Source organism: Ailuropoda melanoleuca, chromosome 2 (assembly GCF_002007445.2).
Source record: "Ailuropoda melanoleuca isolate Jingjing chromosome 2, ASM200744v2, whole genome shotgun sequence".
Taxonomy (NCBI): Eukaryota; Metazoa; Chordata; class Mammalia; order Carnivora; family Ursidae; genus Ailuropoda; species Ailuropoda melanoleuca.
In genome coordinates, this window is record NC_048219.1 from 16990408 (window position 1) to 17134256 (window position 143849).

The window sequence follows — 143849 nt, forward strand, 5'->3', positions numbered from 1 at the left end:
GTTTAGAAAGACCATAGCATCTGCTTTGTGGAGAAAGGATTGAAGGAAGTGAAAGTGGAAACAAGGTGACTAATGTAGCAGATGCTCTTCTAATGTTCCCTCCCCTCCCTCTTCCTTCCTTCCTTCCTTCCTTCCTTCCTTCCTTCCTTCCTTCCTTCCTTCCTTCCTTTCTTGAGAGAGAGTACATGTGTGTGCATGTGTGCACACAGGGGAGGGATAGAGGAAGAGGGAGAAGGAGAGAAGCAGACTCCATGCTGAGCACGGAGCCTGATGCAGTGACCCTAAAATCATGACCTAAGCCGAAATCGAGAGTTGGACACTCAACTGGCAGAGCCACCCAGGAGCCCCTCTTCTAATGTTTCTAGACAATGAAAAGTACCAGATGGGTGCTGGCAATGGAAATGGAAAGAAGATAGATTTGGCAGCTGGTTGGCCTAGAAAATAGAAAGAGGGAAGGAAGGAGAAGGGGAGAGAAACGGAAGAGAGAGGAGAGGAAGAAGAAAATGAAAGTGATACCTTGATTTCTAACTTGGAAAACAGCAGCACATCAATTCAGTAGCACAGGGAGCACAGGAGGAGGAGCAAGCTAGGGGAACAGAATAATTAGTTTGTCACCTGTTGGTATCATTTATATATATATATAAGAAATTCCATTAGGTCAGGAACAAGAATACACACTTTCTCCAATAGTACTATATAACCTTTAATTGGAGGTACTAGCTGATGTAATTAGACAAGAAGAAGAAATAAAAATTAGGAAAAAGTAGGTAAAATTATCTTTATTTGTCAATAATATGTTTGTATTCCGAGAGAACCCAGTTGAATCAACTGAAAAACTGCCATAAACAACATTCAGTAACGAAATGGGGTATGAAATTAATATATAAAAATCAATATCCTTTATACATACAAATTGCAATCAGTTAAAACTGCATTGTTCAACATGATAACCACATGGCTATTTGAATTTAAATTTAAAATAGCTAAAATTAAGTAAAATTTAAAATTCAGTTTCTCAGTCATCCTAGTCACACTTTAAGTTCTCAATAGCCACATGTGATTAATGGCTACTGTATTAGTGTAGTTATAGAACAAGTCCATCATTACAGAAAGTTCTATTGTTCAGTGCTGAGTTAGAAGATATGGTGGAAGAGAAGACCACATTTATGAGAGCAACAAAATACTTACAAATGAATAGGAAAGAAATAGCCCTTTGTCCAAACCATATGACTTAGTTTGTGGTCACAGTCCACCTGTTTGGACCTCTCTGTATTACAGGAATAGCCAAAGTAGCATCTCTTTGCACGTCTTCTCTGACTCTTGCAGCTGAGTCAGAGATTCCTCCAGGCTTCCCCAGAACAACATATAGTTGATCCTCATTATTTGAAGATTCTGTATTTGCAAATTTGCCTACTTGCTGAAATTTATTTGTATCCCGAGGGAGGGAGGCAGGGCAGGGAGGGGGAGAAGAAAGCAGAAGCAATGCCAGAAGACATAGAGAGTGAGGGAAGGTTTAGGTCTGGGTATTTTCAATTAGATCCAGACTTTCCCCTTTTCGTCCAGGGCAGCTGGGCAGAGCTGGGTGGGCCTCACATCTCCAGGGCAGTCAAGGAAGTCCCTGATTGCTATGGCCTAAGGCCATTTCCGGGGTGAGGCCCAAGCCCTTAACAGGCCAAGCCCAGAGTGAGCTCTGATTGCTCATCATCTAGGAAATTGCCTTCTGTCTGGCAGAGTTCCTGCTGAAATTGGCCTAGGGTGGGTGGACTGGGTCCCCACCTTTAGGTGATCTAACATGGGCTGGCTAGCTTGTGGGAGAGTCTGGGATGTCCTGCAGGTGACCTAGGGCCAGAGAACCAGGGAGGGGGCAGGACTGCTTTAACAGTAGTTTAAGAGATGGGGAAGTAGGGGCGCCTGGGTGGCTCAGTCGTTGGGCGTCTGCCTTCAGCCTAGGGCGTGATCCCAAGGTCCTGGGATCGAGCCCCACATCAGGCTCTTCTGCTGGGAGCCTGCTTCTTCCTCTCCCACTCCCCCTGCCTGTGCTCCCTCTCTCACTGGCTGTCTCTCTCTCCGTCAAATAAATAAAATCTTAAAAAAAAAAAAAAAAGAGATGGGGAAGTAGGCCTGGAATCTCTCTTACTCTTGTTTCCCAATACGGTCACAGCAGTCACTCATCCCGGTACCTTCCACTTTAGAACTCCCATACAGCCTCAAACGATGTCTGTACAGAGGAAGGCAGGGGAACCACCCAGCCTGACCCCCAGGCTCAGAGATGGCAAAGGAGTTGCACAAGGTCACGCAGCCAGCTGGAAGCAGAAGCAAGATGGAATTTTTGGAGGGTGCAGGAATTTTACTCTACCCTTCAAGGTTCTTCTGGCTAGTCTAAGAATTAAATTGACATGAGCAAGATTAATAAGAGAAAAACAAATTTAATTCATACTTATGGGAGCTCATAGAAATATGAATCTCAGAGAAGTGACCAAAGCAGGCAGCTTTTATACCTTTTAGACAAAGAAACATAAATCTGTGAAGAGTTGGCAGGACAAAGAAAACTTACGTTGGGAGCTTCAGTTAGTAAGGAATTCTAAACAGAATTTGAGCTCTGTAGTGAATTAGTAAAAGTAACAAGGTGTATTTATATAGGCTTTGGCCCTGAATTCCCATCTTGATGATAAGGATGTCTCTTCACCTCCTGGCAATCTTTCACATAAGAGATTTATTTCCTGCTTTCACTGGTAAAAAGGAGGGTCAGAGTGTCCTTTCTGCACTGGCTGTTTCTTAAATAACTTTAATTCAAAATAATCAGTATGCCAAAGCAGCATATTTTAGGGCAAGCTTGCTCCAAACTCCAACAGAATCCAGGTTTCACTCCTGGCTCAGATTATTATTTGCTTTCCCCCCAAACTGTCAGTTTCTTAAGGATCAACACTCTTTTTTTTTTTTTTAAGATTTATTTATTTATTTTAGAGAGAGAGAGAGAGAAAGTGCACTCGCCAGTGGGGCAAGGGGCAAAGGGAGAGGGAAAGGAAAAGGATCTCAAGCAGACCCTGCAGAGCGAGGAGCTCTATGGGGGAGGGTGTTTGATCTCACAACCCTGAGACCATGACCTGAGCTGAAATCAAGTGTCTGGAGCTCAACTGACTGTGCTACCCAGGTGCCCCAAGGACCAACACTCTTGTCCTGTGTCCTTTCCTGCCCTTTCACTTCCACCAGGGCCCAGACTCCAGAGCTAGTTCCCCAGCAGTCTATGGCTACCAGCAGATGGGCTTGGTCATCTCTATTAACAGTAGGGGCAATGCAGTGTGTGGGAGGAGCTTTTCCACTCACTGCTATTTCTTAAAGGGAACCAGAAATGGAGGCCACAAGAAAAGAGACCTAGGTTGTCCAATGCAACCCCCACCTGATATTGAATCCCCTCTACGATATCCCTGCCTTGAGGCTGGCTGGCAGCCTTCTGTTCCCACACACTACCATTGGTCGACTGTTTCAAGTCTGCCTGTTTCATTTCTCGAGTAAGGTGTAAAAAAAGATCTTCATCTCGAATGGAAACTATGTCCTTGTGCCTTGCCCCCACAGATCCTGGATCTGCCCTTTGTCATCTACGCAAAACGCCCTCCCTCTCTTTCAACTCAGTCCTGCAGGGAGCTGAAGATAGACCCATGTCCCCAGAAATGGATTCAAGTCTTGGTTTCATTCTTCTAGTTATATTTGTTTTATTTATTTTATTTTATTTTTAAAAAGATTTTATTTATCTATTTGCGAGGGAGAGAGAGAACAAACGGGGGAGAGGCAGAGGGAGAGGGAGAAGCAGACTCCCTGCCAAGCAGGGAGCCTTATGTGGGACTCAATCTCTGGATCCTGGGATCATGACCTGAGCTGAAGGCAAACGCCCAACTGACTGAGCCACCCATGCATGGCTAGTTATGTTTTAATTTCCTGTAAAAAGTATGCATTTATTTTGCTTTTATAATTAAAAAAAGAAACTCCTTATATTAAAACTTTGTATTAAGGTATAATTTCATATAGGAAAATGGACAAATCCTAATTGTATTGCTCAATTTTCCCATATGTGTACACCCATATAACCTCAACCCAGTTGAAGATATAGAACATTTCCATCTCCTTGGAAGGTTCCCGGTGTGTTGTTCAATCGATACCCAATTCACCAGAGGTAAACACTATTCTGATTTCTATTACTATAGATTAGTTTTGCTTATTCTTGAACTTCTTATGAAGTGAATCATATAGTATGTATTCTTTTGTGTCTGGCTTCTGTGTCTTAGCACAATGTTTTTGAGATTCATCTAGGTTGTTCTGTATATTAGCATTTTTTTCATTTTGATTATTGGTGGTAAAATTCCATTTTACAAATATATCACAAATTGTTGTATTCTCCTTCTGTATATTTGGATTTTGTCCAATTTTGGGCTGTTGTGAATGAATAAAGTTGCTATGAACATTCTTGTACAAGTCTTCTGATGGCCATTTGAACTAATCTTTCTTGGGTACATGTCTGGATGTGGAATTGGTGGATCATGGTATAGGTTTATGTTTGGCCCATAAGAAACTTCCAAATAGCAACATGTGAGAGTTCCAATTACTCCACATCTTCAGCAATCCTTGATAATGATAGTTTTTTAAAAAGTCATTCTGCTGAATGTATTATTTCCTGGGTTTAGTTTGCATATTTTGGATGAGATATTATTGTATTTTTTTATGAGATAATATTTTAAGCACTCCTTCATTTGTTTATTGGTCATTTGAATGCATTCTTTTGTGAAGTGCTTGTTTATATCCTTTGTTCATTTTTTAATTGAATGGGGGTTTTTTTTGGTATTGATTTGTGGGAGTTCTTCGTATGTTCTGGATATGATTTGTCAATCTATACCTTTCCTAGTTGCATTCTTTTTTTTTTTTTTTTAAGATTTTATTTATTTGTTAGAGAGAGAGAGAGCACAAGCAGGCGGAGCAGCAGGCAGAGGGAGAGGGAGAAGCAGACTCCCCGCTGAGCAGGGAGCCCAACATGGGGCTCAATCCCAGGACCTGGGATCACGATCTGAACCAAAATCAAGAGTCGGACGCTTAACCGATTGAGCCACCCAGGAGCCCCAGTATTTTGATTATTTTTAAGCATTCCCTTCTTTGACCGTCACCACTTATCTTTGTGGCTCATTCTCTTTGGTATTCTGAATCCAGTAACTTCTCAACTTTTTCAGTACATCCAGCCCATTGACCCTAACACCTTTTTGTTACTCTTCACCTTATCTATTTACCTTAGGGTCCATGGTCTCATTATCATTACTTTCTTGCCCCCTTTCTCCTTTATAGATCTTGCCTGGATATACTCCTGTTCCAATCCAAATCTCTTCTCTTATCTTCATTTCCTGCCTTGGTTGATGCCCCCTATTAGACAAAATGTCCCTTTTTAATTTAATCTAATTTAGTTTCAAAATGGTTTTCCATAAAGAATGTCAAACATACAAGCAAATGTATAGAGAACAGTACAATGCATCCCCATATATCTATTACCTGGATTCAGCATTTAATAATATTGAATTTGCTTTATCTATCCCATTTCCCCCCAGGTGCTTTATCTATCCCTCTTTCTCTCTTTCTTTTTTCCTTGCAGAAGTATTTTAAAACAAATCCCAGACACCATGTCATTTCACTCCTACATATTTCAGTATGCATTTCTTAAAGACATGGGCTATTTTCTCACCTAACCATGATGCCATAACCATACTTAACAAAATTTAAAATCATTCTTTGGTATCATTTAAAATCCAGTCCATAATTACACTTTCCCTTGTGTCTCAGACATGCCTTATTACACTGGGTTTGTCCAAATTTGGATCCAAACAAGGTCTACACATTACATTTTGTTGTAGTGCCCTTTCAATCCTTTTAATCTCTAGCAATCCTCCCCCTCCCTTTATTTTTCATTCTGCTGACTTATTGCAGAAACCAGCTCAATTGTCCTCAAGAATGTTCCACATTCTGGATTTATTCCCTTTTATAACAAATCTTTTGTAATTTGCCCTTTACTGTCCTAAAATGAAATTCAGAAATAATGTAACTAGTGTATTAGTTAGGGCCTGGCAGGAAACAGATGGCACACTCAAGCTGAGTCCAATTGAAGCCAGTTTAATGAAGGGATTATTGAAAAAGATGTGGACAGAGTTAAGGGAACCAACAAGGAATGAGGAAGCACTGGAGGGATTTGTCTGCCATCCCTAGGTCTGAAGGGCCAAGATGAGGCAGTAGCATTTCCCTTTGGCTGAACTCAACAGGAAGCCACCGGGCAACGAAGCTGATTGATACCAGTCATTAAATTCTGCCTCCTGGGGCAGGAAGCAAGCCACAGAAAAGCAGAGAGTGGATCAGATCTGGAATGTCAAATGGAGAATACCCTTCACACCGATCTACACGTGTAGTTTCCAAATAATGAACTTAACTCCCTGTATTATAGGGAGAAATAAGAGGAAACTAGTGCACAAAAGTGTTATATATTTGAACATGTACAAATTATGCACAACTTCACCAGAAGCCCTCATGTAATCATCAGATGCTTGCAGCCATTCCTAGAATTGCTGTGCCTGCCAAAGCTGCACATGCAGACTGATCCAGGAGAACTGGACTGGCACCTCGAACACAGAGAGCAGTTGTGGGGTTGATTTTCTGAACAAGACAAAGCCCCCTCTTCCATCAATTAATTACACGGAAGTGGTGTTCCTGGGAAACTCGGTATATATTAAAACTATACATGTGGAAAATAGATTTAGCGTCTAGGTGGAGATAAATAATAAATATACTTTCCATCAAGTGAAATCAGACGATAGGACATTTGAAAATTATGTGGCGTGTGGAACAATTTCCGTTGTGCGGGATTATTCTGTGCATTGCAGGATGCCTAGGAGCCCTGATCCCACAACGCGAAAGCCTTGTAGTGGTCCCCACCCTAACTGTCTTCTTTACTGGGTGGATCATTCCAGTGCAAAATCATTGGCTTAGGTCATTTCCCCTGGTCCCTTGGATTTAGATATACTGATGCCTTCCAAACTATTCATTCAGCCTCATCCTCTCTCCTGAACACACATTTGTAAATTCAATTTCTACTTGATGTCTCTATTTACATCAGTAACTGATATCTCAAAATTTACATGTCAAAACCAAAACCTTGAATCTACTCCCCAATATAGTTACCCCCACCCTTTTCCTCTCCCAGGTTTATTTTAGCTTAGTAAGTGGCCATTACATCCCTAGTTGTTCAAGCCCAAAATATTCGAATCATCTCTGACACCTCTTTTTTTCTCATGTTCCACTTCTGATCCACCAGTCAATTCAGTTGGCTCTGCCTTCAATATGTATTCCAATCTGATCACTTTTAACCACCACTACCAGCACCATCAATACCACCTCGGTCCAAGCCATCATTACTTCTCTGAGCTGTTACAACGGCCTCCAAAATGATCTCCCTGCTTCTACCCTACTCCTTATTTTCTATCTGCAACATGGCAGCTGGTGTGATCATTTTAAAAATGTGAGTTAGATTGTCTCATGCCTCTACTCAAAACCCTGCAAGGTTGTCAGGGAAATCTGGACATATAGTGTCTCTGTGTGTTCAAATTTCCTCTTCTTATGACACCTGTCAGATTGGATGAAGGCCCACACTTACACCTCATTTTACCTTAATCATCTCTTTTAAAACTCTATCTCCAAATACACTCACATTCTGAGGTAATGGGAGTTGGGCTTCAACATATGAATTTGGGGGGAACACAATTCCGCCCATAACAACATCTTTATATAAGGGATAGTTGCATCGTATTACGGGGAACAGTAATGTTGTTTGAATTTTTTTTTTAAATATGGATAGAAGAATGTATATGAATTACAAAAAGGTGGACCCTACCATATTGTCAGCTCAGAACCATTTTCACTACCTTCTGTAATTTCCCCTATATTTGGGGGGCTGGAAGCCTCAAAACTACATTTCCCAGATTCCCTTGACAGCAGAGTTCTAGGTTGTGTCTTGAAAACAAGAGGTGATCATGCAAGTTTGGAAAACAGAAGGAAAAGAGAGGCCATTATTATTCTATCAGTGGTGAACAGGCCTTGGGCTTTGGCAGACAGCAAACAGAAGTTTGGGGTGCAGTTTTAGGCATCTTCCTGTGAATCATCCACTTTGGTATCTCTGGTAGCTGAGATCATTGATGTTGGTTCCTTGTGATTTCCTAAATATTAGCAGCCATTTTCGGCTGCAAGAGTCTTTGCAAAACACTTCTCAAGGTCTTACATTATCATTACTAAACTCTCCTCCTCTTCCTCAATCGTACAGGCATGGAGGTCCACCTGGGCAGTCCAAGTTGGAGTAGCTTTTTTCTCCAACCAGGAGCAGAGGCAGGGAGTTGCTTCCTAATCAGATCTCATAATACCCTCAGGGCCTGGGTTCTAACATTTTCTCCAAGGAAACTCTGTAACAGGTGGTTGGTTGAGGGGTATTTAGGGTGATGGATTGAACTTAGGATCAGAAGACTGTAGTTCTAGGCCCAGCCTTACTGTGTAATTGCATCATGACCTTGGCTAATACCCTTGGACTTTTGGGTCTTAATTTCCCCATGTATAAAATAGGAGAAAGGAGAAGAAGAAAACAACAATGAGTAATAGCTAACATTTACTTACCGTTTTCTATGTTCCAGTCATCATTTCTGAGAACTTTTCACATAACCACTCATTTAATCATCACAAAAATCATACGAGAAAAGTACTATTTCTATCTTACAATTGGGAAAACGGATATTGTGAAACTTGCCCCGGTCACCCAGGAGGTCTGTGTCCTTGTTGGGGTTTTGGCTGTTAAACTACTGGCCTCTTGTTACATGGAAATATGGGATAAATGACAATTGATTTATAGTTTCTGTAGTTTGGAACTGACTGGTTTGGGATGTGGTACCTTCTGTCTCAAGTTCTTTGGCCTCCTTAAACAAAGTAGGAATTTACTGGATCTAAAGACATCAGGAATCTCTTTCTATTTCTTTCTCACATACGTCATTCTTCCTCTTTCTCAACATCATTGCTCAGCTTTTTGTTCCATGTAGCTGGTAGAAGATGGCCAATACACAACTCAAGCATACTTCTCCTCTGTTCAAGAGACCTTCCCAGATTGAACAGGACGCCTCCTGATTCTAATTACAGATTTCTGAGAGAGAGAGAGATCCTATTAGCCCAGCTAGAACCAGGAAGTGATTGAAGCACAAACTAGGTACATAGGGCTGCCCACTTAGGGGTGAGGTGGCAGCACCTCAGGGGGTAGTACTTCAACTCTCTCGACCGTAGACACATTTACATCCTTTATCATATTTTTCACCGGCTGAGGGACAGTAATGTGTCTCTCTCCTTATGAGAAAACCTCTTCTACTCTAGGCTTAGCAGCCAGTCTCAACCTTCCAAGGACAGCGTGGCTGTGGTGGAAAGAGCCCTCTGTGCACTCTGAAGTCCTGGGACAGGATGAACTTCCAGGCCCCCATTTACTAGCTGCCTGACTCCAGGCAAGTTATATAACCTCCCTGAGCTTCTGTGTATTCGTTGCAGAAAAATCAGAAAATGCAAACAATTGTGACTAGAAAAAGAAAACCAAACTCTTTGTCCCTTCTTTTTTTCACCACGCTCCTTTTTATGTAACGCGCACAAGAACAGACTGGAGGAGTCTAAGGGTTTAGTTTCAAAGCTTTGGCAGGGCCTTTGTGTTTTTGTGTAGAAATGGGAGAAGCTATGAAGAGGTACCTGACTCTTCAATAGGCCTGCTCATTATTCCCAGCAGGCCCAAGAGAACAGAGTTTGGAAGGCCAAGGATCAAAGAAAGAAACAAAACTGTTCTGCATTGCAAATAGAAGTCCTCACTCCGTTGTGAGAGAGGCTTCCGGGGGTAGAGGGAGTGAGGTAGCCAAGGCAGAACAATTAGTGAAACCCAAGAGTGGAGAACTGTATAAGCGTCCAGGAGGAGGTAGGTGAGGAAACGTTATATAGGACAAGTACGGGAGGAGTCAGTTTCTCCTTCCTGTTCTGACACGGCCAGAGGCGGCAGCAGGGCCCTCTCTATCCCAGAGGGTCTCTTAGAGGAAGTTAGTAAATGGTGGCCCCTTTCTGAGTGGACGCAGCTCTGTGCCAGTGTGCAGGGTTTGGTGAGTGGAGTGTGGGCCGGGTCCCTCATGCCCTGAATGATCTCTAAGTCTATGCTCAGTGGCCCCGAGTGCCAGCCCTCATTGTAGACTAGTAGGCTGAGAGGGACATCTCCTGAGAGGAGCAGACCCAAACAGAGACAGAACAAAGGTGATGCCCAGGACTGTCCCCATCTCAAGACACACCTGGTGGGATGAGAAAAGGAAAGGCCAAGCACACAGGTTTTATATATAGCCCAGATCCCTACCCTCTGAAATTACTTAGAATTGCCTCTACCCTCCAATCCCAAACCCTCTGGAGGAAATCCACAGACTCCTTAAGAACCCTGTGAATTCCCAGGGATTACGTTCTCATGTTATCCCTCTGGGTTCCAAGCTTCACAAAAACTACTCACGTCAAGCATTTGTTTGAGTAGTAGTTGTTACAGAAGATTAAGGGTGCTGGGGAGCAGGGAGAAGATGAAGGAAGTATTTACACTGAAGTGATGTACACTTAAACTTTGCATAAGGGAAAATTCCAATGTTGAAATTCTTTTCAGTTATTTCTTTAGGTAGTTTTTAAAAGAAGTCAACTTAATGACTAGGGAGATAGAGTGATTGATTTGAGAGAGAGAGAAAGAGAGCAGGGGAGAGGGAGAGGGAGAGAGAGAATCTCAAGCAGACTCCTCCAAGTGCAGAGACAGATGTGGGCTCAATATCAGGACCCCGAGATCATGAGCTGAGCTGAAACCAAGAGACTGATGCACAACAGATAGAGCCCCAGGCATCCCAGGCTCCAAGTTTTTCGTTGTGTCTGCTTCGGATATTATCTCAGGCAAGGCTAGAATCTCTCAGTCCCAATCCAGATTCTTGGGGAAGGGACCATGTCCAAGCTCAGGTCAGCTCTCCATCACTGGCTAAGCCAGAAAAGTGAGACCACACGACACCAACTGTACCCACCCCTGTAACCAGAAGGTGGGCCTGGGAAGGGCACAGTTCCCAGACAAGGGAGAGTTGACTGAGTCACCCAGGTGCCCTGTGACTAGGGAGATCTGTTTGTTTTTTTGCTCTTAACCTTTGACCAAATTTATATGCTTGCAACTACATTAAGAAGTTAAAATATTAATTGGTTGATTAATTAATATGCTACTGGATAAATACAGAAATAAAGATTGCAAAATGAAAAAATAAAAATAAACTTATGAAGAAAATTCTCTTCAGTTATCCTGCCATTCTCAGTGACATTTAACCCCCTGTACACCCAATCCTTCAGAATTTTGCTGCATCCCATCTCCTTTTCCTATCTCCTCTTTCCTCTAGAATTGCCTTTACTCCAAATTTGTCCTCCTCTATTACGCAGAGCAATTTAGTTCTCAATTTTGAATATGCAACATGGATATCTAAACCCATCGAGTGGGGGTTTTATAGTTAACGGAATCCATCTTTCTTTCTTTTCTTTTCTTTTCTTTTCTTTTCTTTTCCTTTTCTTTCTTTCTTTCTTTCTTTCTTTTCTTTCTTTCTTTCTTTCTTTCTTTCTTTCTTTTTCTCTTTCTTTCTTTCTTTCTTTCTTTCTTTCTTTCTTTCTTTCTTTCTTTCTTTCTTTCTTTCTTTCATTTTATTTTATTTTTAAGTAATCTCTCCACCCAACATGGGGATCGAACTCACGACTCCAAGATCAAGAGTCACACACTCCACTGATTGAGCCAGCCAGGTGCCCTGGAATCCATCTTTCTTTATAATACTGTTATATATGATACAATTATAAGAACCTAAGGGGAAAAAAGTGTTAGCTTTATTTGACCATGAAGTTTCCTGGTAAACCTCCTGGATGATGTGATACTTAATAAATAGGAGGCATAGAATATTAAGTAAAATTAGAAGCAAAGTGATTTTTTAGCCAGGTTGAAAACCTGAGTTTTTACCTTGATCTTCACATCGCTGGGAAGTGTGTTAATTCTCATTAAGTATAGTCAGGAATATATTGATCTCAAAATAACTTGATCTTTAAATGAAAGTAATGAAGGGTGCCTGGATGGCTGAGTCGGTTAAGTGTCTGCCTTCAGTTCAGGTCATGATCCCAGGGCCCTGGGATCGAGCCCTGAGTCAGGTTCCCTGCTCAGTGGGAGTCTGCCCCTCCCTCTCCACTCATGCTCTTTCTCTCACACGCTCTTTCTCAAATAAATAAATAAAATCTTTAAAAATAAGTAAATAGAAAGTAATAACATTTTTGAATTGCCACTCACTGAAGTATGGAAGAGATACAGTTGGGTTTTGTGGGGTCTGAGGATTATATAGTTTTATGGGGTGCTTTTAAATGGTGGTTCTTAAACACTTAAAAATTATTATTAAAGATGTAACTCAGCAAGACTTCAATGTTCTACTCTGGAGATGATGAAGCAGCAGGGTGCAACACCTAGGAACTGCTAACACTTGTTCAGTTACTTTGTGCAATTTTGCCTCAAGATGTAGCTACCTAAGTCAATGCAAATCCAGAGTGTTTTGATCATCTATGACTTGGGGGCAGAGATCAAAGCAAAGGGTCTCACTTTTAGTTCAGTTTATTTAATAAGTCAGAGAGTCTACTGTGTTCCAAGAAGTTCAAATACATCCCGCCAGGACTTCGGTGGATCTCAGCTCTTATGTTAGACGGTACAGAGGCAGGCCAAGTGGAACTACCTACTGCAGACTGGTCTCTTGCTGCTCTGTGGAGAAGAGATGATTAAGCTGATGTATAGTTTCATAGTTGAGGTATTTGGGGTCGTTTTTTCAGCAGGATCGCATGGAGGTCCACACAGCTGGAAATTGCCAGGATTCTTCAGAAGGGCAAAAAGCAGTTAAGGTTGAGTCAAGGATGTGGATGTTGAGTGACTTGGAAAGAATAGATTTCAGAAGGTTTCTCAGGGGATCAGCAAAAGAGAAGGTCCCAGGGACACAGCATTTGCTGCTCTTTTCTCCCAGCTCCTCATGGTTATCAACATCCTCAATCTCCTTTCTCTGGTAGCTGCCACAAAACCTGGAAAGGGGGGTTGTAAACTTGATTGCAAACGGCGGGGTTCTTTTTAAGAAAAATAATATTAAGTATGAATACAAAATTAGACACTTCGAAGGGACTCATGCAAGGAAGGGGTCCCTAAATCTTAAGTTTTATCAGCTCCATGGTAAGTATGCCTCTCTACCTGAGATTTTGAAAACATTTTTTTGCCCACTGTATTTCTGGCAATTGGTCCTTCTGGAAGGCATCATGCAAAAGGATCAAAATCCACCATATTCATTCCCTCTGAGTGATGCCATAACGTCAGAGCAGCAACCCTGGGTCATCATAGGAACGAGCCTTTCACTAGCTCATCAAAGGTCAATTTTTGTAACAAGAGAAGCAAGTAGAACAGCAGGAATTTATCTGGAAAACAACAGGTTATTATGACAATTTTTCCAACATTCTCATGCTGATTGCTCAGAGGTTGTTTGCACTGGCTGCTCAATGAAATGTGGACAAGAGCCAAGATGATTAGGTCAAGCTTCGCTATTTATAACTTCCTATAGCAGCAACACCTCCCTCCTTTTTTTTCCCTTTAATTTCCTAGGAATGGAACATCACATCATTTTTATGAAATGGTCCATGGCTACCTACAGTGTGGCCAAGGATGACACAAGAGGCTAAGTTTTCCAGATGCCTTTTACATTAGCCCAGGACTACGCATATGTATCTAATGGGATCTGATTTATATTTTGGAAAAGTTCTCTCTGGCTGTTGAGTGGAGAACTGATAGTGGGGACAAGAGTGAAAACAGGCAGATGAGTTAGGGGGCTATCACAGTAGGCTAGGTAACAGATGATGGGACTTTAGACTTGGTAGGTAGGGCTTCAGAGAAAAGGTTGGATTCTCAAAAAAATTTTTTTTAAGTAGGCTCCACAGGCATGTAGTCCAATGTGGGGCTTGAACTCACAACCCTGAGATCAAGACCTGAGTGGAGATCAAGAGTTGGACACTTAACTGACAGACCCACCCAGGACCCCCTTGAAATCTTTTGAAAGGGGAGTCAACACGACTGCTAATGAATTGGAGTGTGAAAGCTGGGGAATGGGAAGAAAAAGAGGATTCGTCAGTTGTTTCTTAAGGTTTTGGCCTGAATACTAGATAAACTTTCAGGAAAGGGAAAGATGAGGGCAAGTGCAGGTTTGGAAAAAAAGAATCAAGAATTTCCTTTTGATCATGTAATTGACTAAGTCAAGCTCTACAGACCAGGGGACACCTATTCTAAACAATGCAAAAAAATTTTTTTTAAGATTTTATTTATTTATTTGACAGAGATAGAGAGATAGAGACAGCCAGCGAGAGAGGGAACACAAGCAGGAGGAGTAGGAAAGGAAGAAGCAGGCTTCCAGCGGAGGAGCCTAATGTGGGGCTTGATCCCAGAAAGCCAGGATCACGCCCTGGGCCAAAGGCAGACACTGAGCCAGCCAGGCGCCCCTAAACAATGCAAATTTTTAACCACTGAAATATCCATCCATTAAAGAACAAGTCTACAAATACCAATGCAAAATTTGTGTTTATATAAATAAATGATGTTTCCTTTAGCCTGACATAGAGAAGTCTATGTCTGTCCGTGTTATCAGTAGGTCAGCATAACCAAATTCCACTTCCTCCAGAGACTTTGAAGGTTTAACAAAAACAAATATAAGAAGAAGTAAAACTCAAATGACAACCATGTTTGCAGGCCAAACACTGGTAATCAAAAGGGAAGTCTCGAGGTCTAATTATCAGTAACAAACAGTTCTGAAAGAGAATCTTGTGAAAGGAGGAAAGTCTTCTATATGACTTCTCATTAATTAATTGATTAGTTAATGAATGTAATAATTTCACATGCAAACAAAAATGCACTCAACACCTTCCAAAAGGAGAAACCCATGTCCAGTTATGGCATTCATTCCTTCCCTGCTTGCATTCATGTGCTTAACATACATGTGGTAAATGTCTATTATAGACCAGGCACAGTGCTAGATTGTGGGAACATAATTATGAACCAAACATCCTCCCTGTCCTTATGGAGGTTGCAGTCTAGTGGAGGAGATGGAAAAGTAAACACACAGTGACTTCCAAGTTCAGCAATCTGAAACATTAGAAAAACTGAAAACATTCGTATAATAAACACTTAGAAACGCTGACTAAAATTTAAGGAAACTCATAACTGAATTGGTAAGACGAAAGAGAAATCTCAAGGGTCCAAAGTGGAAAGAGAGCTGAAAACCAGAGTAGTAAGCATAAGAGCAGATGATGCAGCTACCCTGGGGGTGGACTTAATCCCAATAATCAAAAATATTCTAGGATCTATCCAGTGTGGCAGGGGACCATACAAGGGCATGAACACCTGGAGTTGAGAATCACTGGGTGCTACCTTGAAGGCTGTCTACCACAACCCACCTGGCAAAGCACTAGACCAACAGGGTGCTGGCCAATGACAAGAGAATGTGGATGGGTAGGGGAGGAGAGAAATCATAAAAACGATAATCAGCTCCACAAGTGAGGACTGTTGCCTCTACTTGGATTTCCTCCCTTACTGTATCATGTATATATTTTTTCTCTTTTATTGAGGTATAACTTTGTGAGGTAATAGAATACACACACACACACACACACACACACACACACACATATCCTATATGTATATCTATAATAGAATATATATAAATACATATATTCCCTCTCTCTATATATATATATATCTGTCTCTGCCCCTGGTTCCTGGCACGGAGCTCCTAAAACCCTCCTAATTTCCTCAGTGATAAGAGCACTAGGAACATCTTTTGTTCTAGCATTTTGTCTTTAACTCAAGTCCTGATGCAAAGTCCCTAAATCCCTTGGAATTTCCTGGGTGATAGCAGCATCTTTGTTCTAATGAGGTGACTCTGGTGGACTCCTGGCTGGCAGCTGGTCATCAGAAAAACCAAGTCATGATTAGAAGCTTGGAGTTTGGGGTGCCTGGGTGGCTCAGTTGGTTAAGCATTTGCCTTCAGCTCAGGTCATGATCCCAGAGTCCTGTGATCAAGCCCCACATTGGGCTCGCTTCTCAGCAGGAGAACCTGCTTCTCCCTTTCCCTCTGCCCCTCTCTCCTGCTCCTGTGCTCACTTGCTCTCTCTCTCTCTTTCTCTCTGTCTCTCTCTCAAATAAATAAATACAATTAAAAAAAAAAAAAGCAGCAGCAGCAGCTTGGAAGTTTCACCAGTGAGGAGAGAGGGGCTAGGAATGGAGTTGATAATTGATCATGCCTATGTGAGGAAGCCTCTATAAAAATCCCAATAGTGTAGGGTTCAGAGAGCTTCCAGGTTGGTGACCATGTGGAGGTGTGGGGAGAGTGGCATGCCCAGAGAGGCATGGAAACTCCGTACTCCTTTCCATATACCTTATCCCACACATCTCTTCTATCTGGATATTCTCTGTGTCTTTACCACACCTTTTATAATAAACTATTACACAGTAAGTAGATGGTTTTCCTGAGTTCTGTGAGCCTCTCTAGCAAATTAATTGAACCTGAAGAGGGAATCATGGGAACCTTTGATTTACAGCCAGTAGGTCAGAAGCACAGGTGACAACCTGGGTTTGCCACTGGCATCTGAAGTAAGGATGGGAGGCAGTCTTGTGGACTGAGCACTTAACCTGTGGGATCTGACACTATTTTCAGGAAGAGAGCATCAGAATGGAGCTAAATTGGAGGAAGCTCAGCTAGTGTTGCAGAAACCCCCCCCCAATCTGGTGTCAGAAGTGCTGTGAGTGTGGTAGTCATGTGAGAGTAAAGGGGAAACGCAGGAGGAAGATGGGGTTTTTCCATCTTTAACTTACATCCAGTAATACACAGAAAGTCCGATATATTTAAAAGTAGTTATCCTTCTCCCCCTGTTCCCTTCCCCTAGAATTGTGTACGGTGTTTGTTGGCAATGTTTAAATTTGTCATTTTGTCTACAAGTTTCAAAGTATGGAGGGGGATCTTGATGGAACCAGGGAAGGAATGGATGCCATAACTGGACCTGGGTTGTATCCTTTTGGAAGGAGTTGAGTGTGGTTTTTTTTGCTTACATGTGAGATAATTATATTATGTTAGGCAGAGGCATTTAAAAAATCGTGTATGGTATGAAAAAAAGTGGGAAGACGTTGCTTGGCAACCCGTGGTTGGAATGCAAGGACATCTGTTGTTTTTCTCTATCAGCATTCTAGCTCCTTCTTTTGGAGAGTGTCTCCTCCCCCACTGCTTGCAGGCTTGGTGGACTGTCAGTCATGGTTCTCTACACTTCCCTAGTCAGAGGACAGCATCAAATCCCAAGTAGGCCATTGGGAAGTGTTTTCCCTGGAAGAATATTTTAGTGGGAGACAGGAGGACAGACAACTCTTAGAGCTGATTTATTCTGGGGCAGCATCCTCAGTAGGCTTTCTATTAACTACATATCCAGAACCTCCCTGGTTTCTGAGTATCTTGATACCTGGTTCCCCAGACTGTCTTTTGATTTTGTGAATTTTCACATTTTCTTTCAATAAGTTCCTCTATGTTCCTCCTTAAGTTAACCAGTTAGTGTTCATTACTTGTAGACAAAGGACTTTAGTTAGTAGTTAATCCCTTAGCATTAAGCTCAATTAGGAGGGACCCATAGCAAAAGGACTCTAAACTCTGAAAGAGTACCACAGATAGCAAAGAGAACCCCCCAAAAGATAGATTTAGTGATCTAGCTTTTTCAACACATGCATAGAACAATTTTCTCCCCAGACTACCTCCATAATATCTGGATGGGAATGGTTCCAGGAAGGGTATCAGTAATTACTGGCACATCATATTCAAAACCACTACCTAGGGAACAGCCTTAGAGGTTTTGCACTACAAAAAACTCCAGGGAGTGCCATTCACATAGATTATGAAATGAATGGTGCCCTTGGTGTAGCACAGTGCGGTGACCTGATACTCCCCTCTAGTGGTCCCTGTTGCTGGGTTTGGCTTTTTGTGCCAGCCTCATGCAGCCGCCTTCTCGAATTTTCCCTCAAGTGCACAACTGAGCTTCCCTGGTCAGTCAGGGCCATACCAATCCATCAAATGGCATTCAGATGTGTCTGAATCAAATAGTGGACAGAAATCAACACTCTGTTTCTTAGGAGGTTCTTAAGAAATCAATGAATATATTGAATATTTGTGTCCCCTGCCCCCCATTCATATGTTGAAGCCCTAACCCCCAGTGTGGCTATATTTGGAGATAGAACCTTTAAGAAAGTAATTAAGGTTAAATGAGGTCAGGAGGATGGGTTTCTGACCTGTTAGGATTAGTGTCCTTATAAGAAGAGACACCAGAGTACTCGCATTATCTCTCTCTCTCTCTCTCTCCCCCCTCTCCCTCCCAAAGAGCATACACTGAGGAAAGGCCATGTGAGGACGCAGCAAGAAGATGGCTGTCTGCAAGCCAAGAAGAGTCTCAACGGAAACCAAATCAGTTGGCACCTCCAACTTAGATGTTTCAGCCTCCAGAACTGTGAGAAAATTAATTTCTGTTTTTCAAGCCACCCATCTATGGTATTTTGTTAAAGCAGCCTGAGCTGACGAAGCTTTAAATAGATATGTGGAGGTGGAGAGAAGGGTATTAATGAATTTCACTCATGAGACGCACTGACTCCCAAACTGCGTCCCATCTAGCCACCTTGCTACGTAAAGAAGTTAAAATGAATTGTCTTTTTGTTTGTTGTGGTGGAAAACAGATGAATGAAAAACATGGGAGAGAATAGAACCAACTCTTCCTATGTTTTATGTTTTAACATATAATCCATAAATACCTTATCACTATAGGAAAGTAATTTCACATCACCACCATCACCCCCCCACACACACACATTAAAATAGAAAGAAATTAATTATTGGGGAAATGCAAATTGAAACCACAATGAAATACCACTTCATACCCACTAGGATTGCCATAATCAAAGACACATAAAAACAAGTGTTAGAGAGAATGTTGAGAAATTAGAACCCTGATATATCGTTGGTGGGAACACAAAATGATACAGCTACTGCTGAAAATAGTTTAGCAGTTGATCAAAAAGTTAAACATAGAGTTGCCATATGACCCAGAAATTTTACTCCCAGGTATATACCCCAGAAAATTGAAAACATGTTTACACAAAAACTCATACACAAATGTTCATAGCAGCACTATTCATAATAGAAAGTGGAAACAACGAAAATGTCCATCAACTGATGAATAAACAAAACGTGGTATATCCATAAATGAAATATGCATAAAATGAGTAAAGTAGTGATATATGATGCAACATGGATAAACCTTGAAAACACTGCGCTTAGTGAAAGAAGCCAGATACAAAAGGCCACCTATTGTAGACTCCATTTATATGAAATGCACAAAATGGGAAAATTCACAGAGACAGAAAGTAGATCAGTGGTTGTCAGATGCTGGGTGGGGGCCATGGGGAATGAGGACTGCTAAAGGGCATGGGGCTTCTTTTTGAGGTGATGTAAATGTTCCTGAATTAGTGGTGATGACTGCAAGGCCTGATAAATATATTAAAAACTACTGAATTTTGTATACTTAGAAGGGTGAATTTTATAGTGTGTGAGTTATATCTTAATAAAGAAAATGAAAAAGAGAGGCACCTTGGTGGCGCAGTCAGTTGACCATCTGACTATTGGTTTCAGCTCAGGCTGTGATCTCAGGGTCGTGGTAGCCAGCCCTGTGTCGGGCTCTGTGCTCACCACGGAATCCGCTTGGGATTCTCTCTCCCTCTCCTTCTGCTCCTCCCCCCATGTGTGTGCGCATGCTCTCTCTCTCTTAAATAAATAAATCTTTTTTTTTTTTTAAGATTTTATTTATTTATTTGACAGAGAGAGAGACAGCCAGCGAGAGAGGGAACACAAGCAGGGGGAGCGGGAGAGGAAGAAGCAGGCTCCCATCAGAGGAGCCTGATGAGGGGCTCATCCCATACCGCGGGGATCACGCCCTGAGCCCAAGGCAGATGCTTAACGACTGAGCCACCCAGGCGCCCCTCAAATAAATAAATCTTTAAAAAAGAAAAAGAAGAAGGAAAGAAAGAAAGAAAGAAAGAAAGAAAGAAAGAAAGAAAGAAAGAAAGAAAGAAAAAGAAAACCAAAAAGAATAGGGGCGCCTGGGTGGCTCGGGTGCCCCTCAAATAAATAAATCTTTTAAAAAGAAAGAAAGAAAACCAAAAAGAATAGCAAGCTGACTTCTATACTTCTACACCTTGGACAATCAGCCATCTGGTAACACCATTCAACTTTGCATTTACTACAAAAATGTTAAGGAATTACTCAGAGAACAAGGAAAAAGAGTAGATTATAAATTATGAAATGTTAATTTTAAAAATCTATATTGGATAGAAGGCTAATTATAAATGCAATATAAGAAGTTGCCTATGATTTTTTGCTGTAGCTTGCTTGTCCTAGATTTCAATTCTCTGCTATTCCCAAATAAACCCATTTTTGCTGGTTTAAAAAAAAATGAAAGAAAGAGAAAGAAAAGAAAAAAGACAGTTCTACAAAATGCGAACAATACCTAAATGTATAATACAGAAAGTTAAAGATTCCTAAATTCTGCTGTATGAGTTAACGTATACTAGTAGTTTAACAAACCCTGAGCTCTCAGATGCCTAATAAAATGAAAGTAATTTTTCCCTTCTGATCACTAAACTGCTCTCTTCTAAACAATGATTCAGGGGCCCAGGCTCCTTTCATTTTGTGTCTTCATATTGAACACAGACCTTCCAAAGTAGCCATAGAAAGAGAAAGAGCATGGAGAATTGTCAACTCTATTGGCTGGATCTCAGGTACATGGCCATTCCTACCTGCAAGGGTGGCTGAGAGATGTAAGCTAATGAGTGCCCACAAGGAAGAGGAAAGAGATTTGGTGAATTATTGACCAATCTCCGACACACCTACCCCATGGGAACCTCTGTCAACAATGTAGAGCAAAGCCTTCCAACTTCTTTTGTATGTATATATGTATTAATAAATAATGGTACATTTTTATGATTTAATTTTTTAAAATAATATCTACACCCAATGTGGGCCTTGACTTACAGCCCCAAGGTCAAGAGTTGCATGCTCTACAGACTGAGCCAACCAGGCACCCGTGTAATGGTATTTTTTTATGAAAATGGAGTCATACTATGCATATTGGCTACTATGCATGGGTAGGTGGATTCAGATATAACCTACACTTCTTCCACTGTCATCAATATACATTCAGAATTTGGAATACACAAATTCAAACCTTGGTAACCTCAAACAGACATTGCACGCTATTATCCAGATGTTTCTCATGCTGGCTCAGGTTACCCAGTACACTCTTACACATGCTAGGCTGTGTGTGGCTAATCCCAAGTAAAAAGAACTGAATGGGGGGTTCACAGCTCTTACTGAGGTTCATCTTCTTATGGAGTTGTCTTCTTTATTCCTTCAAAAGAAAAACTGAAACTCTGGATTTATATATTTTCTGTTATTTTTACTTTAACCTCAGATGCAGTTAATCATTTTCATCATTTGATGACACATTATCATCATTGGTGCGTGCAATGTTTCCTATAGATATAGATATATTCACTTTCGTTCCATAATCACTTCCTTTCCTACTCCATAGATAACCATTGTAATTTTTGTGTGCGTTTGATATATATCCTTGTGTTTGTGTTCTTGCAAAACAGATATTGTTTTGTGCCCATATATTTTACATTTGCATAAGTGGTTTGTGTTTATAACTTATTCTGACTTGTTAAAAACAGCACTGTATATCTAGTCCATTGCTCCCACCTTCTATATAGTACTCTTTGGTGTACATTCACTACATTTTATGTATTTACTCTTCAGATGACAGAAATTCAGATTGTCTCCATTTCTCTGCACCACAGATATGCTGCAATGAACATTGTGGTTCACGACCTTAAGGACTTGTGTGGGGATTTCACTGAGATACAGACTTGGGGGCAGGTGTGCTGGGTTATGAGGTATACACGTACACTATTAAACTATGTGCCACCATACTGCACTCTAGAATTGCACCTGTCTTTATTCCCATCATGAAGAGTCCCTATTTCCTTGACAAAGCTCACCATTATTTCCCTAATTTTTGCTGTCTGATTAGATGTAAAATAATATCTCATTGTTAATTTATATTTCTCTGATTATAATTTAGTTTAAATGTCTCTTCACATGCTTAATTACCCTTCTGGGTTTCCTCTTCTGTGTATTGCCTGCTTACATCCCTTTCTATTTTTAAAATTGCAGTTAATGTATTTTTCTTGTTGATACAAAGGAGTTCCTTGTCTTTTCTCGATTAGGGATCAGCAAACTACGGCTCACAGACCCAATCTGGCCCACTTTCAGTTTTGGTAAATAAAATTTTATTAGAACACAGTCACACCCATTCACTTTCTGCCTGTGGCTGCTTTTCAGCTACAACAGTAGAGTTGAATAGTGTCAGAGAACAAATGGATCACAAAACCAGCCTAAAATATTCACTGTTTGGTTGTTTATGGAAAGAGTTTGCTGAACTCTGCTCTAGATAAAAATCTCTTTTCGGCATTAGATACATTAAAAGTATCTTTTCTCATTTTGTCATCTGTCTTTCCGCTTTGCCCACACAGTCCTTCACTGAACCAAAGGTTTTGATTTTAATATAATCTAATCCACTCAAGTTACAATTTTTGGAGTTAAAACATTTTTCTTCCTGCTCTTATGGTACAAAAATTGATTTTGTAGGTAGTGTCCAGGCATGAACATGATTAATTCATTACCTCTCTGGCATTATCCCTTCCCTTGAACCTGGAATGGATTTAATGACTCACTTAATCAACAGAATGCTGACTTGCTTAATCAGTAGAACCAGAGGAAGTATTGTTCTGGGACTTCTTCCGATCATAAGAAACATTGTAGCTTTCATCTGTAATCTTAGAATGTTTTTTCTTAAGATAGGCCCTCTCAAAACCCAGGCAAAATAGTGAGAGAAACCCAAACCCTGTGTATGGGCTACCAGTAGGCACTTTGATAGACAGACCCAACTCAGCTCCCAGCAGAGAGCCAGCATCCACTTCCAGTTATGTGAATGAGTCAGCTTGGATATTCAGCCCAGTCAAGCCTTCAGATGGCTCTAGTCCCAGCTACCATCTGATGGTAATCACGAGACACCCCAAGTGAAGACTGCCCAAATGAGCCCAGTCAACCCACCAAAGCATAAAGGATAATAACTTATTGTTTTAATTAATAAGTTTTGGTGTGGTTTCTTATGAATTAATAGATAACTAGAACAGAAATTGATACCAGAAGTATTATGCTGCTGTGACAAAAACCTAAACCATGTGGCAATGGCTTGGGACCAGTAGTGGTTGGAAGCTGGAAGGGCCTCAAGGAGACTGTTAGTGATAATTTGAAGGAAAGAAGGGAAGTTGTCATTGGAGGCCAGAGAAAGGCAGCTTCTGTTATGCAGTAGTAGAACATTCAGAACAATGTCACCTGGGGGCTCCTGGGTGGCTCAGTAGGTTAAGCGTCTGACTCTTAGTTTTGGCTCAAATCATGATCTCAGGGTCGTGAGATGGAGCCCAGCATCAGGTTCTGTTGCTGAGTGTGGAGCCTGCCCGAGAGCTGAAATTCTCTCTCTCCCTCTTCCGCTCTGTCCCCCCACACACGTGCTCACTCACTCTCTCTCAAAATTAATAAGTAAGTAAGTAAATAAATAAATAAGAATGTCACACGTGGTAAAGCACAAAATAGAAAGTACACTTCATGTATGGGTGAATTTGGCTAAGGAGATCTCTAGGCAGAATGTTCTAAGTGCCAACTGGTTTCTTTTAGCTGTCTATGATAAGGTACAGGAAGAGAGAGATAAGCTAAAAAGAGAACTGTTTAGCTTCAAAGAATTAAGAGGGTATGTGAAGGGCTCAGGCCAACCTTTCTAGCCATCAAAATATTCTCAAAGGGAGAATACTCTTAAGATAAAGATGGAGTTGACAGTGCAGTTTTAAGACTTTTTGTTAAGATTTTAGAAAGTTCTAAGAGCATGTTTCATATATCCTCTCAAGTAAATGAAGTGGCCTCTAAGAAGGTTAAAATACCTCTTACTGAGGCGCCTGGCTGGCTCAGTCAGAGGAGCGCACAACTCTTGGTCTTGAAGTTGTGAGTCTGAGTCCCATGTTAGGTGTAGAGATTACTTAACTACACATTTTTTTAAAAAAATAAATAAAATAATTAAAATATTTTTAAAAATCCCCCCTTACTCTTTTTCTTACTAGACAAGAGAACTTTTAAGAATCTTAAGGGTGTTGGGGCACCTGGGTGACCCAGGTGATGGAAAATCCGACTCTTGATTTTGGCCCAGGTCATGATCTCCAGGTGGTGGGATCGAGCTCCATGACAGGTCTGGGCTCAGCAAGGAGTCGCTTGAGATTCTCACCCTCTGCCCTTCCCCCAGAGTGCATGTGTACTCTCTCTCTAAAATAAATAAAATAAACCTTAAAAAAAAAAAAAGAACACCTTTAAAGATATTTTTCCTTTAGTCTACTGAATCTCAGACCAAGGTAGAAAGGGGTCTTTCTTTAAGAAATCTTAAGTGTGGCTTTTAAGAACCCAAATAAAATTCAGAGAAAACATAAAAATGGAAGAGAACTACATTGTGGAAACACCACCAGCTTCAAGTGAAAAGGACAGTTCATAATGAAAAGAGCCTTGGAAACTCCCAACTTTCTATGGGCAAGAAACAGTCTGTGAAGTCTACACAGCAGCAAATATGAGCCACTTCCTTTTTAAAATTTTAATTCCAGTATAGTTAGCATACAATGTTGTATTAATTTCAGGTGTACAATACAGTGACTCAACAATTCCATACATCACCCAGCGGAATATAAGCCACTTCTTATGAGAAAGGAAGGATGAGGGGCGCCTAGGTGGCTCAGTGGGTTAAGCATCTGCCTTTGGTTCAGGTCATGATCTCAGGATCCTGGGATGAGCCCCTGTCAGGCTCCCTGCACAGCAGGGAGTCTGTTTCTCCCTCCCCCTCTGCCCCCCCCCATGCTCTCTCTTTCTCTCTCTCTCAAATGAATAAATAACGTCTTAAAAAAAAAAAGGAAGGAAGGATGACTCAAAGTGAAGAATCACAAATCCACAAAGCAGCTCAGAGCCACAAAGAATCATTTTCAGGAAGCAGGACTAGACAATCAAGGAAACAAACATATTCATGGGGTTTGGGGGTTTCAGAATTGCATGGGGTTTCAGAATTGCTATGAAACATGACTGTATCCGATCCACCCCCCCATCTTTCAATGTTTATTGCAATTATCCTAACTTCATAAAACCAATGTATACCGTGTTTGTGTTGCAGACAACTTGATTATTCATTTCACAGATCTCCCGATGAGAGGGACCACATCCAAGGGGCCACATCTGAAAAGTCTCATCTACAACTTGACCTCATTTAGAGGATGAGGTCCTGTACGTTGAGCTGACACCATAATGTGATGAGAATGTCCTGGCAGGAGGCTGAATGTACTTTGCATATTCAATAGATGTGAGTATGTTGGCTAGAGGGTGAGCCATGATAAATAGGGTTTTTGTTTTGTTATGTTTGTTTGGTTTTTTTGGTAAATAGTTTTAAATATGTTACTCCATCGGTCTCTGTTGTATCTGTAGTACGTTTTCTTTTTTACTTCAAACTTTTTGTGCCTTTTCATCATTTTACCAGAGTCTTGTCTATTTTATGGCTTTTCTCAAAGAATCAGCTTTTGCCTATGCCAATCTTTTTTTAATCACATGTATTTGTTTTCTACTTATTTAGTTTCTCCTCTTATTTTTATATGTCATTACTTCTATTTGTTTGGATCAGTTCTGTTGTTCTTTGTCTAACTTCTTGAATTTAACACTTAGCTTTTTATTTATTTTAAACAATTTTTTAAGATTTTAGTTTTAAGCAATTTCTTTTTTTTTTTTAAAAGATTTTATTTATTTATTCGACAGAGATAGAGACAGCCAGCGAGAGAGGGAACACAAGCAGGGGGAGTGGGAGAGGAAGAAGCAGGTTCACAGCGGAGGAGGCTGATGTGGGGCTCGATCCCAGAATGCCAGGATCACGCCCTGAGCCAAAGGCAGGTGCTTAACCGCTGTGCCACCCAGGCGCCCCAGTTTTAAGCAATTTCTACACCCAACGTGAGGCTTGAACTCACGACCCCAAGATCAAAAGTCAGTTGCATGTTCTATGGACTGAGCCAGCCAACACCCCAATGCTCAGCTTTTTAAGTAATTGGTTTATCTTCTAATATGATCACTCAAGGCTATGCATTAAGCACATCTCACAAGTTTTGATATATCAAATTTTTAAAAAATATTTTTTTTGTTTATGTGTGTGAGAGAGAGAGAGATCACAAGCAGGGGGGAGGGGCAGAGAGAAAAGCAGACTCCCCACTGAACAGGGAGCCCAATGAGGGACTCCATCCCAGGACCCTGGGATAATGACCTGAGCCGAAGGCAGACATTTAACCGACTGAGTCACCCAGGCACCCAATATATTGTATTTTTTAAGTCAGTTCTAAGTATTTTCTGATTTCCTATATGCTGTCTTATTTGATCAGTTTAGCAGTATGTTTTAATATTTCCAAACATATAGAATATTTTAAGATGTTGCTATTATTGTCCTCCAGTTATGAGGGAGACACACAATGTGGTAAGTAAAATACTAATTCTTTGGTATTTGAGACTTCTTTTCTTTTTTTAAGATTTTGTTTACTTATTTGACAGAGAGAGACAGCAAGAGAGGGGACACAAGCAGGGGGAGTGGGAAAGGGAGAAGCAGGCTTCCTGCTCAGCAGGGAGACCTTTGTGGGGCTCGATCCCAGGACCCTGGGCCCATGACCTGAGCTGAAGGCAGGCAGTTAACGACTGAGCCACCCAGATGCCCAGAGACTTGTTTTCAACAAAGGTAGAGCATGGTCTAGAGTATGGACAATACTTAAAAAAGCTCCATGGAAATGCTTAATGAAAATATATACTCTCCAATATTGGGTAAAGTTTTCTAAATAAAAATATATTAAATCAAACCTTAAAACAAAACAACTATTGTTTCTTAGTCTTGGATCCCTGTCATAATTGTATGCCATCTGTGACATTTTTTGCATGGGATGATCTAGTTTTTTCATTCTTTGTTAAAGGGATATGAAGTATTTGAAAATTTTACGGTATAGGCATTATGCCTGATTTTAACTATAAGTTTGTGGAATTTTACACCTACTAGTTTATCAGTATTTTAAGATACTGGTATTTGATATCCTCTTTATATGAAGAAATTGATTGCAATTTTTTAAGCTAGAACATTGCAAAGTTGTTTAGAAAATTATTACAGCCATAAAAAATTATTACAGTCTTGTAACTTTTAGAGATTTTCAATATTTAGAATTATGTATAAATCGTTCATAGTGTCTGTGTTCTGACCATCAAAAAAAATAATAAAAAACTGATTATGAAAAAGTAAATGTTAGCATAAAAATAGAGAGATTCAGACATGTGTACATGTGTACATGAAGATTTTAGGAATGACAAAATGGTATTTTAATTCAGTGAGGAAGGTGTGATTTGTTTAATAAATTTAATAAATGGCACTGGCACAATTAGCCATCGACCAGAAAGAAAATAAGATTGGACTCCCAAACTCACTACATTCAGAAATAAATTCTGGGTGCATTAAAGTTAAAAAAGATTTAAAAAATTAAAATTATAAGAAAATATTTTAGAGTCTAAACATATAATTTAAGATTTAGAAAGACCTTTTAAACAAGAAAAAAGCTCAGAAGATCAAGGAAAAGTTAGCTTTATTTGACCTCAAAAATCCATTTTTTTAATAAGGGAAAAGATAACAAAGTCGAAGGATGAATTGGAAAAATGTACGCAATGCATAGAATTGAAAAGGGATTAATACTTGTAATATATAATGAGTCTCTAAATTAATTAAAAAAAAAAGATAATTCAACCATCTGCACCAATGGGGGCTATAGTTCATCCCATTAACCACCCTCTTCTTTTTTTTTTTTTAACGATTTTTTATTATATTATGTTAGTCACCATATAGTACATCCCCGGATTCCGATGTAAAGTTCGATGCTTCATTAGTTGCGTATAACACCCAGTGTACCATGCAATATGTGGCCTCCTTACCACCCATCACCAGTCTATCCCATTCCCCCCCCCCGAAGTCCTCAGTTTGTTTCTCATAGTCCATAGTCTCTCATGTTTTCATTCCCCCTTCTGATTACCCCCCCTTTCTTTATCCCTTTCTTCCCCTACCGATCTTCCTAGTTTTTATGTTCCATAGATGAGAGAAATCATATGATAATTGTCTTTCTCTGCTTGACTTATTTCACTTAGCATTATCTGCTCCAGTGTCATCCATGTTGCAACAAATGTTGAGAATTTGTTCTTTCTTATAGCTGAGTAATATTCCATTGTATATATGGACCACAGCTTCTTAATCCAGTCATCTGTTGAAGAGCATCTTGGCTCCTTCCACGATTTAGCTATTGTGGACAATGCTGCTATGAACATTGGGGTGCATATGGCCCTTCTCTTCACTACGTCTGTATCTTTGGGGTAAACACCCAGTAGTGCAATGGCTGGGTCATAGGGTAGTTCAATTTTTAACTTTTTAAGGGACCTCCACACTGTTTTCCAGAGTGGCTGTACCAACTTGCATTCCCACCAACAATGTAGGAGGGATCCCCTTTCTCCACATCCTCTCCAACAATTATTGTTTCTTGCCTTGTCTATTTTTTGCCATTCTAACTGGCGTAAGGTGGTATCTCAGTGTAACCACCCTCTTCTAAGTTTTCCTTCAATAAGACAGGCCTGGAAGGAGGAGCTGCTTTCCAAAGATGTGTGGAAGACTGGATCCTGAGCAGTGCAAGGGATGGACCATGTGCCTGAGTTCTTAGATTTACCTTCAGAAAAGAATTGCTGTGAAGAGCATAGGTAGCTGACATCTGCCAGCTGCCATACTGTTGGGATTTGCCCCAGCATTCATGCCAAGGCACACTCTCCCTGGATTAGTTCCAGCTGATGATTAAGCCCAATGGGCATACTGAAGCTAGGCTCTTTCTCCCTCGTGTGGGGCTGTAATGGGAAATTAGCCTGGCCAAGGCCTCTTCAGAGCTTCCCTGCCCTGCTTCAGAAAATGCAACTCTGCAGCATTTTCTACCAATCTGTTACAGGTGTCAGTCCCATATCATGGTCTGAAAATTCTCCCTGTCTGCTCCTGCTTTCTCTCATCTTTATCTTTCACAGGCATTGCCTCCTTGGACTTCTGATTCCATCCTTGGCATCTGCTTCTGAGAGGACTCAAATTTGTAGAGCTTCTAAATTATGCGGTGATTCACTATGTAGCAATAATGAAACAGTTTGGTATGGGTGTTGCCATAACAAAAGCCTAAAACATGGGCATTGGCTTTGGAACTGCATGACAGAGGGCTGGAAGGGCCTTGAGGCTACCCAGTTGCTAACTGACTTTTCTTATGAGAAAGAAAGGATGATTCAGAGGGTGGAACCAAGAGCCCAGACACTGGAGCCAAAAACCACAGTGAAAAAGAATGAGTCTCAGGCAATTGGACTAAGCTCTAATCAACATATGCTTGTTGGATTTCATATTGGCTCTGTTGTGTACCTTCCATTCCCCCCACCTTTTTTTTTTTTTTTTTTTTGAGAGAGAGCACAAGTGTGAGCAGGGAGGGGCAGAAGGAGAAAGAGAGAGAGAATCTTAAGCAGGCTCCACTGTCAGTGTGGAGATGGACACAGGGTTCCATCTCACAAATCTCAGATTAAGTAACATTTCCTCAGGGCAGCCTACCCTAATCCGCCCCCCTCCACCCGCCCCCAAGATTAGGTCAGCTCATTGTGCTGTGTATTTCCTTAACCTTCTGAACTTCTCTGACACAGCACTTTGCTTCTAATTCTTATAATTACTTAGTGGACTGTTTCATGTCTGTCTTCCCTACTAGGCTCCATGATGAAAGACTGTACCAATTTTATTCACCATGTGTCCACAGTGCTCAGTAGTACCTGGCACGTAGTTAAATGCGTACCAAGTATTTCTGGATTGGCTGACCATCAGGGAAGGCCCAAGTAGCACTGGCCTTTGGGCACAGGCTAGAAGTGCCTAAGGCTACACCCCTCACCCCTTTCCTTCCTTAAGAGAAGTTGTAAGGTCCAGGAGAAATGGAAGTACTAGATGGCTTCATGCACTGTCTAGTACAATATGAAAAAATATGCATCACAATTTTACTTACTAGAGTGAAAAATTAGGAAAACCTCAACAACCCTAAATGTCCAATAATATGGGACATTACACCAGTAGTTTAAAAGTACTGTCTAATATATCTAATCTTTATTTCTCAAACAGAACCTGACATGGGGGCCCCAATATGTAAAATGCATTAAAAAATGGAACTATTCTAGTTGAATCCGGAATGGGGCAGAGTTTGATCTCTCAGGCCACCCCTGCTTTCCCTTTCTCTTCCCCTCCCCCACTTTTCTGTCCTTCCTCCCCTAAGTCTTGAAGGCTTTCCAATTCTGGTTCTATTCTCTCTTTTAAAGCCAGGACATCATTTCCTTTTAGGCTTCCACGAGGCATTCCCAAAAGCTTTATTGTGTTGTTAAGCTGGCTCAAGTTGGTTTTCAGTTACTTGTAATTAAAACAAAAACAAAAACAAAAACCCCTAAATAATACTGTTGCAGCTTGAGATTCACTTACGTAATGGAAAGAATTGGATTTGAAGTCAGAAAACTGGTTTCAAACCTAGGTCCTGACTTTGGGCAAGTTAACCATTTTCAACTCAGTTTTCTCATCTGCAAAGGGGATTATACTTAACTTTTGCAAATTTTTTTAAAACCCAATACTAATATATTAAAAGATCAGGTATTGAGCAGGCTTTCAACAAATGTTAAATAAATAAGATTAAAGTCTTTTTAGAAGCCCCTACTCCCTCCAAATTAGCAAGGCTGCCCAAATTAGCAAGGCTGCCATCTTGTGGCGATTTACTGACACACTGTCCAACGTCACTTAGCGCATTTGAAGCAAGATGTTCAAGAACCTAAAGCTAAATAAAAGGAGGGAGACACACCAGAGAGACACTGAAACAAAACTAAATAATGACTAAAGACATGAGACAAGGGTAATTTATCAGTGAAGAATAACGAATAAAGAACCTAAGAATGAACTTTTAGGAACTGTCACATGCAGCAGAGAAGTTTGGGAAAGGGACAGAAAGAAATGACTGATGAAGGAGAAGAAGTGAGTAAGTTCAGTTCAGTGCAACACTCAAGCCGGGTTTGAAATATATAGATATATAGCTATAGATATAGATATTTATGTCAGTAACTAACCTGTTAACTTTTTTCCCCAGACTTCAAAAGCCATTAACTAAAGCCAGCTGACACCATAATCCTTATAACACCATTGCCACAAGCCATTCAAATGTTACCTCTGTCTCTTAAGTCAATGCTTCACCTTTCTTATACACCTTATTATAGTATGCCACTGGTAAGAATTTTAGTAATTATGAGGCTACTGCATTGTCAAGGGTTATCACTACTGCATGAATCAGCAGGAATGGGGTACTCATTGAGGTCTAATTCAGTCTAGAATCCTATGCTGAGAATCTGCTTTCTAGGGTCATTTCTACTACCAGATCTTTTAGACTTAATTTTCCCCAAAAGCAGAGTCTGAGACAAGGGCTTGCAAACAGGTAGTTTATTTTCAGGAGTGATCCCAAGGAACAGGAGTCAGAGACTAGGAAGGGTAAAAGAGGGAAACCAGGAAAGCCAATCCAAGAATGAATGATCCAGAAGGTCACTGCTTGGGCGTGCGGGTCTCCATTCTGCTGGAGATACTCTGCAGCACTGCAGAGTGTGCCTCGTAATTGTCCAACCAGGGAAGGAAGAAGGAATACTTATTCACCGGCTCCTGTCCTTCATTGGTCAAGAGCTTCCAATTGCTGGTTAACTGCTTTGCACTCTCAAGTTGGCACTTTCAGGTTGACACGTGTGTCAAAATCATGGTGCAAGTTCCCACAGACAACCCATGAGATGAAGTCCATGAAAGTAGCCCTGGGGCAGAAAGCGAGATACTTGGAGAAAGCAGTGGAAGCTGTGGACTGTCAGGTCACACCTGCAAGCACCTGGTAGTCACAGCAATGGCTGGAGTAGAAAGGTGCACTAATGGGCACAAAGGTGCCCAATACATGGCCATAAGTAAGAGACAACACTTTGCGAGAGTGAAGTTCTATAGGAAGCGCTGTGAGTTGTGAACCGGTAAGCAAATGTGCAGCAGCTTTTCATGTAGAACCAAAATAGATGGAGCGCAGGAAGGAAGGGTAAATATGGAGTGGCAATTCTGTCCTAATTGACTCTTAAGTGTTGGTCTTCATGTGTCTATGATTCTGAGCATGGCTCTTCACAAGTTCTATTACCCAAGGAAGGCATGCTTCCACCAGAGGACATGAAAACAGTTGTACTGGATTGCATACTAAGGCTGCCATTTGCCAATTTGGGCTTGTCTTGTCACTAGGTAAGACATAAAAAAGAAAAAAAGTGAATTCAATGGTGTTCTAGAGGCAGCTCACCCAGGTTTGCAGGAGTTGTCTGGGTGCTCATGTCAGTTTCCTACTGTTGCTATAACAAATTACGCAAGTTTAGTGGCTGCACACAAATTCATTAGAGTTTGAAAGATCAGAACTCGGAAGTGGGTCTTCTAGGGCTAAAATCAAAGTGTTAGCACAGGTGCGTTCCTACTAGAAGCTCTGAAAAAAATTGGTTGCATACCTTTTCCAGATTCTGGAGGCTGCTTATATTCCTTGGTCATATCACTGAGACTTCTGCTTTCATTGTCACATCTCTTTTTCTAACACTGACTTCGTGCTTCCTTCTTTCCTGATAAGGTTCCACGTTGATTTTATTGGGTCTACCTGGATAATCTCCCCATCTCAATATCCTTAATTTCATCATGTCTGCAAAGTCCCTTTGCCATGTAAGATAGTATATTCACAGGTTCCAGAAATTAGAATGTGGTCATTTTTGGAGAGCCATGATTCCATATACTACAGTGCCCTTTTCTCAACTCTACACTTAGTGACACAGTTAGTTCAAAATTGGCCACAGTGGAATTATTTATACTACAGAAATTGGCAAATGCTACAAATCAGGACTGGAGAGCCTATTGTTAAACTTTACCTGCATGTTTTGGATTATGATGGTTGGCTGGGGTAAATGAACCTATTATCAAGGCAAAGGAGAACTGTCACTATGCTATAGGAGGGAGGAATATGGATATAATCCAGGGGATCCTTAGAGGTCCTCCTACTCCTGCCCTGTTCAGTGCAGAAAGTTATGAGAATATTTTATAGGCAGGAAGGCAAGATCTCCAATCCCTTAGGAGAGAAGGTCTGAGTCACCTATAGAAAACTCATAGGCATGGGATGCCTGGGTGGCTCAGTTGGTTAAGCACCTGACTCTTGATCTCAGCTCGGGTCTTGATCACAGGGTCCTGAGTTCAAGCCCCATCATGGGCTTAACTTAAAAAAAAAGAAAGAGAAAGAGAAAGAGAAGAAAAGAGAAAAGAAAAAAGGAAAGAGAAAAGAAAAAAGGAAAGGAAAGGAAAGGAAAGGAAAGGAAAGGAAAGGAAAGGAAAGGAAAGAAAGAAAGAAAGAAAGAAAGAAAGAAAGAAAGAAAGAAAGATGGGGCACCTGGGTGGCTCAGTCGTTAAGCGTCTGCCTTCGGCCCAGGGCGTGATCCCAGCATTCTGGGATCGAGCCCCACATCAGACTCCTCTGCTAGGAGCCTGCTTCTTCCTCTCCCACTCCCCCTGCTTGTGTTCCCTCTCTTGCTGGCTGTCTCTCTCTCTCTCTGTCAAATGAATAAATAAAATCTTTAAAAAAAAAAAAAGAAGAAGAAAGAAAAAAAAGAAAAAAAAAACCCTCATAGCCCCAACTATGTGATTATATTTTAGTTCATGCAACGTAGTGGAAGTGATATATGCCACTTCTTGATCATATCCTTGAAGACTGTAGCACGCTTCCTTCGTGCCCTCTTTCTTTTCCAATCGCTGTGACCCTGATGAACTGAGGTGCTGGTTGAAGATAGAGAATATGGAATGGGTAATGGATACGTAAATTCATGAAGTCAAAACTATCAACTAAGGGGTGCCTGGGCGGCTCAGTCGTTAAGCGTCTGCCTTCGGCTCAGGGCGTGATCCTGGCATTCTGGGATCGAGCCCCACATCAGGCTCCTCTGCTGGGAGCCTGCTTCTTCCTCTCCCACTCCCCCTGCTTGTGTTCCCTCTCTCGCTGGCTGTCTGTCTCTCTCTGTCAAACAAATAAATAAAATCTTTAAAAAAACAAAACAAAAAACTATCAACTAAGACCTGTGATTGCTATAGAAAGGTTTCTTGCCATGTCAGTTCAATAGTTACATATTGTATCTAATTTTCTTCTCCTTTCCCCCCAACATATACAGGATGTACTATGTTGTGGTGGTTGACTTTAAAGATCAGTCCATAGGCTGAGGAATATGATGAAGCATCATTATGGAACTGGCAGAAGACACACATTATTTGGAGATCTTGGACTTGGAACTGGATGAAGTGACTGATGAATTTTGTTGATTCCTTTTTTGGGGTAGGGGGGTGAGTAAGGTGATGACAATTTAGATTATAAAAGGAGGTGTTGTTTTAGTGAAGAGTTTTGTTTTCTTTCATTTTTTGAAGTGTAAGTATAGAAAGAAGGGTATATGTTGATGTTGGCCCATTCCCAGGATTTATTAGAGTGGACATCTATCATTCCTATTGGACACTCAGCATCTGCAACCCCTTCATATATCTGGGTAACATCCCAGACAGAGAGTGCACCTTACAGCATCAAAGCCGACAATGTTCACTATCACTTTCCTAGGGTTACAGAGCCAGCCAATCCCCTTCTCTTTAGTTTGGGTTCCCTGAGACACGTGACTTGGGATAGGGAGAAAAGCCAGGAAAGGGCTCATTAATGAGTGGGTTACTGCTGTGGGCAACTGGGGCTTAGTCCTTCTTGGGGACCCTCAGAAACGATGTGAAATGTACACCTTGGAAGTGTCCCTTTGAGGGACCAGGAAGCTGTAACTTTTGTTGACTGTTGGTTCTGGCTTTGAGACAGAAAGCAGGGTATGCTTTGTGGAGTTCCTCAGAAAACTAGCTTTCCAATTTCAGATGTTGTACCTTCCTCTTCCTTTTTCCTCTTTCCTTAAACATGACGTGATGGCTTGGGCTATGACAGCCAACTTGCAACTCTAAGGATAAGTCTAACTGAACTGCAGAGATATCAGCTGATTTTACTAAGCCAGTAAAACTGCCTACCTCCATTCTTCTTGGGAAAAATACACTTAAAAAAAAAAAAGTCACCACACTTATGTGTTCTATTATCTACAGCCAAAAGCATTCATATTCCTTTCTTTAAAAAATCTTTTATTTATTTTGGAGAGAGAGAGAGAGACAGCACGCATGCGAGAGATATCACAAGCAGGGGGAAGGAGTTGAGGGAGGATCATGACCTGAGCCGAAGGCTTAACCGAATGAGCCACCCACGTGCCCCAGCATTCATATTCCTAACTGATTTATCTAGTCTTACTTGCAGCCAAGGGCACAGGCCCAGACTTTGAATCAAAAGGTAGGAATGTAAAGAAGCAGACACTGTGGGGAAACTTTCTGGTGATGGGGCAGTAACATCAGTGGTTCTGATAGCATCATCCAGACCTTATTTTGCTTTCTGGTGGCCTTCACCAGGGATATAGACAATAGACTCTATGTATTGAATAATAATTGTTACTTCTCATTCGTATTTACTGTGAGCCAGATGTTTTATAAATTCTCTCCTAATCTTCATATTAACCATTAAAGATGGGTATTAATATCCTTCTTTGTGGTTAACTGATTTGACCCAGATCACACAATAAGTGGCAGAGTGGGATTCAAGTTCAGGTCCGAGTGACATCAAAGCCAGATCTTAACCACTATATTATATTGCCAATATTTCTTTTGCTGATTTGTAATTTTTGGACCTGAAGCCCTAACTCAGGCTGGAGCCTGGGGCCCTATTCTAGGAGAGGAAGAAATATGGGCTCACAGAGATTGTTGTCTGTTATCAGTCCCTTCTGGCAGGGGGATACAGAATCTGCCCAAATGCAGACAGGCTCTGAGCCAGGCTGCACAGATACAGGCGATCCTCTGAGCCAGGCTGGGAAACGCTCCAGATGAACTGCCAGACTTCTGTGTCTGAAACTCAGAGAGATAAGGAAGAATCTTGGGTGGCACCCTCAGAGACAAAGCAATTCTGCAGGTTTAGAATGTGCTGAAATCCAGGAAAATACGAAAGTGGTAAAAATATGAAGAGGGGAATTGTGTGAGAATCAATCAACTCTCTGTTGGCTATTGTGCTTGCAAAATGATTCACTGCACTCCTTTCTCTTCCCAGGCTGGATGATTTTGAAGTCTGAGGCTCAAAACCCCCAAACCCTGATCCAGTCTTCTTGCCACTTTCTAATAACCCATGTTCCACGTCTCAGAGCCATCTTGGTCCCTCTCATCCTTTTCATTTAGTCACATTTTTCCATAAATATCTATTATCAATTTTGTGCCATAGAGGCAAAGGCTCTGACCTCAAGTTACTTACAGGGAAAGAAGACATTACAAGTGTACAGATAATTATTTAATGGGGACTGTGATACGTGCCAGAAAGGGAAAAATAATATTCAATGGGAGTGTATCCCTAAGGAACTAGATCTAACCTGAAGGTTCATATTCAGATAATCCCACTGCCATTTGCCTTTCTCCTTGTCATCTTCCTCCTTACAATCCCCTTTATAACAATGGCATCTCTGTTGCATCCCCATGTCACAGCCTTGATTCAGACCCTTGCTACCTCTGTATCTGTCTTCTAACAGATCCCCCTGCCTTTTTTGTCCCTCCCACTGAAGCCCATGCTCTACCCTGCAGTTAGAGTTGTATTTCTAAAATGTAATATGACGAACTCCTCCTTGCTTTCACATTAAGGTGTTACCTCTCTTGTATGGCACAGCTTGCTCAACCTTTCTCAACCCTCATCTCCTATTCTTCTCCTATAGGATCCTCTCACCTGACCTAGTCATAGACTCCACCTCCACTACTGTTAACTCATGTTTGCTCTTCAATGTTCTCTCCACCTATCACAGCCCAGAAAATGACTATTCTGAATTCCAGGCACTCATTGGCCATGTATCTGATGAGAGCCTACCATGGATGAGAAACTGGGCAAGATCAGTGAGGAGCAAAAAGCTAAAAGCCAATAGTCAGCACTTCTGACGACAGCCCCAAATGGCAACACCTGTTTCCACATTAGATTGTAAGCTCCATGAGGCCAGTGAGAGAGTCTGACCTGTCCACTCACATACTCCTCCTTGTGCCTAGTGCAAGGTAGCATGGTGCTTTAGCACAGAGGAAAAACTCAGTATTTCTTCAGAGTATAAATAAATGAATAAATAAAAGTGATAGATACTGCTCTTAAACTGTCTTCCACTGGAGTTAGAAGTACATGTGGTTAGACTCCTTAAAAGATGAGAAGTTCCTTAGGGGCCGGGGTGTGACTTAACTCATGTCCGTGCTCTTTACAAAGAATCACTTTACAATGTGGTTTCGTATAGGTTATTGCTTCTGTTTCTCATTTTAATCCCACACATCATTATCCCCATTTTCTTCGTTTCTTTCTTCTCTTTCCTGTTTCTTCCTCTCTTTCCCCTTCCTCTGGGATGCATGTCTAGGTATTTCCTGTCTCTAAATTCAGAAAGAGATTTAGGGCTAAATGTAGAGCTGTTTACAACGAGGGCCAGAGAGGACATTTGCCATAGGCTTCACATACATGAAGCACTCAAATATAACCATTTGATGTTATGTTTGAATAAAGTTAAAGCTTTTGTGTTGTATGTGTGTGTATGTGTGAGAAAGAGACATTGTTTTTGTTAAATGTAAATATTTAAAATATACATTTTCTTGGTACCATATTTTGTCGTGTAGTCATTTTTCTTTTAAACACACTGGAAACCATAAAATTAAAAAAGGTTCAGCCAAATTGGGTAATCTGGCCAATCTAATCTTTAGTAAAGTGCCCAAGCCAGGAATGGAACCCAGGATGTCTCCCCATCCAGAGGCATCACCGTCTCGAAACTGTGCCAAATGTTATTTTGGTATGGTCTATGGTAAGGGTTAAAATCATGGGATTTCATCAGATAGGTGTGTTATCTTCAAAGTTCCAAGTTACTCTGTGACTTCGGCAAGTAATTCAGCTTCCTCTTTTGAAAACTGGAGGCCATAATGCTACCTTCCACAGCGCATTCCTATTAGGATTACATGAAAATGTTCTTGAAGCATTCAGCACAGGCCTGGCACGTTGTCAGCACGCAGTAAATGGTAGCTGTTATTATAAGAACTGTATTCGTTGAATGAGTGACTTTGGCATATAACGCCTGCATTCAACTTGAAGCTTGGAGCGGTCACAGAAGCTAGCTGAAGGAGTGGGCACAGTAGCACTCGCCAATTTTTTCTGGAAATAAATCTTTGTGGGAGGATAATCACCGGTTGGAAAGTGTGAGGCTTGAAGGAACAAAGCTCCGATCCCAGACCCCGGGAGCGCGGAAGCGAAGTCTCTCTCCCCCGCCGGCTGCAGCCGCCGAGCAGAACGACCCCCGGACTGAGTGGCAGGCGGCAGGACACGCCCCGCTCCGGGCGAGGCGGCCTCACGAGCTGGGTTTTAACGGAGTGGGGCAGGATGTTCTCCAATTCCGCTCAACTTATTCTCGGGGACCACACCCAGCGCGCGGGGAGGAAGGACTGCAAAACCGCGGGGCGGAGGCTTCCGCGCGGCCCCAGACCTGACCATCTATGGTCACAGAGCACACGGAACAAACAGGAAGTGGGGCGAGCCTCCACCTTCCCAGCCCGGAGGCAGAGCGAGCGGGGCGATGGCGGGCACGCCCAGAAACCCAGGGCTGAGCCCACGCGCCCCCACCGACCCACCTACGTCACAAACGGGGAGACTGAGGTACGCACGCCCAAATAGGCGGAGCTTAGCTTCGCTCTCCTTTAAAGCAGACGATTGCCCCGGATTCCCGCCCCCAGAGAAGCCTGCCTCCTGGTCCCTCCAAGACCCCTTCCCGACCGCTACGCCGGTGCTCTGCCATTGAGACCACACTGATAGGAGCACTAATTAGCCACTCACCTGTCCTCCTCCGGAGGTGGAGCTTAGCCGGTAATTTGGGCCCTTCATTGGTCCGGACGACTCGGCTCCCGCCACTTGGCGGAGAGGCGTGGCCTCCCCTTGAGCACGCTCCCCCGGCCGCTGTCGCTTTGGGGGCGGGACTCTATCCCATGTGCCCTCAGGGCTAGCGAGGATTCTCCCTTCCGGGCGTGGAGAATAGGGGGCGGAGCGACGAGCGGGGCGGCCAGACTTCCCGGTCTCTCCTCCACCTCGGCGTTTCAGCGGCCGTCCATTTCCGGTGGGGGTGCCGCGCCCAGTGAGGGCCCGGAAGTGGGTCGCGCGAAGATTGCTGGGCGGTTCTTGCCGGAAGTGGAGAGCGGCTGATCGCAGTCGGGAGGTGAGGCGGAACTCTAAGGTGAGGGTACGCGGCCGGGTGGGGACTGGGGTCCACTCCGCGGCCCACCGGCCCCTGGCGTTTTGAATGGCCCTTCCGGCCTGTGCGCTCATGGTGAGCCCTACTGAAGGGGCCGGAGCGGAGGCCCTCAGGCCGACCCCGAATCCTGGGCGCGGTTTCTTGAGGTGGGGCCAGGGTGACCAACTGAGCCGGGCTCCTCTGGGGAGGCCCCTCCGCTGGATTTCGCAGTCCTGGCTGTCAGCCTCAGCGGGGCCTGATTCCTAAGGTGCCCAGACGTAGCCATTCCTAAGGAACCAGCGACACCTTAGAGTCTTCCCTGGCCCCCATCTCGTCCCCATTGCATGGATGGGTAAATTGATCCCCGGACGAAGAGGCTGGTCTACGATCTTACAGCGAGTGAGGGAAACAATTGGAATCAAGACCTTAATTCCTTAGATCATCAGTTCCAGATCCTTCCCACGACTGTTTCCCAGGAACCTTTCTCTACCTCTTAAGTGGTCTTCCGGTCGGTGTTGTCTCGCAGGCAGCTGCAGGTTAAAGACCGCCCGCTGCGTGTTTTTTTGGTTTTGTTTTGTTTTTTGTTTAATGCAACCTGTTTGGAATGCCTGGGGAGTTTTTCAGAAAAGAGTGGGGCAGGTCTTTGTATTTGCGGTCAGATAGCCTCTCATTCTTCCAGGTCTGTTGCTCCTTTTCTGAAAGGCTTAGTTAACTTTATTGCATTTGTTGCATACTTCTGGACCTGAAATCAGATGGCTCAGGTTTGGTCTGGCCCCACTGCTAAGTATCTGTAGCCATAGATGCATTATTTAACTTCCTTGAGCTTTATTTTTTTCATCTTTTAAGTGGCGATCTCTGCTTACCTCACAGGATTAAATTCAGTGTAACAAATTCTGTTTACTCAGTCAGGCACTGCCATATCCAGGGAATATAGCTTTGAAACAAAACAAGCCAGACCCTGCCCACATGGAGCTAACAGTTTTTGCAGGGACGTTTAAGAAGTAATTATAAATGTGGTGAGTGTTAGGAAAGAACAGGGTATTATGGAAATACATAACTTGGGGCTCGGGAAAATCCCTTCAGCAGAGCAAAATTTAGGATTAATTTTGAAGGATAAATAGCAATGAGCTTGATGAAGAGAGGATGAGAACCTTTTAAGGCAGAGGTTAGTAACGGAACTGTGTTAGTTGAAGCTCTTTGTAGGGATCGCTGTTCAAGTAAAAAAACAAGACAGCTCAGCTCATTCATCATTCACCACTGATTCATTGAGCCCTTAGTATGTTTGAAGCACATATTAAATGAGGCGCTTGGCCCTGGTGGCTAGGAGTATAATTGTTGCTGTTGGGGGGGGGGGCAGACAGGTCAGTCAGGGATGGCTTACCCTGTCATAATGCTCTGTGTGAGCACAAGGCTATGCAAGAATAGAGGAGAAATACTTGAGGATAAGTCTAGCAGGACTTATTTAGCCATATGGTGAATCTGGAAAAGGGGTTTACAGGCGAAGAGTGCAAGGACACGGAGATCTGGACCTGTGAAAAACCACAGCTAGTTCAGTGTGACTGAAATTCCAGTAACGCATGGAGAAGTGAAGGAAGTGGGAAGTGGTGGGTCAAATATGAAGGACCTTGTAAAACCATGCTGAGTAATGTGGATCTTACTTGGAAAGCTGTGAGGAGGCTTTGAAGGGTTTTATGTAGGAAAATGATGTGGTCAGATTTATGTTTTAGAAGGTTTAGTTTGTTGAGTTGGAAGGGACATGATGGTGAAGTAAACCAGTGTTGGGAAGCTTTTGCCATAGTCATGGATTGAACTAAGACCCTGACAGTGGGAAAGAGAGGAGGGATCAAATTTGAGCAGTATTTAGAAGATGGAATCTGTAGAATTGGAGGCTAATTTTTTATGGAAATGAAGAAATAGGAGTAGTCTAGGATGAATGCCTGGTTTTCTGGCTTAGGGAACTGGGTGGTACCATTTGCTGAGGTAGGTAATGTGAGAGGAGTCAGTTGGGGAGGTGGCATGGAAAGAAAATGAATTTTGGACATATTTAATTTGAGATGTTTGCAGCACAAACAGGAAAGGGCTTACATTCAGTGAAGTACCTGGAGTTTTGGAGTTTGCCTTCAGTTTGCCGCAGAAGATAAGACCAGAAAAAAAAGGTAGATAGATGGCTGCCAAGTTGGGAAGGGCTTTTGATGCCTTGTTTGAATGTGTTTGGGTTTTATCCTGTGGTTGGCAGTTTACTTATTGTTTGAGTTGTGTTGGTCCAGCATAAAGAAATTTCTGTAGGAATTTCCCACATTTTTCTTCACTAGAAATACTTCCTCAATCAGGTGGGCATAATTTATGTCTGAGAGGAATTTAAATAAATGGTAGAGGTGAAAGTACTTTGCCAAGTACAACCTGTCATGCAAAGCAAAACTGATGGCATTGTTAAGTTTCAGTGAGCATGTTTTTGCTCTGAGAAGGTTAGCTGTTTAATTTGTAAAATGTTTTGTTTCCAATTTGAGGGACGATCTTTTTTTCTCACCCCCTTTCTCGGTTGTACATACATATGTTTAGTTGTAATTATTTTTTTTAACCAGGGACTAAGCCTTTATTTAAAAAGTGACTTCCTCCTTTTGGTTTTCTGTGAAGCGTTGTGAGTCAAAAATGCTAATTACTTAAACGAGCAAATGCAAAGTGTCATTGGAGGTTGAACCCTCTGGTTGGAAATTTAATCCTGAGATTTGAAATCTGAGGATCCTCAAGCCATGTCTTACCCAGTACTAGTGATTATCCCTTTGAATTATCATCAGTTTCTTTTTTTACTTTCTGTTAACCTGGTTTTCATACTTAAATTCCACCTTCTCTACCATAACCAGACTAATCTTTTAAAAAGAACCATTTTCGGGGCGCCTGGGTGGCACAGCGGTTAAGCGTCTGCCTTTGGCTCAGGGCGTGATCCCGGCGTTACGGGATCGAGCCCCACGTCAGGCTCCTCTGCTGGGAGCCTGCTTCTTCCTCTCCCACTCCCCCTGCTTGTGTTCCCTCTCTCACTGACTGTCTCTGTCTCTGTCAAATAAATAAATAAAATCTTTAAAAAAAAAAATAAATAAATAAAATAAAAAGAACCATTTTCATCTTCTTATCGTAACCTGGCTTCATATTCCTAAAGAATCAAATCTAAACTCCATTGTCCAGTTCACAAAATTCTCCACAGTTGGACTCTTACCTTAATATTGATTAGATGATGCAGATAGACATTCTAATTCAGAAAGTCCTAAATTGGGGCGCCTGGGTGGCACAGCGGTTAAGCGTCTGCCTTCGGCTCAGGGCGTGATCCCGGCGTTATGGGATCGAGCCCCACATCAGGCTCTTCCGCTATGAGCCTGCTTCTTCCTCTCCCACTCCCCCTGCTTGTGTTCCCTCTCTCGCTGGCTGTCTCTATCTCTGTCGAATAAATAAATAAATAAAATCTTTAAAAAAAAAAAGTCCTAAATTACTACATTAGCATTTTTTTTATACCTTTTGCTCCTTATTATACTAGAGCAGGGTTTCTTAGAAACCGTGGCACAGTTGACATTTAGGCTGGGTGGTTCTTCATTGTGGGGTTGTCCTACCTGTACATTGTAGGATTTTAGTAGTATTCCTGGCCTCTACCCATCAGATGCCACTAACACTTGCTCAATTGTGCCTACCAAAAATGTCTTCAGACATTGTGCGATGTCTCCTGGAGGACAGAATTGTCCCGATTGAGAACCACCGCATTAGAAAATATCATAACTGATTGTGTAGCGTCTTATCTCCAACTAAATTTTCTAGGGCAGGCTTCATGGCCATGCTTAGCACAGTGTATGCACATGATAAGCACTGGGTATCCTTTAGTGAATGAATCATTTTTCATTGAGGCATCAAGAATTATTGTTTATTCAGGGAATCTCTGGGTGATACTTGAAGGACTTGCTTTTTGGTTTTCCTCAGAGGATGTGATCTTCATAGAGAAATGCCTCTCATGAGACACTCACTAGAAGAAAGCTTTGGGTTAGTTGACAGTGCAAGTCAGCAGATACACATATCCCTTATATTGGGTATATAAATTCCTGTTATGTTCATGGTGCTTGCATTTAGACAGCTTGGTTTAGTGAACAGGGATTACCATTTATTTTAAATTGCTTATAGTTTATGATGTTGGTACTCTGTTTATTTTGATTGATAAAATTATTAGAGTTGACTCATCTTTAAATTAATGCAACTACAGCATTCACCATGAAACTATTTCTTTTTTGATACACCATTATGTACACTTAATAAAAGAATCAAAACTCTAAAAATATTCCTTAGCTATAATAAAGCTTTGTTTGCCTTGTATTATCAGACCTGTAGTGTTAAACTTTTCCATTTGACTGGAAAATATAGCTGAAATATTTCATGGAAGGAGCGAGCTTGCTTTTTTTGTTTTTTGTTTTTCTCCTGCAGAGGTCTTTTAAAATTCCTATACTTAAGTTTAATTATAGACTCACAGTCACATATCTTTTTCATATCTCTAGCTGAATCATGGCTAGGGACAAAAGGCATCCTTGGATCTATCTTTATGCAGCTACCCAGCTGAAATCTTAGCCAATGCACTTTTTCCTTATACAAGTAAAAGATGCCTGCTGAATGCTTTATGAATGCTCATAACATTCCTTAAATATAAGAGAGAGAGGGGAACCCATGTCCACATAAAGTTGTTTATTTGCCCCAACCATTGAAACAGCTAGTCCCTAAGTCTGACTTCACCTTACACATTCTAACTAGCTTTGCTCGCTCCTGGAATTTCAGATAGGGGACAGAACCGGAGATAGGTGCTGATACTGGATTAGATTCTTAACCTCCCTAGAAGATAGGCCTTTCTCTTTTAATCTAAACCTCAGGTGGCAGTGAGTCAGACACTAAATGTCATTGGTTCCCTCAGTGAAACCAAATGCTTGGGGAAGAACAGTGGCTCCTGATTTGGGTTAGATTTGATGGCGTCTTTACTGGGGCAAAGTGGTATCTGTTCTTTGGTTTCTGGGTTAAAACAACCAAGTCATAAATATCTCCTGTTAGCATGTCTAGGTTTTGCTTTGTGGCGTATTAGAGCCTAGTGATGAGAACTAGGCTCAAAATCTATACTGTTAGCAGAACTAACTAATGCCTTATAGCTTTGTGGTACCTTAGGAGAGATATCCAAGTGGAGCTGGGTTTTGTTTTGTTTTATTATAAAGAAATTCTGCTAAAGGTTTGAAAAATGGGTAAATTGTCCAAAACCCCATCACGTCTAATGTGACAAATACTGTAAATTTTGTGTTCTCTTCAAGTCTCTTTCCACAGTACATTTAGCTATTCCCCTGTAAGTAGAAGTCTAAGGTTTGTTTGTTTGTTTTTATTTTTATTTTTTTTAAAAGATTTTATTCAACAGAGATAGAGACAGCCAGTGAGAGAGGGAACACAAGCAGGGAGAGTGGGAGAGGAAGAAGCAGGCTCACAGCAGAGGAGCCTGATGTGGGGCTCGATCCCATAACGCCAGGATCACGCCCTGAGCCGAAGGCAGATGCTTAACCGCTGTGCCACCCAGGCGCCCCTGTTTGTTTGTTTTTAAAGCAGGCTCCACGGGGCACCTAGGTGCCTCAGTCAGTTGGGTGTCTGAGTCTTGATTTCGGCTCAGGCCATGATCTCAGGGTTGTGGGATCAAGCCCTGTATTGGGCTCCGTGGTTGGTGCAGAGTCTGCTTCAGATTCTCTCGCTCCCTCTGCCCCTCCTCACCCTCTGTGTGCTCTCTCTTAAATAAGTAAATAAATAAAATCTTTAAAAAAACAAATAAATAAAGTAGGCTCCACACCCAGCATGGAGCCCAACACAGGGCTTTAACTCAAGACCCTGAGTTTAAGACCTGAGCTGAAATCAAGAGTCAGACCCTTAACCAGCTGAGCCACCCCGGCACCCCAGTAGAAGTCTAAGTTAATATTGCAGTGAACATCCATCTGCCTATCACTTTTCCTACATTTGTATTATTTTCTTAGGATGCCATCTCAGGAACAGAATTAAAAAGGCAAGGCCAAATGAAGCATTTTGAAGCAGATCAGTTGGGCTGTCATAGTTGTGCTGTCATAGTGTACGAGCTGACTTGGATAACTGCGTTTCAGTTTTACTTAAGGGTATGACTTAGAGGATCAGCAACAGACACAGTAGAAAACATTTTAAGCATAGCAACTTTCAACTCAATAGACATTCATACCACCGGCTTAATTGCCTGGTGAGATGAGACAAGAACTTCAGGAGTAACCCGGTTCCATTTACTTCTGAACAACTTCCTTGAGTAGGCAGAAGGAATTGGATTGTTTGAACTGTTAGAATGATGAGACTGTGAAGCAGCTTTGGCAAGAGTCACTAGCCATTTCTGATTTTTCTTGTTTCAGACCACAAAAGAAATTGCTGGAGAATTAACCTCATAGTTTTCTTTTTGCTCTGTGTGATACACTTCAAGAGCCTATCCATTCTCATGACTTTAGGATATTTCTTTGCTGATACCTTGCTGTCAGTCTCCAGCCTTGATCCTTCCCCAAGCTTGATTTCTAAATACCCACTTAGAAGCTTCATCTCCTCTTCAGACTCTGCTTATCCAAAACTGACCTCATCTTCTTGCCCTAATACGTGCCAGAAACCTGTTATTTGCCTTTAGTGTCATCATTCTCTTAGGCCCCCTGGATTTGCAATTTGAGTCTGTCTTTGACTCCCTTCTCTGAATGCCTCAGTACTCAGTAGTCAGTACCACACAGTTAGTACTTGTTCTGTGTTTAATGCACACTTGTTTTGTATGACCTCCAGGGGCAGTACCAAGATCAGTGGGTGGAAGTTGCAGGGAAGCAGATTTTGCCTCCATATAAGGAAGAACTTTTAAATACTTTGAGCTGTCTGAATGGAATGGGCTGTCTCCAGAGGTCTCGGGTTCTCTACACTGAAGGTGTTTGAACAGCGGTTACCTGACTAATTGCTGAGAATGTTGAAGGGATTGTTTGGGCATCAGATGGTGGTTTTACAAGATGATTTCTAGAATCCTTCCTAATCCTGAGAGCCAGTAATTCAAGGGAAGGTAGCTTTGTTTCTCCTGCTAGATTCCCTTGGGACAGGAAAACTGTTTTACCATTCTTTTATATTCCTACTTAATTCAGGTGCTAGTCACTTAGTTACTTTAAACTGATTACTTGTAGGTTAATTGATTCTTTTCTTTTGGTTTCTGTATCTGGCTAGACACTAAATGTTGTGGGGTTTTTTCCTTTGGAATATAAAAAATACTTTTTCAGTAGCCCTCTTACTTTATAGCTGGATGAATAGCAGCATTTCAACCTAACTTAGACCATAATAGCTTCCTAGTGTAACCTAACCTATACCTTAATATCTTCCCCATTCCAAATCGCATTCTGTTGATCAGACAGTATCTGTGAAAATTTTGCTTTTTATTATTCCTTCATTCAAAATGCTTAAACAGTTTCACATTTATCACAGCATCAGATTCAAATACTGTCTGGCTTTCAGTGCCCTTCATAACCTAGTCTGGCTTGCTTATCCAGCCTTTTTTTTCATGATACTCAATGCTCTATGCAGGTTAACCTCACACTTTATGTACATAGCCTTTGTATTCTCTCCTTGCTTCTGATTGCTCTGGAGTGTCTCCCCTTTTTCTTTTACTTTTCCATCAAGATGCCCCACTTCCCTCCTAACACTGGATCATCTCCAGTCCTCACTGATTCTTCTCAACTCTCAGAGCATATAGTCATTTATACTGTTTCATTCAGAACCATACAACTCTGCAAAGAAAAAGCTCTAGTATATAGGCTGGTACTATAACTTTTCCTAATCTACGTGGAATTAGAAAAAGGTCTCTTCCTAATCTCTAACAGAACTTTAGAAAATGTCATCATTATTTATTCCATTGGCATTTTCATTTGTGTTGCCCTTCCTATTTAGAATGAAAGTTTCCTGAGGGCAGGACCCACATGTCTTCTGTGTCTGTAGTAGCTGCTAAGTACAGTGTTAAGCCCTTTGATTTTATGAGCGTCTCCTGTGTGCCAGGTTGTTCTAGGTGCTGCGAATTGGTGGAGCTGGGTTGGGGGAGGAGAGTGGATAAATTCCCATCCTCCTGGAACCTGTCTTCTAGCACGCCGCATGCAGTGATAACATTTTACATTTGAACTGCATTTTAAGGCTCCCAAAATAACTCATCTCCTTTGATCCTTCCATCTCTGTGTGCTAGGTGAGGACCCATTACTAACTGACTGTCCTTTGGTTATACAGTGAATACACAGCAAAGTTGGGACTCAAAGCTTGGTCTCCTGAATCCTAGTTTTTTTCTTTAGACTTCTGTAATTAGGACTGCCTCTCTTTCTGAAGGTTTTATGATGAATGATTAGATAGTTGCACATTCATTTATGGAGGCTTACACTTGGTTCTTGGCTATTGTCAATCAGAAATGACAACAAGATCAGGCAGAGCCATAGTCTTCTACTCTGGCACTTCTAATTCTTGTGGAAAAGCCTTATTTTAAACTTTTGCTTTCCAAATATGTGTCATCTACACTATGAAGAAATATTGGCCTCCATGGAGAAAATCGAAAGCAGATAAATTAAAAGCTGCTAATAATGTAACTTAGGACACCATGAAGCGGCCTTAAGCCCACAGTGCTGTGCTCAGCAAGTAGTAGGGGCTGGATTCTGTGATGAACCACATGGTCACTTAATTGCTTAAAAGCCATGTGGAGTGGTGAGAAGAGCCTCAGACTAGGAGTCAGAAAATTTGTGCACGGAGCCTAGGTTCTCTAGCTACCGGTTGACCCATATCTGGCAGGCTTTTTAACTTCTGTCAGTTTCTTCATTCTAAAGGTGGGGATCAGTATCTTCATAACAGACCCCATAAAATTATATTAAGTCTCAAAAGAAGCAACAGATTGATGATGTAAAGCACTTACAAGTGTAAAGGAATATTTTTAATTAATATTATATAATCTAATAAACAATGTTATTTTCTTTATGGTTACTTGGTTTGAAGATCTCTTTATCATTGTGATTTGTGCCCAAGAAGGTAGCATTTATCTGACAGATGGGGTATTTGTAAGATCCTGCAGACAGGCAAGGAGGGAAAAAAAAAAGGGAAAAAAATCTCCCCAGATTTGTCAGTAGAGACAGCCAGACTTGTTTTGAGGGGCAAGAGGGTAAAGGACCCTTATTAGCCTACTGTATTTATAGTGCCTACTACATTTTAGTACTGGAATTAACAAAGACATGGTCCCTCCCTTAGGGTGGCTAGTTGCCTATTAACTATTAAATAAATGATTTTAAACCACTATATTAAATGTGTGGTAGAGATAAGTGTACAATGTTAAGGGAGCACAGACTGGAAATGCTTCTTAGGGAGGTGGTACCTTAGCTGAGTCTTAAAAGGCAGTAGGAATTCTAGAGAGGGAGCAGATTGAGAAGGAAAAACATACCAAACTGGACAAGCTTCCTAGAGAAGGTAACACTTTAGCTGAGTCTTAAAAGGCAAGTAGGAGTTATGAGACGAAACAACAACCAAGCAGAGTAGATCGCATGAAGGCTCAGAAGTGAGAGAAAGCATGATTCTTTCTGGAAATGCAGGCAGTCCTGGCTTGCTTAGTGTGTTTAGAAAGGGTGTGGCAAGAGGTAAAACTGGAGGAGAGTAGTAGGAGATAAAGCAGGACCAGATTATGGAAACCCTTATCTGGACTTTACCCTGAATGCCCTGAGAGAGTGCTGAATGATATTAAGTAAAACATAATTACATTTGCATTTGAGAAAGATTATGGTGGTAGTATGGAGAATGGATAAACAAGGTTTATTACTGTAATTAGGAGAGACTGGCAAGGAGGTTATTGCAGTAATCTAGGCAAAGTCATGAAGACCTGATTTTTGACAGTCAGGATGAAGGCAAGGGGCATCTACTCATGAGATAAGCAAGATAGGGCCTATGGATTTTGATGACTGACTAGATTTGGGGGAGTAAGGAACAATATAATTTAGTTAACACTTAAGGAGTCCTTGCTGTTTTTCAGCACTGATCCAGTCCTGCTACGTGTACAGTTGACCCTTGAACGACATGGGTGTCAGGGGTGCTGACCCCCCAATGCAGTTGAAAATCAGCATATAATTTTTGACTCCCCCCCCCGGATTTACTAATAGCATAGGGTTGACTGAAAACCTTAATGATAACATAAACAGTTGATTAACACGTATTTTGTATATTATATATATTATATACTGTATTCTTACAATAAGCTAAAGAAAAGAATGTTATTGAAATCAAAGGAAGAGAAAATACATTTACAGTACTGTATTGTGCAAAATTCATATGTAAATGGATCTGTGCATTTCAAACCTGTGTTGCTCAAGGGTCAAGTCTATTTCCCCTTTATTCTAACTTCAGCCCTTTAGATTTTGTACTGTTTTCTCCATTATACAAATAAGGAAGCTGAGGCTCAGAAAATTTGATAACACTCATAGTCACAGTGCCAGTGAGTACTGTTATTCAAACCCCCAAACTGTCTGACTTCTCTAAAGACCATGTCTTAACCACTCTTTGTTGCCTAATAGTCCCTGGGTTACTGACTTGGTCAATCAAGTGATTGATAGTGCTGGATTTCTGAGACGCTGGGGGTGGGAGGTGTGGGAAGATGATGAGTTCTGTTTTGGGTACTTCAGTTTGAGATGGTTTCTAAACATCCAGGTAGGGATGTCTAGAAGGAAGCTGGATCTAAAATTATAAATTCCAGAAGAATGGCTTGAGCTGGATATGCTGCTCTGGGAGTCTTTGGTCTCTAGATGGTTGTTGTGGTGCCATTCTGGAAGCAGACTGGATGATACTGCAATAATACTAATTGAAGGCTTTGGAATGGACATGACCACCTGAAGAACGTGAATATGTGTGTGGGGATGGAGAATTAGACAAGGTGCGTCTTTTGGTCCCTCAATTCTGGATACTCTTTCCTATAGCATCTCACATTTCACCCTGCCTCTACCAAAAACAAAAAACTAAGTACTGTTCTCCTGTTTGGTTAATGGTAGAATGAGATTACTGTAAGTGATAGCTAAATTATCCTTTTATATTCTGTTCAAGTTAGACAGTAGAACTGTAGCTTGTTTAGCAACGAAAGTTTACAAGTCCAAGTGAAATACAGAAAAATAGGATCCAAAATCTCATGAAGATGTATTACTAAGCTTTTAAGATGGCCAGGTGTTCACTAATCCTGGCAGCCATTAGAGACATTTGTACTATGTTTTCCATGTTAACACTAGCCTCAACCTGTAGTATCCATTGTATATGAAGGAATGTGTTTTATAACAGAATGGGTGGTATCTTTTTTTTTTAGGATTTTATTTTATTATTTTTTAAGATTTTATTTATTTATTCGACAGAGATAGAGACAGCCAGCGAGAGAGGGAACACAAGCAGGGGGAGTGGGAGAGGAAGAAGCAGGCTCACAGCAGAGGAGCCTGATGTGGGGCTCGATCCCATAACGCCAGGATCACGCCCTGAGCTGAAGGCAGACGCTTAACCGCTGTGCCACCCAGGCGCCCCTAGGATTTTATTTTTAACAGAGTGCCTGGGTGCTGGGTGGTTTAGTTGGTTAAGTATCTGATTCTTGATTTTGGCTCAGGTTATGATCTCAGGGTCATGAGATCAATGCCTGCATCAGGCTCTGCACTGGGCATGGAACCTGTTTGGGATTCTCTCTCTCTCTGCCTCTTACCCCCCCTCACTTGGGAGCATGCGCTCTCTCCCTCTCGCTTAAAAAAAAAAAATGAAGGGAAAAAAGATTTTATTTTTAAGTAATCTCTACACCCAGCATGGGGCTCAGGTTTGCAACCCTGAAATTAAGAGTTGTACACTCCACTGACTGAGTCAGCCAGGTGCCCCTGGAGTGGGTGATATCTATTAATGGAAGATAGCTTGGGAGTTTACTGAATTCCTTGCCTTTTCCCCTGAGATTTACTGACTGTGGTGGATTATATATGAATCTGTTCCTGGACAGTATCCAGAATGGTCAGTAATTTGGGTACTCAGGTGATGGTGGCATAACATAAGGGAGAATATATTGGTTGCTTCTAGTCTGTTTCATTTGTGAGAAGAGAAGAGACTTGTAGACTTCTGCTACTTCTCCAGGCCAGGGAATGAAAAGGTTTATTTGGTTCACATTTTCACTTTTTTCTCTGATTGTCTTTTAAATGACATTCTTGGCTTGCCTGGCTGACTCAGAAGAGCATGGGACTTGATCCTCAAGGTTGTGAGTTTGAGCCCCACATTGGGTGTAGAGATTACTTAAATAAGTCAAAACAAACAAAACATTCTCAAGATGTCAAGATATGTGGAAGTATGGGAAACATGCTGGCACCATGAAGAAATAAGTGATTCTTAAAATAATAATGTTTAAAAATGTAGAATTCGTTATCTTAGACTTTCTTTAATAAAATCAAAAGTATTTAAACTTGAGTTAATTTTTTTTCATGGATATTAAGGAATGTGGCATTACTTTTTTCTTTCCTTTTTACTATCTTTATTTAAAAATGAAAATTTTATCTTCTGTGATGTTGCTATATTAAGGTCAGTCTTTAAGAGTTGAAAGCCTCTTCAGATGTCATGGCAGTGAAAGATACTATTAAATAAAATTTTTTCTATGATTTAAAAAAAAAAACATTCTCTGGTAAGTCACTAGGCCCAGAGAGACCCAGAGCCTATACACAGAAAAGAATGGACAGGGATTATATTGTCTTCCTTGGAGCGCCTGCGTGGCTCAGTCAGTTAAGCGTCTGCCTTAGACTCAGGTCATGATCTTGGGGTCCTGGGATCGAGCCCTGTGTCGGGCTCCCTGCTACTGGAGAATCTGTTTCTCCCTCTCCCTCCTTCTGCCCCTTCCCCTCCACCCCCACTCATGCTGTCTCTTTCTCTCTCTCAAATAAAAAATAAAATCTTTTTTAAAAAATTTTTTTTTAAAATTTAAAAATATTTCCTTACTTAGTCTTGTAAACTGCTTATCGCCTCCACAGGGAGGACAGTATGTTAGGTTGAGATCTTCTGACATGTCGTCATCTTTGAGGAAATTGTAATTGCTATGGTCATTTTAGGCAATTTCAAGGGTGTTGAGTTCATTCAGCTTCAGTTACCTGAACTAATTCCTGTTTTGAAGTGGGATCTCCCAAGTCAAGGCTTTGACTGAAATTTCACTGACTTATTTTTGTGATATCACTTATGGTCTCAAACATTTCATGTGAATGTGTTTTGAAAACATTTAATGATTATATGTATAGTATGGCAGCTTTCAGAACACTTGTCCCTCTGGAGTTTTGGGACGCTATGTTTCAGGCTCATTAACTTCATAAATATTTTACTTGGACACCTTCTACTTGCCAAGTAGTGGTCTAGATGGTAGAGTATAATAGGGAACAAGCCAGAGAAGTTCCTTTCTTTGGTAGAGCTTACTTTCTTTAAGATTTAGACATCGAGTGAGACTAGTTTCAGGTAAATTAGTACTTGTGAAAGATCTGAAGAAAGCTCTCCTGGATGTGTGTTTTCCTCCTGCAAGTCCAGATCATACTATCATTTGTAAAGCCTGGCTCAAATGGCAGCATGTCCATACTATCCTCATCTGATTCTTTCAGCTGATACACTCTCCTCCTTTCTGAAATTCTGTTGTTCTATCTGCAACATTCTTCTATCACCTTAACATTTTTTTTCTATTTGTTTGTAGTTGTTATTGTACATGTCAAGTACCCACTATTAGACTGTAAGTTATTGAGGGCAGAATAAGTATCTATTCGTCTTGGTTTGGGGCATTCCATATGTAGGCAGCAGGATGTTGTAGGACAAAACACTGAACTTAGAGCTAGAAGACTTGTTGAGTGCTGGCTTTCCTATTAATTAACTAGCTGTGTGACTGTAGGCAAGTCATTTAACTTCACTGTAATTAAGTTTCCTCTCTCTGTAAAGTGTAGTAATTAACCTTCCATTCCTGAGTAGTTGTTGGGAGGCACAAACTGCGATATGTGACTGTACTACTTTATAATAAATTCTAAATTCTGGCACAAATATTTCGTGGTGTCATAGTAAATACTCAGTAAGTATTGGAATGAGTAAACGTTTGCTTTCAGTGAACACCTTTTTCTGTGTAGCTCTCTTGTTTAATGAAGTCTTTATGATTTTGCAAATATGTTAGTCTATTTTTCATTTTGTTTTATTATTAACTGATTCTATTCTTCAGATTTAGTATCCTCCTCACCCCATGAGTATTCTGTCTTTTCTCCTTAGGTGCTATGTACTATTAAAACAACGAGTGACATATGATCTCTTTCAGCAGGCGGTACATTATGGCTGACATGCAAAATCTGGTAGAAAGATTGGAGAGGGCTGTGGGCCGCCTGGAGGCAGTATCCCATGCCTCTGACATGCACTGTGGGTATGGAGACAGTGCTCCAAAAGGTAAGCAGTACCCAGCGCAGCAGAATACTTTGAATGAAGACTCAGTGCCTTGGCCTGAAATTTTTCTATCACAGTGTATTCTCTCTTTTGGAGTTAACTTCCCAAAACGCTTAATCTACTAAGTTCCAAAACGCTTAATCTACTAAATTCATCGCCTCTGAACAGATTAAGGGAGGAAGTGACTTGTATAGGGAGGCCTGTGGTTATTTTAACATAAGAACTTCCTGCTTGTGTGATACTTCCTGTTCTTTCTTTAGCATAACCACTCTAGTGTAAGTTGAGTGACAAATGATATTAAAATTTCCTCTGTCCAAATGATTGGCAAATTAACCATTTTGCATATGCACCAAATGAATCATAGAATGTTAGAGCTAAAAGGGAACTCGGGGGATCATTTTTTTTAAGTTTTCATTTTATAAGTAAAAAAAATTAAGCTCAGAGAGGAACAGGAACTTGGGGTCACACAGTCAGTTGGTGGTACCGGGCTCATGTTCCAGCATTCTGTTTACTGTATTAACCTTTCCTCTCCACTTTCATGTGGAAGTGCTTTTTAACAAATCACCTTTCTGGGCGTGACTGATTCTTTGTGGTGTGTCTCCCTTTAGCAGGAGCAGCTCCATATGTGCAAGCATTTGACTCACTGCTTGCCGGTCCTGTGGCAGAGTACCTGAAGATCAGTAAAGAGATTGGGGGAGATGTGCAGAAACATGTAAGGATGTTTTGCCCCTTTTTCCCTCTTTTAAGGACTGGTGACTATTTTCAAATCCTACTCCTTGGTTTAAGAGCCCCTTTAGAGGCTCCTGGCTCCATCATTGAGGAGCTTACTCCATGCACTGGAACAATTCCTCAGAATTTTCCAGGCCCTCTGCTTTTATCACATTTTCTGCATGGGCTTCTTTTATACTGATAACTTGCTTGGTGCATAAAATATGGCTTGGTTGGGGGGGCACCTGGGTGGCTCAGTCAGTTAAGCATCCAACTCTTGATTTTGGCTCAGGTCATGATCTCAGGGTCATGGGATCGAGTCCCGCATTAGGCTCCACGCTCAGCAAGGTGTCTGCTTGAGATTCATTCTCACCTTCTCCCCCTCCTCCCACATGTGTACAATAAATAAGTAAATAAGATCTGTTAAAAAAAATTAAAAGATGGCTTGGTTATCTTTATAGTGAGAACATTTTACCATTTTGATCCCAGCATGTTATATAACCAAGTCTAGGGTGGCTTATTCAAAGGAGTCATAGTCATGACTTAGCATTTATAAAACTATGCATGATAGTTATTAGTTATGCTAATGTGAGTTATTTTCACACTTAGCTCACAGCAGGAATGTGAAGTAGGCAATGACAGGTGCCTCTCCACCCACCTCGTTTCATGTGCTGCCACCTCCCTCATCGCCACCCCCACACTCAAATATATATTCTGAATCTCTTTTTGGGACCCAGAATCTTTTTGCTTGTCCTCTGAGTGATCCTCTGTAAGCAAAAACCATGTTCAGGATCTTCCTGACCGTTCAGCAAGACCAGTTGCTTGATCTTTGGAACATCTATTTTGAGCCTTTTTCATGTGCCATCTGTTGGCGGTGGTGTTAGTTCTAGTGAGTGGGACTGGGACTTAGATACAAGAGTGGGGGCTTGCATTTTTACTTTATACAGTGTGTAACATTTGCAAAGATTTAAAAACATGTATCACTTGTATATTCTAAAAATGCAAATCTAGAAAAAATAGGTTACCTTATTTGAATTTTTGTGTTTAGATAGTGCTTATAGCCTCAAGTTTCTTAAACTCTTTTGACCAAGGCTATCAGTAAAAATATGTATTTTTAACTGGTCATAAGTTTCATTAAGCAGTGTTTCTCCTACTTGTACTGTGCTCTTTTTTGTTTTTAATCTGAATGAGTTATGACCCAGCCTTTGAGAAATAGTTGTAATTTAAAGGAGTAAATAACCTTGAGAATTTAGACATAAATTTGGCCTTTGCCTTTACTTCTGCTTCAAGTTTTTGAGAAAAGAGCTTTTTCGGTGATGAGAGACAGGAGGGATTTTTCTGTGCACTTCATATCACACTGCATGTCCATTTGCTGACTGATTTCATCTAAGGCAACCCTGATTATCTTCATGTCCTGGATATGTATCCCTGATGAGTTCCAACAGAGACAGCGGTATATGTAATTCTGCTGTCACTCCCTGGAATGTGGAGTACCTGAGGAAAGCAACATGACGTGCCTGGTTTGCTACCAGAGTATGTGGAAGTGGAGGTTTCAGGTTATTCTTATCAGGACCCTCTCCGGGTATAATGTGTCATTGATAAGTGATTCTTCTTTCTGGCAGGCGGAGATGGTCCACACAGGTCTGAAGTTGGAGCGAGCTCTCTTGGTTACAGCCTCTCAGTGTCAGCAGCCAGCAGGCGTAAGTTCACTGCTAGTTGGTTTCCTTGTGGTTTGATGCTCAGGACAAGTTGAGAGGTTTCTGCTAAATATCACAACATACTAAAATAGACCTTCCAGGCTCATGTACATTCACACCAAGTCCCAGAAGTAGACTAAAAGTGCATCAGAATGTCCCATTGAGTATTTATTGGACTCTACTGGTTTGGAGGGTGTTGTTTTGTTTTGTATTTTCCTGTCATTTTACTTAGGACCGTAGTTACTCCTGGACCTTGCTGCATCTCTCAGTAGACAGCCTTTTTTAACCTTGTGGCTGAGGCCAAATTCATCATATTGTTCCTGAGTCCTTTGGGTCATAGAGAGTGGTTCTCTTGCTTCCCTGTGACTGGGCTTTAGTAATGCTGCTGTGGGGATCCTAAAACCCCTACTGTATTGCTCCCCCCTCATCCTTTTGTGGTTGGGATCTCCCTTTAAGTTTACTCCTACCTCAAAATTTTATGTTGCCAAAGTATGAAAATCAGAGAAAATGTAGATTTTTCTCAGAACCAAAGATTTTAGTTTTGTTCTATTTATTCTTTCTGCATTTGACTTTCCTAGGCAGAGAGTTAATAAGTCTTCCTGTTAATGCTGTATTAAAATCCCTGGACCCTCAGCATGCCTAAATAATGTAAAAATATTATAAGATAATGTTAAAAATATTAGACTCTAATTCTTAATCTGTCTTGAATGGTTAAAGCATTGGTCTGTACCTTTTATCCAAACCCACACTTTCCACAACAAATCAGGCAGCTGAGACACTGTTAATATTTCCCGAGCTTTAGACTAAGGGTTGATAAATTACAGTCTCCAGGCCATATCTGGCCTGCCATCTCTTTTGTAATGAAAGATTTTTGGAACACAAAAAAATCTCTGCCCATTCTTTCAAGTATTGTCTGTTGCTGCCTTGTGCACTATAATGGCAGAGTTGAGAAGTTGAAGCAGAGACCATGTGTCCTGCAGAGACTGAAATATTTACTGTGTGGCTCTTTAGAGAAAGTTTGCTGACTCCTACTTTAGACTGTTTTTGTGCTAAGATCTGAGAATTGACATGTTCGGGAAACTGAGCTGAAAGGATAAAACATGGAAACACAAGATTCATGCATTTTGCTAAGCTGTCTGTTCAAATGCCAAGCCCCCCTAATTGCATTTGATTCAGCAGATCTCTGCTCAGCAGCTGCTATATGGCTAGCAATGTATTGAGGACTATAAGGATTATAAAAGAAGGCTGAGACAAAGCCCTTGTCTTTGAAAAATTCATGAGAAATTTCGAAAAACATGCTCAACAAGGGTCCATTAATAGTTTATGCTGATGTGTGATAAGGTGCCAGAACTGGTTATGCAGTAGATGCTGTAAGAGGCCAGTGTGGCTGGAGCTGGAGGGCTGTTCCTCATGAAGCATGAGGAGCATTTGGGTAGATGGAAAAAGAAGAGACCACCATGAGTAAAGCCTCAGAAATGAGCTAGTATCTCTTACTAGTGGGACAGAAAAGAGACAAGTGGCTGAAATGGTAGAATTTTGCAGTGTAGCTGGAGTCTGAGTCCTGGTCCTGAAGAACCACCAGATCTAGCCTAAGGCGAGTGAGCTGATGAGCAGTATTTTAGCCCTATGAATGTGTGCGGGATGAATACAAAGTTTATTTGGGTGTTCATTATAGCCCATGGGGAATTCTTGCCCGCAGAATCAGAGTTGACCAACACATAAAGCTTTTGCAGAAAGATTAACCTGAATCTTTTCCTTCATCTTTCCCTAGAATAAGCTTTCTGATTTGTTGGCACCCATCTCAGAGCAGATCCAAGAAGTGATAACCTTCCGGGAGAAGAACCGAGGCAGCAAGTTGTTCAATCACTTGTCAGCTGTCAGCGAAAGTATCCAAGCCCTGGGTTGGGTAGCTGTGGTGAGCAGTGCAACTTCCGTGGGAGGGAAGGGAAGGGATGGAATGAAAGAGGTAAGGAGATATGGCTGGAGAGGCTCTGAGTCACTGACAGCTTCTCTTTTTCTAGGCTCCCAAGCCTGGTCCCTATGTGAAAGAAATGAATGATGCTGCCATGTTTTATACAAACCGAGTCCTCAAGGAGTACAAAGATGTGTAAGTCCAGCCTTTTCGCAAAGGGTCAAGGTTCTGTACCCCAGGGCTGCTTTCTGGAAAGTGTGGTAGATACTGGCTCATAGAAGCAGCATTTGCAAGCAGGAAGTGTTTCTGTTTTCACTTCTGCTTTTTTTCTAGGGTTTGTAGAGCCCCTTTTAGTCTTCTAATCCTTACCCTTTCAGGTTTAGGAAGTTTTGCTAGAGGTAAAATAGACAAATGCCCTTTATTTTTTTAAAAGATTTTATTTATTTATTTGTCAGAGAGGGAGCACAAGCAGGGGGAGCAGCTGGCAGAGTGAGAAACAAGCTCCCCGCTGAGCAAGGAGCCCAATGTGGGACTCAATCCCAGGACCCTGGGATCATGACCTGAGCTGAAGGCAGACGCTTAACTGACTGAGCCACCCAGGCATCCCCACAAATGCCCTTTAATTTGCCTTTTTAGACAAGGTGGATTTTGTTCCTTTGTTGAGAATTTCTAACTGGCCCCATGACAAAAGGTTCAGTAAGATTTACTAGGAAATTTGCTAGGTAAGAAGAGAGGAAGGCTGTTTTGCAAAGCACAGGTATCAAGTAGGGGTGGTCATTGTATGTCTAACCACATATGTTCACCAGTCCTAACTGACTTCTCCATTGCTAGTTTTGAGCTGGAGTGACTACAGGCAGCTATCACTCAGCTGCATAATTACCCAAACCCTTCCTTTCTTCCATCAATCGTTTGTTGAGTAACAACTCTGAAGGAATAGCCTTCGTGTGTGAAGTATGTCTCAGAACACCGGGCACTTCCTTGATCCTTCCAGCAACCTGGAGTTAAACATTGCAGTGTTTTGATTTACCCTACCATTAAAACTCCACACTTTACAGTTGATGCAAATTAGGTCTTATGCTAAATAGCCATAAAGTCTTCCAGCTAATATATAAGAAGAGGGGAGACTTGAACCATAGTGCAGTGCTCTTTCTATAATCTAATGATTACTTCCTCCAGGGAAGTTTTAAATTTTTGGTGGGGGGGACATATTTTGACATAAGGCACTGTGCTATAAGGCAGTTGAGTTTCTTGAAGTCCTGGGATTCCGCAGTGATGCCCGAGGAACCTTCTCTCCACCACAGCTTCATGCACAGAATGTCTGCTTTTATTAGTTTTGTATATTATGTTCTGCCTAAGGTCTACTTAGAAAAAAAGTTTTGTTATACTTAAAAAAGTTTGAGGAATACTGCTATAAGAGATAGGAAGAACTATGATCTGGAATCCCTATCTAAATGGACTTTAGTCTAATTAGGGTAATAGGTTAAAAAAGAATAGTAAAGTTCAGTTGTTTTTTTTTTAAGATTTTATTTATCTGATAGCGAGAGAGGGGAGAGCTCAAAGGAAGAGTGAAAGGGAGAAGCAGATTCCCCGCTGAGCAGAGAGCCTGATATGGGGCTCAGTGGGGCTCGATCCCAGGACCCTGAGATCATGACCTGAGCCAAAGGCAGACGCTTAACCAACTGAGCCACCCAGGCACCCTGTAAAGCTCAGTTATGATAGAAAAGCTGCCACAGAGCAGAGCCACGCCATAGCCAGGAGGATACCAGCTCACAGATAGGGGTTCTGGAATGACTATTGTAATGTACCCTGGCCCCCTGTGATGAGTTCTTCTTTAATTCTCCCAGTGATAAGAAGCATGTGGATTGGGTCAAAGCTTACTTGAGTATATGGACAGAGCTACAGGCTTACATTAAGGAGTTCCATACCACCGGACTGGCCTGGAGCAAAACGGTTAGTGAGTGAGTCTTCCCTCCCTCCTCCTATCCCTCCGGGACATGGTCCACAAGTTTATTAGACTTTGTTGCTACCAAGGCCCAAGAAGGAAGCTAGTCTTTTCAGTGGAGAGTAGAAAGAAAAAGGGGAGAAAAGAAGGGAAAAAAGAAAAGAGTGTAGAAAGCAAAGATGAGAGAAATACTCAGTTCTGTTCAGTTTCAGTACACATGGGTCAGAGACTATGGTTGGGCTAGAGGGCAGCCAGAAGAATGAGTTACATTATCCCAACCCTTCAGAAGCTTAAAAATAGAAATACAAAAATCCTAAGTACAAATCACCAAGCTAAATGCTATACTAAAGATATAGACTACAGAGTAAAAGGGAGCGTGAGTCTCACTGGAAGAGATTGTACTTTGAACAGGTGTACTCTGATCTGAGACTTTTTTCAAGTATAGAACAGTGAGAAGTGGGAGAAATGGGGATACTAGCAAACAGCATAGCTTAAACAGAGTACATGTAACATGTAGAGTTAAGTGTAGAGATTGGTCATCTCTGGCTTCAGTAAGGAGAGGGTCAGATTTTTAGGAGAAAAGGCTGGAAAGGAGCGTTGATTATGACTTTAGACTTAGTATTAGGTGAAAAGTACCTGACGTAGGTATTTGAGCAAGAGAGTGATAATGATCAGACTTGTTCTTAAGAGAGTCTCAATTTACAGGTCAGGGATGAGGGCTTATGCTCCGACTGTGGAAGTGCTCTCATGGTGCTAGGGGCTGGTGCAGAAGAACTTAGGAGAACTATAACCAAAATAATAGAAAGATTTGATGGAATTAAGGGGGTTGGAGGACTCCAGGAGATTGAACAGTCAAGCTTGGATGGCAACATCTTTTACTGAAATAGAAACAAAGGGGTGATTGTATAGGTAGGGGAGCAGACAGGAGATGACATCAGTCTTGGCATCGTTGAGGCTATGGTACTGGTGACACACTAAGTCGATTTATAGAGCTGGGTTAGAGCTGGAATTAGAGGCCAAAGGAATGATGGGAAAGTTGAAAAATGGAGCTGGGTTGGATCCTTGGGAAAGGGTGAAAAGGGAATAAAGCCAAGTTGGGTGCGGATAGGGAGCACAAATCAAAGCATCAAGGGCTACAATGGAAACCCCATGTCCCTGAATACATGTAGACCCTGTTGGGAAGGGTACAGAGGGGAAGAGGGGATGGCTGTATTACCTGCCTTTCTTCTTCCAGGGGCCTATGGCAAAAGAACTGAGTGGATTGCCATCTGGACCCTCTGCTGGATCCGGTCCTCCTCCTCCCCCACCAGGCCCACCTCCCCCACCAGTCCCCACCAGTTCGGGCTCAGATGATTCTGCTTCCCGCTCAGCACTGTTTGCGCAGATTAATCAGGGGGAGAGCATCACACATGGTAAGTGAATGTGTTGGCAAGAAAAGTTGGAAGAATAAGTTGTTTGCACCAGATCTTATCAACTAGAGACCTGACGATCTATAAACCAGAACCCTGGTTTGTGTATGGGAGATTTCATTGGGGTGTCACTGTCCTTCAAGTTGCCCAAAGGGACCTCAGAGCTGGCTTAAATGGAAATTGAAATGGGTGATGATTATAGTTGAGGGAACCCTTCTGCCCCATAGGAAAGTTATTTCATATTAAGTGGCATATATGGAGTACCCCATTGTACCAAGGTCTGGTGCTGGCAGTTTACCCTAGAGCCTATTCTGTGTTACTACATGGTCTCTTTGGGAAGTCATTGTGTGCCCCGGGGGTGGGGTTAACTACGTCAGAGGATGTTTATTAGTCATGGAAATTTTGCATAAGATTTACCAGTGTTGGTATAGAGAAAGTAGATACCTTATACACAGCAGGTAGAAAACTAAATTATACAACCCTCTTCGAGGGATCTACCTATAAAAATACCTAAAAGAACAAGTATTCTATAGTATTATTTGTAGTAGCTAAAAATGGTATAACAACCTGAATATCCAGCAATAAGAGAAATGGTTAACTGTGTATGTCCTCCTAAAAAGATATTATGCAGCCATTAAGTCTTAGTCTGCAGTGAACCATGCAGTGTTGAAGAAGAAATCTAGTATTTCCAGCCACAAGGAGTAATGGAGCTGAAAGGGCCAGTCAGTATTGGTTATTTAGATTGGGCCATATTCAAAAGCAAGAAGTGTATCAGCCTGCAGCAGGTGATTATGGAATCTTTTCCTTAAAAAGAAAAAAAAAAACAGTTTTAGAAACTATAGGTTAACATGAGAAAATTTTTAAGTGTTAACTCGTTAAACCAAACTTGTTAACACACTGTGTGGTTATAACCAAATACAAAGCTTTTATCAGTAGGAAAACGCATGGAATGAGATTTCAAATGTAAACACTGAGTAGGGGGCGTGGTAGGTCAGCTGTGGGTGCGGTTTCTTTCCTTTTACCAAAGTTTCTTTATCACATATTACTTTTTCTTCTGTTGCTTTAAAAACCATACATATTTTGTGAATATGTATTTGGTATGTGTCTGTCAAGGTCTTTTTCTGTGCATTCACATAACCTATTCCTTTCATACACATTCCGTGTTTTTTTTCTTTTTTCTTTAATGGAACTGCATAATTGAACCTTGGGGTAGGAGGGAAATTCTAAAAGCACTTTTCCAAAACTGCTTGTGAGAGAACATCTCAAAGGCCTTGGCTTTTGGCTTTAAAAGTTTTTGTTAAAACTGAGAGCAGAAGTTAATTATCGCCTCAGCCCAAAGCCGTGTTATGAAGGACAGGCACAAGGTAGCTGTTGTTCCTGCAGCCCTGAAACATGTATCTGATGACATGAAGACTCACAAGAACGCTGCCCTGAAGGCTCAGAGTGGTCCAGTACGAAGTGGCCCCAAACCGTTCTCTGCTCCTAAACCAGGAGTCAGCCCCTCCCCCAAACCAACCACAAAGAAGGAGCCAGCTGTACTTGAACTGGAGGGCAAGAAGTGGCGAGTGGTGAGTTAAAAATGCCAGGACTTGGGGGGAACAAGAAGTGGAGACGGGATTGAAGTGGAGCACAGCCAAGTGAGTGCAGGGTTCTGGCTTAGATTATAAGAACAAAAATTTGGGACAGCTTGTTTTTGGGTGTACAGTGTGTTAGTGATGAGATTCCTGAAAAGGGTCCCCTATCTCTTTTAACAGGAAAATCAGGAGAATGTTCCCAACCTGGTGATTGATGACACGGAGCTGAAACAGGTGGCTTACATATACAAGTGTGTCAACACGACATTGCAAATAAAGGGCAAAATTAACTCCATTACAGTAGGTGAGTTTTTGTCATTGTTCTAGGCAGGCTCTGTCCTAGAGTCTGAGAAGGCTGGAACCATACCTGCCCTATTCCTAAAGATTCTTAAAATTATTACAGTAGCTTCCTTTAAAGTTACACTGTTGATGGGGCGCCTGGGTGGCTCAGTTGGTTAAGTGTCCAACTCTTGATCTCAGCTCAGGTCTTGATCTCGGGGTTGTAAGTACAAGGCTCGTGAAAAAGCTATACTGTTGATCTGCTCCCTTTCTTCTAGATAACTGTAAGAAACTCGGTCTGGTGTTCGATGACGTGGTGGGCATTGTGGAGATAATCAATAGTAGGGATGTCAAAGTTCAGGTAACTTGATATCTTGGCTACTTCCTTTGGTCCGTGAGGAATTAATTGAAAGACACGGCTGACCCACCGATGTTGCTGTGGTGGGAATTTGATTCTACTGAGTCTGTAAGCTGAGCTGCTTTGGTGGCAGGAAGAGTTGGCTCTTACAGTGAGCCCTTTCCAGCACCCATCCCAGCCCACCTCTAGTATCCGGTATCTGCTGTGTACCTGTGAAGCTTTTCATGTAGTTGCTGAATCACATGAAACAGTGAAAGCTTTTTCCTGAAATGTACTGTTGCTCTCCTCAGCTATTGGGACTCAGCTTCTTGGTTTTCTCTGCAGGTAATGGGTAAAGTGCCAACCATTTCCATCAACAAAACAGATGGCTGCCATGTTTATCTGAGCAAGAATTCCCTGGATTGCGAGATAGTCAGTGCCAAATCTTCTGAGATGAATGTCCTCATCCCTACAGAAGGCGGTGACTTTGTAAGTTACTTGATCTCTTTGGTGGAATGCCCTAAAAACAGGAGGGACTAAAGATTTCTTGCATTGGAGAAAGCTAGTTCATGGCCATTCTGCACTGAGTGGGTCCAGCCTAGCAATACACACCTCAAACACCCCACCCGTGAGTGTAAGATAGTCTCATGAAGTAGAGCTCCAAAGGAAGGTGGTTTTCCATTCTTAGGTTGAGCAGACTCTCAGGGTAATAACAAGGAATGGGACTGAGTCATAGTCCCCTATGGGACTGGTGCTGTGCAGCCATATACGTTCTTGTTTGCACCTCCCAGGTTTGTCTGTCCAAGATTGCTGATCCAGGAACAGTAGGAAACAGACTCACACCTCTCTGTCTCTCTGGCCTTGGGGCCTTTGTTCTCATTCCTACACTGCAGCGCCCTTCGTTATGTCCGTGGCAGGGGAGGTGGGTAGTACGAGATGTGCTGCTGGTTACACAGCCAGGCTGCTACAGGTGCTTCTCTCTCACTCTGTCAACATCCTACTTGCTCCAGGAGTTTTGTGGAGCAAGCACTGGGGGAAAATTGTAAGATTTAACCCCAATTTATTTTGTAGCTTGGATTTAAACGTGTTTTTGTGTGTGTGTGTGGTTTTGTGTTTTTTTTTTTTTCCAGAATGAATTCCCAGTCCCTGAGCAGTTCAAGACCCTATGGAATGGGCAGAAGTTGGTCACCACAGTGACAGAAATTGCTGGATAAGCGAAGTGCCACTGGTTTCTTTGCCCTCTCCCTCACACCATGGGATAAATCTGTATCAAGACGGTTCTTTTCTAGATTTCCTCTACCTTTCTGCTCTTAAACTGCTTCTCTGCTTTGAGAAGCACAGCTACCTGCCTTCACTGAAATATACCTCAGGCTGAGATTTGGGGCGGGAGCGCAGGTCAGTTGATCTTCTGCGGGAAGGTGCGGCTTTTCCCTCCCGGCTCCACCACACCGCCAGCCCGTCCTTAAGGAGCCGCCCACCAGGACTGGCGTGTTCTAGCTTTCAGCCTTTGGGGGCCATGGGACCAACAGTCTTTTGGGAAGAATAAAGCAGTCCCCAGGGATTAACAGATCAGAATGTTCCCACAAGTTCATCTTTTTCTAACAATGAGCATGAAGGTAGCGGAGGCTGGTGTGATTCTAGCTGGTTCTTCTAACCAAACTAATTTTACACTGTGGACAAGTAAGGCAGGGGTTGCACCGGACCAAAGGCTGAAGCTTGGCCAGCTAGCATTCCAAGCAAAGTGGTTTCCTCTAAGCGTTCCTTTTGTTCCTTTTATTCTGCTTCCCGTCCTGGGTCGGCCTGAGCCTGAGGGTAGGTTCTCCTGCGTCAGCCGCTGTGGCAGCGCCCTGCACCCAGGCCAGTTAAAGGAGTCTTGGCCCCTTCCTTTCACTGGGATCCCTGCCCAGCACCTTCCTACAGAGATGACTTAAACAAGAAAAAAAAGAAAAAGAAAACACACCATTCCAAGGAATCTGGAATTCCTTCCTCCTTCCGTGCTAGGTGCCTGCCCTCTACCTTCACTGCCTCCTTTGCCCTGTCATGCTCAACTGCTTCGGTTTCTGTCCGGGCACCTAAACAAAGGACTAAAATCTCCACTGCAGCCTGGTTTTAGGTCTTATTAAGAATCTCGCACAGCACTGCTAATGTAAATGACAGTTTTTCTCTCTAGGACACTTACCAAAATATGCAACTTTTTGGGGGGGAAGAGAGACTGTCCTGTGACTTCTACCCATTTCCTGAGGCCTGTGGAAATAAACCTTTATGTACTTAAAGTTATACAGAAAATAGAATAAAATTAATACCAAACTTGCTTAGTATTTACCTATGATGTTTACTGTACAGAGATGTAAGAATATTTTTTGAAGTAAACTCTACCTCAACATGGGGCTCAAAACTCATAATCCCGAGATCAAGAGTCGTGTCCTCTACCGACTGAGCCAGCCGGGCGCCCTGAGATATATGTAAGAATACTGAGAAGGAAGAGGACACCAAGGATAAGAAACTATTCTTTATTGTAGACAACATCATAAAATTTTTTTCACATCCCCCCACTTGTTACCCTTAATCCTCATCTTCATCTTCTAGTTGAGAAATAAGGCTTGAGAGAGGGGAGAGAAAAATCAGAGAAAAAGGGTAAACTTAGCAGCACTAACAAGGTGCTTCCCTCTGCACAGCTGTCATCTCACACTGGCATTCTGCACAGTGGTCCTTCAGGAAGTGTTGTTAGGTTTTCTCAAGGTGAGGGAGTGGGGGGCTAAGATGTCCATGCTCACAGTGTGGGAAAATAGTAGCTAAAGGTTAGTTTTCTTTATTGTAACAGGAATTCTCAGTCCTTAGTATTCTAAAGTGAGTTGATCTCCAACAGGAGAAAAGGGGTATGCAATATTCCCCAGCCTTCCTGAGCAAATAATCCTTTTTTCATCAAATACATCAGAAATAGTTTACAGTATACTGTAAGTACAGTATTTTAAGATGGGAGTTAGAAAGCCTGATCTCTTCCCATTCTTCCTCCCATTGTCTGTTAACACCAGCAGCAGAGTGACTCTAGAAGGCAGATCACGGGCTACACTGAGAAAGGGACAGGTGGAGTAGAAGGGACCAATTGCGTCCTCACAATTTCTGCCTGTACATTGTTCAGTTCAAGTATAGTTGACATACAGTGTTCTGTCCGCTTGTACATTTTTCTTCACTCCCCTAAGTTAAGCAAGATGTACTCCGCCCCCCACCCCCGCCACATTAAGCAATCCAATTGGGTGCTACTTCCTCCCTTTGTGACAGAGCAACTAACTCATCACTACCTGAAGAGACAGAGTGCTACTGAGACAAGATGGTGGCCCAGCAGAACAGGTCAATGCTAAGACACCACAGGAGACAACTACTGCGAAAAGAGGGTAGCCTCCAGGAGTTATGCAGCAACACTACCTGAAGAATACTTTCACAAGCACTGAATGAATCTCCACCAGCAAAACAGAAAGCATTTATGGTCAGCGCAGGCCTGGATACCAGCCGCCTGTTGGCTTGAAATGTGGCTAGGCTTTCCTGAAAAAGGTGTCTGCCCTTAAACTAATTGCTTTAGTTTCAGCCTCTTCTGGGCACAGTTCCGACACTGATCTGCAGCTGACTGTTTCCTAAGACAGCCTGACCACATCGAGGGGTTGTAAAATAATCTCCATGCATGGTTATTAGCTAATTAAACTTGCATTCAACACCATATGCTGAGGCAAAGGATAAGATTCGAATCTTAGATCTTTCTGAGCAGGGCATGTTAGGTGATAACTAGAAGGAAGGATTAGTTGCAAGCTGGATGTGAGCTCAGGCTTGGGCATGAAGGGAAGAGTCTCCTACTGGTTTGGAAGCACTAGGGGCTCCCTGAGCTCTGCTGCAGACTACAAGGGTTTCAGTCAAGGAAGGGTATGATGTGGGCATAAAACCATTCTTGAGACAGCTGAAGATGGTCCCCTTCTACCGCCAGGAACACTAACTGTCCTGCATTGTCCATTTCCTTTAGCCCCAGGCGGTCCTGCAGAGAGAAAGACCATAATTAAGAGGCTTTATGAAAAGTTCTACGGTTAAAAAGTAAAGAAACAATGTTCATTTGAGAGATGTGCTCAAAGCGTAGCCTTTTCCCTGAGTAGTAAAATTTAAGTGTATTGTTGAAAATGCCAAAAAGGATACCTCCCAGTTTTCTTCCTGAGCATTCAAATCATACGTAATTGAGATTGTGGTCTACAGAGTTCTATATTCGGCTTTCTGAAAAGCTTTCTAAAGCTTCTGGAGGACCACCTGTGTGGGTGGGCAAGCCACGGACAAAACTGCCTCAAAAGGTCAAGTGAGACTGAGTCAAGGACAGAAAAATGTTAGCTTAAAACATATCTAAGCTTCGATACCACACCTCACTCCATATCCGCAGTTGAGAACGGCATTACCCACAGTGCCACAGAACAAATGTGGCGGGGAGGACAGGCAGCTGACGGTGCCGGAGTGCTGCTTCTGCCGTAGCTACCATCAGTTTGACTTTCATAAGAGGGAAGTTCTTAGCTGTAATTTCCAAACCTCAACAGACCCAAGCTTCCCTTTCCTTTGATCTCACCCAAGGTGGGGCACCAAATGCCGGAGAAAAGCCAAGAGAGGAGACACATGGCCTGCGGAATTACTCGGAGGAATTCTAGAGCAGGCGAGTGGTGCACATAGCACTTGTGCCGTCTGGGAGGGTCCAGCTCCAATATCCACTCCTTAGAGTGTGGAAGGCCCCAGAAGCAGAGGTACTGAAATGGTGCAACCTCTGCTTGAGAGACAGGGCCTACTGCTTCCTCTTTGGGCTCCCGCAGGAGCAGCTCCCCTCATCAGTGCTCTAAGGTAAACACAGGACCTCACATCTGTTCATGTTTTAAAGTTAACACCTCTCCTCTGTTTTCATGATGCACGGGGCTTCTTGGATTTTATCAGAAGGCAGAAACTGGAGATGAGGTGACCTCAACATACTTGAAAACCATGAGGTACAGGTCCTACATCCTTCAGGATGTACATTCCTGAAACCCAGCGCCTGATAATGCTGGTGTCACAATCAGCACCCTAACAGGCCTCACCCGTGTCAGACCAAGTCAGAGGCCTCTAGGTGCCTACTGCTCTGGGGTGTGCAGGACAGGCTCTATCACCAAAGAACCCAGGAGCTTCGGGAACCAGGAGCTGAAAAAGACAGCACCTCTCTCTCCAGTTACCTGTGTGTACAGAGTGGTCTCCTGCAAGGGGATGGTTTCCTTGGCTTGGCCACTTCTATAAAATCCGAACCACTGCAGGAGAGGAGGGAGAACGAAGATCAGACACGGAGCGCATATTGTCAAACGAAGACGGGCTAGTAGCTAAGACTACCAACAAACAGTATCACAAAACTGTGGCAAAGAGTAAAAATAGAGTACATCTTGAGTCATCTCTTTTTAAGGGTAGATCCTGAGGGATGAGTTAATCTTTCCAAAGAGCTTTCCAATTCTGCAGAATTCCTGTTTCCTACAATTATTCAGCACCTATGCTATGAAAATCCTTGTGCTAAATTTGACATTTGAAGATAAATATGTATGTGGTCCCTGCTTTCTACAGCTCTAGTCTAGCGAGGCGCAGAAACCTCTCTGTAAAGGCCAGATACAAAGTATCTTAGGCTTTAAGGGCCACATGGGTGCAACTACCCAATGCTGCCCCCCGAAACAAAAACAGCCACAAGCAATATATAAAAAATGAATATGGCTTTTTAAAAAAAGTAAAAATGAATATGGCTGTATTCCAATGAAATCTCATTTATGGATGCTGAAATTTGAATTCATGTAACTTTTGTCATCAGATATTCTTTTTTTTCCTAACCATTAAAAAATGTTCATGGGCCCTGCAAAAGCAGATGGTGGGCTGGACCTGGATGGCAGGTGCCGTGTACTAGTCCCTGGGGGCCTGGCATAATGTGATGATTCTGCAAAAGAGGGAGCAAACTCTGCCTGGAATAGGAATGGCATCCTGGATGGAAGAAGTGACACTTGAGCTTGGCCTTGACAGATGACCTGGAGCTTGTCAGGTGAAGCAACCCCGGGAAGGGCACGCTAGAGACTGAAAAGCATGAACAAAGGCACATAAGAGTAAAAACTTATGTCCAGTCTGGGGCATTTCAAGCCTTGATCCTAGAGTATATGAAGTGGGTAATGAAGGAAGATTAGGTTGGAAAGATAAGTCAAGGCAGACCTTGAATGCCAACCTCAGGGATTTACAGACTTTGGGCTGATGGTCTGGGTCACAGGTCTCTCGGAAAATGTGGTAAAAGTTATAGACCCTTTCTCAGAGAGTGCAATTACATAATTTTGCAAACAATTTCGGGTGTTGGGGAGGTGACAGCCCCCAGTGTCCCATTTGTAGACCTTGGGTGAAGAAGCTCTGCTCTACGCAAAAGTTGGGGGAAGGGACTGAGGGTTTTTCCCCAGCAGGCAGCTGGATTTCAATGCCATTTACTCCTTCGGTCTCCTGGCATGGCGTGGCCTGCCGACGCAGCATCTCACCTCAGAGTCCACAGGGTCCACGATGGAATCATTGAGAAATTTCACCATCACAAACTTCTTCAAGGCCATCAGGTTCTTCTTGTAGGACTCATTGACACCCTGGAGGAAAGGCCAGTAGTATTTCAGGGACAACATCATCAGGTTCCAGCAGGGATGTTAAAGCCTTCCAGTGCTCTGGCCTCTCCAGCCCTGGGCCACCATATTTCCTCCCTATGATAATGGACTGCTTTTCCAGCTTCCAGCCCAGAATATACCTTGTACAGCCTTTTCTTACCATCCTATCTGACTGGCAATGCCCCCACCAACCATAGTCCGTCACTGCACTCCACAGGCATCTGTCACGTAGGTTAAAGGCGACTACCCAGGGAAAGCCAAGGCAAAATGAGAAACCACACATTCTGAGTGGTTCTGCTACAGTCTTCTGTTTCTTCCCCACCACCCCTCAAATTTTGTTTTAAAAGACAAAAACAAAAGCCTCCAGATAGGCCCAATATAAACTGAGCCACTGAGTTTACCCGAATCTCCCACACCAAGCTCGTGCCTGGGACATATGCAGTCCCCTCTGCAGTCTCTCTTTAAAGTCAATCTCACTTCTGAGAAAATCTGACCCCAAGGGACCCACTAGGAAGGCATCCCTCAGTAAGACGGCAGCTGTTGCATTCCACTTAAGCCAGCCAGCAACCTACTGAGCTTACCCTGCTTCTTCAACACAAGGAAAGGAAAAGGACCTACGGGAAGAAAGCCAAATGAATTTCAGCCTTCCTAAAAGGAACTGAAGCTCACAAGCACTGCCTCCCCAAAACAGAACTTCTGTTTCCCAGGGTCTGTCCCGGATACGCTGGGTAAACCGTCACAGCTGATCTGTTTGTGACACCCCGAAAGCAACACGAATGCACAGCTGTGGCAGCCTGGGACGGGTGCTTACCCTCTCCTGATTAATATCTGCCAAGAAGATGCTGTGGTTGCGGTACACGTCCTCCTTGAGGGGGTCGTGCCAGTACTCCGCTTGCACCAGGCTGCGGGAAGGAGGGAGGAATAAACGTGACCAAGCTGCGTGTCTGTCAGCACGCCACCGGCATGTCCCTGTGTATAGCAGACTGTGCGCCAGCAGACTTCAAAAGGACGACAGACCAGAGCCGCCAAGCCCCGGGCCTTGTAGGGCAGATAAGACTTCCACTGACGAAATAGTTTGCTAATGACACGCCGGAGGCATGACGGTGCTATGAGCATTAGCACTGAGTCCCACAGTTTTGGAAAAGGACGCATCAGTATCAGTTTCCCCATGGCCTTGAGCCTTCTCACACTTCTGCCTCCGGGTCACGGTGGCACATGCTGTCCCCACCCACAACCCCACCTCCTTCCCCCTCCTCTGCTTCCTATTCATCTGCAAGACTCAGCTCAGATATCACCACCTGCACATCCAGCCATCCCTCTCTTCATCCATCCGGCCATCCTCAGGCTGCGAGGGCGGTCTACCCATTCAATCGTAAAGCATTTTTCCTACTGTTGAGTGGTGACATGAGTTTCCAGGATTCTGGTATGTCACACAATTTTTAAGGACAAAAGGCAGGGACTTGGGGCGCCTGGATAGCTCAGTCGGGTAAGTGTCCGCCTTCAGCTCAAGTCGTGATCCCGGGGTCCTGATCAGGCTCCCTACTCAGAGGGGAGTGAGCTTCTCCCTCTGCTGCTCCCCCGGCTTGTGCTCTCTCTCTCTCAAATAAGTAAGTAAAATCTTGAAACACAAAAACAATCCAAAAAATGTGATGAACTCTGACCATTTATAAAATACTGACACTGGCACTGGTTTTGTCCCTCTGTTCTAGCCCTGCGGTCGCTCACCGGGTGCAAGCCGGCTCCCCGGTTGTCCCCCAAGGGCTACAGGCTCCTTCGGCAGCGACGCGGGCACACAGCAGATGCCCAGCCTGAGGCTCTGCCGAATGCAAGGGACCGAGTCAGGGATGCCAGACAAGCTATGAAAGAAGTCGGCTGGCACTGAGGGAGGGTAGGGTTTTGAGATGTGAGCAGAAGGGAAGGCAGCAGGTGAGGGGAACAAGGGAAGAAGCTTCAGCAGTGGGTGGTCAACAGCGTCAAATGCTCAAAAGTGGTGAGCACTGAGCACACGTGTTCACGCAGGTGGTCAAAGTTCCTTCAAAACACGTCCAGTGAATAAATACAATGGTCTCTGGATCTTGCCGGACCAGGTTCCGGTGACCCAGAATTACAGCAGGGAGCCCAACGGCTGGAAAAGAAGAGATCCAATGGAAGCAGGAGTCACGGGTCACCTTTCTGTGTGACAAGGAAACAGCTAAGAAGGGGCAACAGGAAGAAACGAAGGGCATTTTGTTTTGTGAGAAGCCTGGTGCACGTGGGACGGCCAAGGGGAAGGACCTGAGGATAAGCAGACGCTGGAGGCGCTGGGGAGGCAGACAGAGAAGAAACACCGGTCTGTACTGGTCTCTCCTTGGCGCCAGCGAAGGGCCAATCTCGGAGCTTAAGTAACGCTCTCAAATAGCCACAGTCGTGTCACCCGTGGCTCAGGCGGGTAAGCACCCGACTCCTGGTTTCGGCTCAGGTCGTGCTCTCAGGGTTGTGGGCTTGAGCCCCGCATCGGGGAGAGACTGTGGGCAGTCTCTCTCTCTCTCTCTCTCTCCCTCTGCCCCTCCCCCTGCTTGCTTGTGCACACGCACGCCAAATAAATAAATAAATAAAATCTCAAAAAAAAACCAAAAACAAAACCCTACACAGTCGCAGGCAAGGTAAGACAGGAGCCTCAATCTGCCCAAGTCCACACTCTTGCCGAAGCGGCCCGCTCAAGGGGCAGTCAGCTCCGCAGAAACCAGAACCTTTTCCCCTGAGGCCTGCGCTAGCCACCGTGGCTGAGAGAGAATCATAGAAACCCACGTAGAGCACTTACTGGGCCTATTCTAAGCACTTTACGTACATTAACCTACTTAATCCTGACAAGAATTCCATGGCGAAGGCACTAGTATTAGCCTCCTGTTTACAAATGAGGCACTCGTACCCGGAGTGACTAAGTAGCTTGCCCACGGTCACACAGGGAGGGAACAGAGCCCGAACGGCCTAGCAGCCAGTCCGGCCCCAGAAGCCCTGCTCTGAGCCCCCACACGTCCCTCCTGCCTCTGCTGACCGTGGGATGCCGACAGCACCCGCTTCCTGGCTCGCAGCCCTGGGCTGGAGGCACGGGGGCTTGCCTCTCCGAGCCGGAGTCTTCCAGGCTTGTCGTGAAAATTAACAGCAACTGTACAGCTCACGAATGTGTCCACTCGTGGCACAAAGCCCACCAAAGGTAGTGCTAACGGGCCTGTCGCCATCCTAGTCTGTCCATCCTCTCCCTCGCTCTACATCCGGCCACTACCGTCTGCACGCAGAGGTGCTGTTCCCAGGCCTAGCGTGAGCGGAACAGAGCCTGACGGGGAGGAAAGGAAATGCAGAAGCAGATGTGTTGAGGTGATGGCCAAACCCTAAGGTGTTCATCTAAATCAAAAGATGATTTTTGGCAGAATCTGACAAACTTATTTTATTTTATGTGACAAACTAATTTTAAACTCCGGATGAAACAATACGAGTCCAAGACCAGCCAAGACTTGAAGAAGAGCCGCGTAAAAGCTGCTGTCCTGACTAAAGCAGTGTGCACATGGGGTGGAGACAGAGAAATGAATGGAACGGGACCGCAGCCCACAAGCAGACCGAGCATCGAAAACCCCAGGTAGATGAAAAACGTGAGAGTCAAAACAAAACCTGAAAAAAAATGAGAAGAAAATGCGGGATCGGAGAATAGCTTTGTGCTTCAGTCCTGAGGACGGAGGAAGTGGCCTGAATCCAAATCAGAAGCTGCGGCCGCTGATGCTGGTTGTGTGACACTGTGAATGTACTTAATGCCCCGGACTATGCGCTTACAAATGACGGAAATGGCAGATTCTGTGTTATATATAACACATATATGTTTTACCACAGCTTAAAAAAATTAATACCGTAATATGCCCCTAAACCAATGAATTATACACTCTAAATGACAGAACTGTATGCTCTGCCAATTAGATCTCAATAAAACTGTCTAAAACAAATCTGCTGTACCGGCACCATAAATTAAATTCAAAGACAAGCCACAGGCTGGGAGGAGTTACGCGTAACATCCCTAACAAAGATAAGGCTTAATAATCATAATACAGATGCGTGTGTGTACACGATACTTACACATCAGTAAGAAAAAGACAGCGCGCCCCACAGAAAAACAGGCAAAGACTAGACTAGGTGATGAATAGGCAATTCACAGAAAAGAGAGACCCGAGTAGCCAAGAAACACAAACAGATGTTCGAGCTGCCTCACAGAATGCGCAGACTGGAAAGCGAAAGCATCCCACACACATCTGACTGGCAGACGTGAAACAGACACGGGATCAAAAGTTCGTAAGACTGGGGGTGCCTGGGTGGCACAGCGGTTAAGCGTCTGCCTTCGGCTCAGGGCGTGATCCCGGCGTTATGGGATCAAGCCCCACATCAGGCTCTTCCACTATGAGCCTGCTTCTTCCTCTCCCACTCCCCCTGCTTGTGTTCCCTCTCTCGCTGGCTGTCTCTATCTCTGTCAAATTAATAAATAAAAAATCTTTAAAAAAAAAAAGTTCGTAAGACTGGAGGAAAACGGGAGCACTCACACTCTGCTGGTGGAACAGAAATCGGTACAACTGCCTTGGCGATATCGAGTCAAGTCTAAACAGCACATGCTTGTCACGGTAATCACAGCAGCCGACACGCACCGAAGGACTGTTCTAAGCGCTCTACCTACAGCTATTAACTCTTTTAGCCTCCTCTACGACCCACAAGGTAGAACTCCTGCCCTATTTTCCAGATGATGAAACCAAGGCAGAGTGGTTAAGGAGCTTTCCCCAAATTACCCCATGAGTAACTGAGAGCCCACACGTGAACTCCACTAGTAGATAAATTCTTGTTCAGGGATTGCTAGGTAATACAAAATACGTACACTGGTCTCCAACCCTGGCTCCTGGCACGGAGCTCCTAAAACCCTTGTAATTTCCTCAGTGATAAGACCTCTAGGAGCATCTTTCGTTCTATTGAGGTGACTCCTGGATGGCTCCTGGATGGGCTGGTCACCAGAAAGCACAAGCCTCCGTCTGAAGCTTGGAATTTTCAGCCCTGCTCCCCATTCCCCAGAGAGGGGAGGGGGGCTGGAAATGGAGTCAGTAACTGATCGTGCTTATGTGAAGCAGCCTCCATAATGTCCTAACAGTAGGGGTTCAGAGAGCTTCCAGGTTGGCAGACACACCCAGAAGGGTGTGCACCCCAGCTCCTGTGCTCGGGGCCCTCCCAAACCTCACCAACGTATCTCTTCATCTGGCTGTTCATCTGTGTCCTTTTTTTTTTTTTTAAGGTTTTATGTATTTGAGAGAGCACGAGCAAGGGGAGGAGCAGAGGGAGAGGGAGAAGCCGACTCCCCACTGGGCACAGAGCCTGATGCAGGGCTCGATCCCAGGACCCTGAGATCATGACCTGAGTCAAAGGCAGCCAACTGACTGAGCCACCCAGGCGCCCCTCATCTGTGTCCTTTATCACACCCTTTAATAAACTGGTAAACATGTTTCCTTGAGTTCTGTGCACCACTCTAGCAAATTAATCATACCTGAGGAGAGGGTCATGGAAACCTCCACCTTGCAGCCACATCAGACAGAAGTTGGGGGGAACCTGGGGACCTACTACGGACGATGGGTGTGTACGTGTGGGGGAGGAGGGCAGGCTTGGGGGACTGAGCTCTTAATCTGTGGGATCTGACGCTCTCTCCAGGTAGACAGTGTCAGAACTGAGTTAAACTGTAGGACCCCCAGCTGATGTCACAAAGAACTCCTCGGTGTGGGGGGAAACTTCCACACTCTTGGCGACCGGAAGTGAAGTGTCCCGTGTGAGTACAGGCGTAGCGTAAAAGTAAAGGACACAAGCAGCAACACAGGCTGGGCCTTTCAACACAAGGACGTTCCCTCAAAGTGTTTGTTATCATGAGAAACTAGAAGTGCCGAAATGTTTGCAACATGGAAATCAATCACGGTGGCGTAGTCATGGAATACAGAACGCCGGGTAGCTGTGAAGAGGAATGAACCAGATGTATATGTAACAACATGTTACTAAACGTAAAACTGAGTGAAAAACTCATTTGCAGAATGAAATGCACAAGATGGCCATTACGTAACATTTTAAATATACAAAATAAGGCTACATGTTGATGGAGAATATATATGTATATAAATATACCATTTTTTTTAATGGACAAAAAGTATCTATCATTCTCATTTCTTGACAGTGGTTGTCACTATGGAGGGAGGGCAGGGAATGGAACCTGGCAGAGATATGCAGAATTCAGTATTATCTGAAATGTTTCAGTTCTTAAAACATCTGAGGCAAATATGACAAAATATTAATTTTAGGTCTTAGATGACATTACTCTTTATACTTTTCTGAACAGCTAAAAAGTGCCTAAGTGGATGCCTCAATATTTCCAGAAAGGGGAGCGACGAGTTGAGGGCGAAGGTGGGGGGAGAGTGGGACACCTGGGGATAAGCATACTGTGAGAGCCATTGAGGGTGCAGGCCCCCGCAAGCACGGGGCATGGAGGGCTGAAGGCCGTGGATAAGGACAGGGCTATGTGGGAGAGCAGAGCTGGCACAGGAGAAGAGGAGAGGCCACAGCCAGGGCGACACTGCTGTATTCACTGTGGCGGAGATGGGCTCAGTGAGTAGGATAGCAAGGAGGAAACTGGAGGAAGAAGAACTCCAGGACGGGCTGCCAGGATCTCAGAGGGGAACTAGAGGGTGGATTTCACGTCCATGAGGTGAGAAAGAACAGTCACACTCACCATTCCTCACTGCTGCCCCCACCGAGCCGGGAGCTGGTGCTGGAAAGTCCCTCCTCCCTGGCTTCCCAGGGGACTAGATCAAATTTGCTTTGTTCAGGTTGAATGATCTGAACAGCGCAGAAGACACTTTCTGGGGTCTTTGCCTAAATCAAAATCAACTCTCCCTTGTCTGGGAACTGTACCCTTCCGGGCCCACCTTCTGATTACAGGGGTGGGTATGGCTGGTACCGTGTGGTCTCACTTTTCTGGCCGCAGTCAATGATGGAGATCGGACCTGAGCTGGGACGTGGTCCCTTCCCTAAGAATCTGGATTGGGACGGAGAGATTCCAGCCTCTCTCTCCTGAGATAATACTCTAAGCAGACACAATGAAAAACTTGGAAGCGGGGGCGCCTGGGTGGCTCCATCGGTGGAGTGACGGTCTCTTGGTTTCAGCCCAGGTCATGATCCCAGGGGTCACGGGACTGAGCCCCGAGGTGGGCTCCGTGTGCAGCAGGGAGTCTGCTTGAGATGCTCTCTCTCCCCCTGCCCCTCCCCTGCTTCTGCAAGCATTCTCTCTCTCCAAAATAACTAAATATTAAAAAACAAACAAAAAACCTGGAAGCTAGGCAAGGTCACCTTCACCCCGTGGGTGGCCAGAGAGGCTGGTGTGTGTGCGGACAGAGGCAGCAATGCCAGCTGGAGAGACAGACGCAGTTCTTGGTGGCTCCCATTTCCTGATTCTAGTCCCTCTGAAACCCTGGGTACCAAAGACTATGAACTTCTTTAAAAATTTACTTTGATTTGATGTAGTTATTTTCCTGCAACCACAATCCTCCCTGATACAAAGGGCAGCCCAGGACCATGCTAGCCAGGAAAACGTGATCTCCTGTCCCTTTCCGCCCTCCCCATCCCCTTCCCGCCTCTACTGGGGCTATCTGCCCCTTTTCTTTTTTTTTAAGATTTTATTTATTTATCTGTTTATTTGAGAGAGAGAGAGCAAACAAGCAGGGGGAGCGGCAGAGGGAGAGGGAGCTGAGCAGGGAGAGGGAAGTGAGCTGGTTGGATCCCAGGTCCCTGACTGAGATCATGACCTGAGCCGAAGGCAGACACTTAACCAACTGAGCCACCCAGGCTTCCCATACCTGCTTCTTTAGATCTCATACTAGCCGTCTGCTAAAATGAGATACACACAGAACTACAAAGAAACTTTAAAAAGAAAAAGCAACTCCATAAAACTAGAAAACTGTCAATCTGTAAAGGAGCCACTGAGAATTCAGAAAGCATTTCCCAGGGAAACCGAGTTATAAATGCCGAGCTGTAGTCGATGCTCGTTCAGCTACAACACGATGAAACTAATCTCAGGTCATTCCACTTCTCTCCACCTCACTGTGGCCACCCTGGTGTCCACATCACCATCACTTCTTACCGAGACACGGTGACACCCCCTGCTTTTCCTCTACCCACTTTTCAATCCACTCCCCACAAAGCAGTGGAGACCATCCAAAAACATGAATCAGGCCATATTATTCCCTTGCTCAAAACCTCCTAATACCTTCTCTTGATGTTTAGAAGGAAACCCAAACTGCTGGTGTGACTTTCACGCCCCTGCAGGTGTCAACCTGGCCAACTCCCGTCTATCACTCAACTTGTCACGGGGGCCTAGAACAAGCCAAACGTGTCCTAGGATCGGGCCTTCGTGCCTACTGCTCCCTCAGCCTGATGGCTCCTTCCTTAGCTCCTCCCATCCTTCTTCTCATCCTTCAGACCCTGTTCTCCGAAGGCCGTTCCGTCCAGAGTACCTCCTCTCCTCTCCACCACTGCACCATTTACTTCCGCCACAGCCTCAGCACGATGAGAGGCGAGCCCGTGCCTCTGTCTGCTTGGAGCTCCCCTTTCCCACTGGTATGTTCCTTCATGGGAGCAGGGACCCTAACTGTGTTATTCTCCGCTGTACCTGCCAGGCCTACCACAGGGCCTGGCAAGTGCAGAGCAACACTGGATGAAATTATGAATGAAATACTTTATAACTGCGACCGAGAAAACAAAACCACAGCAATGCTTATAAATAAAGGAAACAGGAAGCTCGAGTTGAATAAATATTTTAAACCCAGCACCACTAGCGTTAATAGCCCCGATCTGCCTACTTAGTATGAGCTGAGGCCCTGCTCCGAAGCTCCGTCAGGAAAGCACTACAGCGAACTTCATGCTGGGGATGAGGAGGAGACTCAAAGACACGCCAGGCCACGCAGCGGACGCTGTGGAACCGAGTCTCTCCAACACCCGCCCAGAAAGAGGGTCATGCTTTGTGTGCGTGTGTCTGAAGAGGCTTTTATTTTCCCAAGTAATTGCTACTTAAAGGTTCAGCATCAAACTCTAGGGTGGAAATCACTTTTTCTCAGAAAATTCTAGCAGGCGGTGGTGCTGGCGGGAGTGCACGGTCATGAGGACGGACTCTGGGCGGCCTCCCCAGGGCCCACTCTTTCTCCTGGTGCTCTGAAAGGTCACAGGAGCACACCTCCGTGTGAGGCTTTTTTCATTCCTTGCCCTGACCACTTAGCTCTTTCAATCTGGAAACTCATGTCCCGTCATTCTGAGAAATTTTCTTGTATGACTTCTTTGATAATTCCAATCCACCCTTTTTCTCTGGGCTCTTTTCGGAACACCTATCAGGCAGATCCTGGACTTCCTAAAACGGCTCCTCTAATTTTATCAGTTCTGTCTTTTTTTTAAACCTCTTTGAGTTTTTGTTCTCATTTCTAGGAGATTTCCTCAAGTTCATATTCCCGTATCACTCTCACATTTTTTATTTTGGTTGTCTTATTTTTAACTGCCAGGAGCTCTCTCTTACTCTCTGATTGTTGGTTTTAGTCACATTCTTTTCCAGTGCCACAGATGCAATTGCTCATCTCTGAAGATAATAATTCTAGGCTTTTTTCTTTCTTTTTTTAACGTTTTCTTTGGCACCTTGAATGGTCACCTTATCCTTCCAAGTTGCTTTTTACTTTTTGTGGGTTTTGATCTGTCTTCCACATTACAAGCTTTCCTCAGATGTCTGGCTGGGGGTCCCTGGCTCTCAGTTCATGCTGAAACGAGGCCCTACAAAGCTGACTGAAGGTTCCTCGTGAGGCCACAGAGCTCACCTCCTGGCGGCTTCACCTCACGGTAGTCGAGAGGAATCCTGATTTCTTGGAGGACTCGAAAACCGCAACCTGTAGATCTTTCCTCTGGGGCCAGTCAGGTTTTCCAGAGACAGGTGCGCCAAACATCAGCCTAGCGGCTATGATCCTGGGAGCCGAGAGGGAGGAAAGGGGAGTGGGAGGGCGTGGGTTTCCAGTGTGGTGTGTCACCGCCATCCGGCCCGTATTACCTTAGCGTCTTGTACTTCTCTAGTTAAACTGCTCCAGAGAATAAATTTTGCTTCTCTTGTCAGAGTGGGGGAGGAGCAGTCACTTGGATGTGCGCGTACGGGAACTGGGAGTTGGATCCTTCCTTATATAGAAATGATTTTTTTTTCCAACAAAAAGTCCTGTTTTTAGCGCCATGCACTGATCTCTACCTTGCAAAGGATCTGCTACATCTCCTTCCTGACCCTCTCTGGAGCTGTGAAAAGTGAATCTGCCCCCATCTTCTCAGGGCATCCTTCTACAGACATAAAGGTCTCAGCTTCTTCGGCTCTGAACCCGTTATCACTCATTCATCTGCTTTCTGTCCTTCAAAGACTTGCTGATGCCCCCTCTCTCCTCTCCTGTTCTCTTGGCCCTTGTGGGTTTTCTCACTTTTTATTCTTTTGCTACCGGGTTATTACAGTTGAAGAAAGAACTGAAGACAAACACATCAATCTACCCCTTTTAATCAGTACTTAGGTGTTACTGTCTCCTCCCCATAACTGCTTATTTCTAGTCACTAATAATTCTGATTGCCAGGGGTTGTGCTTGGTCCACGAAGGAAACACAAAGAAAGAAAAGGATGAATTTTTCCGAGGCAGCTGGGCAAGAGTTCGAAGAATAATGAGAAAAGAATAAAGAACAATGGGGGCGCCCGAGTGGCTCAGTCGGGTGTCTGCCTTCGGTTCAGGTCATGATCTCAGGGTTCCCACATCAGGGAGCCCGCTTATCCCTCTCCCTCTCTGCTCTCTCTCACTCTAAGTAAATAAACGAAATCGTTTTTTAAAAAAAGTATCTGTTTCCTTCACAGACCATCAGGTGGCACTACTGACCTAACACAGCTCTGTGGCTGTGAGTGGGGTGAGACAGGTGAGAAAGGAAGAAAGAGCTAGCTGCTGATTATTTCCACATGCCAGTCACTGGCAGGGCTGAACCTTGGAAAACGGCTTCAAGGAAGTGTTGTATTGAAGAACTTTATCAGACAAGAATGATACACTTGGAAAACCCGTAGGATAGCTGTTGTAGCCATACTAGTTGATCCCAAATCTCAGTTATCATCTCGAATACTCCACACCTGGGATGCGTGGGTGGCTCAGCCGGTTAAGTGGCTGCCTTTGGCTCAGGGCATGACTCTAAGGTCATCGGATCCATCCCCCACGTCAGGCTCCCTGCTTGGTGGACAGTCTTCTTCTCCCTCTCCCTCTGCCCCTCCCCCTGCTCATGTTCTCTCACATGCTTTTTCTTTCTCTCTCAAATAAATAAATAAAACCTTAAAAAACAACCCTCCCTTCCTTTTTTTAAATTAATATTAGAGCTGTTTTAGGCTTATAATAGAACTGAGTAGACAGCACAGAGATATTTACAAAAAGCCTCTCATGTGTCTGTCACCGGCCACTCTGCCGGCATGAAAGTCAGCATGATGTGTTCCTGCAACGTCCGTTCTACGCCCTTTTCAGCCAATCATACCTACCGTTCTTGAATAGCTTTGTTGTAAGCCCCCGCATTCAGGGTTTTCCTGATCAGGTCACAGATGTGAGAGCTCTCCCCTGGGCACCGAGGGAGTCCATAAACACCTGCAGCAGCAGAGGACAAAGATCCGTTCCTTCAATAGCTGTGTACTGAATAGCTACTGTGTGCAGGCACGGTGAGCAACACAACAGACCAGAGCTAGCCTTGGATCTATTTATTCCAGAAAATAACGTCCTGAGAATTCACACCATAGCCAGCTTCCCCCTGGGGCTCCTACTCGCGTTTCTGCCTAGGCCTTGGCACCAGCTCTTCCTGGTAGATGTGCTTCTCTCACTGCTTCAGTGGTCGGACTCATTTCAGCTCTCAGGCCTTAGCTTAGGGAAGTCACGTCTGACACCTAACTCAGGTAGTCCCCAACCCCCTGTCCCCCCCCCCCCCCNCCCGTTATACCTTCCATCTTCATCAGCCTCAGCAACAACATTTTCAGGGGTACCAGGCGTAGTTCTAAGCACCTACTCGCAGTAATTCATTCAATCCTCACAACCAACATATGGAGTAGAAATTATTATTTGCCCCTTATTACAGATAAGAAACATCAAAATAAAGAGGTTAAATACCTGGTCCAAGGTTCGACAGTAAGTGTAGAGCCATGATATGACACAGGTAGTTTGGTTCCAGAGCCCACATCTTTCTTTTTCTTCTCTTTTTTATTTTTCTTTTTATTTTTTTAAAGATTTTATTTATGGGACGCCTGGGTGGCACAGCGGTTAAGTGTCTGCCTTCGGCTCAGGGCGTGATCCCGGCGTTATGGGATCGAGCCCCACATCAGGCTCCTCTGCTATGAGCCTGCTTCTTCCTCTCCCACTCCCCCTGCTTGTGTTCCCTCTCTCGCTGGCTGTCTCTGTCTCTGTCAAATAAATAAATAAAATCTTTAAAAAAAATAAAATAAAAAAATAAAGATTTTATTTATTTATTTGTCAGAGTGAGAAGGAGCACAAGCAGGGGGAGCAGCAGGCAGAGGGAGAAGCAGGTTCCCCACAGAGCAAGGAGCCCGAGGCAGGACTTGATCCCAGGACCTGAGCCGAAGGCAGACACTTAACCTACTGAGCCACCCAGGCGCCCCTTATTTTTGGTAAAGGAGGCTCCAAACCCAGCATGGCACCCAACTCGGGGTTTAAACTCAGGACCCTGAGATCCAAGATTTGAGCTGCCATCAAGAGTCAGACGCTTAACCGACTGAGCCACCCAAGCACCCTATACCCTACTTTTCTCTTGATCATAGTTCCCACATCTGTATTTATTTATTTACTTGCTTCATTGTCTCTTTCCTACCCCTCCCCCACTAGAATGGAAGTTTAGGGACCTTGTTTGTCTTATTTATAGATTTTCAATAAATATTTATTGGCTGAGTGAATGATAAAGTTGTTTTTAACCAACTTGCATTTTAATATTACTTGTGTTTTTAAAAAGTATTTTTTCGGGTTGCCTGTGTGGCTCAGTCAGTTAAGCGTCTGCCTTTGGCTCAGGTCATGAATCCATGGTCCTGGGATTGAGCCCTGTGTTGGGCTCCCTGCTCAGCAGGGAGTCTGTTTCTCCCTCTCCCTCTGCCCCTCTGCCCACTGTGCTCTCTCTGAAAACAAGAGAAATAAATCTAAGTTACCAAATTATTTGCCCATTAGCAACAGTTAATTGGGTGAATCCAATCCTCTGCCCCTACACTATGCCACCTGATAGCTATATCCATGAGAACAGAGATAAAGTTCTACCCCAAAGACACATCCTTCCCCAAAAGTATATAATTCTGTCTAAACAGAAAACCCATTGTTTCTCAAAGGATTTAATTTCTACTGTTAACTTTATAGACAAAAAAGCTTAGATGCTATTGTTTGCCTGAGCCTAAATTCAATAAGACATCACCAGTGTCAGAAAACAGAAAAAGCAGGGCACGTGGATGGCTCAGTCCGTTAAGAGTCTGCCTTCAGCTCAGGTCATGATCTCAGGGTCCTGGAATCGAGCCCCACATTGGGCTCCCTGCTCGGCAGGGAGTCTGCTTCTCCCTCTCCCTCTGCCCCCTCCTCCCCACTCGTGTGCTCTCTCTCTCAAATAAATAAAACCTTGGAAGGAAGGAAGAGAGGGAGGGAGGGAGGAAGGAAGGAAAACAGGAAAAACTGTTGGCCTTCCTGACTCCTCAACCACCACCTGCCACGTAGCTGCAACCACCTCCAGGAAATCACATCAATTAAACCGGAGAGAAGCAGATGGCAACCTGATTCACCTGTGTCCTTGGCTTCTAGAATCCTAAGTCTCTTCCTATTTCTTCAATTCTGGCTAGTTTGTTATTAGCCGGAAAAAACGGGATTTTCCAAGAATGGCTGACTTCTTGTACAAACAGAGCTGGTGGAATGTTTTAAAATCAAGTGGTCACATGGATTAGAATGGAGAAAAAGGAGGCAAAGAGGCCAAAGTTACCTTGATGTTGTCCCCCGACCGAGATCAGATTGATCATGGGCGGTGATGGGCATCTCTGAGCCACGGCCCTCCTGGGGGGAAAAATGATTATCAGCTCCAACTGTCAGATAAAAGTGTATCATCAACGACCAACTTCCCAGATTAAGCTACTTTATCCTCTGTGATTCCCCAAAGCCATGGAGTGACAGGATTTCCCCCAATATGGCCAAACACAAATCTTAAGTCTTTCATAGAAAATAAATTAAGTTTCATAAAGCTTTTTACATGGAGATATTTTAGAGTATAGTTTTCCTTCCTAGATAGACGAAGACTTCAAAAGAATTCGAGAAATGGATCCACCTAATAAAAGAAAAAAATCAATTCCATGTAAAGGGTACGACTGAACAGAAAAGGACTTACAGAAATTGGCCTCCCTGGGAGAATCCCATAGCATTGTAGCCTTGCTGCAATTTAGGATCCTTAGCAAGAATCTGACACACTGTTGTTACTTGGGAATTGACATTCAAGAAGAAGCTGTTCTCCACATCCTAAAAGACGAGCCACAGAGAGAGGACGGGATGAAAACCACCAGTAGCATCTTCCCTAAGAGGCCAAACTTAGCTCAGGTTGGAATCCTCACATAAGCCACTCAAGAGTTAAAGTATCATTGTATGACCCGCTGCTAAAAATGCAAGGCGAAGCATTTTAATAGTACATTCTAGGAAATGAAATCAGTCAGCAAACCTTCCAAGGAACAGAGCTGTGAAGGGCCTTACCTCCATCAGGGTCTTCCCGATCTCTAAGGATAAGACATAAATTCCAGGTATTTTCTTCTCAACCATTTTTTTAATAGCACCCATGCTTAAGGGATTACAACAGCTGTCTCCTAGACAACAAAGACAATGGTGGATACTCGTGAGCCAAACAGCCTGACACATTTTTTTAAATTTATTATTTTTTAAGATTTTATTTATTTGAGAGAGAGAGAGAGCCAGCAAGAGAGGGAACACAGGCAGGGGGAGTGGGAGAGGAAGAAGCAGACTCCCAGCAGAGCAGGGAGCCCAAAGTGGGGCTCGATCCCAGAACTCTGGGATCACGCTGTGAGCCCAAGGCAGACGCTTAACAACTGAGCCAGGCGCCCCGACACATTTTTTTTTTTAAGTTCCATGCTTCAAAGGGCATTATTAAGAATGTAAAACATACAGAATGGGAGAAAATATTTGTAAAACATACACCTGATAAGGATTTAATACCCAGGACATACAAAGAACTCTTACAACTCAACAAGAAGTTAATCTAATTAAAAAATGGAAAAAGGACTTGAACAGACCTCTCTCCAAAGAAGATATACAGATGGCCAACAAACACATGAAAACATGCTCAACATCACTGGTCATTCAGGAAATGCAAATCAAAACCATAATGAGATACCACTTCATACTTACAAAGATGGCTTTAATAAAAAAAAATTTAATTAAAAGATGGAAAGTAACAAGTGTTAGCAAGGATGTGGAGAAATAGGAACCCTTGTACATTGCTGGTGGGAGTGTAATATGATGCAGCCACCGTGAGAAGTTTGGTGATTCCTCAAAAAGTTAAACCTAACAATTACCACATGATCCAGCAATTTCACTTCTAGATTTCTACCCAACAGAAATGAAAACATGCCCACACAGAAACCTGTACATCAATGTTCATAGCAGCGTTATTTGTAATAGTTAAGGGGTGGAAATGACCTAAATGTCTATCAGTAGATGAGTGGGTAAACCAACTGTGGTATAGACACAGTCGAATATTACTCAACCATAAAAAAGAATGAAGCACGGAAATGCTACAATGTGGATGCACCTAAAAAACACCATTGTACGTGAAATGAGCCAAACACAAAAGGTCACATAATGTATGATGACATCTATATCTGTATCTATCCAGAATAGGCAAATCCAGAGAGACAGAAAGCAGACTGGACATTTCCAGGGGGTGTTGGGAGTGGGGAATAGCGCAATTACTAAGGGGGTACTGGTGTTTTCTGGGATAATGAAAAAGCTTTGAAGTTAGAGAGAAGCGGTAGTTGTGACAACCACCAACACTGTGAATCCACTAAATGCCACTGAATTGTATATTTTAATATGGTTAATCGCAGGTTATATTTGTTTTACCCCGATTTAAAAAAAAAGAACATTTGTTGCTCTGCTCATGTGTATCAAATAATAACAAACTTCAAAACCCCACACAACATAGTTGGGACATCAAATTCACAACGGAAAAATAAGCAAAGGTGCATATTACGTGCTCCCTTATCATCTGGAACATTTGGGATTAACTGACTCAAAAGCACTCAGGAGTCAGACTCGAGGGCTGAGGGCTAGTCCCAGGGAAAGGCAAGTGGAGCCCCTAGGACACCAAATTTGGCAGGTAGTCCCTCGTAGGTTCGTACAAGAGCTGACCCTAACCTCTACAAACTACAGAGTGAGTGCCTTCTTAAATTTTGCAGGGGGCCTCCCTGCCACACCCTACTCCCAGTCCTGTTTCCTGTTTCCAGGAACCAAAATTAAACACGGGAAGCAAAGTGACCAGCCACTCAGTTGGAGAAGTAGGCTGAGGTCATTTCCCATTTTGAGCTGAATCATCACATTTCTAACCTGAGAGGAAGCTTAAGAATTCATTTTTAGGGGCGCCTGGGTGGCACGGCGGTTAAGCGTCTGCCTTCGGCTCAGGGCGTGATCCCAGTGTTATGGGATCGAGCCCCACATCAGGCTCCTCTGCTGGGAGCCTGCTTCTTCCTCTCCCACTCCCCCTGCTTGTGTTCCCTTTCTCGCTGGCTGTCTCTGTCTCTGTCAAATAAATAAAAATTAAAAAAAAAAAAAGAATTCATTTTTAAGGGAAAAAGCTAAGGCTTACAGCATTTTTTATTTCTCTCATAATAACTTCTTTTAACTCTCCTGTGATAGCCCTAGAGCCCAGCACAGAGCGCTGAAAAAACAGTCTCTATTTGCTGACTCTAATTCCTCTTTGGACAGTTTTCTTTAACTCAATCCAGTAAAGCTGTCATCCTCATCATGTTCCCCAAACGGCCTTGGTTAAGGTCATTAGTGATCTTCAAATTGCTAAGTCCAATAACCTCTTCTCAGTTGCCCTGCCGATAAAATTCCGTACAACTGATTGTTCCCTTCCTCTTGAAACATTTTCACTGGACTTCCTGGACATTGTGCTCTCCTGACATTCCTCCACCATCACTGTCTCCTCAGCTAGTTCCACCTCATCTCCTCAACCTCCAAATGTTGGCAGTGCTTCAGGGCTCAATCTTGGGACCTCTTCCCTCCTGTGGACGGTCATGCCCCCCAATATCCTGCCCAGTTTCACGGCCTTAAATGGCAGCCATACGCTGAAGGCTCCCAACTTACATCTCCACCTCGCGTCTCTGTCCTACACTCCGAACTCCAAATGCCTCGGCAACATCTCCTGGATGTCTAACTAGCATCTCAAATCTCGGAAGTCCAAAAGCAGACTCTTGATCTTCTCCCCACCACTCTCCCATTTTGGTAGAATGACAACTTCTTCCTTCTACCTGCCCAGCCCCAAACCCATGGAATCATCCTTGACTCTTTTCTTTCTCTTTCATCCTGAATCTAATCTGCTAATAAATACCGTCTCTGCCTTCAGAAGATATCCAAACTTTGACCACTTCTCAGCATCTCTTCTGACTACTGTTTCATGCCACCACCACCTCTTGTTTAAATGGTTGCAGTAGCTTCCTAACTTGTCTCCCTGCAAATGTCTGTAACCCCCTACAATCTATTCTTTTTGGGGTTTTTTAAGTAGGCTCTACTCCCAGTGTGGAGCCCAACATGGGACTTGAACTCACGACCCTGAGATATAATATATAGGGATTAGAATGGCCCTTTTAAAATGCAAGTCATATCATGTCACTCATGTCCTCAAAACCCCCCAAGGATTACCCATCCTAAATTCTAGCCAACTCCCTTAGTAGGCCCAACATTGGCATCCCCCCAACCTAAACCCTTATTTTCTTCTCCTTCCTCACTCAGTTCCAGGCCCACTGATCTGAATGTTGTTCCTTCAACATACTAGACATACTTCCGCCTCAGGGCCTTTGCATTTACTGTTTCCTTCTACCAGCTATCCACATGGCATCTTTCCTCATCCACTTCAGGTCTTTGCACAGATGTCACTTTCTCAGTGAATCCTCTCCTGACCTTGCTTATAAAATTGCCAAGCCCCCACCTCCCATTTCTATCCCCCTCCCTGCTTTATTTTTCTCCATTGCACTTATCACCATTTTACTTAAACCTAGTGTATGTTTTACTTATTTGTTTCTTTATAGTCTGTCTCTCCCCCTGGAAACTAAGCTCCGAAAGAGCCAAGAATTTGGTCTGTTCACTGTCGCATCTTCAGCATCCAGTAGGTGCTCAATAACTACGTGCTAAATGTAAAATCGAACTACAGGTGCCTAACAAATCTCTATTCAATGTGTCCATGAATAAAGGGTTGGATGCCCCGGTCATGCAGCCACAGCCAGGACTGCCCGACCAAGTGCCAGCCGCTGCACCCTGACGCCACTGCCGTGAGGATTAAACAAGAACAGTGCACGGCTCTCTGTGAGCACTCACCAGAAGACAGTCCCTTCCCCTTCTCCCTTTCCACTGCAGAGCAGCCCCCCAAATCCTAAAACGTCGGGCCAGCCGAGCGCTGTGCGACCACGGTCCTCGCCCTCCACACTCGCACTTGGCACACGCGAACCCAGGCTGGGAAAGGGAGGGAGTCACCATACCCTTCTGACTCTCTTCTCCCCCACTCACCCATCCCATGCCAGATCACCAGCGGCAGCGGCGCGGCCGGGTCGAGATGCCCCAGCGCCGGTGCAGCGCAGGACCCCGGCAGGAGAGCGACGGCCAAGAGCCACAAGAAGCTGGGCGACGCCATCTTGACCCAATCATGTGACCGCGCTCCCGGCGGCCCGGACACGGCGCTTGCCGGGGCGGACCGCGCGCTCCACACCTCCCGCCACCGTCAATCAAAATGTTTATTCGGCGCTTACTACACATCAGACATTCTTCTAAGCGCTTTACACCTGTTAACGAATTTAATCCTCATAACAACAATGCGTATCCGTCTCCCCATTTTACAGATCTGGACACTGAGGCACTGAGAATTTGGGTAAGGTGCAAAGTTCACAGACACAGCAAGTGGGTGGGCCCAGAGTTGTTACTGAGCCGCTGCTCTGTACTACCTTGGAGCGAGAGATGCTCTGGGGAAGGAAGAAAGGAAGGACAGATTGAGCTCCCTGTTAGCAATGGAAGGGGAGGGATCATTTCCAGCCAGGGCTAATAATGACGGGCTGTGGTATTTGTTCTGGATGTTGAAGGAAAAATAGGATTTCAACGGGCAAAGATGAAATGCAGGAGGACTGGAATGAGCCAAGATGGAGAGGTAGAAAAGAATGGTGTTTTGTTTTTTGTTTTGTTTTGTTTATAAATGGAAGGACAGCCAGACTGACAAGAACATTTTTTGGATGTGTAAACCACTACCACTTTCTGGTTTAATTTCAGAGCTGAATGAATGCGGGAGCTGCTCATTCGCCGTTTCTCCTTTTTCCATTCCCTTCTCTTTAAGCCACTTAATGTTCTGTTGCCTGATTCATTATCTTAATCCACTTTCATCCTCTCGATTCCCTGTTCAAAATATTTTTTCAGAAAATTACCAAAATAGAGAATTTGGTAAGTAAATTAGGATGTATCCACTGTACAGTGGAGTACAATGAGGCGAGTTTTATAAAGGATAAGGTAGATTTTTGTATAGCTACATGAAAAATGTCCTCAAGGGCTCTTGGGTGGCTCAGTCTGTTAAGCGTCTATCTTCGTTCAGGTCATGATCCCAGGGTCCTAGGATTGAGCCCCGCATCAGGCTCCCTGGTCAGCTGGGAGTTGCTTCTCCCTCTGCTCCCCCCCCCTCATGCTTATCGTTCTCTCACTCTCTCTTGCAAAAATAAATAAATAAAATCTTTTTTAAAAAAAGAAGGAAAAAAAGAAAAATGTCCTCAGTATATTGTAAAGGAAAAGCTGGTTGCACACCAACCTGAAGCCCTTTTATCTGATGCTGTTGGGCCTGATGGTTAGTTGTTACTTGAAAAAAAATCAATTAAAATGCAGAATTATAAGCCATTATACAGTATATGGTTTTGTTTATTGTAAGAAAGGTTAAGTTTATGGGCACCTGGGTGGCTCAGTCGGTTGAGCATTTATTTGCCTTCGGTTCAGGTCAGGGTCCTGGTATCCTGGGATCAATCCCACATCAGGCTCCCTGCTCACCGGGGAGCCTGCCTCTCCTTCTCCCTCTGCTTTACCTCCCCCCTCCCGCTTGTGCTCTCTGGCTCTCTCTGTCAAATAAATAAATGAAATCTTAAAAAAGAAAAGAAAAGAAAAGTAAGTTTATGGTGTATTATTAGCCACTCTGTTTTCTTTAAACTTAAGACTTATAGATGTAAATTGCATCATCAATCTTTTGAGATAGCCTCAGGCTTTTTCTGTGATCATGGGGCCCGTGGTTGAAATGTTTCTTAGAGTGATTTGTACTTGCCTTTAACAAATCACCCATAATTTCTTTTTAAAGTGGAGCAGTAACTGGAAGGCACTTCTGAAGCAAGCCGAATGCAAAGTTCTTCTAAATGTGTGCCGTTCTTGGGGCGCCTGGGTGGCACAGCGGTTAAACATCTGCCTTCGGCTCAGGGCGTGATCCCGGCATTCTGGGATCGAGCCCCACATCAGGCTCCTCTGCTATAAGCCTACTTCTTCCTCTCCCACTCCCCTGCCTGAGTTCCCCCTCTCGCTGGCTGTCTCTATCTCTGTCGAATAAATAAATAAAATCTTTTAAAAAAAAATGTGTGCCGTTCTTTCAATCATAGAATTCTCATCTATACCTGATTTAACAAGTTTTTAGCAATTTGCTTTTAACAAGCCTTTCCAAAGCATTCATCTTAGTTTTCATAGAAACATCTCTTTCTTTATGCTCGCATATCATAAATTTTCCAAAATTTAATTAAATTACAATAGCAGATTTCACTAATATAAGAAAGTGGATTGAACCCAACTGACATTTGGTAGTCAGGTAGCTCAACTGGCAGGAACAGAACTATCCAAAAGCTTTCAATAGTAGCCTCCTAACCATGTTGAGCATGCTGTGGGCATCGGTAAGCACACTTCAAAGTTTTGTGTGTGTGTGTGTGTGTGTGTGTGTAAGTAACTTCTACATCCAATGTGGGGCTTGAACTCGTGACCCTGAGATCAGGAGTTGCATGCTCCACTGACTGATTCAGCCAGGTGCCCCTTTTGTAGAATTGGGAGACTAGGTTAAATAGGAACAAAGAAAGCTACTATCCATTTTTGCAAGAAGTATATATGTTGTGGTGATGGTTGCACCATTCTATATTTACTAAAAATCATTGGATCATGCTCATGAAATGGGTGAATTTTATTGTATGTAAAACCTACCATAATACAGCTGTTCTTAAAACATCTATTCTAGGGGTACTTGGGTGGCACAGCGGTTAAACGTCTGCCTTCGGCTCAGGGCGTGATCCCAGCGTTATGGGATTGCCCCACATCGGGCTCCTCCTCTATGAGCCTGCTTCTTCCTCTCCCACTCCCCCTGCTTGTGTTCCCTCTCTCGCTGGCTGTCTCTATCTCTGTCGAATAAATAAATAAAATCTTAAAAAAAAAATCTATTCTAGATTTTCACTGAATTTCTAATTTTCACTGAACGGCTAAAGCACTGATAAGAAAACAGTTTTCACTTTTTTTTTTTTTTTAGATTTTATTTATTTGTCAGAGAGAGATTCCGAGCAGGGGAAGTGACAGAGGGAGAAGCAGGCTCCCCACTGAGCAAGGAGCCTGAGGCGGGACTCAATCCCCAGATCCAGAGATCATGACCTGAGCGGAAAGCAGCCACTCAACCGACTGAGCCACCCAGGTGTCCCCACTTTTTTTTTTTTTGAAAACTTCACCAATCTGCGAGTCATCCTTGTGTAGGGGCCGTGCTAATGTCCTCTGTTTTGTTCCCATTTTATTATATGTGCTGCTGAAGTGAGCACCACTTTTTACTTTTTTTTTTTAAGATTGATTTATTTATTTGAGAGGGAGGGAGAGAGCACGCGTGCATGCAAGTGGGGGAAGGAGGGGCAGAGGGAGAAGGCAAGAAGCAGACTCTGTACTGAGCGCAGAGCCTGACTCGGGCTTGATGTCACACTGAGATCACGACCTTAGCTGAAACCAAGAGTCAGCAGCCGCTTAACCTACTGAGCCATCCATGCGCCCCACCACTTTTTACTTTTTATACTTTGTATGGTTTTAATTTTTACAACAAAAGATACATAATGTTTATTTTATTTTTCCCCAGGCTTTTTTCCCCAGTTTTATTGATATAATTGACATACAACATTGTATTAGCTTAAAGTGTACAACATAATTATTTGATATATGTATACGTACATAACTTTTTATAATCAGAAAAAATTAAAATATACATGCATCAAATGTATAATGAAAAATGTGTAAATTATATATACATTAAAAATGATTGTACTTGATAAGTTTTATAGACTCTGTTTCTGCCAGTACCCAAGAAAGTTAAAATTTCAGGGGTGCCTGGGTGGCTCAGCTGTTAAGCGTCTGTCTTGGGCTCAGGTCATGAGATTAAGCCCAGCATCCATCGGGCTCCCTGCTCAGCGGGAAGCCTGGTTCTCCCTCTCACACTCCCCTTGCTTGTGTTCCCTCTCTCACTGTCTCTCTCTGTCAAATTAAAAAAAAAAAAATTTCGTCCACAGCAAACAAAGGGTCACAACTCAGTATCTTAAATGTCAACGAGTGGCAGTCAAGGAAAGAAATAGAAGATTCTGGTCCGGAGTAAGTCAAGGCTTCCAATCCTGCCTCCATTCCATCAAAATTCATATTGTTGGGTTCACAAAATCCTGGGAATTAACACATACATATGCACATATATTCCAAGAGAAAAGAGAATTAGGTAGTTTCTTTATCTTCAACCTCTGCTCTCTGGAAAAGTAAAAATGACTATTGGGGAGAAGGTAAAGTGAGAAGTGGGGAGTAGGCTAGGTGTTTTAGGTGACTGTGAGGACTCCAGAAAAGCATACGAAATTGGGGGAGGTTTCAAGGATTGAGACTCTTTTGTATAGGAATGGGATACAACAACCCCTAGTAGAGTGAACTCTAAAATAGACTTCTAGAACTTCAGAAGACATGGAGGAATGTAGGTATTCTAACAAAGGCTGCATACCACTTCCCCGGAGTTCTGCCCTCCTCTCTTTCAGATAAGCTTATAAATCATAGAAAAAGTGCATACAATATAAAATAGCAATCTTCAAGCTGCAGTTCATTAGGAAAACCAAGTCCATTTCAGATAAAGTAGCAAGGAATTCAGGAGGCAAGTTGAGAAACGGAAAACATTCTCCCCAAGTGCTTTGAGTTGTAGAATAACCTAAAAAGAAAATAAGCTCAGTAGAGTAAGAACTCAAAAATGAGACAATTAAATAACTGAAAGAGATGAATTGGGAAATTGCACATCCTATAAAGCCAAAACCAAAGCAATATCATTTTAGAGCTAATAAATACATCAAAACGGCAAGGAGTAGACCAGACATGGCTGGAAATGGAATTATTGATGTGGAAAGAAATCTTGAAGTAATCACAATAAAGGCAAATGAAAACCAGAAAGAGATTACAACAATCACCCCCAACCCAAACATTTTTTAATCAAATTGTTCAAAGTATCCATGTAGAAAAGTACAAACGGAGCTCTTACTTCCTCTGGGTTTGGTTTTAAGAGGAACCATTTAGTGAGAGACAAGTGAAGTTCTTTCAGTTTAAGTCAATGCCAAGTTGTTATTTTCATAAACAGCCTCTGAAGCTTATTAATCCTGTAACAGTAAGTGAAAACTTGAAAAGCCTGAATTCCAGTGTGACTTCAAAGAGTACTGAAAGTAAGATATGTATCTCTTCCCCAAATAGACAAGGAACAGTGGGAACATGGAGTAGTATCTGAAGGCTCAGAGGTTTCAGTTGTGTTTTGTTATTATTATGGGCCTTTTTTTTTTTTTTTGCACAAAGGAGATGAAACTGTTTTATATAAATTAAATTTTTTAATTAAATTGCTTGGTATTAAAAACACATCATGCTTATTAATAATCCAGATTTAGATGTCTACTGGCTTTTCACTAAAATGAACGGAGATTTCACGAAGTGACCACCTGTAGTAAATACTTACAGACTGAGAGACCATCTATTTCCGTTATTTGAGCCATAAGAAAAGATCTTGATACCATGACCTGGTGGCAGCAACGGAGAAAAGTAATACTAAGATTTCTTGGTTTGGGGGCACTTGGCCCGCTCAGTTGCTAGAGCAGGCAACTCTTGATCTTGGGGTTTGTGAGTTTGAGCCCCATGATGGGTGCAGAGATTACTTAGAAATAAAATCTTAAAAAAAAAAGATTTCTTGATCTGTTCACTATTAGGAGCTACAAAAATGGTTAATAAAAGTGAAAAAGTTATGTTAGACATGCCATCTACCTTAAAAAAACTTTTGAGAAAAATGTTTTCTTCTTGCCCAATGGAAAAGAATATTATCCCCCTTTTTTTTTGTAACACTGAGACAACTTTTATTTTTTTTTTAAGATTTTTTATTTATTTATTCGACAGAGAGAGAGACAGCCAGTGAGAGAGGGAACACAAGCAGGGGGAGTGGGAGAGGAAGAAGCAGGCTCATAGCAGAAGAGCCTTATGTGGGGCTCGATCCCAGATCGCTGGGATCACGCCCTGAGCTGAAGGCAGACGCTTAACCGCTGTGCCACCCAGGCGCCCCACATTGAGACAACTTTTAAAGCTTTTGATATTTTTTGTTCTATATAGACACACATACACAATGTTTAAATTCTACAAAGGACGTGAAAAAGAAAATAAGGGGTGTCTTCCTCCCGATTTCTTATTAGGTCTCACTCCCTAGAGGCAATTCCGTTAGGATTTCTGCTGCTTTGTTTTCTTGATACTTATCATGATTTCTTCAATTGGTATAATTTGTTGATTTTAAATTGTATCTCTCCACAGTAAAAGATAAATTAACAGATTTCCCCTTCTTTCTACTTTTCCTCTCCACCTCTAAATTTTTGTTAATTTTTGTAAAAGTTATAACATTTATATTATTTTTAACACTTCTTTAAAGATTTTATTTATTTATCAGAGAGAGCATGCGCCCGCACAAGCAGGGGGGAGCAGGAGAGGGAGAAGCAGGCTCCTTGCTGAGCAGAGAGCCCCGTTGTGGGGACTCGATCCCAGGACCCTGGGATCACGACCTCAGCCCATGGCGGATGCTTAACCTACTGAGCCACCCAGGTACCCCAACATTTATATGTTTTTTTTTTATTTTAAAGATTTTATTTATTTATTTGACAGAGAGAGAGGCAGCAAGAGAGGGAACACAAGCAGGGGGAGTGGGCGAGGGAGAAGCAGGCTTCCGGTTGAGCAGGGAGCCGGATGTGGGGCTCGATCCCAGAACACTGGGATCATGACCTGAGCCGAAGGCAGACGCTTAACGCTTAACGACTGAGCCACCCAGGCGCCCCTCAACATTTATATTAGTTTCATGACTAAATTAAATACTAAATTTGTATTGAAATTGAATTGATTGACTAAAAATTGAAAACCAAAACCGAACACTTAACATATTATAATTTTATAAATATTAACTGTAGAATCAAGTAGTATGATTAGACCTTAGTGATGAAAATATATTCCTGGGTCATTAAAACTTTGCAACTCAAAAGGGAGCCTTCCATGTATCAGAGTCTTATGGATCTTTTATTTTTTCCCCAAGCTTTTTAACTTTGGTGTTATACTTCTATTACTTAAATCCCCCATAGTCTTCTTTGTTAGATTCTGTTTACATTTTGCTGGAGTTTATCTATCGATGTGAAATATTGGCAGGTTTGGGAACAAATGGTCAAGAAAAAATTCTTGAGACATCTTCAGTGCAAAAAAGGTGGTTTTACTGAAGCATGGGGACAGGACCTGTGGACAGAAGAGAGCTGCACTGGGATTATGAGGAGTGACTGATTATGTTGGAAGCGCAATAGGGATAGTGCCAGTCTCTAAGGAATTTGGAAACAAGGTTTCCAGGATCTTGAGGGGCTAGCTGTTGTTAGGAAAAGTCATTTATGACTGTCTAGTAAAACTTTTGTCATGAGACCTTTCAGGTGTATATCAGGGGGCCATATGCATGGAGGATGATTGCTAACATATATCTTGGGGCATAGAGATAAAGGAAGTTTCCAAAGGGATTTTCACAGCATCCTGGAGGTCAGGCTAATGTCCAAGCCAAGGCTGCCTTTTGCCCTTAGCAAAGTATTAACGTTGAGGCAGTTGAGCCCCTTGAGGAAGAGATACCCTGCCTATCTCAAGTACTTGTCAATGGGCTACAAGTTGTAAGGAAATTTAATTTTTTTCTACTTTTGCTTTGTTCTCCACGCCATCTATGAGTAAATTTTTTTTTCCACAGAATTTGATATTAAGCATTTTGAGCTCCTACACATTTCTTATTTTCTCTGACATTCAGTTGGCAGTTTGGCTAGGTATAGAATTCTGATGAAGTTTCTCTCCCTGACCAGACTTCAGACAGACTCCCTTGAGCCCTGTTTTTGACTATGCCTCATTCTTGGGATCTGTCCTCTGCCTGCACAGTCCAGTTTTAGCAAGAATCCTACTTAGTCAGTTTGGCAAGAATTCCATTGATATCTTTTTTTTTTTAATTCCATTGATAGCCGATTACCATTGATATTTGATCAAGTTCCTCATTCCACACCCTTGATGTCTAAAGAATCCTGTTAGACAAGTTTATCAAGAATCCCCCTACCCTCGGGGCACCTGGCTGACTCAGTCAGTAGAGCTTGTGACTATTGCTCCCAGGGTAGTTGGAGCCTGAAGTTGGGTATAGAGATTACTTAAAAATAAAATCTTAAGAAAATAAAAAGAATAAAGAATCCCCTGAGGTTCTCTTAGTAATTTTCCATCCACCGTCTCCCCTTGCTCTGCTCATTGCCCATAAATCGCCAGCTGTCTTTGCTGCATTTGGGTTTGCGCCCGTTTTACCGGAGCCTCTTTGCTCTATTGCAATAGTACTGAATAAAATCTGTCTTTGTACCTTTAACTAGTGTCCAGCTCTATTTCTCCTTAACAATTCTGGATTCCAGTAACTTTTTCCTCACAACTTTAAAGACATTCATTACTAATGATGACAAGTCTCATTCCTTTATGGAGAACTTGTTTTGTTTGTTTGCTTGTTTGTTTGTTTTTCTTTTTGTATACTGGGTTGCCTACTCATACCCTATGGAGAGAGCTAGCCGGAGCTTCCTCTGCTTGTGTGCTTTTTTCAATAGACCTGTCCCTTAACCTTGAATCCATGTGAACAGGAGGTATGCATCATATCATCAGGCAGGCTTCTTTGTAGGTTGCCTGGGAAGTAGGCAGGGCATCCAGTGACAGAACTGACTCCATCTTGAGGGTGGAGTACACTGCATGAATCATCCCTGAACAAAGCTGTTGTTCCCCCACCCACACTACCTTTTATGCAGAACTGATCTGCTTTTTGTCAGGCTAAATATTCTCTCCAGTAGCCTGCTCCAGGCAAATCCTCAGCAGACAATCCTTTAAAAGGAAGCAGTTGGGTTCTTCCTCTGGTGGATTGTCTTCCTTTGCCAGATTGTCTATTGGAAATTCACCCTCCTCTGTGCTATCCCACATCACAAGTACTGGAAATTTGGGGTCTACATTTTCCAAAATCCCTTCCCAGTGAAGTTCAGGTTAGTGCCAGCCAATGAAAGGCATTCAGAAGAGAGATGGGTAGAAAACAAGAAGCAGAAGCCATGCATGATTGTTCCTCAGGCAGCAGCAAGGAGATAAGAGGTTTTGCAGTGGTTTCCAGGTAATTTCCCACAAATTGCTCACCTAAAACTTCTGGGTCTGAAATCTAGTGGCAAGTCTGAGAGCAAAGGACAACTTTCTCTGACTTTCAATCCTCCAGCTCTTCTAATGGCTTGGTAAAACAACTGTTTTCCTGAAATAAATTCTTTCCTGTTTAAAATATCTAGAGTAGTTTGTTTCCCTGACTGATCGACAGCTGACACGGTGACCAAGACAAGAAAAGCTGGGAAGATAAGCCTACTTTTCAGACAAAATTGGCTGGAGAAAGTCCCATGCTGTGAAGGCAGGAGGTGGCAGCTCTGAGAAGAGATAAGAGACTAGAGCTCACACGAAGAACAAAAGGCCAACAGCCCTTCATGGAAGGGTTTCCTAGTGCATGGCATGAACTTGATAGAAAATTGGCATATGAACATGTTTAATAAATGAATAACCCAGTAGAGGACTGTGCCTGTCTTTGTGCTTCAGTCAGGATGCTTTTGGTTGCAAGTAATGGAAAATCCAACCTGAACTGGCTTGAGCAATAAAAGAAATGTGGGATAATTCCCACATATCGGAAAATTAAATGTATTATCCCACATATCGGAAAATTTTTAGAGCAATGCTGAAACTTGATATTGAACTTCAGGCAAGGCTTTTTTCCAACAGCTCAACAAAGATCTAATTTCGTGTCATCCCTTAGTCTCTGCCTTCTAAAATGTTGGCTTCATTAAAACTAACTTCTTTTGGGGGTGCCTGGCTGGCTCGGTCAGTAGAGCGTGCAACTTGATCTCAAAGTCGTGAGTTCAAGCCCCATGTTGGATGTAGAGATTACTTTTTAAAAAATACTTTTTAGGGGCTCCTGGGTGGCACTGCAGTTAAGTGTCTGCCTTCGGCTCAGGGCGTGGTCCCGGCGTTATGGGATCGAGCCCCACATCAGGCTCCTCCGCTATGAGCCTGCTTCTTCCTCTCCCACTCCCCCTGCTTGTGTTACCTCTCTCGCTGGCTGTCTCTATCTCTGTCGAATAAATAAATAAAATCTTTAGAAATAAATAAATAAATAAATAATACTTTTTAAAAACAACAACAAAAACCCTGACTTCTGTTGTCCCAACATTGATACCTATACTTTCAGGGTTACACACTTTCTCTTTCACATCTTGCAGAAAACTGGGAGTCTTTGGTCTAGCATTCCTAAAAAGCATATGATTGGATTGTATTGGATCACAAACCTACCCCTAGACCTATCACTGTGGCTAAGTATGTACTGATACGCTTCACTCGTGAGTTAGAATCAGCTTCCTTGGACAAAATGAATGCTACAAAGGAAGACAAAAATGTTTTCTATTCTTAATATCTGGTCTACTGTATTACCAATTCTTGGGGAACCCTCATCTCTTGCATAGATGGGGCTGGGCACAGGAACTTCTTGCATGGGGAGCCACTGGGTAGGTGTAGACTCCATAATGGATGAGACATATCCAAACGACTCCACTTAGTGGGAGAGGAACCTGTCTATCTCAACAACAAGCCCCAGCCATTTTCCAGGCAAAGATGTTCATTCCCTGGAACCAGTGTTGATAAGGAAGAGGGCATGCCTCTGTCTAGGACCCAACCACAAGAGGCAAGCCCTGGGGTCTTTAGAATTTCCAATAGCTACTGAAATGAGTGATCTAAAACCCTAGATCCCATTTCTCTTACCTATTCCATGACTTAGCTCATTAATTTATTCCCTTTCACTTGTACATCATCAGAATGTCCCTCCCTACTTGACTGCTTCCATGAGGGTATAAATAGACTGTAATTTCTCCTATCATATAAATGTACCTGTTTTGAACTTTGCACCTTCCTCTGGTTATTGCCCTATATCCCAGATCCTCTTTTTTAGAAAAAAGATCCCTTGTAAAGTTGTATGTACTTCAAGACTCTGTTGCCTTTCCTATCATTTTCTCTTGAACACATTTTAATCAAGCTCATATGCTTATAACTCCACTAAACTGCTCTCATCCAGGTCACTGATAATTGCCACTTTGCTGAACCCAAGGGTTACCTTGCAGTCCTCATGTCTCTCAGCTTCTCAATAGCATTTGTCACAATTGATCACACACTCCTTCTTGAAACCCATTTTTCGCTTGGCATCCAAGACCACATGCTCCCCACACCTTTCCTGCACCTGCCTGCTGCTCCTTCTCAGTCCCCTTAGCTTGTCCTCCCTAACTTCTAAAGGCAGAATGTCATGCATTGGTCCTTGTAACTCTTCTCTATTACATATTCCCTGGGTGATATCATTTGTCCCCATGACTAAAAACAGTCTATTGCATACTGAAGTATTTACAGGGAGAACAGTAAATATCCAGAATTTGTTTTGAAATACTCCAGCCTTGGGGTATACCTGGCTGGCTCAGTTAGAAGAGTGTGTGACTCTTGATCTCAGGTTATGAATTAGAGCCCAGCACTAGGGTTAGAGATTACTTAAATAAATAAACTTAAAAATAAAATAAGAGAAAATAAAATACTCTAGCCCAAGGAGGAATGAGGAGGGTGGGACGAGACTAACAAAATATTAATCATTGGTACAGGTAGGTGATGGGAACACAGAATTCATCATATTATTCTACTTTCGTATGTGTTTAAAATTTTTCCATAATAAAAATAAATGGGGGTGCCTGGGTGGCTCAGTTGGTGAAGTGTCTGCCTTCAGCTCACGTCATGATCCTAGGGTCCTGGGATCGAGCCCCTGTTGGGCTCCCTGCTCAGTGGGGAGCCTGCTTCTCCCTCTCCCTCTGCCTGCCACTCCCCCTGTTTGTGTTCTTTCTCTCTCTTGCTCTGTCAAATAAATAAATTCTTTTAAAAAAAATAAATGAAGAAATAAATACAATCTCTATACTGAACACTTCTATATTCATGCTTCCAGGCCTTTCCCCCTAGACTCCAAACATGTGTTTTCAGCTGCCTCCTCAGCATTTCTACTTGATTGTTCAACAGTCATTGCAAATTTAACATGTCTAAAATGAGCTACCTACCACAACCCTCCCTACCCCACAAAAAACTCTGCCTCTCCCAGGGTTTTCTGTCTCTGTAAATGACGTTACATTCACCCAGTTGTTCAGACCAAAACTTTGGATTCATCCTTCCCTTCTCTCTTTCACTTATAATCCACATCCAATCCCATCAGCAAAATACACTCAGTATCTGACCACTTCTCACCACCTCCACTGTTACCGTCTTTGTCTGTTATTATCTGTACCTAGTCTCCAGCCTCATGTCTGGGGCTGCAGCTCTCCCTGCTCTCCCTGTCTTTACTGGACTCCAGTATACTGGCTTCCTGCCTTTCCATGAGCCCACAAAGCAGATTCCCCCCTCCAGAGGTCTGCTGTTCCTTCTGCCTGGAATGCTTTTCCTCCAAGCATTTGCCTGGCTTAAACTCTCTCTTCATTCCAAACTGCATTCAATCATTACCTATGTAGAGCTTTCCCCAAACAATATATGTAAAACAAATGCTTTCACTGTCTATCTCCTTTCCTGTTTAATTTTCCTCCTGTTGTTTTATATATCCATTAGTTACCTACTTTGTAAGCTGCTTATGAACAAGAACTTTGTGTTGTTTACTGCTGTATCTCTAACACTCAATGATTTGTGTTATGGCACAAGTCGTATAAGTAAACAGTATTTGTTGAGTGATTAGATGAATGGGTCTCAGATAACAGTAGAAGATAGTTGTGTCTTTGAATGCTTCAGGATGAGGGGATGTGACTCTTCCCTTCCCCACTCCCAGCTTCTCCTGTGCTCACCTGAACCATACTCTGTCCCTTTAACAACCCAAAGGTTTTTTCTTAGGTTGGGATCAACTAAGTGGGTATAACCTTAGATCTATCATCCTTTCAGGAGGAAGGCAAGGAGGATCTCTCTATGGCCCCATGAAAGCACCAGCTTGCCCAAGTGAGTCCAGCACCTGATCCAATAATGGGATTCTGAATGCCTCTAGCGGGTCCCGCAACTCCTGTTTGTCCTGCCAAACCCAACTTTTATGACACCACCTGCTGCTCATTTCTAAACCCTGGTCGGGCTCTGCAACTCTGCTCTGCTTCAGGATCTCAGGTGCCTGAATACACAATTCATAGCCTCAAAAACCTAGCCAAGTGTCTTGGCTTCTCTATAAACCTCAAGACCAGCCACCCTCTGAAGACAGGGAGAGGGTAAATCCAAGCTCTTCCTCATGACCTCGGAAGCCCCACAGCTTCTGCCTCCACCTATCTCTTCAAACTCATCTTGAACCACTTTCCTTCTTGCTCACAAAGTTCTGGCCAAAATGATCTTTCTGTTTCTCAAAATACCCCAAGCTCATTCTCACTTCAGGGCATGGGCACTTGCCTCTCCCTCCTCCTGGAACGTTCTATCCCCAGATCTTTGCATGACTGGGTCCTTCCTTTTATTAGTTTTTCAGCTCAAATGTCAGCTCTTCAGAGACGCTTTCCCAAAGACCATCCATCTCTATGGCATCATTGTCTTTTGTTTTCTTCAGTAATTTCTATTCTTGTCCATTCTTGTTTACTTGCTTATTGTCAGACTCCTTTCTCTAAAATAGTGCTGACCAATAGAACTTTCTGCAGTGAAGGAAATGTTTTTATATCCAAGCTATCTAGTACAGTAGCCATTAGTGGCCAAATGACTTAAGCAGTTGAAATGTGGCTGGTGCAACAGAGAAAATAAATTTTAAATTGTATTGCATTTTCATTGATTTAAATTTAAATAGCCTCATGTAGCCAGTGGCTATTGTACTGGGCAATGCAGTTCTAGAATGTAAACTCTTAGAGAACAGGGACTTTGCTCATTTTGTGCTTTGCTGTACCCTCAGAAATTAGAACAATTAAATAGTCCTAACTAGGATATTCTCTAGAAGACGAATTCTTGCCAAGGTCTAGGGTGTGGGTTGGATACAGCCAGCACTAAAGCCTCAACTGATTTGACTTTTGTCTTAAGAACATCAAAGTGAGGGGCGCCTGGGTGGCACAGCGGTTAAGCATCTGCCTTCGGCTCAGGGCGTGATCCCGGCATTATGGGATCGAGCCCCACATCAGGCTCCTCAGCTATGAGCCTGCTTCTTCCTCTCCCACTCCCCCTGCTTGTGTTCCCTCTCTCGCTGGCTGTCTCTATCTCTGTCGAATAAATAAATAAAATCTTAAAAAAAAAAAGAACATCAAAGTGAAGGTCAAGATCCCCCCCTTTTTTTAAGATTTTATTTATTTATTTGACACAGAGAGAGAGGCAGTGAGAGAGGGAACACAAGCAGAGGCAGAGGGAGAGGGAGAAGGAGAAGCAGGCTTCCTGCTGAGCAGAGAGTCTGATGCGGGGCTCAATCCCAGAACACTGGGATCATGACCTGAGCCAAAGGCAGAAGCTTAACGACTGAGCCACCCAGGTGCCCCCAAGATCCCCTTTCTTAAAACAAAATGTTGTTGAAAAGTCAGTAAAACAATATTGAAAAATTTTTTTTAAGATTTTGTTTATTTGACAGAGAGGGAGAGGGAGAGAGCACGGGCAGGGGGAGCCGCAGACAGAGGGAGAGAGAGAAGCAGGCTTCCCCGCTGAGCAGGGAGCCCAACGCAGGTTTCAGTCCCAGGACCCTGGGATCATGACCTGAGCTGAAGGCAGACACTTAACTGACTGAGCCACCCAGGTGCCCTGAAAAAAAAACTTTTAAACAAGTAACTTCATAATTCTCCCAGCAAACATTGCAAATATTTTTATTTTCGCATACCATCTTCCAGCTTTTGTCCACATGCAGATGTCTTTCCAACCTTTTGCAAACACAGAAGGCACCATCAAAATTTTGTCCATGGGGAACAACTCCAAGGCCAAGGTCTGCGGCTCAGATGGAGCCTGATTCCAGAGTCATTTGCCTGTGGCTCACCCAGGGAGGAGGAGCCTTCGCTTCCCACAGGCCCTGGGAAAGCCCTGGGAGTGGAGACACGGAGCTTGGCCCTGGGTATGAAGCAACTGAGGATCCTTTGGGATCAGACACTGACCACGGCAACGGTTCTGCTGTTCATTTGTTCATCCAACAACCACTATCCCCTGGGGCAGAATCTCCGAAATATTCTCTTTGATTCTCCGGGCTCTACTTTTCTCCTTGTTGTGGATGGGTGGTAGACCTACCACAATTTATTAAACCTATTACGTACTCATTTTTGGACCTTACAGAATTTTGCAATTGATTCTACCTACATGGAGCTTTTTTACTTTCATTGTACCATTACCTTATAGTGTTGTAGTTAGGAGTGCAGGTTCTCAAAAGAGAATGTCTGATTTTTAACACTAGTTCTATAACTATCTGTGATACTTTGGGCAAATTACTTTCCTGTCTCAGTGTTTCCTTTATAAAATAGGGTCACTGGGGTGCCGGGGTGGCTCAGTCGGTTGAGTGTCTGCCTTTGGCTCAGGTCATGATCTCAGGGTCCTGGGATCGAGTCCTGCATCGGGCGGGGGGGGGGGCCCCNGGGGGTCCCTGCTCAGCAGGGAGTCTGCTTCTCCCTCTCTCTCTGCCTGCCGCTCCCCCTGCTTGTGCTCTCTCTCCATCAAATAAATAAATAAAATCTTTTTAAAAAATAAAATAAGATAAAATAAAATAGGGTCATTAATACCACCTTCCTCATAGGATTGTTGAGAGAATTGAAAGATACATTACGTGTAAAATTCTTGGTCCTGAGTTAGTACTCAATGGGGATAACGACTAGTATTACTTACTGAGACAGGAATGATTTCAAGGATATTAATATCTTCAATGGGGATAACGACTAGTATTATTACTTACTGACACAGGAATGATTTCAAGGATATTAATATCTTCAATGGGGATAATGACTAGTATTATTACTTACTGAAACAAGAATGATTTCAAGGATATTAATATCTTCAAGACTGTTTCTAGATTGTTGCAATGGTTGTACAATATAAACATTTTACATATACGGTAAATATACTAAAAACCATTGAATTGTATACTAAATGAATGACTATGGCTAGTTATGACCACTCTGTTTTTCCAAATGGTATTCTTTTTTTTTTTTTTAAGATTTATTTGTTTATTTTAGGGAGCGGGGAGAAGGGCAGAGGGAGAGGAAGAGAGAGAACCCCAGGCAAGGCTCCACATTCAGCACAGAGTCTGATGTGGGGCTTGATCCCATGACCCTGAGATCATGGCTTAAACCAAAATCAAGAGTCGGCCGCTCAACTGACTGAGCCACCCAGGCACCCCTCCAAATGGTATTCTTGTCTTCATTTCTATTCTCACCTCAATTTTATCACAATCGCATCAGCAATAGAGGATATTATTTTAAATATAGCTTTCTTTTTTTAAGATGGGTCAAACGGAATGTGCTTCTGTGGAATTTTTTTTCTTGATTACTAGCAAGGAAGAATATTGTTGCATGTATTGTTTACTATTTGTTCCTCTTCTTCAAACTCTTTGCCCTCTTAATTACTGCAGCTGAATCCCTTTTTAACAATCTATTCCTTAATACATCTAATTTGGTCACAGGAATGGGCTGGTCTCTAACAGGGGGAGCTTCAAGGAGGCCCATTGTTTCTCTGCAGAGAACACCTCAGTCTTCCACTAGACCCATTTTCCTCATCAACCGAGGAACTTGCCATTAACTAGAGCTTCTCCAGCATCGTCTTTCTGTCATGAAGTAACTGCAGTATTTTATCTGGAACATGTACTTGAAAGACAGAACAAGAAAATTCTTTGAAAACATGCTCCTTTCTTCTTGATCTTTGCAACTGCTGATTGGGCCTGGGAATTCTGCCAAGGCAAACATGTCCTTATTTCAGGGAAGTGCAAGGTTCTTAACCATCTTTGAGGGGCCTACTCCAGGTAACAATTCCACAGGATGCTCACAGGATAGCTTTGGGTTGACAAGACCCCCATTTTAGAGACAATAAAGTTCCAAATGGAAAGAAACCATCACTACCTTTTCCTAGCAGGACAGTGTTTATTAAAATATACAGAATGTTGTCATTGTTATGGCTGCATCTAAATAAATGGAGGATGACATGCAGAGAAGTTGGTCACATGCCAAACAGGGGCCTCCTAGTCCAGAGTCTAAGCCCCGTCAGTGTACCAAAGAGGATCAGACTCCGAGAGTTGACTCACAGTAACCAAATTCACAAGACTCTAAGCCTTCATTAAGGAAGTCTGAAAGTTCTTGTTTGTGATAGTCATGCCCTGAGAGATGAGAAGGGGGGTGCAGGTGTTAGTTTGTTTATGTGGGAAAGGGGGGTGGTTCAGCGGCAGAGGAGACTGGGTGCTCTGGGCATGGGCTCCTGCTGGTGCATCCTGCTTGTTCAGATGGTATCCTGAGACCGTACATAACTCAGTGGCTTTGTTCCTTCTAAAAATAGCCCAGGAACAGTCTGTAGTTTAGGAGGGGCCACTCTCAGTACTTCTAGCCACCCCCATCCTGAGGGAGAACACTGCTGGGAGAAGCATGAGCAATTAGGGAGAATGAGGTTATTGGTGCTGTTCCTTATTCCTTTGTCTGCTGGTACCCAGTAAATAAACACCGTTCCCCCTCTTATTAATAGCCTCATGTTAGGAAGGATCCATTCAATGGTCTCTTGTGGGTGAATTAGAAAGAATTGGAAGTTCTTCTATCTTTAATTCTCCTGGCTCATTTGGGAGCCATTTAGGACAATACAAATGCCAACTTATTAATAAATATTCTCTTTGATGAGATAATCTTGTCTGCTGAGAAGCAAAATAAAAGGCTAGCCATTTAGCCCTGAAAAGCACTGGGATGCTTCAGGCTCCGTGTTATTGGAGATCAGCCAGAAACAACAGGCCATCAGAGTAAACAGAGTCTACTGAAGTGGACATAGTTCATTTCTTAGAACAATTAAAAAATATTATTTCTAAGTGAAATAGAAAATGCACACAAGATTATTTCACCATAAGAGCAGTTATCAAAATTTGCAGACTACACAAGGTAATTAAACTATATGGAGGTCAGCAATCCCTGATTGCTTGCTGGTTGCCTCAGGGTTAGCACAGTAGGAAACTTGGAGAGAGTGGCTCGTCTCAAATATACCTTCTATTTGGAACTCATACTTTTTAAGGTACCGCTGCCAGCAAATCAGAAGGTCAGAGTACAAGGATTTTACCAGAGAGCACAAGCTTCCACTCTATGCTGCCAACACCCATTAAAAGTCCATTGTAATACATGTAAAGCATATCTGTCAACTACAAAGTGATTATTTTTTTAATATTAAAGTCTAGGGGTGCTTGGGTGGCTCAGTCAGTTAAGCATCTGCCTTGGGCTCAGGTCATGATCCCAGGGTCCTGGGATTGAGCCCCACTTTGGGCTCTCTTCTCAGCCAGGGAGCCTGCTTCTCCCTCTCCTTCCCGTTCATGCTCTCTCTCACTCTCTCTCTCTCAAATAAATAAATAAAATCTTTAAAAAATATATAAATATTAAAGTCCAACAAAAAGAACTTATATTTATGGATGATTCCATGAGTGATATTCACCTTCAAAACATGTTTTTTAAATTCCTACTGTTTGCCAGGCACTATGCTAGACCCTGGAGATAGAGACGTGAGCAAAAAACAGTAGTAGGGCCTTGCCCTCTTGGGGCCCGCACTTTTGTTGGAAAGCCAATACAAATGAAATACCTATGTAAAAAATTATAAAATTACACTTCTGGTGAATTTCATAAAGAAAAGGTGTAGGAAGGGGGATATGACTAGACTGGGAGGTCCGTGACTTTTCTTACTGAAGTCACCCTTGAGCTGTGATCTCAAATATACGTGTACTTTGCAAAACTTGAGTGGGAGATGGACAGAATAGCACTTTATTTTATTTTTTTAAAGATTTTATTTATTTATTTGAGAGAGAGATAGTGGGCAAGCAAGCGCACGGAGGGAGAAACAGATTCCCCACCAAGCAGAGAGCCCAATGTGGGGCTTGATCCCAGGACCCTGAGATTATGACCTGAACCAAAGGCAGACGCTTAACTGACTGAGCCACCCAGGAGTCCCCAGGAGAGTATTTTAGACAGAAGGTGGCCCCAGGAAGGAGGAAGTATAGAATTTGCCCCACACTGTTGGTATTCTTAACACCCTCTATAGGTCACATCAAAACTACCCAAAAGCTATCTATTTGTTAATAGCCATGGCCTCTGGGAGGCCCATGGGGAAGACAAAGCCCAGTTATTATCATTAACATTTATTGAGCATGTAATCATGAGCCATGAACTTTGTCAGATGCTATAAAAGGAAATGTACTCTTCTTTGTGTCTTTCCTTTACTCTCACTCGACTACCACAGTTCACTTCTGATGCTGTATGTGTGGGCTTTCCACACATCAAGCAATTCTCTTACACCAGCTGGATGCCCTACAATTTAACTCAATTCTGACCCTGCAGCATCAGATCCCACAAATTAAGGGCTCAGTCCCACAAGATGGCCCCCACCTTCTGATGCTAATCACAAGTTCCAGGTTATCACCTGTATTTCTGACCAACTGACTATAAATCTAGATTCTCATGATCCCCTGCTTGGGTTCAGTAATTTGCTAGAATGGCTTACAGATCTCAGGAAAACACTTATGTTTAATGGTTGATTATAAAGGTTTACTCTAAAGGTTATATGATAAAGAATGACCAGCCAGATAAAGAGACATAGGGCGAGGTCCATGGATTTGGGATGCACCACCGTCCCTGCTTATAAATGTGTTCACTAACCCAGAAGTTTTCTGAACCCCATACTTTTAGGATTTTTATGAAGGCTCCATTGCAGAGACATGATTGATCATTAACTCAATCTCCAGCCCCTTCATCCTTTCCAGAGGATGGGTGGGGGGGTGAAAGTTCTAAGTACCTAATCATGGCTTTGTCTTTCTGGTGACCAGCCCCATCCGGAAGCCATCTAGGGGTCTACCAAGAGTCACCAAGAGTTGCCTCGTTAGAACAAAAGACACCCCTTTTGCCTGGGGAAATTATAAGAGATTTAGGAGCTCTGTGTTAGGAACCGAAATCAGAGATTATCTAATTTAAATCAACAACAACCCAATGAAATGAGCTCAATCATCCCAATTTGCTCTTGAAGAAACTGAGACACGAAGTTAAGGCCAACATGAGAGGACAAGTAAGAAATAGAATTTGAAGCTAGCAATTTTGACTGCAGAGCCCAAGCACCTAACCTCACTTCCATCCATGACTTGCAAGTTCTCATGAGACTTAAGAACTCACAAGAAGGCACAGTGGCATCCTGGAGTCATAGTTCTGAGGAATCAACTTTTACAAAGAGTTTTGTATGATCTAAGCCTACACATCTAGCCCATTCTCTGCTGTCCAGCTCCCCTTCTCTGTCACCATCTAGCCCTACATACCAGTAGCATATAAACAGTGGTGGGTGGAAGAAGCCATTTGTCCCAGATTAAGAGATATTTTCCTGGGGAGACGTCCGGTTTCTACTGCCTTATCTTCTTGTGGCATCTTGGAATATTGCAACATCTAGCACCTTCCCATAAGCCTGGGTGAAGTTCTCACATGGACCCCCTAAGAATGCCTGATACCTTTGCAACAGGCTTTTCCTTCCCCAGTGTCTAGCAATACACTGAGAGGAGATAAATTCTGAGAACATTTTCTGACTATTCTCCATACTCCAAAGGAGATTGTAAAATACACTATTGAAAGAGAAACAGAGAAACAGAAGGAAGAGAAATCAGGTCAGGGTGTCCAAGAACTGCAAGCTGGGTGCATGGTCTTCTCCATGAATGTGGTATTCCATTTCCATTTCTAGTTTATTTCATGTGTTCTTGCTGTAAGTGGCTTCAAATATTTTTATTTTTTATGAGTTTGGACACAAAAAATCTGTTTTAGTAAGCCATATATGGTTGATACAGAAACTTCTTTTAACTTATGAGAAATAGATATGGTACCAAGAGAGCAAGGGCAAAGCTGTAGAATAAAATAATCTCTGGGTCATGAGATCAAGCCCTGCTTCGGGCTCCCTTCTGGGTGTGGAGCCTGCTAAAGATTCTGTCGCTTGGGGTTTCTGGATGGTTCAGTTGGTTAAGCATCCAACTCTTGGATTCCACTTGGGTCATGATCTCAAGATCCTGAGATCCATCCCTGCACCAGTTCTGCGCTCAGCACGGAGTCTGCTTGAGATTCTCTCTCTCTCTCTTCCCCTCCCCCCTGCTTGTGCACTCGCTCTTTCTCTCTCTTTCCCTATCAAATAAATAAATACATAAATACATAAGAGAGAGAGAGAGAGAGATAGCAAGAAAGAGCACAGGCAGGGAGAAGCGGGCTTCCCACTAAGCAGGGAGCCTGACGCAGGGCTCAATCCCAGGATCTTGGAATCATGACCTGAGCCAAAGGGAGACACTTAACCAACTGAGACACACAGGTGCCCCTAAATAAATAAAATCTTTAAAAAAAAAAAAAGATTCTCTCTCTTCCTCTTCCTCCGCTTCCTACCCACTGTTTCTCTCTCTCTTAAAAAAAAAAAAGGCTTTGGAAATTATCAAGTTCATCCATTTAATTCATTCAATTAAAATTTATTGACAGCTCCTATATGCCAGGCACTGTTCCAGGCACTTGGAATAGGTGAGTAAGCAAACAGGACAAAGATTCTTGTGGTGCTTATAGTAGGGGAAATGGACAACAACAATAAACATAAGAAATAAACAAACTCAAAAATTATGTTGGAAAGTGATACATAAAATGAAATTTAAAAAATAGAGCAGGGCAAGAAGATTGCTAGTGCCTACAAGGGTGTTGTAATTTTAAATAGGAAGGTCAAGGTAGGTCTCATTGAGAAAGGACATTTTTTTAAAGACTTTATAAGGATGGGAATTTAGCCATGTGGTTCTCGGGGGAAGAGGCCCTTAAGCAAAGGAACTAATATATGCAAAGCCTCCATGGCAGAAGTGTGCCTACTGAGTTTGAGAAACAGTGAATAGGCCAGTGTGCCTGAAGGAACAGGGATCTTACAATAGGGGCAGCCAGCACCAGATCAAGGAGGGCTTCAGACGCCATTTTAAGGACTTTGCTTTTTTTGCTCTAGATCAAAGTGGCTCAGTCTTAGCACTGTTGACACTTTGGGCAGGACAATTCGTTGTGGAGGACTGTCCCGTGCATTCTAAGATATTAAGCAGCATCCTTGGCTTCCCCCACTAGATGCCAGTAGTACCCTGCCAATGAGACAACCAAGAAGGTCTTCAGACAATGTCCAATGGCCCCTGCAATAGAACCTTCTTCCTCCCCCTCAGCAAGAACCACTACTGTAGGGGGTGCCTGGGTGGCTCAGTTGGTTAAGTGTCTGCCTTTGGCTCAGGTCATGATCCCAGGGTCCTGGGATCAAGCCCCACATAGGCTCCCTGCTCGGAGGGTAGTCTGTTTCTCCCTCTGCCCCTCTCCCAGCTTATTCTCTCTCTCAAATAAATAAATAAAAATCTTTTAAAAAAAAGAGCTACTACTGTAGATGCTATGGGAAGTCATTGGAGGGTTGTAAGCAGAGGAGTGACATCTTCCATATTGTTAAACAGCTTTACTGACATATAATTACATATCATAAAATTCACCTATTTAAAATGTACATTTCAATGCTTTTTAGTATACAGCTATGTAGTCAAACCATTTGTTAAAAAGACCACTCTTTCTGATTTAATTGTTTGATGCCCTTGTTAAAATCAATTGTCCATAAATATAAGAGTTATTTCTGAACTCGCACTTCAATTCCATTGATCTACTTGTCCATCCTTATGACACCACCACACTGTTTTCGTTACTGTAGCTTTGTAGTAAGTTTTGAAGTCAGGAAGCATCAGTCTTCCAACTCTGTTCTTCCATTTCAAGATTGTTTTGGCTATTCTAGATTGCTTGCATTTTTTAAAAACTATTTATTTATTTATTCATTCATGCATGCATGCATGCATTCATTCATTCATTTGCGAGAAAGCGTGTAAGCAGAGTAGAGGCTGATGGAGAGGGAGAGAATCTCAAGCAGACTCCCTGCTGGGTGCAGAGCCTTATCTGGGGCTTGATCTCACAACCCTGAGATCATGACCTGAGCCAAAACCAAGAGTCAGATGCTCAACCAACTGAGTCACCCAGGTGCCCTGAGATCTCTTGCATTTTCATATGAATTTTGGGATCAGCTCTGCAGGCTGGGATTTTGATAGGGATTGCACTGAATCTGTAGGTCCATTTGGGGGGTATTTCCATTTTAGCAACATCAAGTCTTATGATCCACAAACATGGGATAGTTTTTTGTTTATTTAGATCTTTAATTTTTTAACAACATTTTTAGTTTTCTTCCTTTTTTAAAAGATTTATTTATTATCTGAGAGAGTGAGAGCATGAGCAGGAGGGGCAAAGGGGGAGACTGAGAGAATCTCAAGCAGACTGCGCGCTGAGCTTAGAGCCCGACATGGGGCTCAATTTCAGGACCCTGAGATCACGATCTGAGGTGAAACCAAGAGTCAGTCACTCAACCAACTGTGCTACCCAGGTGCCCAGACATTTTTAGTTTTCATTTTACAAGTCTTACACTTCTTTTGTCAAACTTATTCCCAAGTACTTTATTCTTTTTAATGCTATTATAAATAGGCTTGTTTTCTTAATGCTATCTTTGGATTGTTCATTATACAAAGGCACCTGATTTTTTTTATATTAATCTTGTTATCTTGAAATCTTGCTCAATTTGTTTTTTAGTTCTAATAGTGTTGTGGTTTTCGTTTTCCTTAATAAATCTCTTTCTTGACGGACCTGTGGCTTAGTCAGTTAAGTGTCCAACTCCTGGTTTCGGCTCAGGTCATGATCTTAGGGTGCTGAGATTGAGCCCTGCACTGGGCTTAGCCCTCAGCATGGAGTCTGCTTGTCTTTCTCCCTCCCCTTCTGCCCCTCCCCCTGCTCTTTCTCTCTCTCTTACTCAAATAAATAAATAAAATCCTAAAGAAAAAAAGCTTTCCCCCTTGTGCTTATCTTCATATTTCTAAATAATACATTATGTCACTATTTCTTTTCAAAGATTTTATTTAATTATTTGAGAGAGAGAGTGAACGAGAGCACAAGAGAGTGGGGTGAGGGGATGAGGGAGTGAGACGCAGAGGGAGTAGCAGACTCCCCACTAACCAGGGAGCGCAATGCAGGGCTCGATCCTGGGACTCCGGGATCATGACCTGAGCTGAAGGCAGGCACTTAACCTACTGAGCCACTTAGGCATCCCAATGTCATTATTTCTTGATTTATCATCTATTTTTGGCTTCCTGCTATGACAGATAGAGGTTTAGCTTACTTAAAGACACCTCATCTCCCGCTCTCTTCTTAATTAGTAATGCTAATCATTATTTTACATATTTGTTTTATGTCTAGTCGACCATAGAAAGATATCTAGACTCCACATTTTTGTGAAACACAAATATCAGCTACCTTCCTTCCCTTCAGCGTTCTTCTCCCCATTCACCTGCCAACTTCTACCATTTGTATGTCTACTTTTATGTGACCAAGATGGAAAATGTTTACATTCAGTCTTCTGTGCTTTGTCTAGAAGTTGACTCAAAAAGTCGAAGTTAACAACATAATATTGTTTTGACTGTGTACTTGTCATTCACAGCAAAGCCAAATCATAACTTGTAATTTACATAAATTAATTCTATTTCTTTTCTTACTTTTTTTTCTTTTGTGTTTTTTAAAATTAATTATTGGCAAAGCTGTTTATGATGAGCAAAGGAACTCATTTCCCCCTTTTGACAGGAAATAGCCAAAGTTGGGTTTTTTTTTTTAATATGATCTCCTTGGTATGAAAATTCAAAAGAGAGAGAAAAATAAATGAAAGGGTTTTTTTTAAAGATTTTATTTATTTATTTGACAGAGGGAGAGAGAGCACAAGCAGGCGAGCGGCAGGCAGAGAAGTAGGCTTTCTGCTGAGCAGAGAGCCCTACATGGGGCTCGATCCTAGGACCCTGGAACCATGACCTGAGCCAAAGGCAGGCACTTAACCCACTGAGCCACTCAGGCATCCCAAAACATTTTATTTACATGGTAAAAATAACATCAATTTAAGGTATATGGTAAATTAAGGGATGTCTCAATTTATGTTTTAACACCGGGTTAGTGACCTTGTCTAATTTATAGGCAGCCATTTGTTGTGACACAGATTTTATGCAGTGTTTCAATGTTTCTTATTCTATGTAGTAATCTTTTTGAATCGAATGTATTTTGTTTGTCAAATGACTCAACACACTACTTCAAATGTCTAAAAAATTATCCTATTGAATCCCTGAATATTTCTTTATAATGTCCTTAGATAAGATCAATTTTAGTGAACTTGATATTGCTGCGAGTATCTTGAATCCAATAACTATGAATATATTAATATGCAGTTGAGTAAACTGGAAAAGTTAAATTCAGAAGTCTTACAGGAGTTGGCCTCTGGCCAAAGGAAATGAATAGTCATAGCATAAATTTAAAGGGAGCAAGCTGCCATATTAAAAGTGGAATATAAATGTTTCTAAAGGTTTGGATTGCATTGTAATTTAAACATATGGTTTGGTGTGGCTGTATGTGGCATGTGTCAATGTCTGTCGGTGGGAGACCAGAAAGAACACACCTGTAGTCAAAGTAGGTTTATTGGCTCATTGCCATCCGGGAGACAGCAACCCATGGGGTCAGTGAGATGTCTCCATAAGAAGATGTCATCAAGGACTTAGAAAATGTGAGCCTGGGCTGGATGATTTGGGAAAGGGTTTAAGGAAGTGTGGCTTTGCTTTGGGTTGGATACTTTCAGGAAGCGGGAATAATTCTATGAGAGAGTAACTTAATAATTTTTATCCAGAAGTCAGAAGGAGCAAAGCAGAGTTAAAGCTGTACTGGTAAGGAACAGTAGTCAGTCATATTATCCGGGAAAAGGACATGTGCGCAGTCACTTTAGTGACTTAGACAACATTATCGTTTTTGTCTGCTCACACATGATCATGGAGTGGTCTTGTTTTGTCTGCGTCTGTCATAGGCCCAGTGGCCTTATCTGATGTTTGTGTTCTGCAAAGTGTTTTATGTTCAGCAAGAGAGCACCATGCCTGAGCCATAATAACAGGCCAGCTCCCACTTGTGCGAAGGCCCAGGTGTGAGTACCAGGACAGCTCCAGGTGGAAGGGGCTGCTTTTCTCTCTCATGATACTAAGAACGTGTATGGTGTGGGAGTGCCTGGCTAGCTCGGTCGGAAGAGCATGCAAGTCTTGATCTCGGGATCATGAGTTCAAACTCCATGTAGGGGGTTGGGATTATCTAAATAAATAAATAAGTAAAAACTTTAAAAAATGTATATGGTATGACTATATCATGTATTACAAATTAAGCAGCTGACAGTTCAGATAAGAAAATAAGTGAAAATTGAGAGAGGTATATTGAAATTTTTAAGTACCATGGTAAAAATAGATCAGATAAGAGGGAATGTTAGAGAGATGGAATCGCACTGTTAAAGGATCCAAATTTTTGTGTAGAATTTTAATTTCTATTTAAATTATGATTTGTATTAGACTAAGATAAAAATTATGAGGTGAGGGTTAAAGGGAACTCATGACTAAAAGCCTTCCACTCAGTCCATAGGAGGGTTAAAATCTTCTTTGTTTGGGGCCAGCTGACACCCCACAGTCACTGAGAACGTACAAACGCAGCCTTAGGTCCTAAATCCCTCACATTCTCCTCACTGAAAAGAAAGCAGGGCTTCTTGGAGGGCAGCCAGTGCCAAATCTCCAGGCAGAGAAACTCCTGGTACATCTTGTTACTGACGGGAAACAGCAATTCTTTGGGGATCTCATGCATGGTGTTGGAGGAAGCAAACAGGCCAGTGTGAGAAGAAGATGTTCACGCTCAGGGACAGTTAAGACATGACAAGCTGAGTGTTGAAATCAATGACTGTCATCAAATGGAACAAGTTAAATCTGTAAAAATGCCTTAAATCCAGGATAATATGAAAAAAAAAGAGATTTTCACCATGAAGTAGGTTTGTTTTTTATTTCATTCATTTTTTAAAGTGACGTAGGTTTAAAATATAATTGCAATGTAGAGGTGAATGACCAATGTATGTTTATAAATATTTGGAAATATTATTTACGGATTAAGCCAAATTATGAGAAGTCTACCTTAAAGCTGTGGTCATGACTTGAGTAAATAATCACAAATTGTTGCCCAACAACGCAGCACTGCCCAATAGAGAGAAAATGTGAGCCGCCTTTGCAACTTTAAATTTTCTAGAAGCCACATTTAAAAAGTAAAAAGAAACATAAAATTAATTTAAAGAACGTATTTATTCAATCCAATATATTCAAAATATTATAATTTACTCACGTGACCAATGTAAAATTATTGAGATTTTTTCATTCTTTTTTTCATGCTAAGATTTTGAAATCTGGCGTGTACTTTATCATCAGAGTTCATCCCAATTTGTACTAGCCACGTTGCAAGTGTTCAATAGCCATATATGTCCACAGGCTACAATGTTAAACAACACAGCCATAGGCCTCGAAATTGCTTGGATGAAGGATAACTGTGAAGAAAACCAATGCTTGTTATGATAACAAATTCCTCATGGGTCCAAACTGTGAAGAAAGGCAAGATGTACTTAATAAAGGGGTGGGCTTCATAGGAAATCACAAAAACATGGCTTATAACAATAATGTTTATTTAGCACTTTCCATGTGCCAGACGCCAGACCAAGACCTTCACAAGGGTTCTCTCATTTATCTTAATCCTCACAACACCTGATAAAGTAATAATAAGGGCTGACATTGATATGACATTGTCCTAAACATTTTGCATCTATGAATACATTGGATCTTGGGGACCCTGTGATGTAGTTTCTGTTACTATTCCATTTTAAAGACGTAAGACAGAGAGATTAAGAGCCTTATCAAGTGAGTGCAGAACTAGAATCTGTGTAAGCCTATTTGTAAAACATACATTATTTATTATTTTTCTTGTCTTAGAAAGAGAAAAGTCATGGTGAATGCATGTCCAATGCATTGTCTGCACAAGTGAAGCTGAGATCACTTTCTACCACTAAGTGATACGGGGCCATGGAAGATGTGGTGATTCTGCAATACTTGGTAATTTTTCTCCAGAGGTAGGATAAAAGCAGTCCTATCAAGAACCACTACATTCCTCATAGCTCTGAAAAGGCCTTTGAAACAAACAAACCAATGAGAGATAAGCTCTCTTTTCTGTTGTAATAGCCTTAGGAAAGTGGACCCAGAGTGTTACTGAGCCTGCTTTCTTACGGGTACAAACCAGGGAAGGGAGATCTCAAAAAATGGGGTCTCAAGCTTTCCAACTTTTTCCGTACAGGGATCCATACCATTATGACATGTCTCAAAAGGGTCCTTATTTTCATATCTGTGGTCAGTTCATGACAATTGTTTTTAAAAAGATTTTATTTGGGGCGCCTGGGTGGCACAGCGGTTAAGCGTCTGCCTTCGGCTCAGGGTGTGATCCTGGCGTTGTGGGATCGAGCCCCGCGTCAGGCTCCTCTGCTATGAGCCTGCTTCTTCCTCTCCCTCTCCTCCTGCTTGTGTTCCCTCTCTCGCTGGCTGTCTCTATCTCTGTCGAATAAATAATAAAAAATCTTTAAAAAAATAGAAAGATTTTATTTTTAGGCTAATCTTTATACCCAAGGTGGGACTCAAACTTACAACCCCTAGATCGAGAGTCACATGTTCTGACCGAGCCAGCCAGTCATGACCATTTTATTTATTTATTTATTTATTTTTATTTTTTTAAAGATTTTATTTATTTATTTGACAGAGATAGAGACGGCCAACGAGAGAGGGAACACAAGCAGGGGGAGTGGGAGAGGAAGAAGCAGGCTCATAGCAGAAGAGCCCGATGTGGGGCTCGATCCCAGAACGCCGGGATCACGCCCTGAGCCGAAGGCAGACGCTTAACCGCTGTGCCACCCAGGCGCCCCAGTCATGACCATTTTAGGGAGAACTTTGAATTATAAGAATGTGTACCATTTCTTTCTATAAAAAATTATCTTTCAAACTATTTGGTTTTATAGAGACATCCCTCCTAAAATTCATATCAAATCGCAAGGGACCCCAAATAGCCAAAACAATCTTAAAAAGAACAATATCGTATGTCTCACAGTTCCTAACTTCAAAACCTAATCCCAAACTGCGATAGTCAAAACAGTTTGGTACTGGCATAAACACAGACATAGACCAAAGGAACAGAATTGAAGGCCTGGGAAAAAACCCTCGCGTACACAAATTATTTTTAACCTTTGCTTTAAATGAAGTATAATGGACACAAATTTTATATTAGTTTCAGGTGTAGAACACCATTTATATACATTACCAATAATAAGTGTAGTTACCACCTGGCACCATACAGAGTTGTTAGAATATCATTGACTGTAGTCCCTGTGCTGTACCTTCATCCCCATGTCTTATTTATTTTATAACTGGAAGCCTGTACTTCTTAATCCCCTTCACCTATTTTGCCCAACCCCCCCAATCCCCTCCCCTCTGGCAGCCACCAGTTTGTTCCCTGTGCTTATGAGTCTGTTTCTGTTTATTGTTTGCTCATTTGTTTTATTTTTTAGATGCTACATATTCTTGCAGATCCTTTCCGTAGAACTAGAAAGTAGGACATCAGCTAGGAAATAGACTTATGGACACACAACCACACAAACATAGATATGATTCATGTGCCTTCTAAAGTGTTGGGCCGGAGTCAGCTCATAGGGGCTTGCAAAAGCCCAGTTTTGAATATTCAGGAATTCCGCAAGCAGCTGTTAAACTGATGGTGATTTGAAATCGGCCGTAATAGGAGTATTTATACCACGGAAATCAGCAAAGGCTACTTATTGGTGTGGTTTTTTCCTAATCAGAAAGCCACCGTACCAGCACACCACTACATACGTATCACACGCACACATCTACTCCTCTCTCTCTCTCTTTATATATGATACTTAATATTAACTCTATCTCTATCTACGCACAGACATGCACCCACTTGCGCACACACACACCATGGGCTCACACTTCTTTAATTCTTTTTTTTAAGATTTTATTTATTTATTTGAGAGAGAGAGAGAGAACGAGCAGTGGGGTTGAGCAGAGGGAGAGGCAGACTCCCCACTGAGCAGGGAGCCCAATGCGGGGCTCGATTCGAGGACCCTGGGATCGTGACCTGAGCGAAGGCAGACGCTTAACCGAATGAGCCACCCAGGCGCCCCATTCTATCTTTAATTCTATTTCTACATCAGAGTTTGTTCTAGTCTTTACCATTTCCATATTTGTCTTCTCCAGCAGTGAGAAACTTGGCTCCCATTATTCTTGATACATTCACTTTGTACTCAATCTCCTGACCACGGGAGCCATCTGCTTGGCCCCATCCCCACTGATTCTGACGGAGAGAGCTGCCTCCTTTGCCCTGAGGGCCTACCAGTCCTGACCTTTCAAGCCACCCCTTCAGCCCTAACCCTGCCAGCCTAGGCCAATCCACCAGAGTTGCCTTTTTAGCCTGGGCCCCATCAGCCCTAAACTATCTGCTAAATCTTGATTTTAGCTCCTCACATTTCCTTTTTTTGTCTCCCTTCCCATTAAACATGCCTGTTTCCCTATTGTTTTTGAGCTCACGGTTTTGAGCAGCTAACTTAATTCATTCGTAGGGATTGCCAGCTAAAATACAGGAAGCCCAATTATGTCTGAATCTGGGACATACTTATACTAAAAAAGTATTTGTTGTTTATCTAAATTGGAAATCTGACTAGATGAGACGCATTTTAATTTGCTGAATCTGGCAATCCTAGCGAGAGAGAGCTACAAATAAGCTTCCTTTAATCCTAATCAGTCCCTGTGTCATCTGAAACATGATCTGTAACTCCAGATTTCCCTGCACACACTGGCCTTCTAGCTCTTCCTGGACCAAGCCCCATCCAACTCCCACCTCTGCTTGAAAGGTGCAGGTGAGTGCCCCCACCCCCGCCGTTTAACTTCCTGTGCAGCACCCTTTCTCCATCCTTGGTCTGCACATGCTGCTTTTGCTCCCCACCAAACAACTACCACAGTTACAGACGGAAGCACTCAGTTTAGTATACAACCAGAGGGTTTGGTTAACCGACGAGTTCGTGTGTTTTTATCCCAGAAGACACATAAAGGAGATGAGGTGGCCCCATGAATCTTCCAGGAAGCTTTACCTAAGCTAGCTGGTAGTCTGTAGTATTCTGCAGAACCCACTGGATTCTTTTCATCCCTCTATCATGATTTTTACCTCCTTATATTGAAAACTATCTGTTTGGAGTGGGTGGATGGGGGAAGAAAAGAAAGAAAGAAAAATGTCTGTTTGATATGTTTGGTTATGGAATTATCTCCAGAGGAGAGGTGTTAAGTTAAAAAAATAAAGGTGGAAGCCTGGGTGACTCAGTCAGTTGGTCATCTGCCTTTAGCTCAGGTCATGATTCCCGGGTCCTAGGATTGAGCCCAACATCAGGCTCCCTGCTCAGCGGGAAACCTGCTTCTCCTTCTCCCCCTTGCTCCTGCTATCTCTGTCTTGCTACCTCTCTCTCTCTCTCAAATAAATAAATAAAATCTTAAAAAAAAAAAAGGCAAGGAGAAGAACCAGAATAAAGAGAGAGCAAAGCTACCATATACATATACCATATTGACACTGGGGGACTGAGACAGGGCTCACAGGGAGACTTATTTTTACTACCTATTTTTCTGTGTAGATTTTTAAAAAACAAGGGCATATTTAAATTATGCAAAAGTATTTAGTTTTTCAAAAGAGAAATTATCTATTTATGTGTGGGTCCCTCCCTACACAGTAAGCTGCTGCTTGAAGTTGGGGGGGACCATGTCTATTTCAATTTGTATGCCAAGCCCAGTGCCGTATCCAGGTCAGACTCGTCATCTGGCCTGTTCGTATGCATAATAAAAACAGCATTTCCTCCTGCTGATTCATTTCCATTACTATTACTGATAGTATGATATTATCGTGATATTATTTAAGATAAATTAATATTTATTAAATTATTCAATGTCAAGCATAAGTTAATGAATAGTAAAAAATAATTTCAAATTCAAATACTACTTGAATCAATATAAATAAAAGAAGTATTAAAATAATAAAACCTATGAAAGGATTGAATTTTTCTTTTCCTTTTTTTTTAAGATTTTATTTATTTATTTGAGAGAGAGAGCGTGTGAGCATGAGGGGGGAGGGGCAGAGGGAGAGGCAGACTACCCACTGAGCAGGGAGCTGGACGTGGGGCTCCATCCCAGGACCCTGGGATCATGACCTCAGCCGAAGGCAGACACTGGACCAACTGAGCCACCCAGGTGCCCCGAAAGGATTGGATTTTTAGAAAGAATTAGCTCTATTGAGGTATAACTAACATACAGTAAAATAACCACATAAATGTACAGTTCAAAGAACTTTGATAAATGTATATACACATGTAACAATAATCACAATCAAGATACAGAACATTTTTGTCACCCCAAAATGTTCTGTTTGCCCCTTCTCAGTGGATTTCTATTCCCTATCCCTGGCCACTGACAACTACTTAATAATTATATTACATCCATTAATGGATTTTAAATATATTTAATTACACACACTTACTTAACAGAATGTCTATGTTTTCTTATTAAACCAAAAAGCAAAGTACAGCCTACAAAAAAATACATAGTTTGACCCTATTCTTGTTTTTATTCTAAGATTTTATTTATTTATTTGACAGAGAGAGAGACAGCCAGAGAGAGAGGGAACACAAGCAGGGGGAGTGGGAGAGGAAGAAGCAGGCTCCCAGTGGAGCAGGGGGCCCAATGAGGGGCTCGATCCCAGGACTCTGGGATCACGCCGGGAGCTGAAGGCAGCTGCTTCACGACTGAGCCACCCAGGCACGCTTACTCTTGTTTCGGTTTTTTTTGTTTTTTTTTTAAGATTTTATTTATTTATTTGACAGAGAGAGAGAACGAGCAGGGGAGAGGGGCAGAGGCAGAGGGAGAAGCAGGCCCCCGCTGAGCAGGGAGCCCGACATGGGGCTCGATCCCATGACCCTGGGATCATGACCTGAGCATACGTTAACTGACTGAGCCACCCAGGCACCCTGACCGTATTTTTGTTTTAATCCATTTTTTCTGATTCTCTCTTTATTTTTAGAGAATGAATTTGCCATTTAGCATAAGAAAGAAAAGTGGAAAGGCTGCCTATTTTTCAAGAACAATAGTACAAGTTGCCAATTATTGAGCATCTATTATGTACCAGGCACCATATTCACATTTTACACAAATCCATCTTCTCATTTGATCCTCACAACAACCCTGAAAGGTGGGTATTTATTATTGTCCTCATTTAATGTGTGGCTCAGAAATACCCATAACCTCATCTAATCATAGGTTAGCACATGTAGCAATAACCCAAATTTCTAAGCTCTAAGCAGCCCATTAAATGCTTAAGCGTTAGTAAATCTGGTCTTTCAACCAGGTCCCCTCCCCAATTCTCAAAAATAATTAGAACTACCACTGTCACCCTGCTGTTCAAGGATTGCTGCCCTCTTCCAGGCCACTGAACTTTTCATCTGTGCCCCACCGTCTATGCGCAGGCCAACTCCCGCAAGGCTGCCCTGGGGCTCTCCTCTCTCTGCAGGGGGTTAGGGTAGCTGGCCAAGACCTTCCAACATTCCTGGGATTCTGCGTCCACTCTTCCAGAAACAAAAGCCCTCTAGGGGGCAGTGTAGCTTAACACCTTGGCCCAACCTAACAAGGTACCTGGGCCCACGTTAGAATTCTGTTACATGATTGGAGGCTCAAAGAAGGTCAATCATGTGGTCAAGATTGCCCGCGGGTCAGTAGCAAGATTGGGATGAGATCTCAGTCTGACTTCAAAACAGTTAACGGCTTTTCACTCTGTCCGGCTATCCTTCCTGACCATTCATTAGACTGAAGGGGAAATTCAGAGCAAAAAGCAATTAAATAACAACTCTGTGCCACGCCCCAATCCATGAAGGAAACAAAAGAGGAAAGACAGTGCTTGAAGGGAAGGGAGACCCAGGTGTAAATTAAAGCGGAGAAGAGACTGAGAATACCAGTGGTTTTGCTGATGATAGACCCTGGGTTCCACGCATTGTCACCCATTCAGTCCCTCAGGCAATGCAGCAAATGTTCATACTTGCCATGGCCTCTGTGTTAGGCACTGAAATAGAGCACGTTTATGATCTAGAGAAGTGGTGGTAGGGCGTCTTAAACAAATAAACTAATACTTACATGCATAATTACAGATTTTGGTAAGTACTAGGAAGAAAAACAGATCAGGCTGCTAGAAGAAAGGGACCTACTTCAAGAGAAGAACCCTGAAGATTGAGAAGGAGCTGGTTAGGTAAAGAACATTCCAGACAGACAGAACAGCAAATACGAAGCCCTTGAGATAAGAAAAAGATTGGGGTTTGAGGGGCTGAAGGAAAGGTCAGTCTACCATGACTGAATAATACTATCTCTTTATACCGTTTAGTCTAAGTGGCAGGGAGTTCCAGGAAGAGGTGACAAATTGAGCAAAGACACAAAGGTAGGAAACTGTATAAGGGGGGATGGTGACATGTTTGGGGAGCTAGCCAAGAATCCTGTGCTCTTAGGAATAGCAAGTGGTGAGTGGTTGGATTTAAAACCCAGGCTGAAGATTTTTATTCTATTTGAAGCAAGAAGGGGCTGAACATTTTTAAGCCATGGAGGTGAATTTAGGAAGATGAATTTCAGGGAACAAGTGGGGTGACCTAGAAGCAGGGATAACTGTTGGGACACCCTTGCAATAGCCCAAGCGAAAGAAAAGTAGGACTTATCTAGTGGTGTTGGTGTAGGGAAGGAGTCGGTCCTTCCATAAATCCAACAAACGTAAAATCCCCCGAAAGGAAGAGCAAAGAATAGTTCTCTGGGGGGGAATCTCTGGTAGGAAGGAAGGCTGAAACAGCACCTGTGAGGTTTTCGAGTTTGCATCTCCTCTGAGGAGAGGAGGAGAGTCTCTGCCTTTGGGACCCCCAACCCTTCGTCAAAACACAGCAACAAAGCCTCCCAGAATGGAACACTAGGCTCCTGGGATCCCAGGGAGGTGATGAGTCCAAAGGAGAGAGAATGGGAGGGTGTGGTGACAGTCATGGGGGCTAAGCATTCAAAGGAGGTTCTGGAGTATAGACACTGCTCCCTCACCTTGTAGCTACTCTCCCCCTGCCAGCTCTTCTTAGACCTTTAGAGGACATTACGCTGTGCTTGTATGTGTTCCCAGGCATGGATAAGTGGGAATGGGTCAGAGAAAAGACGGATGGAGGAAAGTTTCCTGAGGGCAAATGGATAGGATTTGGAATCTAACCTGATTAGAGCTTAATGAAAGGAAAAATAGAGAATAGAAAATAATTATGGGGGTGCCTGGGTGGGTCAGTAGGTTAAGCGGCTCCCTGCTCAGTGGGGAGTCTGCTTCTCCCTCTGTCCTTCCCTCTGCTCAAGCTTGCATTCTCTCTCTGTCTCCTCTTTCTCTCTCTAAAATAAACGAAATCTTAAACAATAAATGAAAGAAATAAATAAAAATTAAAAAATAAAAAATAATTATGAAGAATCCTGGGTGTGGAACAGGGGAATTCAAGATCTTTTAGCTCCCTTTACACCCATGCTACCACCCGTAAGCAACCTTCTGATGCTAAGTTTGTTTCCCAAGTTGACTTTTCTATAGGGACACCATTATATTTCTTAGGGTGAATTAGTAAATTGGGCTCTTGTGACTTAATCACCACCTAGGTGAAATGATAGAGTTAAGTTCTTGAACTTGCAAATCGGAAACTCTAGCCTAATCAGCAACTTTAATGATCCACAGTATAGGTCTGTCCTCTGATCATTTTGTGTCTCACACAACAGTCACGAAAATAGACTGTTTCCATAGTCACTATGTGTGGGAGTCTACCGTAAGGGAAGCAAACATTATTCTCTGAGACTCAACCTCACAGAAACAATAGTAATCATATTTATTGAGCACTTATTATGTGTCCAGCCCTCTTCTGGTCACTTTAAAGATATCTCTGTCTTTTTTAAATTTTATTTTACTATTATCATTTAAGAGGTGGGGAGGGGCGGAGGGTGAGGGAAAATCTTCAGAAGGCTCCACACCGAGTGTGGAGCTCAACGCAGGGTTCAGTCTCATACCCTGAGATCATGACCTGAGATCATGACCTGAGCCACAATCAAGAGTGAGATGCTTAACCAACTGAGCCACCCAGGCGCCCCTGGTGACAGCTCTGTGGATACATGCTAATGTTATGTCCGACCTAAGATAAAGAACCTGAGGCTCAAAGAAAGTAAATGAGCTGAAGTCTCACAATGAACACGCAGTGGAGCTGGGATTCAGACCCAGCAAACTGAACTCCAGAACCCTCTGCTTTTCACCTGTTTTGAAAAGAAGTTACCAGCACCGCGGCAGACAGCCGCAATGCTTTTTGAATCTGAAAAGATGAATCTGCAAAATGAAACTACCCTAAATCGTCATTGTAGATGTCTTGCTGATGGTGTATTGAGAAATACCCAGCTTCATCAAGGAGAACTGGGAGTATCTGTAGAACCAGAATATGATTCAAGAAAGTTGCAAATAAGGTAACTGCATTGTAACTTCTGGGAGGAAAAAAAGCAATACGAAACCCAGGGACATCCTTTATTCATGACGCTTCTTTTTTTTAAAAGTAGGCTCCTCACCCAGTGTGGGGCTTGAACTCATGCCCCTGAGATCAGGAGTCACGTGCTTTACTGGCTGAGCCAGCCAGGTGCCCCTGTTCACTGACCTTTTTCTGCCCCGGGACAGTACCCGAAACATAGCAGACCAGCCACGAGTATTTGTTAAACAAATGAAGGATGCCCCTCAACACTGGCCTTCGGTCTCCACGCACACATTTAGTTAGTCTTCTTTCCTGTCTTGCTCTAAGTCTAACAGCTCTAACTAAAGTTTCTTCTCTCCTCCAACGCTCAATATTGCTTGTTCCACCTCCTTAGTGTCAGCTCAGCCCTTCATCTTGTACTTCATGGAGGAGGAAGCATTCAGGCCATGACCCCAGAGCCTCCCACTGCCACACTGCCACACCTCCCCGCATCCATACCCATCTTTGCCAGCGTCCCTTCTGTTAAAATAAAAACGTGTCTCTGATTTCTACCCTAGACCAAACCTTTTCCCGTATTCTGGATGCCGTCTTCTCTTGCCTTTTCAAGGACTTTTCTCTTTTAGTTCCCCCCCCCTTTTTTTTGGTAAATTTTATTAGTTTATTTGAAAGAGAGAGAAAGGGGGGGGCGCCTGGGTGGCTCAGTTGTTAAGCGTCTGCCTTCGGCTCAGGGCGTGATCCCGGCGTTCTGGGATCGAGCCCCACATCAGGCTCCTCCACTGGAAGCCTGCTTCTTCCTCTCCCACTCCCCCTGCTTGTGTTCCCTCTCTCGCTGACTGTCTCTCTCTCTCTGTCAAATAAAGAAATAAAATCTTTAAAAAGAGAGAGAGAGAGAGAATGCGTGGGGGGAGGGGCAGAGGGAGAGGAAGAAGCAGGCTCCCCACTGAGCAGGGAGCCCAGTGCAGGACCCTGGGATCATGACCTGAGCTGAGGGCAGTTGCTTAACTGACTGAGCCACCCAGGTGCCCCTGTCCTCTTTTCGACATCACAGTTTTTCCTGTTTTCTTGTATCATTTCCATATGCATACAACCATACTGTTTTGAAGTAAGATAAGAATTTCCTTATCTTTAAGAATTCCTTCCAGGGGCGCCTGGGTGGCACAGCGGTTAAGCGTCTGCCTTCGGCTCAGGGCGTGATCCCGGCGTTATGGGATCGAGCCCCACATCAGGCTCCTCTGCTATGAGCCTGCTTCTTCCTCTCCCACTCCCCCTGCTTGTGTTCCCTCTCTCCCTGGCTGTCTCTATCTCTGTCAAATAAATAAATAAAATCTTTAAAAAAAAAAAAAAAAAAAAAAAAAAAGAATTCCTTCCAAAATCTCACATCCCCTTATAGCACAGCCTCATTTTTATGTTCTTTCACAGAAAAAAAACTTCTCAAATGTGTAAACTTCCTCCCCTCCCCATCCTACCTTTTTCACTTTCTTACTTACAGTTAATTCTTCAGCCCTCTCCAATTAGGCTTCCCTACCAGAGATCCACAGAAACTTCTCTAGTCAAGGCTGTTAACAACACCTGTGATGTCATAGCAAATGGTCACTTTTCTGCCCTCATCTTACCCAAACTCTTGTTAGCAGTCTACACACCGGACTATTCCCTTCCTGCCACCTTCTTCTTTTGTCTTTGGGAATATTCCACCCTTCTGGTATGCCCTCCGCCTCTTTGGTGGCTCCTTCTCAACACTTTTGCTAGTTAGATCCTACCGTTGTGTGTCAGTGTTGGGGTGATCATGGACCCTTCTCCGTTTTTATGTTTGAGGTCACAAATTACTGGTTCATCATCCAAACTGAATGCATAGGTGGACATTATATGGCCTGCAGCTTTAAAAATGGGGAATTGTGCTTAAAAACCTAGATTTCCAATTTCTCTGGGAGAATTCAAAGCTCTAAGAAAATGGAATCTACGTTTTCCTGTAGCAATAATTTGCTGGAGCTGAGTACCTGGTGCCTGGGTCATTTCTTTTTTTTTTTTTTTTAAAGATTTTATTTATTTATTTGACAGGGATAGAGACAGCCAGCGAGAGAGGGAACACAAGCAGGGGGAGTGGGAGAGGAAGAAGCAGGCTCATAGTGGATGAGCCTGATGTGGGGCTCGATCCCACAATGCCGGGATCACGCCCTGAGCCGAAGGCAGATGCTTAACCGCTGTGCCACCCAGGCGCCCCGCCTGGGTCATTTCTTAATCAGTTTACTATTTCAAACATCTGCTATCCAGCCTGCTTCATTCATTTAGGTTATTTTCCAAAGGTGTTTAAGACTAGGAATTTGTTGGGGGGCACCCGGGGGGCTTAGTTGGTTAAGCATCTGCCTTCGGCTCAGTTCACAATCCCAGAGTGCTGGGATCGAGTCCCACATCAGGCTCCTTGCTCAGCGGAGAGCCTGCTTCTCCCTCTCCCTCTGCTGCTCCCTCTGCTTGTGTGCTCTTTCTCTTTCTTTCTCCGTCAAATAAATAAATAAACAAATAAATAAATAAATAAAATCTTAAAATATACGTATATATAAACTGCCAAAAATTGTTCTTTGTTTTTAAATGTTATTTTGTCTTAAAACATTCAAGTTATCTATTAAAATGCAAAATAAAATACAAAAATATCAGAATTTTGAAGATTTATTTATGTAAGTCATCTCTACACCCAATGTGGGGCTTGAACTCACAACCCTGAGATCAAGAATTGCATGCTCTGTTGACTGAACCAGCCAGGTGCCTCCCAAAATATCAGAATTTCAAATCAAAGTTACATAAACAATGCTGGAAATAGAAAGTTAACCTTTAAAAACCAAATTGCCTTATTAAATATTTTTATACAAATAAAGTTATTCCCAATACATTACCAATTCGTTATCTATTGACAATGTAAAGACTCAGTCTCTCCACCCATGTTACAGTAGACAAATACACATATGAATGTAAAATTTAAGGGTCAAAAGAACTGGTTAGTATTGCAAAATTTTCTTCAGCCACTATGGGAAATTGTGCTAATTCATCAATTGTTTCTGAACCATGACTTTGAACACGAAAAGAGGCAATTTTTAAAAAGGAACATTCACTACTACTGGGAAATAATACTTGGTTATGCAAGAATATGTTGCGTTTGTGCTATTTAGGAGGAAGAGTATGTATGACAAGTTAATTTGTGTTTTCTCTTACCTAAGTACTTCTGCTGTTCAAATTCTCTTGGTTCTGCAAAGCGGTGCCTATTTCTCTTAAGTGGTTCCACCCAAAACTGTAAAGGCATTAGGATGTAGTTGCCTTTCAGTTTGTTTGTTTTTTTTTTTAAGATTGTATTTATTTGAGAGAGAGAGAGAAGGAGAGAGCATAAGCAGGGGGGAGGGGCAGAGGAAAGGGAGAAGCCCGCTACCTGCTGAGCAGGGAACCAACCCCAGGACCCTGGGATCATGACCTGAGCTGAACGCAGACGCTTAACCAACTGAGCCGCCCAGGCGCCCCTCAGTTTTTTTATATTGTGATAAAATATGCATAAGGTAAATTTTTCCATTTAATCATTTTTTTTAAAAAGACTTATTTATTTGAGGGGAGGAGGGGCAGAGGGAGAGAGAAACCCTAGCAGACCTGCACTAAGCCGTGAGCCGGACACATGGCTTGATCTCATGACCCTGGGATCAGGCCGAGTGGAAACGAAGAGTCACATACTCAGCTGACTGCACCACCCAGGCACCCACCAATTAACCATTTTTAAGTATACAGTTCAGTGGCATTAAGTATATTCACATTGTTGTGCAGCCATCACCACCATCCATCTCCAGAACTTCTTTATCTTCCTAGATTAATACTCAATACGGGATGCCGTGCGTGTGTTTATATATATACATATATGCCAAATTTTGTTTATCCATTCATCTCTCTGTGAATGCTTGGGTTGTTTCCACCTTCTGGTGATTATGAATAATATTGTTGTGAACACGAGTATACAGATATCTGCTCAAGTCCTTGCTTTCAATTCTTTTGGTGCTTTTCAGTTGAGGACATAGAACAAAAGATATGGAAAAGATGTTCCGGAGCTTGAATTGTGGTAGTTACAAAAGCAAATATTTAGGGTTGTACTTTGTGGTGAGTGCTAGATCTTGAAAGATAGAGAAACTTGTGTTCTTTAATATAATAATAGAGTGTGCGTGTGTGTGTGTGTGTGTGTGTACAGAGAGAGAGAGATTTTTGTCTGGGCAGAGTGCCTTTGGATGGTATTAATGGGCATAAGTATGTAAATGGTATTAGAACTGGGTGAGTATAGCAATGAATGCAGATAGAAGAGAGATTGGGGTGCCTGGGTGGCTCAGTCAGTTAAGTGTCCAACTCTTGATTTTGGCTCAGGTCATGATCTCAGGGTCGTGGGATCAAGCCCTGTGTTGGGCTCTGAGCTCAGCGTGGAGTCTGTTTGTCCCTGTCCCTCTGCTCCTCTCCCTCCCCCTGCCAGTCGCAGTCTCTCTCTCAAATAAATAAATAAAATCTTAAAAAAAAGTTTGAAGGACTGTGCTTGAGACATTTAGAAATCAGAAAGAGAAGGGAGAGCAAGAAAAGAAACCAAGAAGAAACACCAGGAGAGTATGGAGACTTGAAAGCCAAGTGAAATCCAATGTTGGGAATGATCAACAAGCCCGAACACTGCCAAGAGACTAGATAAAGGACCGATAATTTGCCATTTGATTCAACAAAACTGGAAATTACTGGTAACATTTTTAAAAAAGCAGTTTCAGGAACACCTCAGTGGCTCAGTTGGTTAAATGTCTGCCTTCGGCTCTGGTCATGATCCCAGGGTCCTGCTTCTCCCTCTGCCTTATGCTCCCCCTGCTTGTTCTCTGTCTGACAAATAAATAACATCTTAAAAGAAATAAAATAAAAATTAAAAAAGCAGTTTCAGTTAGGAGTGGGGATGAAAGCCTGGCTGAAAAGTGTTCAAGAGAGAATAAGAAGAAAGTACCAACAGAGGGTTTGGCCAGCTCTTTATAGAACTTTTTCTATAAAAGAGAGCAGAGAAATGGGACGGAAACTAGAGGAGGATGTGGTGGAGTCAGAGAAGGTGTGTGGTTTTCTCTGTTGTTGTTGTCTTCGAGCAGGAACATAACAACTGATGGCTCTGCATCTCCAGCCCTGCCCTCCCTGAAGTTCCAAAGACATGTATCCAAGGGCATCCATTTGGATGTCTCATAGGAAAATTAAAATTAACCTGTACCTGTCCCAACCTGAACTCTTGGTTCTCTCTCCCTTTTTCCCCAAACTGTTCTTTCCTAATTCTTCATTTTTCTCAGTAAGCATCATTGCCAACCATTCAACCGAAAACCCATGCAGCCATTTCGGTTCCTCTCTTTCCCTCACTCCTCATAACCAATCCATTGGCCTGTTGGTTCTGCTTCCAAAATGTTTCCTTAATCTGTTTACCTTCACTATTGGGACTGCTACAATAGCTTCATTCTTGCCTCCCACCACCTATTCTGTGTATGTTGGCAGCAAGGGTGTAAATCAGATATCATACAACCACTGAACACTTCCAGTGGTTACTTGTCACACTTTATATGATTGATGTATTTATTTGAGAAAGAGAGCAAGAGAGTGTGCGAGTGGGGGGGGCAGAGGGAGAGGGGATCTCCAGCAGTCTCCCTGCTGTGCGAGGAGCCGGGACATGGGGCAAGATCTCACCACCCTGAGATCATGACCTGAACTGAAATCAAGAGTCAGATGCTTAACCAACAGATCACCCAGGCGCCCCTGTCATACTTTAAATCCCCACTGCTTGCCTTGAGCTATAAAATCCTATATTATCTGGCCCTTTCTCCTTCTCGAATTTTGTCTTCACCATCTTCCCTGTCTCTAACCACACTACAGATAGACTGACCTTCTCTCCACTCCACTCAATCCTGCCTTTTTTAAAACCTAATTATTTATATTATAAAGATACCAAAAAAAGTACAGAGAATGTTGTAGAAAACCATGTGGCCATTACCTAGATCTAACCCATCAATATTTAGTCACATTTGTCCATTAGAATATGTTGTTCTCTGAATCTCTATTGCCTGGGAAAGTGCTCAGCACACAATAGATGCTTATCAATCAATGTTGGTATATGCAGTTTACTATGCTAATATATGAAGCTTTCATTCATTCGTTTGCTGGCTGTATATTTCCGTGTGTGACTATACCATAATTTGTTTATCCATGTCTCTAATGTTGAGCATTTAGGCTGTTTCTGGTATTTTGTTATTATAATAGTGTTTCAGTGAACATCAGCAACATAGTGGTTAAAAGGTCAGATTCTGGGGGCGCCTGGGTGGTTCAGTCAGTTAAGCAATGGACTCTTAATTTTGGCTCAGGTAATCATCTCGTGGTCATGAGATCAAGCTCATTGGGCTCCGTGCCCGAGAAATTCTCTCTCCTGCCCCTACCTAAAAAAAAAAAAAAAAAAAAAAAAAAGGTCAGATTTTGGAGCATGTTACTGGAGATTGAATTCTGGGCACCATAACTTACTAGTTCTGTCACTCTGGTCACGTTACTTAAATTCTCTGTGTCTGTTTCCTGAATTATAAAATGAAAGTAATAAAGTAACTTTTCATGGTATTGTTAGTAGGATTAAATGAGTTGAAATATGTAAGGAACCTTAAAAAGTGCCTGACACATATTAAATCTCAATGAATATCAACTCTTATTATCATTAGGAATTGCTCAGTCACAGGACATGTGTATCTTCAATTTTATTAAATATTATATATTCTTCTAAGTGATGTACCAATAAATGCCTCCACCAGAAATACATAAATTCCATACCCCTAAATCCTAAAAGACAGTACTAATTTAAAATTTCTGCCAATCTAATGGGCATGAAATTATATCTATATATATTGTAAGTTTATTTAATCTCCACGCCCAACGTGGGGCTGGAACTCACAACCCTGAGATCAAGCATCAAATGCTCCTCTGACTGAGCCAGCCAGGTGCCCCATATACTGTTTTAATTTTTACTTTGATAGTTACAGTGAAGGTAAACATCTTTTCATAGGTTTTTGGCCATTCATATTTATTTTTTGATGACTAGCTCTGTATATCCTTTATTTACTTTTCTACTGGATTGTATGCTTTTTTCCTTTTGATTTTGGGAACTTTTTTGGATATTAATTTTTTGATGGTTTTGTATTTATGAATACCATCTAGTTTTTGGCTTGTCTTTGTGTTGCATCTTTTTAAACTTATGTTGCTACAGAATTAACAAATTTTAATGCAATCAACTCTAACAATATTTTCCCACATGGTTTGTGCTTTTTGGATCCTATTTAAGAAATTCTTCCTTATTCTGATAACATATGGATATATTTTCTGAAAAATATTTCGAGGCCTTTAATCCATCTCGGATTTATTTTTGGATATGGTTTTAAGTAGAAATCTAATTTTATTTTATTTTTTCCTATTGGAAAAATTTTTCTCAGCATCATTATCGTTTCCCTACTGACTTGTAATGCCCACTGATAGAAACCACCTTCTCACGGAGCTAGTCTTCATTCAGCTTCATAACCTTTGCTTATATTCTACTGGGGATGCTTTTCTCTTTCTTTAGATTGCAGCTCAGGTGTCATCCCTCTCATATCTAGGTTATGTCTACATGTATGTCAGGCTCGGTGACTCCGTGACTCCAAAGAGTCTGGAAAGGCTTAGGCAGGTAGGAGCGAGGCCAGCTGCCTCGAGGCTGTTGCCAGGGCGGCCGTTGGGAAGGCCGCCGAGAGGAGGAGCACCCTGAGTCTCAGTGACGGAATCCGGCCGGCGCCCGCGTCGCCAAGGAGTGCGTCACCACGTGCGCTCGGCCGGGGGCGGGGTCGGGGCTGAATCACGTGGCTTGGTTGCCTACGCGCTGCTGGGCCGTGGGAAGATGGCGGACGGAAAGGGAGACGCCGCCGTCGCCGCCGGGGCCGGGGCTGAGGCTCCGGCGGGAACGGGAGCCGGAGACGGAACCGAGACTGAGTCCATGGCTCGGAGTCATCGCCCTGCATCTCCGGCGCCGGGAGCCCCGGGACTGCGACCGTGTCTGTGGCAGCTGGAGACAGAGCTGAGGGAGCAGGAGGTGTCGGAGGTCTCATCTTTGAACTACTGCCGGAGCTTCTGCCAGGTGAGGGGCTGACTGGCTGGCTGAGGGCGGCGGGGTGGGGAGGCCAGGGGAAGAGGCCCCGGATCCGTTGCCGCAGCCGGGGCCGGACTGAAAGGCGGCACCTTCGTGTCTCGCCGCGCCCCCGGGCCGGGAAGGCCCAGCTCGGGAAGCTCGACCGCTGGCCCCCCTTCACCACTGCCCGACTTTGGCCACCGCCAGGGCGGGTTGCGCTGGGCCAGACTGAGAGCCCGGAGGGCGCCGGCGGCTCCCTGGAAGGGCCGTGCCCTGTCGCCGTTGCCTGTCCCCCTGCCGGATGGTTGGAGCGCCATTGCCTCTTGAGAGATTGATTGCTCGTTCCTGCTGGGAGATCCTTTTTTGAGTGCAGATCTCCAAACTGGAAAACCTGGGTTTTCTTGAAAAATCCGGAGATATGTGTTGGGGCCAGAGACTTATCTTTGGAGTCAACGTCATCTGGGCCCCTAAAAGGTCTGACAGTTGGCTTTGAAAGGCGTCTAGGGCTTTCTCTTTAGGGATTGTGGAGCCCTTTGGTTGTTTGGTTTTTTCTTTTTTCTTATTTAATTTTTATTTTATTTTTTTGAGGTCGGGGGGGAGACTGTTAAGCTGTTCTTTTCGCCTCTTCTGTGGTCCTTTGAGAATTGTGCTACCAGGAATGAGGCTATTGAGCCTTGTAGTGGTATTACGGTCTTTGAGTAGAAGAGGTTTGAGAAAGATGTGAAGAGTGGTCTCTTTTGGCAGTGGTATGACCATTTCTATGCCATAGTGGGTCCTAACCTGTGGTTATATATTTATTGGTATGTTTAGTTTGGTCTCCATAGCCACTTCGAGGTTTTTTCCTCTATAAATTTAAAGATATGTCATTATTCTACTTTTGCTGTTTGTTCTGCCAGGTTTGGGCCAGCCCTCTGCTTCTCACCTGGTGTATCTTAGAGAATGCAAAATAATAGTAGTAGGTTGGTACTTGGACTCTTGATGAGTAGTTGAGTGTGCTGAATAAATCACAGTGTTTCAAAGTTGTAATCTTAGGGGACAATTTGCTCTTTTGGTCCAGTGGAAAATAAAAAGTAGACTTGCTTGATTGCTTTTCTTCCTCCTCTCTGCTGAGCTAGAGGCACCTCATCTCTTCAAATGGAATTTCGTCCTTGCTAATACATTGTATCATTACAGTTTTTATGTCTACACCCTGCAGCATTTCCCTGCACTAGGAAGTGTTGAGGTGTAATTGTTCTTTGCTTCTTCGCTATTAATGAACATTCCTATTTACTACACACATTTATTCTACAAACTTTTACTGACTGCGTTGGATGGTGTCAGGCACTTTACCAAGTGCTGAGGAAATGAATAAGACAGCACTTACCCTTGATGAGCTTACAGTTGGGAGCAGGTGGTAGAAATAACAGCATTTCCAAAAACAGTTTTGGTAATGATGGAAAAGGAGGTGTTGTAGAGACAGTGGAGAGGGTAAAGCCATCATGGGGCATCGTAATGGGAACGACAGTTAACTAGTAAAAATAAAAGTTTATGCATTGTAGTTATGAACTTAGAAGTAACTGGGAGAGGCCACTTTAGATAGGGTGGTCCAGGAAGCCCTTATGGCTGAAAGGATTAATTGAGTCATGGGAATGTTGGGGGAGGGAAGGGGAGCAGAGCATTTCAGTGCCAAAAGGTAGAGATGAGAAGGAAAATTTGAAGCTTCGGGAGAATGGGGAGTAATTGGACAAGGAGGAGGAGTGAGGAGGAGGATAGGAGAAGTGCGGGTTTGGGAGAAGCCTTCTAAGCTTGTGTTGTCGAAGAATGGATGTAACTAGTCAAATTGAAGCTTGTCAGAGTATACCATTCAATATATATATATATATATTGATATGTGTGTGTGTGTGCATATATTTCTCTCTCACTCTTTTTTTTTTTTTGCTTTATGCCTAGTGCTTAATGTCTTGAGTCTTGGTGACACCTAGAAATGTAAGGGCACAGGAGAATTTAAGAAGGAAAGTACTTTTGTAATTTGTCTTTTTTGTGAGTTTTCCTTTTGGCCTAAAATTTTTCCCAATTTTTTTTTTTTTTTTTACTAATAAATGAAATAAGAAGGATGTCCCTGTGATGATGATATGTTATGATAGGAAGCATTGGATTGAGAGCTAGTTGGGTCCTAATTGTGACTCTGCCACTTATTAGCTAATAACCTTGGGCAAACTGTGCCTGTGGAACTTATTTTGTTTTCTGAACTTGATCTCCTTATAGTGCTTTATACAAACAGTAGAATAGAAAGTTTATATACAACTCTAAACAATATTTGTCACAATATTTTTGTCACTTTTTTTCAATAGCCCAGATAAAATCATTTCAGGGTGTCCTTGTTCATAATTTTATGATGGAGGAGGAACAATGTCACCATTCAAATTTGGTTGAATAGCTCTTGGTTTCACATTTGAAAGGCAGAATAAGATTTATTCATCCACTCACTGTTGTGTGCCTGACATTGCACTAAGTGCTGGCGATAGGAACATGCCCTCTAGGAGCACTTAATATGTAAAGATATGTAGCCTGACTTGTGCTCTCTGGGATACTTAACTGCCACAAAAGTATTTTCATCAGGTTATTTAGGGTTGTTTTTGTTTTTTTTTTAAGATTTTATTTTTTTATTTGAGAGAGAGTGAGTGTGAGCACAAGCAGGTGGAAGGGCAGAGGCAGAGGGAGAAACAGACTCCCCTCTGAGCAGGGAGCCTGACTCGGGGGTCGATCCCAGAATCCCAGGATCATGACCTGAGCCAAAGGCATATGCTTAACCAACTGAGCCACCCAGGTGCCCCATCAGGTATTTAGTTTAGAAGTGTTCCAGAGACTTAGATTGTACCAAGTAGATCCCTCCTGCTCTTGCAGTATGGCTCTATCTTTGGAATTGCACCAAATCAAGAAATAAACCAACATATGAAAGGATAGAGAGCTTGTCTCATTCTGGGCATGTTTTCAATTTTCAGAAGTTTGTGAAGATGATAAAAATGAAACTTCAGAAGTAATAGTTACTAAGAAAATGATACTTAGATCAACTTGTATTCAGTGAGCATTTGTATTCAGTGACTATGGGATGTGGCTTTTCCCTCCTTTCCCTTAATTCTTTTTTCTGAAAACATTGTCTTCCAAACGGTGTGGATAAGATTAACTCCAGAAAACAGTCTTTCTTTGTTTTATTGAAAAATTGATGATGTCCTCTCAAGTTTTTGCTATATTTTGGGCATCATGATTCCTAAGGTTTTACAACTGGTAGTTTTCTTTGTATACATATTGAAGGCTTTTTAAGTAACATTAACAAATCTGAAATTATTGGGTGAATGGTTATACTTTGAGAATACCAAAGTAGTTTTATGAGTAAACCTTGTTTATATGAAATACTCTTAGATTCTAGACTAATAGTGACTTACAGATTTTTAAATGTTAAAATAAGTAAGTACGGCATATATTTAAGTTTCTCTTAGGTTAGTGATTGAGTACAAAGGGTCTAAGTCAGATAGGCATACTGGGATGTGACCTTGGTATGTTATTTTCTTTAACCCTTAGTTTTCTCTTTGGCAAATAGATTGATAATAGTACTTACTGTTAACCACGTAAATGTATTGTTCTATGGACTAAATAAGATAATCTGTGAAAAACAGTGTTCCCGGAGTTGTTGAGTTATCCAGATTTCTTAGCCTTAGAATAAAAAGTCTTCACCACCTTACCCCCAGTTTACTTATCAGCTCTTAACCTAGCCAGTCTCGTCACTAAAATCCTACTCTTATGTAGGGGTACTGTACTTGGAGTACTTGGACCAAAATGTAATCTTAGTTACTCCTGTGATTAAAATTTGCCTGTGAATTTCCAAGTGTATTATTTTGGGAAAGGTAATCTTAATTTTCATTTGTTTCATCAAGATCCACGGCATAGGGGCGCCTGGGTGGCACAGCGGTTAAGCGTCTGCCTTCGGCTCAGGGCGTGATCCCGGCGTTATGGGATCGAGCCCCACATCAGGCTCCTCCGCTATGAGCCTGCTTCTTCCTCTCCCACTCCCCCTGCTTGTGTTCCCTCTCTCGCTGGCTGTCTCTATCTCTGTCGAATAAATAAATAAAATCTTAAAAAAAAAAAAAAAAGATCCACGGCATATTTTAGGCTTTCAGTAAATACCAACTGCTTGATCTCCAAAAGGATAGAATTACTACTCTTACAATCTCTCAGGTCATTAAGCATTCTGTCTTCCCCTTTCACTGTGCTGTTCTGTCCTTTTCTCTTATTTTCTGTATAGCAAATTTTCCTTGTTCAGGGCCCAGTGCAAATACCACCTCCCCTGTGAAGCTTTCTCTGATTTCACTGGATAGATTTCCTCTTAGATGTTTGTGTTCTTTTGACACTTTGTACGTACCTATGCTTTTAACTCTTGCTTTTCTTGCTGTCAGTGTCTTAGCTCAGGCTTCATAATGTCCTATTGGAGCAGTCTTTTCACTAATCTCTCTTGCTTTCTGACTGGCTTCATCTACAGTCTGTTTTGGTGTTCCTTCTAAATTGTAAATATAATCTCATTAGGCACTTTATTCCCTAAAATTCTTAAATGGTTTCTTACCCCAAAGACAAGATAAAATTCTGACTTACTGGCCTAGCCTGGCAGACAAAGCCTTTTAGAATCTGGACACTGCCTCTCCCTTTCCCAGCTCCTACCTCCCACCTTTCCAGCTTCTTTTTTTTGGGGTGGGGGTAGTTTACCTTCACTACAGTGTCCATCTCTCAGTCGGCCTGATTAACCTCAGGGTCCTCCCTTCCCCATGTGCCTATTTCTCCATTAAGACCAGGTTCAGGTATTAAGTCTTTCAAATGTTTTCTGATTTCAGCAGACAGAATGAGGTGATCCTTTCACTTAATGTACTCCAGTAGCATCTTTTTTGTAAGTGTGGTACCTGGATAGTTGTTTTTAGGGTTGTCTCTTGTGTTGAGTAGTAAATGACTCTGAGCAGGGGTCTTGTTTAGTCTTTTTTTGTATACTTGGTACCTAGCAATTAATACAATGCCTGGCACACAAGACTAATTTGTTGAATGCATTATCCTGTAGAACTTCATGGTATACTCGAGGTGAGTACTTCAAAAGGAACACTTGATGTAAAATTTGGTATGTTAAAAAGCAACTTTATCATAAGAAATTACTGTGAAGGAACAGGAGAGGACACTTGGCTCATTTCTTGGAAACATAACTTGTCAACTTAGCCTACATTCATACAATAATGTACACAGTTACGTGTGTGGAATGAGGAGTAGTGTTGTTGGAGGGAGAAGATTGGAGGCATTAGAGTATTGAGGAAGAGTTAGCAGCCTAATAAGACAACAGTTTGAAGATGTTGCGATGGACAGGATCAGTCTTCTGAACTCCTTGAGATTGGTCCATGAAAACTCTTGAGCTCTTGAACACTTTATTTTAAAGGATTTTTAAATACTTTATCTTTTCTTTTTGTGCTGCCTTTTCTTGGGAGATGTCTAAATAGAGACTAGATGACAGGTAGTTATAATGGCAAAAGCTAGCATTGCACTGTATATGACCAAAACGTAATTATAAATGTGACTTGTGAAGCAGTGGGACCCCTGGAGGCCATCATTTATGTGGTATCACCCAGTCTCTCTTATAGTAGTGAATTCTGAAGATCACGCTCTTCTGAAAACTGTTAATAAAAAACCTAATAGAAAGCACCATTTATTTCAAGCCTGCAAAGGCATTGGTAAACTAAAGTGTGCTTTGTTTTCACTTAGTTCTAGACACCTATCACCTCCCAGAGGACTTTCTTGATTATCTTACTGAAAACAGTGCTTCCTCATCTTCTACCAACTCCTTAACATTGCTTTCTATTTCTTTAAATCACCAACTACAATCTGATGTCTGTGACAATTATGTCTGTTTCTCTGTCTGCATCTGGAATGTAAGCATAATGAGGGTGCCAACTGTTTTGTTTACCGAGTGCCTAGAATTGTCCCTGGCACTTAATGGGTATTCAGTCAGGATTTGTTGATCTTTTATGTCCTCCCTTCCTTAAGTCCCTGACTAGACTTCTTGAAAGTAACAGGCCTTACCTGTCTTAATTATTAAGAAATAGGGACATTTTTTGGTTAGCTAGTTTATGTTGCTTCTCAGGAGGGACCCTGTCTTATTCTTTGTATCTTGATTACTAAAGGGTAGAAATCAATTTTATTTATGTTTTTTAAGAATTTCCCATGGTTGTCTATGTTCCACAAATATTTAAAGTAAACTTTTTTTTTTTAACCTGGATTTGCTTAGCCAGGTTGAAACATTTATTTTGGATATGATTGACATCAAACTGGAAAACTTGAACATAGATAAGGGATTGAGCAAGATGGTATAAAGAAATAGATTCCTCAAACTTCTCATTGCTCACTAAAGCCAACATATAAACCATTATATGGAAAATTAGAGGGACTATTTATTTACTTCTCGATCATCTTTTATGTGCCAAGCGCTCAGGTGGATGGTGTTATTTTCATTTTACAAATAGAAAACTGAGGCTTGGGGAAATTAAGTAACTTTCCCAGGATCACACAGTTACTAAGCTATGGTAGAGTCTTCAGACTCCTAAGTCCATGCTCTTTTTCCTATATCAGCATTTCCTAAGCTGTGTTTGTTTCATGAGTTCTATGTATTAGTAAGTACTTCTTGAACTACGGATTCTGTGTTCGTATAAGCTGGGATAATGTTGGGATATGTGTTTTTAATGTGTCATCTTACATACGTTAAGATGCGTTGTGAGTCTCCTAGAGAGCATTCAGTTTTGTGCAGCATTTACCAGACTTACCAGGTCCAGAACATTTAACGTTTTGCCATGTTCTGAACCTGATACCACCCCCCAAATCACATGTTTTTCTTTCATTATAGCAAAGTAAATCACTGGGGAAGAGTGGATTGCTTTATGTCTGCCTACCACTGAATTTTGATTCCCTGGTTTTAGCCTAAAACATGACAGTGAGCTTTTATGAAAAAAATTTCCCTTCAGAGTTTTTGTAGGTTTTGAGCTATACTTCCCCGTATGAAAAATATTTCAAGGTACTGTAATTTTTTGGAAATTGAGATTGAATTCTGTTACAGATACATCTTGAGTTCAAGGCTATTCATTTAGTTCTACCTGTATTTCTGCGACACAGCTAGGTAGGGAACTATGAATGTATTTGTCTATTTCTCTCCTTTTTGTGCTATGTCTAAATTCTTTAATAATATGTTTTTTTAATGCCTTGCTTGTGGAATCTATTAGGTTATTGTGCTGACATTTGATTACATAGTATTTTTACTCTGAAGGAAATAGCCTGAGTGTTCACATTAGCTAGCACAATAATGCTTTATTAATATGGACACATGTAGGAATTATTACCAGATATGATAGAATGAATGGCCTAGCTTGGAAATTGCATTTTTATGATACGTGGCTATATAAAATAGGCATATTTTTAATTGTGCTTTCATTTTCATTAATTTGCTTTTTAAATACATATGCTTAAAATACATAAGGTGTCTTAAAGTAATAAAACCAAATATGGGGGCCGCTAGGTGGCTCAGTTGGTTAAGCATCTGCCTTCGGCTCAGGTCATGATCTAGAGGTCCTGGGATCAAGCCCCACATCAGGCTCCCTGCTCACCATGGAGTCTGCATCTCCCTCCCCTCTGCTCCTCCCCCCTGCTCCTGTGCGTGCTCGCTCTCTTCCTCTCTCAAATAAATTCTAAAATCTTTTAAAAAACCTAAATATCTACATTAAAAATTTTTTTTGACTCTTACATGTACTCATTTCTGAAAGCTCAAGACAAGATGTAAAATTACAGAAGGGAAACTATCATGTAATCTTACTGTTAATAGCTTGGGGTATTAGTCTGATTTTTGGAAAAATATGTTGACGGTATGTATATGTAAGTATTAAAATTAAAAAAAATTTGAGTGTAGTTGATACACAGTGTTACATTAGTTTCAGGTGTACAGGGTAGTCATTCAGCTTCTCTGTATGTTATGCTGTGCTTGCCACAAGTGTAGCTACCATCTGTCACCATACAACTTTATTACAGTGTCATCGAGTATATTTCCTATGCTGTGCCTTTTATTCCCATGACTTATCCATTCTATAACAGAAAGCCTGTATCTCCTATTCCCCCCACCCTTTTTTCCATCGTCTTACCCTCCCCTTCCCTCTGGCAACCATCTGTTCTCTGTATTTATAGGTCTGATTCTCCTTTTTGTTTATTTATTTGTTTTTTAGAATCCACATGAGAGTGAAATCCTCTGTTGTTTGTCTTTCTCAGTCTGCCATATTTCAGTTAGCACGGTACCCTCTGGGTCCAGCCATGTTGTCGCAGATAGCAAGAGCTTATCCTTTTTTATGGCTGTGTAATATTCCATTGTATGTATGTATATGCGTTTGTCTGTTAATTGGCTCTTAAGTTGCTTCCATATCTTGGTTATCGTAAATAATGCTGTGGTAAGTGTAGAGGTGTATTTATCTTTTTGAGTTAGTGTTTTTGTTCTCCTTGGGTAAATACCCAGAAGTGGAATTATTGGGTCATATGTACTTCTATTTTTACTTCTTTCCCCTCCTATTTTTACTTTTTGAGGAGCCTCCATACTGTTTTCCACAGTGTGGGGAAAAATTGGCTGTACTGGTTTACATTACCACATTGACAAGGATTCCTTTTTTCCCACATCCTCGCCAACACTTGTCATTTCTTATCTTTTTGATTCTACCCGTTCTGATGGGTGTAAGGTGATATCTCCTTGTGGCTTTGATTTGCATTTTCCTGATAATTAGAGCTGTTGAGCAATTTTTCATGTGTCTGTTGATCATCTGTATGTTTTCTTCGGAGAAATGTCTGTTCGGGTCCTCTGCCCTTTTTTTAATTGGATTTTTTTTTTTTTTTTTTTGGTGTTCACTTGTCTAAGTTCTTTATATATTTGGAGTATTAACCCCTTAGCAGATACATCATTTGCAAATATCTTCTGCAATTCAGTAGGTTGCCTTTTAGTTTTGTTAATTATTTCCTTTGTGGTGCAAAAGGATGTAGTCCCAGGAGTTGATTTTTGCTTTGGTTTCTCTTGCTTTAGAAGATATATCTAGAAAAATGTTGGTAGGGCTGATGTTAAAGAAATTAATACCTGTTTTCTTTTCTAGGGTTTTTATGGTTCCAGGCCTCACATTTAGGTCCTTAAACCATTTTATTTTTATGTACGG

At 42.5% G+C, this 143849-nt stretch overlaps 4 protein-coding genes and 1 non-coding gene across 14 annotated transcripts in view; 2 read left to right on the top strand and 3 right to left on the bottom strand.

Annotated features, from left to right (window-relative positions):
• Positions 1-38973: 38973 nt before the first annotated feature.
• Positions 38974-39928, bottom strand: LOC117797205 (myosin IC heavy chain-like). The gene is made up of 2 exons (XM_034648305.1): positions 39443-39928; positions 38974-39103 (listed from the first exon to the last, which is right to left on the bottom strand). The coding sequence occupies exons 1-2, from the start codon at positions 39926-39928 to the stop codon at positions 38975-38977; spliced, it is 615 nt and encodes a 204-aa protein (XP_034504196.1). The 3' UTR covers position 38974.
• Positions 39669-66480, top strand: CAP1 (cyclase associated actin cytoskeleton regulatory protein 1). Of its 10 annotated transcripts, none has more exons than XM_034649993.1 (13): positions 39669-39818; positions 54190-54314; positions 54920-55023; positions 56642-56719; positions 58488-58631; positions 58738-58823; positions 60473-60578; positions 61805-61982; positions 63363-63547; positions 63734-63857; positions 64111-64193; positions 64515-64658; positions 65300-66480. In XM_034649993.1, the coding sequence occupies exons 2-13, from the start codon at positions 54203-54205 to the stop codon at positions 65381-65383; spliced, it is 1428 nt and encodes a 475-aa protein (XP_034505884.1). In that variant the 5' UTR covers positions 39669-39818; positions 54190-54202; the 3' UTR covers positions 65384-66480. The 10 variants fall into 10 exon arrangements, with proteins under 10 accessions (XP_034505884.1, XP_034505893.1, XP_034505882.1 ...); XM_034650002.1 differs by having other exon boundaries at positions 54923-55023; XM_034649991.1 differs by having other exon boundaries at positions 39677-39818; positions 54193-54314.
• Positions 66481-66665: 185 nt separating this feature from the next.
• Positions 66666-89839, bottom strand: PPT1 (palmitoyl-protein thioesterase 1). The gene is made up of 9 exons (XM_002927559.4): positions 89685-89839; positions 85641-85750; positions 85285-85412; positions 84886-84956; positions 82418-82520; positions 71628-71718; positions 70703-70801; positions 69389-69460; positions 66666-68190 (listed from the first exon to the last, which is right to left on the bottom strand). Exons 1-9 carry the CDS (start codon positions 89806-89808, stop codon positions 68068-68070), a joined length of 921 nt encoding a protein of 306 aa, XP_002927605.1. The 5' UTR covers positions 89809-89839; the 3' UTR covers positions 66666-68067.
• Positions 89840-92864: 3025 nt separating this feature from the next.
• Positions 92865-92971, bottom strand: LOC117801230. Its single transcript, XR_004623759.1, has one exon. It is a non-coding gene; the product is annotated as a U6 spliceosomal RNA (small nuclear RNA).
• A 41379-nt stretch (positions 92972-134350) lies between these two features.
• RLF (RLF zinc finger) overlaps positions 134351-143849 on the top strand; it is an 86243-nt gene continuing 76744 nt past the window's right edge. Inside the window, exon 1 of the mRNA XM_002927560.4 lies at positions 134351-134628. Within this exon, the coding sequence (XP_002927606.4) occupies positions 134392-134628 (237 nt within the window). The 5' untranslated portion in view covers positions 134351-134391. The remainder of the gene's footprint in view (positions 134629-143849) is intronic.

Bases quoted from the DNA above. Each gene is read 5' to 3' on its own strand.
- LOC117797205 (XM_034648305.1), bottom strand. From the start codon at position 39,928: ATGAGCGCACAGGCCGGAAGGGCCATTCAAAACGCCAGGGGCCGGTGG. The intron at 39,104-39,442 runs GTGAGTGGCTAA...CTGTGACCATAG, and splicing joins CCACCTCCGGAGGAGGACAG to ATGGTCAGGTCTGGGGCCGC.
- CAP1 (XM_034649974.1), top strand. From the start codon at position 54,176: ATGATCTCTTTCAGCAGGCGGTACATTATGGCTGACATGCAAAATCTG. The intron at 60,579-61,804 runs GTTAGTGAGTGA...TTCTTCTTCCAG, and splicing joins GACTGGCCTGGAGCAAAACG to GGGCCTATGGCAAAAGAACT. The intron at 61,983-63,362 runs GTAAGTGAATGT...TTGTTCCTGCAG, and splicing joins GGGGGAGAGCATCACACATG to CCCTGAAACATGTATCTGAT.
- PPT1 (XM_002927559.4), bottom strand. From the start codon at position 89,808: ATGGCGTCGCCCAGCTTCTTGTGGCTCTTGGCCGTCGCTCTCCTGCCG. The intron at 85,751-89,684 runs GTGAGTGGGGGA...TTTGTTGTCTAG, and splicing joins GGTGATCTGGCATGGGATGG to GAGACAGCTGTTGTAATCCC. The intron at 71,719-82,417 runs GTAGGTATGATT...TCCTTCCCGCAG, and splicing joins AACAAAGCTATTCAAGAACG to CCTGGTGCAAGCGGAGTACT.